The 144,179-nt window shown below is 43.6% G+C and overlaps 2 protein-coding genes across 2 annotated transcripts in view; one reads left to right on the top strand and one right to left on the bottom strand.

The window, feature by feature from the left end:
- Positions 1–54,113, bottom strand: part of flii (FLII actin remodeling protein) — an 82,673-nt gene extending 28,560 nt beyond the window's left edge. Inside the window, exons 1-14 of the mRNA XM_084329906.1 lie at positions 54,006–54,113; positions 48,212–48,322; positions 43,447–43,518; positions 42,726–42,806; positions 25,371–25,618; positions 23,203–23,306; positions 15,730–15,905; positions 10,639–10,796; positions 10,108–10,192; positions 8,642–8,789; positions 8,285–8,415; positions 4,146–4,256; positions 3,240–3,344; positions 679–858 (exon numbers count right to left, since the gene is read on the bottom strand). Of these exons, the coding sequence (XP_084186032.1) occupies positions 679–858; positions 3,240–3,344; positions 4,146–4,256; positions 8,285–8,415; positions 8,642–8,789; positions 10,108–10,192; positions 10,639–10,796; positions 15,730–15,905; positions 23,203–23,306; positions 25,371–25,618; positions 42,726–42,806; positions 43,447–43,518; positions 48,212–48,322; positions 54,006–54,068 (1,773 nt within the window). The 5' untranslated portion in view covers positions 54,069–54,113. The remainder of the gene's footprint in view (positions 1–678; positions 859–3,239; positions 3,345–4,145; positions 4,257–8,284; positions 8,416–8,641; positions 8,790–10,107; positions 10,193–10,638; positions 10,797–15,729; positions 15,906–23,202; positions 23,307–25,370; positions 25,619–42,725; positions 42,807–43,446; positions 43,519–48,211; positions 48,323–54,005) is intronic.
- A 31,409-nt stretch (positions 54,114–85,522) lies between these two features.
- Positions 85,523–130,083, top strand: desi1a (desumoylating isopeptidase 1a). The gene is made up of 6 exons (XM_084329908.1): positions 85,523–85,779; positions 86,472–86,493; positions 87,120–87,189; positions 105,641–105,750; positions 123,229–123,351; positions 129,931–130,083. The coding sequence occupies exons 1-6, from the start codon at positions 85,635–85,637 to the stop codon at positions 130,019–130,021; spliced, it is 561 nt and encodes a 186-aa protein (XP_084186034.1). The 5' UTR covers positions 85,523–85,634; the 3' UTR covers positions 130,022–130,083.
- Positions 130,084–144,179: the final 14,096 nt, after the last annotated feature.

Here is a 144,179-nt window from a genome sequence, read left to right as displayed (position 1 = left end):
AGCTACACCACTTTCTACACCAGCTTTCCGTACATATTAACATTTTCTAAACATCATTTTCATTTTCAGCTACCAGAATTATATCATCTGCATAAAGTAATATGTCCAATTTATTACTACCATCGTAATTTAGATTAGAAATGTGTGTGTGTAGGAGCGGTCAGGTGGCGTAGCAGAGATTGTGCTCGTCACCAATGCAAGAGGCTGCGGTCTCGACTCCCGGAGTCAGCATTGCCTTGGCTTGGGCTGATCGCTATACTAACTCGTTTGGCTGGGTTAGGGGGAGGGAAGCCGTGGGTGGGAAACTGGCGTTGTGGACAGCGACACCTACAGGTCAGGTCTGGGCGCTTGCTCAGCAGAGGCAGGACTTGAGGAAGGCAGCGTGACCTCCCACGCGTTACACTTCACCAATGAGAGCCCTCGCTGCCAGGTGAGAAAAGAGCCACTGGCTGTCGCCGCACGTGTCGGAGGAAGCGTGCGGATACTTCAGGGTTCCCTTGTACCGACCAGTAGGAGAACATGCGCACAACAACCAGGTAGGGGAGGGGGGGGAATTGGCACAACGACTAAATTGGGACGGGGAGAAAACAGAGAAAATCAGAGAAAGAGAGAAAAAAAATAAAAATAAAAGTGTATGTATGTGTGTGTGTGTGTACATGTGTGCGTTTCCTCTCATACCGCGCTGAACTCATCGCTCTCGTCTCCCATCTCCTCTCTGATGGTCCTGCACTCGGCTCCCAGGTAGTTCCTCAGGTTGACAGCGTGGATGGCAGAGCCCGCCTTCTTGTCCAAAGTGGCATCCTGGCCTATCCAGTAGAAGATCTTCCAGTTCAAAGCCCCGTTCTCATCCAGGAATGTCTACAGAAGGAGGGAGGGATGGAGAGAGGGATGGAGGCAGAGAGGAAGAAAGGGAAAGCAAGGGTTGAGGAAGACAATAGGTTTTGGGGGGGGGGGGGGGGGGAAGAAAATGAATGAATATCCGAATGAACATCTCAACATTAACAACTCAATCTTGGAAATACAAAAAGAGAAAATATTGCTGTCGTTTGCACTTTTAAACAAACTAAATGTGTTCACGTGCTAAACCTGTTCAGATGAAGACCGGTGCAACTCAGATAAGGACCATATAGTCATAAAAAATGAAGGTACTGGAGCACATGGATCATCTTTAGAAAACAATGTAATAGTGTGCAAAAAATCACTATGTTTCAACACATCTGTGTCTTCTTCCCTCTGAAGATAAATCACTAAGGTTTTACTTTCTACACATCTGTGTCTTCTTCCCTCTGAAGATAAATCACTAAGGTTTCAACACTTCTGTATCTTCTTCCCTCTGAAGATAAATCACTAAGGTTTCTACACATCTGTGTCTTCTTCCCTCTGAAGATAAATCACTATGTTTCAACACATCTTGTGTCTTCTTCCCCCTGAAGATAAATCACTAAGGTTTCTACACATCTGTGTCTTCTTCCCTCTGAAGATAAATCACTATGTTTCAACACATATTGTGTCTTCTTCCCCCTGAAGATAAATCACTAAGGTTTCTACACATCTGTGTCTTCTTCCCTCTGAAGATAAATCACTAAGGTTTCTACACATCTGTGTCTTCTTCCCTCTGAAGATAAATCACTGTTTCAACACTTCTGTGTCTTCTTCACTCTGAAGATAAATCACTATGTTTCAACACTTCTGTATCTTCTTCACTCTGAAGATAAATCACTATGTTTCAACACTTCTGTGTCTCCTTCACTCTGAAGATAAATCACTATGTTTCAACACTTCTGTGTCTCCTTCACTCTGAAGATAAATCACTATGTTTCAACACTTCTGTGTCTTCTTCACTCTGAAGATGAATCACTATGTTTCAACACATCTGTGTCTTCTTCCCTTTGAAGATAAATCACTGTTTCAACACTTCTGTGTCTTCTTCACTCTGAAGATAAATCACTATGTTTCAACACTTCTGTGTCTTCTTCACTCTGAAGATAAATCACTGTTTCAACACTTCTGTGTCTTCTTCACTCTGAAGATAAATCACTATGTTTCAACACTTCTGTATCTTCTTCACTCTGAAGATAAATCACTATGTTTCAACACTTCTGTATCTTCTTCACTCTGAAGATAAATCACTATGTTTCAACACTTCTGTGTCTCCTTCACTCTCAAGATAACCCTGACTCTGAAGAAGATGATCCATGTGCTCCAGTACCTTCCTTTTTGAAAACTAAATGTGTTTAGAGAGCGTAGACAAAGAAGTCATTGTAAATGACAACAATGAAACAGTAACCTTTCAGGTAGATTTTTAGCTTCAAACATTGTTCCAGGGACCCAATTTTCCTCTGAGGACAATTTGTTTACTTATTCAGACCTGAACATATTCCATAGAATTGTGCAACTTCTCCGAGTTTAAAACGACACTGTGCACCTTTAACCCATAACTACACTGTGCACCTTTAACCCATAACTACACTGTGCACCTTTAACACATAACTACACTGTGCACCTTTAACCCATAACTACACTGTGCACCTTTAACACATAACTACACTGTGCACCTTTAACACATAACTACACTGTGCACCTTTAACACATAACTACACTGTGCACCTTTAACACATAACTACACTGTGCACCTTTAACACATAACTACACTGTGCACCTTTAACCCATAACTACACTGTGCACCTTTAACACATAACTACACTGTGCACCTTTAACACATAACTACACTGTGCACCTTTAACCCATAACTACACTGTGCACCTTTAACACATAACTACACTGTGCACCTTTAACACATAACTACACTGTGCACCTTTAACACATAACTACACTGTGCACCTTTAACACATAACTACACTGTGCACCTTTAACACATAACTACACTGTGCACCTTTAACACATAACTACACTGTGCACCTTTAACACATAACTACACTGTGCACCTTTAACACATAACTACACTGTGCACCTTTAACACATAACTACACTGTGCACCTTTAACCCATAACTACACTGTGCACCTTTAACACATAACTACACTGTGCACCTTTAACACATAACTACACTGTGCACCTTTAACACATAACTACACTGTGCACCTTTAACACATAACTACACTGTGCACCTTTAACACATAACTACACTGTGCACCTTTAACACATAACTACACTGTGCACCTTTAACACAAGTGTAGCAGCCCCTGCCCTGGTTTTCCTTCTAGACCTATGATGTATTACCTTGAGGATGATGTAGCAGTCAGCTTCATAGAACTTTCCATGGAAGGTCTCATCCACCTGCACCGGGATGAAGTTCTCAATCTGCCACACAAACACACCGGGCACCTGGACAGAGAGAGTACCAACAAATACATACAATTGACCCACATCTCAAACATGTTGGTCCGAAGAAGCAGTACAAGCATTATGTAACTTGTACTGTATGTAATTGTTTCTTGTTTGTGTATTTGTATTCGCTCTGGTGGCAAACCATGTTTCCGCTCTGGGATTAAGAATAAAACAATACCATTGTTGTTTTTCGCCCTATGTAAAGAGACATTGGGTTTTATGAAAGGCTCTATACAAAACCACATTATTATTATTAATTAGGGGTGGACAATATGGCCTAAATATCATGACAACTTTTCTACGCATTTACAATTTGCTTTTCTGTGGCTATTTTTTCTGGCTGGATATTATTTCAAAAGATATTCATTATTTTTCATAAGAATAACTAGCCTACCTGTTTAAACCACATATTTGTATGCATATTAAAGAAAAATATTATCTTGTAGCAGTTTCCATTTCAACTTGATCAATGCAGGGTAATAATTAAAAATAATTCAGGTTGAATGCTGTATCACACTGGAGATAAAGTGCTTCTCTCATTGGAAACAACACAGGAATAAACTTCTCTCACTGTGAACATAATTATTTTGGCACAACTGTTGGCCTAGTTTAATTGTTTACATCTATTCACATGGCTTTGTGGAGACCTTTTTTAATTAAAAAAGCTCCTATACTACTAGTGTTTCTTAGTGATGCCAGTAAAGGTATCAGTGTTTTAGTCTGGTACTGGCCCGATATCTGATGCCTTTGGTATTGGTGCAGCCCTGTACAAACCCACGAACAGACAAACAGACATACCTGTCCTACATCCTCCAGGAAGAACTCTGAGTAGTCCAGTCCATTGTGTTTCTCCAGACTCTTGTCCCATCGCCGTGTCTTCAGATCAGCATAGTGTACATCCCCGTTCGCCTAACCACACACACACACACACACACACATTAAATGCTTTATTTATGTCCACATAAATACAAAGTACATTAAGGACATAAACACTAACAGTGCAATCAGTTCATTAGGAGTCATTCAGTTACGTTTGTGACTGTGCAGCAACCATCGCACACATACAATATTAACACAGAGGATGTCTCTCCTTCCCACCTCCTCTCTTTCCCTTTCCTGTGCAACTCAATACAGGCCCTTCACGGAACGTTTTGAATGCCTGTTTTTCCTCCCTGGTGGATGTGAAAAACAAAGGTTGCTATGTGTTCATAATCTCATATATGTGACCAGGTATGGACTTCAGGGTCATGTTGAGGGATCTTCATTTTTTTTTTTTTTACATATTGTGAAAGTACAGATTCATACCTTAAAAATAAGCCATCACTTGAACATTTTGGTGGGATATTTTTCAAGCTACATCCTATGAATCATGGAGATATCAGTAAACGCATTCAGAGATGAATGGTCTTCGAACTTGTGGAGAGGTTCACACCTGTGATTTAATCAACTACAACCCTACCCAGAATGCATTGTATTCCATGGCCCCCCTCTCTCTGGGGACATTAACACCTTGCATCAGGCTCTTTTGTTATGGCAATGACTCTGTCTTGTGGCAAGTTGTTGTGGCAGTTGAAGTATTTGCCTTGTAAGTCTAAAAGCTAAATTACTAAATGTAAATGTATTATAAGGAAAGGTTAACCTTCTGTAGTGTGGTAGTGAAAGGGTTAACCGTCTGTAGTGTGGTAGTGAAAGGTTTGTTGGAAGCCTCACATAAGCCATGTAATGTTGGGGGTCAAGGTATTGGCTGAAGGAAAGGCTACATCAATAAGCATTTAGATGTTTAGATTTAAAGGTTAACCTTCTGTAGTGTGGCAGTGAAAGGGTTAACCTTCTGTAGCTGTGAGATAATTGTTGAATAGATACACAAATGTTCTAGAATGTTTGATTATGACATCATACTGTGACATCACAAATGTTTTCGGGCATTCATAACATTATTTTCTATGATGAATTGAAAATGGGGGATCCTGATGTAAACAAGATGAAAGTCTTTCTCTGGTCTGCATCCCCTTAACAATTGTGTGTATTGAGCTGTACTGTATTGTACCCATTCTGTAATCTGTTAATAAAGTTTTCAATCAATCAATCAAGTTAACCTTCTGTAGTGTGGCAGTGAAAGGGTTAACCTTCTGTAGTGTGGTAGTGAAAGGTTTGTTGGAAGCCTCACATAAGCCATGTAATGTTGGGGGTCAAGGTATTGGCTGAAGGAAAGGCTACATCAATAAGCATTTAGATGTTTAGATTTAAAGGTTAACCTTCTGTAGTGTGGCAGTGAAAGGGTTAACCTTCTGTAGCTGTGAGAGAATTGTTGAATAGATACACAAATGTTCTAGAATGTTTGATTATGACATCATACTGTGACATCACAAATGTTTTCGGGCATTCATAACATTATTTTCTATGATGAATTGAAAATGGGGGATCCTGATGTAAACAAGATGAAAGTCTTTCTCTGGTCTGCATCCCCTTAACAATTGTGTGTATTGAGCTGTACTGTATTGTACCCATTCTGCAATCTGTTAATAAAGTTTTCAATCAATCAATCAAGTTAACCTTCTGTAGTGTGGCAGTGAAAGGGTTAACCTTCTGTAGTGTGGTAGTGAAAGGTTTGTTGGAAGCCTCACATAAGCCATGTAATGTTGGGGGTCAAGGTATTGGCTGAAGGAAAGGCTACATCAATAAGCATTTAGATGTTTAGATTTAAAGGTTAACCTTCTGTAGTGTGGCAGTGAAAGGGTTAACGTTCTGTAGCTGTGAGATAATTGTTGAATAGATACACAAATGTTCTAGAATGTTTGATTATGACATCATACTGTGACATCACAAATGTTTTCGGGCATTCATAACATTATTTTCTATGATTAATTGAAAATGGGGGATCCTGATGTAAACAAGATGAAAGTCTTTCTCTGGTCTGCATCCCCTTAACAATTGTGTGTATTGAGCTGTACTGTATTGTACCCATTCTGCAATCTGTTAATAAAGTTTTCAATCAATCAATCAAGTTAACCTTCTGTAGTGTGGCAGTGAAAGGGTTCACCTTCTGTAGTGTGGTAGTGAAAGGTTTCTGCCACTCTTCACAAGCAAAGAGACTTTCCATTCCGTGAAAACCCGCCCTACTCTGCTCTGATTCGCAGACTGTGGGTGGGGGGGAGAAACGCTGAATGTGATTGGATCAGAGTAGCCAGACAGACAGGCAGAGCAGCCAGCCGGACAGTGGAGCACTGAGAGAGAGGAAACGGCGGAGGATTTAACGAGGCGCGTTAATACAATTTTGTTTATCTGGCTTATTGCTGCGGATTCAAGCCAAGTTCCAATAATACAGTACAGCTCAATACACACAATTGTTAAGGGGATGCAGACCCAGAAAGACGTTTGTCTTGTCATCAAATGAATTGCCAGCGCGCGTTCGTCTACAACAACAACCAACGCGTCCTATAATAATAATAACTTGTTTGTTATTTTCTTTGAGTTTCCCTATTGAATGAATTTACTTCTTATACCATTAGGTTGCAATAAATTCACTCGAATTAAATTCGTTCGCTCATCAAATTCGTGACATTCTAAATGTGTTTTAATGTTGTTTAATTTAATGACAATACACCCGCGCGGACTCGCGTTTTTTTTTAATCTTTTTTATATGGACAGGACACTGCGTTTGTTGCGTTGCTATAACTTATAACATTAAGATAAAGTGTATAAACATTGTTCTTCTCCCTGCTAAGAAAGGAGAGCGTTTGGCTGTGTGTGTTTCAACACCTCTTAAGTACCTGTTAAGCTGACAGACCCACACGTAAATCCCCTCACCTGTAGTTTTTCCACAGTATTGAGAGACAATACTGTCGAACTATATAACAATAATTACCTCATTTACAAGTTGTATTTAAGTTTGCAAATAAGAGCAAATAAGAGAACACATTATTGACATTTCAAAGATGTAAAAAAAAACAGATTTCGATTTTTTTCGATTTTCTGAAGAGCAAGACAATTGTTCCTTTTCTGGCACTTGTTTCTCACCGGATCAAATCGGGTTTGGTCACGTCGAGTCACATATGAGAAATATATAAACAAAAATGTATTTATAACGTATTACTGGATCTTGTAAACAAGTCGCAGTGGAACATTTTTGTTTTTACAATGTTTCACCTACTCAGAAATAAGGCTTTTTCTTTCAAAAGTGGTTACACGCGGCCATGTTGGAAGAAAGAACTAGACAAACATTCTGTACAGACCTTGCTCCTCCTCGTCCTACTCCACCCCACCCCCCTCTCCTCCTCCACCCTAACCCTATCCCTCTCTCCTCCACCCTACCCCCTATCCCTCTCTCCTCCACCCTACCGCCTATCCCTCTCTCCTCCACCCTACCCCCTATCCCTCTCTCATCCTCCTCCACCCTACCCCCTATCCCTCTCTCCTCCTCCACCCCCCATCCGTCTCTTCCTCCACCTCCACCCCCCCCCCCATCATGCCTCTCTCTTCCTCCTCCTCCACCCCCATCCCTCTCTTCCTCCTCCAGCCCCCCCATTCCTCTCTTCCTCCTCCAGCCCCCCATCCCTCTCTTCCTCCTCCACCCCCCATCCCTCTCTCCTCCTCCACCCCCCCATCCCTCTCTCTTTCTCCTCCACCCCTCATCCCTCTCTCTTCCTCCTCCTCCACCCCCCATCCCTCTCTCTTCCTCCTCCTCCTCCTCCTCCTCCACCCCCCATCCCTCTCTTCCTCCTCCTCCACCCCCCCATCCCTCTCTCCTCCTCCTCCACCCCCCCATCCCTCTCTCTTCCTCCACCCCCATCCCTCTCTCCTCCTCCTCCTCCACCCCCCCATCCCTCTCTTCCTCCTCCTCCACCCCCCCATCCCTCTCTCTTCCTCCTCCTCCACCCCATCCCTCTCTCCTCCTCCTCCTCTTCCATCGCCCCCCCCCCCCATCTCTCTCTCCTTACCTCCGACTTGTTCTTTTCCTCGGCCACGTCGCTCATTCCCTTCAGCACCTGTTTGGCCTGGTCGTCCTGAGCAGAGTCCTTCCTCCTCCTCAGCCTCATCTTCCTCGCCAGAGGGTCCCGTGGACTGGCTCCTGGATGCACACACACAGTATCACCATAGTAACTCACTGATCAATACACACATACCGTGTGAAGACACAGACACACCTCATGAAAACACACCTAAACAAACACATACTAAAGTATATGTTTATGGAGGATGTACAAGCGTGCACAAACATGCATAAATATGTCTATATTACACAATACTGACTACACACAGCTCATGAGAACACAGAGAGGGGACTGAACACACACCTCCCCCGGCGGCGGCCACAGTGGCGGGCGAGGCCCCGGCCAGACGCAGCTGGTTCTGCAGGGAGAAGTCGATGTTGTACCACTCGGCCGTGCGGTCCACGGGCTTGGGAGGCATGACCAGGTTGGGGTTCTCCCGGACATCCAGCATCTACAGGGCGGACGGTGGAGAGAGAGAGAGGCCTTCATGTACAGCATGTGCTTTATGAATATGAAATAGCATCACATGTCTTAGTTTCAACAGGACTGTCCTGAAGAAGCAAGATTCAAGATTTAGTTTGTCATTTCTTTGTGTTCTTCCATACATACAAACAACTAAATACTGTTCCTCCCAGCCCAGAGCAGGGCAACAAGGTTAAAATAGAAACAGAAATGTATATGCGTATACAATATTCAATCTAAAATATAATATAATATAAGTCCATTAAGAAGTGGTACGAAAAACATATAAGTCAACATAATAAGACACCGACACATGATTAAATATAATCAGTTAGCAGCAAAGTACATTAAAGTGTGTTGGTGAGAAAGTGCATTTTGTGTTCACTATACAGTACATGCTCATTTCTATTGAAATTAACTCAACACTCCAAGTTTGGTACTTGGTAGTTTAATTAAAGGCCAATCATGTAGTTTCAATCGTGTTTGTCTAGTATTTACACACTGTTAACAGAAGTAAACAAGTCAATGGCTCATTATTATTATTATTATTATTATTATTATTATTATTATTATTATTATTATTATTATATTATTATTATTATTATTATTATTATTATTATTATTATTATTATTATTATTATTATTATTATGAGAGCAGTACAGCTCTATTCACACAATACCTGACTTCTTATTTTATGTTAGTAAGAAAACACTTTCACTTGTCCAACAGCTGGCCACATGTTCACCAGATTTATACACTTTTAGCGATATGTATTTTCTACTGACTTGACCTAATAACCACTGGCTTTCACACTCAAGCCCAGTTAAGTTGGTAGGCTGAATCTCATATAAAGGTTAGTGAGGAAGTGTGTACTCTGGGAGCAGGCTGAATACTGTACCTCTAAGTTAGTGAGGAAGTGTGTACTTTGGGAGCAGGCTGAATACTGTACCTCCAAGTTAGTGAGGAAGTGTGTACTTTGGGAGAAGGCTGAATACTGTACCTCTAAGTTAGTGAGGAAGTGTGTACTTTGGGAGCAGGCTGAATACTGTACCTCTAAGTTAGTGAGGAAGTGTGTACTCTGGGAGCAGGCTGAATACTGTACCTCTAAGTTAGTGAGGAAGTGTGTACTTTGGGAGCAGGCTGAATACTGTACCTCTAAGTTAGTGAGGAAGTGTGTACTTTGGGAGCAGGCTGAATACTGTACCTCTAAGTTAGTGAGGAAGTGTGTACTTTGGGAGCAGGCTGAATACTGTACCTCTAAGTTAGTGAGGAAGTGTGTACTTTGGGAGCAGGCTGAATACTGTACCTCTAAGTCGGTGAGGAAGTGGATGGCTTCAGGCAGGGTAACCAGACGATTCTTATTCAGTACCAACTTCTTCAGTTTACCACACCTGGAGAACAACGGGACCACACACAGCAACACAAAGGATCAGGAGTTCAACTGTAATTAGAATATTACCCTGCATTGATCAGATGTACTTGTATACATGTAGGGGAAGTGCATATGTCGTTTTCAGACGGAAATGTGGTATCTCCGTAATTTATGTAAAGAAAATATATATATATATATACATTTTCAACAATATGAAAGGTTGAGATTGTTTCTCTTCATTCCTGAAAGGTAAACCCCTTTTGGAGAAACAAGGTTTTCACCCGACAGCAGCGATATACGTTTACATTTCATCGTTTTGTGTGCGTGTGTGTGTGTCTGTGTCTGTGTGTGTGTGTGTGTGTGTGTGTGTGTGTCTGTGTCTGTGTGTGTGTGTGTGTGTGTGTGTGTCTGTGTGTGTGTCTGTGTGTGTGTGTGTGTGTCTGTGTGTGTGTGTCTGGTCCCTACCTGCAGAGTCCCTCTGGTATGAGCTCCAGGTTGTTGTTAGCAGCCATGAACTCCGTGAGGCTGGCCAGCTTCCCCACTCCAGAAGGAACCCCGTCAAAGTCCAGCTTGTTCGAGTTCACGTACAGTTTCTTCAGCTTAGCCAGCTTACAGATAGCAGACTGAGGAAATGGAAAAGAACAACAACAACAACATAAAAACAACCAGTTAGAGTGAAGATACACTGGGCAACATGATCCGATTAAAATGAAGGTACCCAATGGAGTTTCCGTTTAAACAGTTCACTTTTGTTCATATTGCCATTTCTACCCAAATAGAGACAAGAGTTTTCTGTTGTTGTTCTATACTACAAGCTGGATAACTCCCCTACCTCATATATAACCTGTTGTTGTTCTATACTACAAGCTGGATAACTCCCCTACCTCATATATAACCTCCTGTTGTTCTATACTACAAGCTGGACAACTCCCCTACATCATATAACCCGTTGTTGTTCTATACTACAAGCTGGATAACTCCCCTACCTCATATATAACCTGTTGTTGTTCTATACTACAAGCTGGATAACTCCCCTACGTCATATAACCTGTTGTTGTTCTATACTACAAGCTGGATAACTCCCCTACCTCATATATAACCTGTTGTTGTTCTATACTACAAGCTGGACAACTCCCCTACCTCATATATAACCTGTTGTTGTTCTATACTACAAGCTGGATAACTCCCCTACCTCATATATAACCTGTTGTTCTATACTACAAGCTGGATAACTCCACTACCTCATATATAACCTGTTGTTGTTCTATACTATAAGCTGGACAACTCCCCTACCTCATATATAACCTGTTGTTGTTCTATACTACAAGCTGGATAACTCCCCTACCTCATATATAACCTGTTGTTGTTCTATACTACAAGCTGGATAACTCCCCTACCTCATATATAACCTGTTGTTGTTCTATACTACAAGCTGGATAACTCCCCTACCTCATATATAACCTGTTGTTGTTCTATACTACAAGCTGGATAACTCCCCTACCTCATATATAACCTGTTGTTGTTCTATACTACAAGCTGGATAACTCCCCTACCTCATATAACAGCAACAGCTATTTTCTTAGCTCTCTAAATGTTTATATTCCATCCTTTTCATCCACTTTTCATCTTGTTAGATGAAGCACAATTTGATTGGTCATCTGCACCCGCGCTCGTGGCATGCATGTGCATCCTCAAAAACTCCCCTGGATACATTTAACCCTTTCACACTACAGAAGGTTAACCCTTTCACTACAGAAGGTTAACCCTTTCACTACCACACTACAGAAGGTTAACCGTTCACTAGCACACTACAGAAGGTTAACCTTTCACTACCACACTAGACGGTTAACCCTTTCACTACCACAATACAGATGGTTAACCCTTTCACTACCACAATACAGACGGTTAACCCTTTCACTACCACACTACAGAAGGTTAACCTTTCACTACCACACTACAGAAGGTTAACCTTTCACTACCACACTACAGACGGTTAACCCTTTCACTACCACACTACAGAAGCCTAACCTTTCACACTACAGAAGGTTAACCTTTCACTACCACACTACAGACAGTTAACCCTTTCACTACCACACTACAGAAGGTTAACATTTCACTACCACACTACAGACGGTTAACCCTTTCACTACCACACTACATAAGGTTAACCTTTCGCTACCACACTACAGGCGGTATGTCTAAGCTACAGTATGTAACTCGGCCAGTACAGTGTGTACAAGGTATGTCTCTAAGCTATGTAATTCAGCCATTACAGTGTGTACAAGGTATGTCTAAGCTATGTAATTCAGCCTGTACAGTGTGTACAAGGTATGTCTAAGCCATGTAATTCAGCCATTACAGTGTGTACAAGGTATGTCTAAACTATGTAATTCAGCCTGTACAAGGTATGTCTAAACTATGTAATTCAGCCTGTACAGTGTGTACAAGGTATGTCTAAGCGATGTAATTCAGCCTGTACAGTGTGTACAAGGTATGTCTAAGCGATGTAATTCAGCCTGTACAGTGTGTACAAGGTATGTCTAAGCGATGTAATTCAGCCTGTACAAGGTATGTCTAAACTATGTAATTCAGCCTGTACAGTGTGTACAAGGTATGTCTAAACTATGTAATTCAGCCTGTACAGTGTGTACAAGTTATGTCTAAGCGATGTAATTCAGCCTGTACAGTGTGTACAAGGTATGTCTAAGTTATGTAATTCAGCCTGTACAGTGTGTACAAGGTATGTCTAAACTATGTAATTCAGCCTGTACAGAGTGTACAAGGTATGTCTAAACTATGTAATTCAGCCTGTACAGTGTGTACAAGGTATGTCTAAGCGATGTAATTCAGCCTGTACAGTGTGTACAAGGTATGTCTAAGCCATGTAATTCAGCCATTACAGTGTGTACAAGGTATGTCTAAACTATGTAATTCAGCCTGTACAAGGTATGTCTAAACTATGTAATTCAGCCTGTACAGTGTGTACAAGGTATGTCTAAGCGATGTAATTCAGCATGTCTAAGCGATGTAATTCAGCCTGTACAGTGTGTACAAGGTATGTCTAAGCGATGTAATTCAGCCTGTACAAGGTATGTCTAAACTATGTAATTCAGCCTGTACAGTGTGTACAAGGTATGTCTAAACTATGTAATTCAGCCTGTACAGTGTGTACAAGTTATGTCTAAGCGATGTAATTCAGCCTGTACAGTGTGTACAAGGTATGTCTAAGTTATGTAATTCAGCCTGTACAGTGTGTACAAGGTATGTCTAAACTATGTAATTCAGCCTGTACAGAGTGTACAAGGTATGTCTAAACTATGTAATTCAGCCTGTACAGTGTGTACAAGGTATGTCTAAGCGATGTAATTCAGCCTGTACAGTGTGTACAAGGTATGTCTAAGCGATGTAATTCAGCCATTACAGTGTGTACAAGGTATGTCTAAGCCATGTAATTCAGCCATTACAGTGTGTACAAGGTATGTCTAAACTATGTAATTCAGCCTGTACAAGGTATGTCTAAACTATGTAATTCAGCCTGTACAGTGTGTACAAGGTATGTCTAAGCGATGTAATTCAGCATGTCTAAGCGATGTAATTCAGCCTGTACAGTGTGTACAAGGTATGTCTAAGCGATGTAATTCAGCCTGTACAGTGTGTACAAGGTATGTCTAAGCGATGTAATTCAGCCTGTACAGAGTGTACAAGGTATGTCTAAACTATGTAATTCAGCCTGTACAGTGTGTACAAGGTATGTCTAAGTTATGTAATTCAGCCTGTACAGTGTGTACAAGGTATGTCTAAACTATGTAATTCAGCCTGTACAGTGTGTACAAGGTATGTCTAAGCGATGTAATTCAGCCTGTACAGTGTGTACAAGGTATGTCTAAACTATGTAATTCAGCCTGTACAGAGTGTACAAGGTATGTCTAAGCGATGTAATTCAGCCTGTACAGTGTGTACAAGGTATGTCTAAGTTATGTAATTCAGCCTGTACAGTGTGTACAAGGTATGTCTAAACTATGTAATTCAGCCTGTACAGTGTGTACAAGGTATGTCTAAACTATGTAATTCAGCCTGTACAGAGTGTACAAGGTATGTCTAAGCGATGTAATTCAGCCTGTACAGTGTGTACAAGGTATGTCTAAGCGATGTAATTCAGCCTGTACAGAGTGTACAAGGTATGTCTAAGCCAGGGAGGGGCAACTGGCGGCCCGCGGGCCGCATGCGGCCCTCACCGACGCTCCATGCGGCCCCAGGCCAATATAAAAAAAAATATATATATATTTATTTTTTTGCATTCGACTAAGAGGTTGGCAGTCGACTATGGCTCCTTTCGATCGATTAGTCGACTATTCGACTAATAGGGGGCAGCCCTAGTGTGGACATATTCAACACTGTTGAAAGTGCCGTGCAGCAATATGGGGGGTTTGATAAACTGTCCGCTGTTGTTACCGATGGAGCACCCGCAATGAAAGGAAAACACACAGGATTCGCCGGGCTTCTAAGGCAGAGTGGCATTGAGTGTCCAATGCTGCACTGCATTATACATCAGGTAAGTTCGCTAACATAATTTCCATCTATTGTGGGTCACTAATAATCAGGGGTGCAGTGGTCATGCCACGCGGTACCACGCCGTCCCAGCACTTTTCTGAGCAGAAGTACGCGCACGGATGTGCACGTGCGTGCACACAAAAATGAAACGTTATTTCATCTGATGCAGATCGCATGCACAAACATTGAAGTGGACATTCCTTCTATTGTGAGCCAACAGGAGAGACCACAAGTGTCTCATTAAAGACAGAACCATTATTGACCCACTGTGGGGGAGGGTGAATGTCATGCCAGTTTGATAAAGGGTCAATGGGAGGCACTCAGGAATGTTTTGTTTAGTAGCAGGATAAAAGTTTATACATTTAACAAAATCATTTATTATTGCACTTTTGATTTACTGTTGTAGTGAAATGCAGCAGGAATGCTGCTTTGTGTTTGTTGAGCAGTGGGCTTTAAGTTCATACATTTATTTTAATAGAAGCCTTAATTATAATTTGTCATTTTTGTATATATTTGGGTTACACAGCAATACTTTCAAATTCAGCTGTATTTATAAATTCATAAAGTTGAAATTAAGCATTACTAAATTCGTTTGAAATGGAATAAAAACCAAGTTACAACAAATTATAATAGTTTATAATTGCCTTATTTATCACATCTGTGACTATTATGGGCTATTTGAGTGATGGGGTACTACTGGCGGGACTGCCGATAAACAATGCGGCCCCCCAGATTGAGTGTGGAAATTTAGTGGCTCTCACCATATACAAAGTTGCCCACCCCTGGTCTAAGCGATGTAATTCAGCCTGTACAGAGGGTGCATTGCCCCCACTGATCCTTCTGGGTTTTATTATTTCCCTGCTCTATCTAGAAGTGAAGATATCTCAGCTGATGGGGACAATATGGAAATGTTTAAAAAACCCACAATAAATCTCCATGTAGTGTGTGTGAGATGTAAACAGGAAGCCAGCAGGAGGGAGGCGGAGCCCGGCGGGCCGTCCTTACAGGCAGCGAGGTGAGCAGATTGCGGCTGAGGTTGAGCGTCTCCAGCTGGGTCCACTGGTCGATGCAGAGGGACAGCTCGGAGATCTGGTTGCCGCTCAGGTTCAGCCTCTTCAGACTGCCCAGGGAGTAGAGACACTCTGGGACCCGAGACAGGTCGTTACAGGACAGGTCCACGTCTGGGTGAGAGGAGACACGCGGGGACGTGAGAAAGGGGGGGAAATAGTCATCTTCCAATATCTGTCCAATAAAACTGTGCAATAAAACAAAACCAGGCAAGTTGACTATGTTGACAAAGAATGATACTTGAGTAACTTCAGTTATACTTTGTAGTTTACCTGCTAGTCTTCTCTACCCAGTAGACTAACACCACACCATGCTAGTTACCCGGCCAACGGGACGCCACGCCCCTCCAGAAAAAAGTTTAATAAAAAAAATGTAGCAAAAAAAAAAAAAAAATTTAATAATTAATTTTTTTTTTATTAAAGTTGGCTTTAATCACAGTAACGTTGGCGAGCTAGCTAAATTATACATAAATCGGTTTTCATATAAATCAATCTTCACTAAGACTTTAAAACGGTGGTGCGGCACGGTCTACGGAGACGCAGAGAAAAGCTACCAAATCCATTCAGAGACAACTCATAGTTCATATAAGCCATTCTCCCTTTCTGTGCGTGTGCGGGTGCCCGTCCCAACTCTGGTCTTTGGCCTACCACCCCCCCTGAAAAAGATCCTAGGGGAAACACTGTACCCAGTAGACCAGGGGTGGCCAACCAGTCAGAGACTAAGAGCCACAAAAAAATGACTGTGGTACCACAAAGAGCCACACCATATACCAGCGTTTCTCAACCTTTTTTTTCAGTCACGGCACCCTTCATGTGTTTATAGGTCTCACCCTCTGGCCTCTGAAGTTGCTAATGTCTTTTTATTTGGGCCTCACAGGGTTAAAAGGACCCTGTGAGACCCACGGTTGCAAAATTACAAAATCACTTTTAGCCATTTAAAAAAATAATGTTTATTTAAAAAATGTTAAAGGGGAACTATTTTACTATTTCTTTCACTATTTGGGCACTTTTACACAATTCCTGTGAGTCTATGGAACACCTAGGTTTTTTTTTTTTTAAATGCATTGTTTTGTATTTCTAATCAAGTACTAAAAACCGCATTTTTCTACCTCAAGATCTTAAGCCGTTTTGAGGCTGGGCTCCAACCACTGTGTGGCCTGGTGCCAACTGCCACATCAACTGCCACATTATTATGCAGCTGAGAAATCTCTGACATCACAGATATGCACATTTTCAGATGACTCAGTTCAGTGAGGGTGAATATTGTGAGAGGAGAATTGGAAGAATTCGCCAATATGAGAATTAGATACATATATCCTATTAATATAAGTCCACATAGCTAAGAAACAATGGTAAACACTGAAAAAAAGCCATTTATAAGATAGTTCCCCTTTAAGCACATGTATAGTCAATTGGTCCTGTTGTTCAGCCTCACAATGCTATTTGATAGTAAATGTGTTTATATGTCCCACCCTCTGAAGTTGCTAATTTCTTTTTAATTTGGGCCTCACAGGGTTAACCTCTTAAGCCCGAGATATACAGTAAAAGTGTATATTTTCAGCATTATGTTTGTTTACCAATTATTTTAACTGTTATTAGTGAAATAGAAGATTATAGAAATCTCAGGGCATTGAGTCGGAAACCGGCGCATATTGACAGGAGGAAGTGGCACAGCCAAAAGTGAGTGTAGTCTTTTGAAGGAAGAGACTCAGGGCTTTCAAATTTCGAAAAACTACCCTACCCAGCTCACACCAGCCCCTGTCAATCATCTGACTTCTGGATTTACTTTTTAATTTCTCTTATTTTTTGGGATTATCTCCCACAAACCTGAACGTTATTGCCATAAAACAGAACGCAGTTAGTTTCTCTACCTTTCTGTGAACGTCTTGCAAAAAACGGTGTTGCAATATGATGAAGAATGGTGGAGAAATTTACATTATAAAAAAGATGGCAGAATTCAGTACTGTATCTACAAAACCTTCTGTTTAACACTTTCACTGCCACACACGAGATATCTTGGGTTTCCGATAGTTATGTTGTATATGTGTGTAGGTTTTTTTTTTTTAGATAACAGGTATTATGGGTATATCTTATATAAAACAACTAACCAAAAGGTGATCTCATTGGATGTGCCCTGACAATTAATGCTTGTATATCTTATCGTGTGTTGTCATGTTTGTTTATATGTTTGTTTAAAAAATAATAAAAAAATAAAATACAAAAAAATAAATAAAAATAAAAAAAAATATTTTTTTTTTATTTTTTTTAATGGATGGAAGAGCCGCACATTGACGGGCAAAGAGCCGCATGCGGCTCGCGAGCCGCGGGTTGGCCACCCCTGCAGTAGACTAACACCACACCATGCTAGTTACCTGCTAGTTCTCTACCCAGTAGACTAACACCACACCATGCTAGTTACCTGCTAGTTCTCTACCCAGTAGACTAACACCACACCATGCTAGTTACCTGCTAGTTCTCTACCCAGTAGACTAACACCACACCATGCTAGTTACCTGCTAGTTCTCTACCCAGTAGACTAACACCACACCATGCTAGTTACCTGCTAGTTCTCTACCCAGTAGACTAACACCACACCATGCTAGTTACCTGCTAGTTCTCTACCCAGTAGACTAACACCACACCATGCTAGTTACCTGCTAGTTCTCTACCCAGTAGACTAACACCACACCATGCTAGTTACCTGCTAGTTCTCTACCCAGTAGACTAACACCACACCATGCTAGTTACCTGCTAGTTCTCTACCCAGTAGACTAACACCACACCATGCTAGTTACCTGCTAGTTCTCTACCCAGTAGACTAACACCACACCATGCTAGTTACCTGCTAGTTCTCTACCCAGTAGACTAACACCACACCATGCTAGTTACCTGCTAGTTCTCTACCCAGTAGACTAACACCACACCATGCTAGTTACCTGCTAGTTCTCTACCCAGTAGACTAACACCACACCATGCTAGTTACCTGCTAGTTCTCTACCCAGTAGACTAACACCACACCATGCTAGTTACCTGCTAGTTCTCTACCCAGTAGACTAACACCACACCATGCTAGTTACCTGCTAGTTCTCTACCCAGTAGACTAACACCACACCATGCTAGTTACCTGCTAGTTCTCTACCCAGTAGACCAGGGCCCTCATTTATCAATTTTCCTCAGAAAATGTTCTATTTCCACACGTAAGCACAGAATTTAGAATGTGTGCACGCACAAAAAAAACGGGATTTATCACACGTGCGTACACAGGTCCTACGCACACGTGTCATGATAACTATCACCTTGGTCCTACGCCGAGGCTCGTGCACACTTTCACGTATTTGCATACCAAAACCGCCCCGATTAACCATAATACGGTAATGGAACACCCCCATGAAATGTGGAAAAATGGACTAAACCGAGGGAAGCGTGTTATGAGACAGGCTGACAGACGTGTACACGTACGGTGATGTCGGATATGATATCTATTAACCATTGCTGCCTGGGCAGCGCAAACACTAATAAAGACCGTGCTGGAATATGACTGCCTTTTTCCGTTTTGTTTGATTAATACCCAGGGATTAAAGTTCTCCTCAATTTTATTCCAAATCGCGACGGATTTTCCGTCAATTTTCTACCTGCTGCATATGATTTCTAGAGGCATACAATCTATTTTGATGTCAGTATTGGGTAGCCTATATAAACAATAATACGAGAGCATATACAAGAACAATGAATCTCACTGCCATGTATGATGTAGCCTGCCTATGTGATCAATACAAACTGAATTCCATCATGTTTGTGTGCGGGAGCTCACAAGGCTGTTGTCACAATGGGTGGTACAGTAATAACAGTCTACACAATATCACGATGGACCATGCCATGTAGCCTATGTTCTATTATGACATGATCTGTGACGACAAATGTTCTAGAATGTTTGATTATGACATCATGCCTATGATCAATAAAAACGCGAACTTGAATCCCATCATCATATTTACATAGTCTGTCCACTATCTTTATTACTTTGTTATTCCCCCCCCCCCCCATCTATGTAAAGCGACCTTGCATGGGTCTCTTGAAAGGCGCTATGTAAAATGAAGCTATTATTATTGTTGTTGTTATTATTATTATCATGTCTGTGTGCTGAGCTCAGTGAAGTTTCAACGGAGCGAGGTAATCTATTCTAATCAACAAATTGAAGTAGAAAGCATTCCGTTGTGGCCAATCTTATTTGGAAACATGACACGTCGCTTTAGCCTATATTCTCAATTTGCATTTAATGGCTGAATGAATGAAAACTTTATTTAACAGATTGCAGAATGGGTACAATACAGTACGGCTCAATACACACAATTGTTAAGGGGATGCAGACCAGAGAAAGACTTTTGTCTTGTTTACATCAGGGTCCCCCAACTCGAGTCCTCGATATCCTCGCAGACGGACCAGTATACCTTTATATCATATCATATTCATATTCATATCATAGTTTACTCTATCAGCCTACCAGCATGTAATACGTTCTTTGTTAGAACTCAACTCGTTATTATTTTGCGCATAGATTGCAGAAATACGGGGACGTTTTGATTTAGGCTTTGACACAGAATACAAGTCATGATATCACCCACACGATATATGCTCTGTGTCCAGAGCATGTATGCTTTTCATTCATTTAAGACACATTTATTGCAAGGGTTTTGTATACACATACACTCAACAAATAACCTCTGTCTGTTCTCGTTGCAATGCGTTTATATCGTGGGTGTTCATATGACTTGTATTCTGCTTACAGCTTCGGGGTTCCACTCATTACGTTTAACAATGGCAAAGCCTTTTAAATATAATCAAAACGTTCCCGTATTTCTGCAATATATGCGCAAAATAATAACGGGTTGAGTTACGCGGAGCGCAGTCAGTGCTTATTTCCGCGTTGTAAAAATATTCTACCACCGGGCGCCAACTACGCATGGTCCGACCTGTGCTTAAATATACGCACGAAGTCAAGCACAAGTTCAAATAGATAAATCCCACACTTTGCTTAGGAATGGTCGTACGCACGGCTTAAGCACATATCTGTGCGTACGTCAGGTTGATACATGAGGGCCCAGGGGTGGCCAACCAGTCAGAGACTAAGAGCCACAAAAATGACTGTGGTACCACAAAGAGCCACACCATATACCAGCGTTTCTCAACTTTTTTTTCAGTCACGGCACCCTTCATGTGTTTATACTATAGGTCTCACCCTCTGGCCTCTGAAGTTGCTAATGTCTTTTTTATTTGGGCCTCACAGGGTTAAAAGTACCCTGTGAGACCCACGGTTGCAAAATTACAAAATCACTTTTAGCCATTTAAAAAAAGAATGTTTATTTAAAAAAATTTAAGCACATATATAGTCAATTGGTCCTGTTGTTCAGCCTCACAATGCTATTTGATAGTAAATGTGTTTATATGTCCCACCCTCTGAAGTTGCTAATGTATTTTTAATTTGGGCCTCACAGGGTTAACCTCTTAAGCCCGAGATATACAGTAAAAGTGTATATTTTCAGCATTACGTTTGTTTACCAATTATTTTAACTGTTATTAGTAAAATATAAGATTATAGAAATCTCAGGGCATTGAGTCGGAAACCGGCGCATATTGACAGGAGGAAGTGGCACAGCCAAAAGTGAGTGTAGTCTTTTGAAGGAAGAGACTCAGGGCTTTCGAATTTCGAAAAACTACCCTACCCAGCTCACACCAGCCCCTGTCAATCATCTGACTTCTGGATTTACTTTTTTATTTCTCTTATTTTTTTGGATTATCTCCCACAAACCTGAACGTTATTGCCATAAAACAGAACGCAGTTAGTTTCTCTACCTTTCTGTGAACGTCTTGCAAAAAACGGTGTTGCAATACGATGAAAAATGGTGGAGAAATTTACATTATAAAAAAGATGGCAGAATTCAGTACTGTATCTACAAAACCTTCTGTTTAACACTTTCACTGCCACACACGAGATATCTTGGGTTTCCGATAGTTATGTTGAAAGCCACTCACAAGATTTCTCTGATTTCTTTTTTTTTAGCGATCTGAAATCATATTGCATCACGCGAGCCTACCCGAGTATACCCGAGCACCGCCGGTGATCAGATGTGGAAAAAAGCGCCCCCTATCGTCTCCCAGATGACATAAGGGATTTTGGAATGGACTCAATGAAAATGGATGGGGAAAAAAATCCTGTACTCCACATTTTCCAGTCCACTGATGCAGCCGGGGTTACCACAGTTCATTCTGGAGCCTCTCAGCCCCGCGGAATCATGTACTGTGCTGTACACACGTTGGATCCATACACTTATCGATTTTTTCAAATGGTGATCAGGAATTGGAATATACAAGTTGGATACCATCTGATGTCAGGTAAGGAATCTATGTTATCAGTGTTAGGATAATCAGACTAATTTTGATGAAGATATAGGCTGTTTTGTGAAATGGGCTCTTTCGGTTTCACTGTAAAAGTCCAAGAGGAAATGAACACGGCGATTATCCGTGCGTGGCTCGAATGTGCTTGCGTGCACGTATAATATTGATCATCTAGCGTTTATTTGAAAACGATTCAGAAATAGGCCGACGAATATCAACGTTCTGGAATATTCCAGTAAAAGACGATTATCATAGAATGGTCTAGAATGAACTGTTTTTTACCTCAAAACGGATGCTTTTCAAAATGCTCTCAAACGGAAATGAAGCGATAAAAAACCAATCTGCCTTGACAGCACTGACTGGAAAAGGATTCTTTGATAAGCGACGGGCAGATTAGACACATAGCCATAATTTAAAACATAGATTAGGCGATATTAAGCGTAACATTGGCGCCGATGGTGGCATTGAAGCGATACCTCTGGCGCCACCTCGTGGCATTCAAAGTGTTAATCATCTTCACTTTATTAATTTGCTTAGATTTTTCAGGTCTGGTAAATTTTAGGATGGTGTTATTCACAGTCAAAGATTTCTTTTATTTTTTTTTTAATATAATTGATATTCTCCTTTGGTTCATTACAATTTACTCAAGCCTAGTAACATACACACTATTTCTGACACTGATCCATATATGTCCCTAGATTCAGATACCAAGAACATGCAAATGGACCATTTAAAAAAAAATGGTAAATGTTTATTCTACGTCCTTATGGAATGAGTGACATAAAAAAAAAAAAGGTAAAAAAAAAAATTTATATTTTTTTATTTATGGATGGAAGAGCCACACATTGACGGGCAAAGAGCCGCATGCGGCTCGCGAGCCTCGGGTTGGCCACCCGTGCAGTAGACTAACACCACACCATGCTAGTTACCTGCTAGTTCTCTACCCAGTAGACTAACACCATGCTAGTTACCTGCTAGTTCTCTACCCAGTAGACTAACACCACACCATGCTAGTTACCTGCTAGTTGTACCAGTCCCTCCAGGCTGGTGGGCATGTTGCTCTGGGTCCTCTGGGTGTTCCTCAGGTGGAGAGTCTGTAGAGCCAACATGGCTGGCAGCTGGCTGCTCACACACACACACACACACACACACACACACACACACACACGTAAACATACTGGTCAATAGTTATACAAAATGACAAATATAAATATAAAACATTCTAGGTGATTAATGTGACCAAAATCAGCAGCATTATTGAAAACCCATTTGTGGTGTTTTTGATGATTATGAAAAGTCACAATGATGAAGTGTTTAAAGTGTGGTGATTGTTCACAATTCCATTACTTGCAATAACTGCATAAAACAGATGATTTTGCAAAGAATCTCAAAACTCCAGACCTACACTAGCACTTACCATTGCAATACCATATACTATACTATTATAGACTATAATATATCTTACTGTAGCAGTGTTTTAAAACATACCATAAGGCCAATACTATATATTACCATTGCAAGTGTTTTAAAACATACCACAAGGACTATGCTATCTCTTACAGTAGCCGTTTTAAAACACACCATAAGGACTATGCCATCTCTTACCGTAGCCGTGTTTTAAAACACACCATAAGATAAGATAAGTGTAACTGAGGGGTACAATTCCCTGACTGTATTGAGAGTATGGTATCATTAAACCACTACTTAGTTATGTACTTTAATTACTGGCCATACAGTACACGGTATATATGATGAACACCCACACAATAACACGGCTTAACAAAGAAAGTCCTGTTTAGAATATTTATTAGAAGAGCAGCAATAGTAGATTACAGTATTGAGAATTATGAGTCGCGCTTATATGGCGAAGAACACTTAAATAGGGCAAGAGCGTAAGTCCATGAGCATATTACGATGAGTATAATTAATACCACCTGTAGCATAAGAATTATATAAGGCACACTCGTAGGTCAGCTGGAGATACTAAGGGGGTTCCCTCCGGTTGTAAGCCAGCAGGGGAGAGGAATTGTCGGGAGCAAAAGTCTGGATCAACAAGGAATAAAGAGACTCCAGGTACAGGAGACGGTGCAATAATCCCTTGGTCCTTAGACAAAGCAACAGCTATACTCCGGTATGCATTGCAGCATGGATGAAAGCTAGCCAGCCTCTGGGTCCTAGAGGCGGGCTCGACGGTGCTCCTCACAGGGTAGATCCCACACAGCAGTGGGGTAGACGGTTCTCTGCTCCAGCAGCCACAGTACCAAAGCAATATAATCCAGCCGGAAAAGGCTCTGCATTCGTCGGTGTAGGTTATCCAGTGTACATATCCACACGGTTCTCGTCTAGGACTCCTCGGATTGGGGGCACAAGGTTAGGCCGCCCAGCCTGGATAAGCACACTAGCTCGGTACGATGAACCGGTGGTAATGCTGGTCACTGTAGAACGGTAGCCGCACGATACACTATACATAATAGACTATTACTTTATAATAGAATAAGTCGAACTCGACGATACAGCGTTAAACTCTGACACTTTAGCTATCAATTCGCACGCGGTCTCAAGGCTCTATTTAGGGGCAAAAACGGGCCCACTTCACAGCACGTTGTATCGTGGTGAAGGCTTCAGCTTTTAGTTACTAAGTCTAAGTGCTTCTGTATCCACCTGCGCCGTATTTATACGTAAGGTGAATAATCTAGTGCCAACCTTATTTCTGTCTCGTATTACTGCGCAAACCTGGGCATGTTGAGACATGTCTTAGCGGTGGCTTTGAACTAGACATTGGGGGTATGGCCGTTGGCGCCTAGGGGGTCGCTGTCCAATAGGAGAACGAATATTATGGTCTGGCCTGTACCTAGGTAAAGGGATATTCCGTGTATATGTACAAAGAATATACAAGGGATATCAGACGATATACAAATATTATACAATATATCTCAAGTAATAAATATATATATTCGGTTTAATCTGACCCTTTGTAACAATAAGATAATATGATTCTTTATTAATCGCCTTGGGGAAATTCGGGTGTCAAAGCAGCAGGGGGAGGGGATACAGGGTGGGGGATACATAGCTTCACAGTCCAGTATCTATATACACTATAGATAAACTATCAAATATAAATACAAGTACAATATAATATAAAAAAGTACAAAACACAAGAGGGCTAAGGACTATGCTATCTCTTACCGTAGCTGTGCGTGCATCAGAGGGTTATTGTTGAGGATGAGCGTCTGCAGGTGGACCAGGCGTCTCATCTGGGGCGGCAGGCTGTCCAGCTTGTTGTCGCTCATGTCCAGGTAGAGCAGGTCCGTCAGGTTGATGAACAGCTGGTTGGGGATGGAGTCGATGGTGTTGTGACTCAGGTTGAGCACCAGCATGTTCCTGCTGTTCTCCAGGTCCCTGGGGATCTCTGTCAGCTGGTTGAAGCTCAGGTCCTGGGGAGGAGGAGAACACGTCAAGCACAAGACATTCATTTGTACCACACTCGATAAGCCTAAAAGAGGATATGGAGAGGGCTACAGCATTATTGGTTTTGTGTTTCAGTACTAGGTGCTCTTTGGATTAAATCCGGGGTAGGATCCGTTATAGTTATAATAAAAAAAAAAGTTGAAGTCCAAGGCAGCTCTACTAATTTAAAAAAGTCTTTATTTAATGGCTCACATTATTTAGATCATTTAAAAGAAACCAACATGTTTCGGCCTACATAGGGCCTTCATCAGGGTATAGATAACTCGATAAGCCTACTTAACAAGCGAGATAGAAACGTGGTCGCAACCTACACGGGATAGTGCAAAATAAAAGGGCTGTGCAATACGAAATAACCTTGGACTTATGGGACTGTGCCACATCAAATTAATGACGTTGGCTGGGAGGAAAGGAAGGGGTTAATTACATTGTTTCGCTGATGTCTTGTATGTATGTCTGTGTAACATGGTTGTCTTGTGTTCTGACACAAAACAAATGTCTGTATCAACAGACAGATAAAGAACTATCTCATCTTATCTTAAGACACGGAGCAGGAACGCCCATAAACGTATCTCTGATCCAAATAAAAGGCTTTTATTACCTGTGGTATCTTTGACTGTGTATTTCATAACTAATGTGTGTGAATATTAGAAAGCCATAATGCAAAAGCCAGGTGTACCTTTTTAACAGCAGAATGGATTTTCAGTGCTCAGCAAAAGGTGAAATTGGTGTTACAGAGACAGACATTCCAAACCCCCCACTCAAGTAAATGTGGTCAACTACTAGAACAAAGGAACTCGAAAGTCACAATCCACAGAAGGAACAGTCACTCACCCTACTAAAAGAGATACTCAATAGTTAGCAGATTTTCAGAGACCAGATAACCAGCTCTGATAGAATGTTAAGACTGTATGTAAATATAGTCACACTCAGCACCTAACAGATTACAGGCAGAGGGAAACAGGCACAGGCCTAACTTGCTTTTGCTACAGGATCATGGAAACTAATTCATAAACAAGATCATACTAATTAAACCATATTAGATAAAAGGTATTTGAATGCCATTTAGAAATGTCAAACTAATTATGAAGATAATAGTGTCATTTCACCCCTGGTGTAAACCATATATATAGAAAATAAGGCTTAATCACCAAAGCTTAGTCTGGTAAAATACATATCAAGTTATCTATTAATCAACTGTTTAGTATCAAAATGTAAGCAAAAGAGTAAAACTGTGATAATACTGGAAGAGTGTAATTCATATACACTAGAGATACTTTGTAAAATGTTTAAGTGGAATACCCCTCTGTTCAACTGAGGAGCCACAGGGCAAAAAAGGAGGGGGCCAAAACAGACCCCCACCTCTGTTTACTGAAGGACAACACCCGACGAGGAGATCGGTGGGGGGCAGCCAGCCCCCACACAGGAGATCATCTGATTGGGACCGCCTCCCAGAAGACAAATCTAATTGGACCAAACGTATTATTAGTAGGGATGACCCCCGGACCCCGGTTCTAAACGGGAACCGGTACTATATTAGAAAATACCGGAGTATTTATAAGCTCCGACGTCATCGGTACTGCTATCGATACTCTAGAGAAATTATTATTATTATTATTTAAAAGTTGCGAACGATCTCTCCTTTCTCTGTCTCTGCACGAGAAGCGAGCCGCAGCGAGTCATTATTACACACACTCCTAGCGAGTCGCTACACATACGGGTACTTCTTATACATACGGGTACTCCTTAATGAAAGTGCTGTCCCCGACGCTCGTGCTGAAGCGCGCTGCACACAGACAGCTCTGCCTCTGCATGCACCGAGTCGTGATGGCGGATAGAGCGAAGCGTTCTAAAGTATGGATATACTTTACAAGGGTCAATGCCGACAACGCACGTTGCCACAAGTGCAACAAAACATTTGCCAGTAAGGGTGGCAATACGAGCAATCTATCAAAACATTTGTTGGCAAAACACGATATTAGTGTGCAGAAATGCGCCGTATTTGACTGCCTTGCGCGCACTGTTCCATCTGCATCCACGTCCACTGCAGCCGGTAAGCCAAGATACGGAGTTTCCTAGGCTAATAACTAATTATTACAAATAGGCTAATAAACAAAATAATTGTTTAGCTACAAATACTACAATCTAAAAACTTTTTATAGATCGTCAAGCTGAGGCGTCAGCCACCAATGTGTCCCAGGCCAGTGAGCCCACCACACATCCTCCCTCTACCTCCACCACCCAAAGTCCTTTCTCCCTAGCAGCTAGAGGAAGGATGACAGAGGATAGGGTGAACGAGTGTCACAGGGCTGTGACAAAGTTTGTTGTCAAAGGCCTGCACCCCTTCTCTACAGTGGAGTCCAAGGGCTTTAGGTAACAACTAATCATTCAGTGTATATCGTTTTTTTTGTATACATAGTTGTCTAACTTGTCTGTTGTTGTTATAAGTTATTATTGAAGCAGCTATTCCCACCACTCCACACACATTTACAATAATTCAATAATTTCTAATCTTTACTGTAGGGCAGTGGCGTCGCGTGGGTAAAATAACAGGGGAAGCCAAAAAAAATTTATAAAAAAAAAATGTATTAAATATTTTTATTTTTATTAATATTTTTATTTTTATTTTTTTTAAGTCAAGCAGTCACCATGTACACTACAGTATGGCTCGGCGGCCAGTCAAACTTTCTTTTTATTTATTTAACAGATTGCAGAATGGGTACAATACAGTACGGCTCAATACACACAATTGTATAAGGGGATGCAGACCAGAGAAAGACGTTTGTCTTGTTTACATCAGGGTCCCCCATTTTCAATTCATAGTGACATTTATGACATACAAGACATCATGACATTTATGGCATAGGGACATACATGACATACAGGTATTTAGTATGGTTACATTTGTGACATATACGATATTCAAATATACAGTACTGTTACCCATAGATCCTGACAGAGTATATGATGGGGAGATGACTGTACATTAGGAGGGGGTGGGTGGGTGGGTGGGAGAGAAATATACATACGGCCGGGAGAGAATATGACGTCTAGAGTCTAGACAAACAAGACAAGACAAACGTATTTCTCTGGTCTGCATCCCCTTAACAATTGTGTGTATTGAGCCGTACTGTATTGTACCCATTCTGCAATCTGTTAAATAAAGTTTTCATTCATTCATTCATTCACGTGTTTGTTGCACGGCGCGCCCAGCCATCAGAGCGCTCCTACTGTAAAATGAGGAAGCAGCCTCAGTTTTACTCGTTTATAAAAATGATTTAAAATGTTTATTAGCAACGCCGAGCTTTCAAACCCCGCCGCATCTGTGTGTGAAACCCTAATGGAACGCTGGGTACCTTTGACATTTATATCCGATATATTTTGGACCCACCGCTAGCTTTTAAGCAGTGCTTGATGGTGCACATTAACCTGGCTACTACGAGGAATAAGTGACTGCGTATTCCAGCCCCTGGCTTGCATTGCAGTCATGAAAGGGTCTACAAGCTTGCCTGATAACGTTAGTTAGTCCTTAGTCAGGCTGCTCAGTGCTTACCTGGTCAATAATGTGGTCCTCCTCTTGCCAGATAGATTTGTTAAATCATAATATCCACAGTGGTGTGCTCTGCTGGTCCTCAGTAAATGTCCCGCCGGCGAAAATAAGTTGCTATTAAAGTGCTAAATGTTAGATACATAATAGAGGATTCGAACGTGCCCGCTCTGTTAATAACATTTTCAATCAATCCCGCGAGGGTTTGACGTTCAGACGTGTTCTGACCTGCCCCGCCTCCAGGGGGGAAAATATGCTGAGTGCAAAGGGGAGGCCACACTCATGTGTCTTCCTCACAGCCCCGTTTTAAACTTTTAGGGTGTGGCAGTCAGCTCGAATCTGATTGGCTAGGATCGGATTTGGACTCTAGATACATAATCACATGCTGGAAGCCTGGAGAAAGAGACCTACCCCCTGCCTCCTCTCCTCTATACTAGCTGCAGTGAGCATAGTGAGGCTGACAGTGTGTTAGAGGGAGTGAGAAGGAGAAGAGGGAGACATTTATATATAAAAAAAAAAAAAAAAAAAAAAAAATATAACAGATGCACAGATGAAAATATTTCATATTTGATATGAATTCATATTTTAATAGGGAGGCATGGCTTCCGTTGGCGTCCATAAGGATTCGCCACTGCTGTAGGGAGCTGACCAATGCTCTCAACTGCAAATATACCCCTCCCTGCAGGAATGCCCTCAGTAACACACTGATTCCTGCCTGGTATAATGTTGAAAAGGCCAATGTTATCACAGAGCTTAAAGATGTGCCAAAGTTAGCCATTACATCGGATGGGTGGACCAGCTTAACTCAGGACCACTACCTCACGGTTACAGCACATTACACAAGCCAAGGCAGTGTGAAACAAAAGGTGCTTAAAACCAAAGCTGTTTACCGGGCACAAACTTGAAGAGTTTGGCATAGAGGTTGGCAGCAAGATTGTAGCAGTGACCGTCGACAATGCTGCTAACATGGATGTTGCCATAAAGAAACTCCATGTCCTGAAAATCGGATGCTTTGCTCACACACTGAATATAGCAGCGCAGAAGATCTATCAAATCAGTGCCATTGACAGGTGGGCAGGAGGAATCAGGGCAGTGGTTGTCTGGATAAAGAGGCCATCCATGGCTAAAACAGTCCTGAAAGAAAAGCAGCAGCTCCTAGGTAAGAAGCCATTTCAAATTCAACCTATTAAAGCATATATTTTTTTTATTCCCATTAATTTAATTATATATTCAAGTGTGTGCTGTGATGAAAATTGTGTTTGTTTCAGACCTTCCCCAGCACACAATGATCCTTGACGTCAAAACAAGGTGGAATTCTCTCTTTCTTATGGTAGAAAGATTCATGGAGCAATACCCAGCAATCCAAGCTGCATCCATGGACCCACGACTCAGGAAACAGATGGAAAAGGACAAACTGGGACGGCTGAAAGATCAGGATTTCCAGAAGGCTGAGGAGTTTGTACAACTCATGCGTGTGATGTATACATCCACCATGTGCGTCTCCAGTGAACAAACTCCCACCTGTGGCCAAATCCTCCCGATCCTCAGGAAACTTGAAGCCCATTTCACAGTGCAGGAGGAAGACACCCTGTTTGTGTCAAGCATTAAAGAGAAGGTTTGGGGGGGATCTGTCTGGACGTTACAAGGACAAGACAATCCAGGCCTTCCTACTCGAGGCGACATCGATGGACCCCAGGTTCAAAGGAAAGATGGATAGTGATGCCACCTGGGGCCGGTTGAGGGAGGCAGCTGTAGCAGAGGAGGAGGGCCACACAGAGGAGCAGGACCACACAGACACAGACCAGCAGCAACAGGAGTCAGAAGAAGGAGAGGAGGAGACAGCCACCCCACTCTACAAACCAAGGAATGCCTTGGAGGAGCTGTTTGCTGATGAAGACATAATATAATAATAATGCAGGACCTGTTGCAGAGGTCTTTATTCGGCATGCAACGACACTCAATGTTTTTTAGCGGTACACACAGCGGTTAGTTTTTAGCACACACACCGGAACACACACACGCATGGTCTCTTTAGAATCGCCGATGCGATTCGTCTCTGCGATTAACCCATCCCGTCGTCCTACCCCCCCAAGGGCAGCCGGGAGCAGACAGGCGTCAACGTGAGCCGCGCCAGGGGACCAATCCAAGTGCTCCTGTCCGTCTTCGTCAAGGACGCCACAGCGTTAGCGATCTGTTGTTGTGCATGTTTTTCCATTGGGTTTATCTTATCGGGGGGGAAACCCTTGCGAGCACGGGGAGAACATGCAAACTCCACACAGAAAGGCCTGGGAGATACCCCACCTGGGTACCTGGCATCATGGAAACCTGGTCCCCAAGCGGGAATCGAACCCTGGATCTTCTTGCTGTGAGGCGACAGTGTTAACCACTACACCACTGTGCCGCCTCAGGACCACCATGCAGCAGAACACCTTGTCTGTCAGTGAGCGAGTTGATCACGAACTCCAACTCTACAAAGGCCTGCCTTCCATCCCCATGTCAGAAGCCCCTGCTATGTGGTGGTGGGAAAAGAGAGGTACTCTGCCCCTGCTGACACAGCTTGCAACCACCTACCTCTGTGTCCAAGCCTCCTCCACCCCCAGTGAGAGGGTATTTTCTACAGCCGGGGACACTATAAGTCAGGAGAGATCCCGACTCCTGCCGGAGAAGGCAGATATGTTGATTTTTCTGCATAAGAACTGTTAGGATAATTTTCTAGGTTCTTTAATCTTGTTTGTTTGAACTTCTGTTAGCCTTTTGCATTTGTTGTTTATTATAAAAAGTCTATAATTCAGAGTCAGACACATTTAAAACATTGTTGCTGCTGTTGCTGAAGAAATTATATTCATTTATTATATTTATTTATAAAGTTATATGAAAGAACATTGCTGCTGCTGTTGCTGAAGAAATTATATTTATTTATAATACTTATTTATAAAGTATTAAAGTTTTATAAATAATAAAGCAATGTCGATTCTGTTCTTAATTAATTGTCTTTTTCTTGCAAAAAAAATTATCAAAAAGAACCGATAAGAGTATCGATAAAGTACCGAACCGTTAAGCAGTATCGATAAGAGTAGTAGTATCGATAAAATCCTAACGATACCCATCCCTAATTATTAGACTGTTATTATTGGTGGAAATCAGAGTATATAACAGAGAGCGCGGTGTTAGAGAGACAGGCCAGCCCCCCTGGGGACTGCATCCTCTCTCAACCGATCCACCCACCCACAGACTGCTGATTTGCATGCGAGTAAATCATGGGAAAAACCATTGTGGTTTAAGTTTAGTGTAATCCTTAATATCTGAAACCAGGTTTACTCATGTGTAAATGCTCAGTAAGATTCTCTATTTCATTGATGTTAACATGACTGTTTTATGTGCATACTGGGTTTGATGTGCAAACCTTATTATTCCTTTGTACAACATGTGTTGATGTATTATGAAATAATCCTTGTATGTAAAAAGCAACCTTCTAATTCACTCTGAGCCCTTTGGCAAAATAAATCAGAATTGAGTTGAACCATAGTTCCTTTTTGTCTGGCCTGCACAGTTTATTTCTCCACCCAGTAGAGAAAGACCATTGTATCATTATGACCTTCTTCCTTTTCCAGATAGCAACCTTATTGTACTGCAAAATAACCTTAGATATTGATTGATAATATACGACAATTATGCAACTGCCAGGACCTGGATTTTTCTGCTCTCAACCATACAAGTACACTTTCCCCTTGTTTTCCCCCAAATCATGGGCACCTGTAGAGTTTTCCTGAAACCCTGATGTAATCCATGTGCTACGGTTGGCTACTCAAAGTAGACTTCAGCATTGTTTTCAGGGCTTGTACGGACAGGAGCGTGACCCCATTGACTTTGCATTAGTTTGTGGATAAGCAGCCAAAGCCGATTATAATATTTTTTATTTATTTATTTAATTGTATTACTATTATTTTTGATAATATGTAGTTGTGCTCATTTTATATTATGAGTCAAATGTATTCTTCTAATTATGTTAATATAGATCATACCTCAAAAAGCCCCCCCCCCCCCCCCCCCCCCTCCCTTCACTATTAGGCCGTGAGCCAGGGCCCCAAATTTGGGCCACGGCTACCATCTTGGGGGACTAACTTTCATAGTGATTTTTGGGAAGGTATACACCCCTGCTGCTAGAAAATATGTGATAGCAATGCAGCAGTTGCCTCCAAATGTGTGCTATCATATCTTTTATAACACTACCAAGCATATTTTTCAGGCCTCCTGTCCGAAATTACATGCCCCAAATTAATCATGATAGCTCCTGAACCATAAGGCCTATATGCATGTGTCTGGTCTCCTTTGATAGGTAACAAGCTAGGACATATGAATCCAGTGTAAGTAAACCCACATATATTACCATTCCAGAGTAAATGGAGATACAATGAAGGAAAACATCATATTTATATCCTCGCCTGGTACATAATCTTAATTTAAAAGGCAATATGACCATTATTACCAATATCACATGGATAATAATGCAACTGAATGTGTCCTCCTACTCCTTGACTACAAATGTAACTCTGGATCTGATGAAAATAGACAAAATACAACATTTATGATACAATTTATAAAGATATCCCATTTGATCCATGGACATGACTTTTAAAGGCTGTCTAGATCTATAATTATTATTATTATTATTATCTGACTCCACCCACCCATATGAACAAACATTTTATTGGATGTCTGACTATAAGCCAACCACTGTTCCACATCATCTAAAGTGGACTGCATTAGAGCCACACCCCTCTTTCAGCAAGCATGGCCGATCGTGATGCTAGGAGAAAGCGTAAGGAACATTTTAATCAAGTAATCATGTTTACATTTTTAACACAAACCACCTTCTACTTCCTTATGCAGTAAAAACATTGACGGGTAATACTGAGCTCATCCAAACACTGAACAAGCTTGGGCATGGGGTCTATTACTCCCAACTTGAAGAGAAGGACACTGCTCTGTGTATCCAAAAGCTAGCAACAGCCTCAACTCAAAGAGTTGTACTTCCAGCATCAATCTTGCATGGGACAATATTGATAGACTTGAGGAAACTCTCGCTGGAAAGGGCACATCACATAGAGTCAATGGTATAGTTGTACAGGCCAATGTCTATGGACCACAACTACCAAGAGCTGAGCTTCCACACATTGAGAAACTGAAGCAGAGATCGGTCACCATTGAGGACCAAGAACTGGGAGTATATGTAGCAGGTGCGCGTGTGGGCCCACAGCCTCTCCCAACCAGGGAACACTGTGTCCAGGAAACCAAGGAAGCTGCTCTTCTTGCCTGCAAGAAGAACCTGGTGTGGGCACTTGCAAGGCAAACAGATACAGAGAATCAGACAATCCCAAGCTGGACTGGTTTTAATATCAGCACCAGGGACCAAGAACCAATCTCACAAGATATAGTTGGGTATCTGCCAACCATCAATTCACCAGCCACACAGTTGACCAGTGTTTGAAATCCTGAATCAATCAGAGATAATCAGAAAGGAACTGCATCTAGAATCAATTGTGGTAGTCATGGATCAAGCACTATATGCGAAAGCCACTGAAATTGCCTGGAAGCACAAAGAGCGCTTCTCCAACATTCTTCTCAGAATGGGGACATTCCATACCATACTGTATGTCCTTGATGGTAAACACTATAACCGTGCTGTCAGGGTCCACATGTACATCTATGAAGCACTGATGAGACTCGCATGGGCAGAGTTCAGAGTTCACACTGTGGGTTGAGGACAGCATTCCAGAGAAGAGTGGGATGATCAAATCATTCTTGGACAATGTGAAAGACATGGCCAGTGACTTGAACCAACAGACGGCGAACAATCTGCTGAAAAGTCCACTCTTAGCTGAGCTGATAACCCTGTGGACAGACTTTCTGGAACACCTCCGTCACAACAATGGAGAGCTTTCTGCATTCTGGATGTCATACATTGACATGGTAGATAACGTAATACTTGGTCTTCTGCGTGCCTCTCGTGAGGGGGACTGGGAGTTGCACCTCCATGCTATAATAAGCATGATCCCATGGTGCTTTGCTTATGATAAGATAAATTATGCCAGATACCTGTCCCCTTACTTCTCTCAGATGAAAAACCGCCCAGAGAAGCATCCTGCTGTGTATGAGGCCTTCAAGACAGGCTAATTCTTGGTGCAGCTGTCAAGTAACAACCCCTTTGGACGGATCCCTGTGGACCAGGCTACTGAAGTCACAGTTAACAAAGACACACAGACTCATGGAGGCACAACAAGGTTCAGCCTGAATGCTGGAGCTGTCAAGCGTCACTACATAACAGCTGAGCACCGCAGTGCATTCCTGGGACAGTTAAGGGAGATGGTGCAAGGTAACAAATCAGAGGTTTGTCATACAGAGCTACAGCGGCCAAGAATCCAGAAAGATGAGGAAGCAGTTTCAGCAGTGGTTAGCCTCATACAGGAATGGGTCAACCCATTTGCAAAGAAGCGGGAGCTCATTAGCATCTCTACAGCAAAGACGGCCCCCAAGGAGATTGCCTCCGACCTGATGAATGCATGAGATTGGTGAGCTACAATCTTCAAGGATGAGAGACTGGAGAAAGACCCACCAGCAAAGAAATTCCATGACCCAATGAAAACCAACAGGCTAAACACATTCAGTGATATGTGTAAGAAGAGAGAAGTGAAATCAAGTGGGAGGGCAATCATCTTAAAAGCAAACAGGTCTTTGTTTGGACACATCAAAGTGATGGCACAAGGGTGCAGTCTATATATGGAAGATATCCTTTCTCATCCCCTTGGGCGATTTTCCTGGGCCCTGTCCACAGTGCACACCAGGCGGATTGCTGAGAAAGACAAATAAAGCTACTTTGGCCACGACCTTGCAGAAAAATGTAGCAGTAGCAGAGCAACTCCCAGGGAACTCTGCTACAGTGGTTGATGGAATGAACTTGGTCCAAAGAGTGAAAGGTGATCAAGTTACTTTCAGAGATGCTGCCACAACAGTTCTGGGTATGGCTCTGAGGGAAGGTGTGAAGTGCCACAGAACAAGTGACACTTTTGGACAATGACATCCTGAGTCGTTCCTATATGACCAGTATAAATCTTTAAACTAAACTCTGGAAAGATAGCTCTATGATGGCTCTACTTGTAAAAAATGGAACTGAGCCTTTAAATGTCTCCATAGAACAGAGTGTAGTGTTATATACAGTACACACTCTGTAGTGTTATATACAGTATACACTCTGTAGTGTTATATACAGTACACACTCTGTAGTGTTATATACAGTATACAGTATACACTCTGTAGTGTTATATACAGTTCACACTCTGTAGTGTTATATACACTATACACTCTGTAGTGTTATATACAGTATACACTCTGTAGTGTTATATACAGTACACACTCTGTAGTGTTATATACAGTACACACTCTGTAGTGTTATATACAGTACACACTCTGTAGTATTATATACAGTACACACTCTGTAGTGTTATATACAGTACACACTCTGTAGTGTTATATACAGTACACACTATGTAGTGTTATATACAGTATACACTCTGTAGTGTTATATACAGTACACACTCTGTAGTGTTATATACAGTACACACTCTGTAGTGTTATTGTGAAGTGTCACAAAACAAGCGACACTTTTGGACAATGACATCCTGAGTCGTTCCTGTGTGACCAGTATAAATCTTTAAACTGAACTCTGGAAAAATAGCTCTATGATGGCTCTACTTATAAAAAAATGGAACTGAACCTTTAATATCTCCATAAAGAGAGGTCTGTTCTCCACAGTTCTTCACAGGCAAAAGGGAGGAAACCTGCGGAATGTGGGCCCCAGCGAAGGAGATAGAGAGCTGTAAGAGCTTAACCCTTTCAGACGAACAGGGGATTAAGGGTTGAGGGTTGAAAGACAGAGTCCGGGAACTAGTGGGGAGATCTTAAAAAAAAGAAACTATATAACAATTAAATGTTTAAAATGTGTACAGTAAAAGTTTTCAAAATGGCATGCTTATAATTGACTGTCAGTAAAGAAAAATACTAAAAGAATAATGTGTAAAAAACTGTTTTGTCTGGAGGGATTCTTTAAGAAGATACTATGAAGGGCCCCAGTCACGTGGTTCCCCCAGACAAAGCCGTTGTACGTTTTGAAGGGAAAAGGGACTTTCTGTTACTTAAAAACCACTAGGTAACGAGAAGTAACGTTAGTACCAAGAAGGAGGAGCTCATACGAATTACGTATTGTACTCTGGTTTGCTAAACAAAAGTGACAGCCTGTGACTTCACTGTGTTTTAGACCAATCGGAAATATTGTAAGATGGATATAAAAGGGACGGTTGCCCTTTCAAGAGCGAGTTTTTACACGGAGCTGGAGAGAGAAGAAGAATGGTGCCTACTGACTTTTTTGAGAGATGAGAAGAATGCTGCCAGACACGGGGCACAAGCCGTGCAGAGATGAGATGTTTTGTTCTGTGCATATTTTAACTGAAATGGACACTTTTCCACTTCAGTCTCTTCTTGTAACTAGCTTTTTCTAATTAAAATTACCTCTTTATAAGCCACCTTTGTATCCTTTCTTCTGACCAGACGACCGGGTAAGCATGAAATGTGTTTTGCTTTGTAACTTCACCCCATGCAATTTTTGATTAATAATGTAAAATAGAATAAAAATATACCCCGCAACTCCATTTAATCAACTGTATTACTGGAGGGGACGGGGGGTTCCTGTGTGTGAGCCGAGGTCTGCTGAGTTTAAGCCCTGAACGTTATAGACAAATTGAGTCCTAGATGTCTCACGCTTCGCGGGACGCTGCTTGAAGCTGGGATTCGGACTAAAGAGTTATGGGATAATCAATCTGACCTCGGTTTACGACCGGTGCTCAACAGAAGGCAGTCAGTGTAGCAGAATAGATGTTGTGTTTGACACATACAAGGAGAACTCTATCAAGAACAGTGAAAGATCTCTATGGGGTGAAGAGACTGGTCATGAGTTGCAAGGTATCACAGGTACACAGATGGTGAGGCAGTGGAGGAGCTTCCTGACCAAAGTCAGTAACAAAACTAGTCTCATTAGCTGTATAGTCGATGAATGGAGGAAGGTAGAGTACAGAGCAAAGCTACAAGACAAGATTCTGTATGAAACTGTGAATGACAAATGTTACAGAATCTCATCTCAGGACAGTGAGGAGGTGTCAGCTCTTCAATGCCAACAAGAAGCAGATGGCCGCCTACTTCTCCATGCTGCCCATGCCACAAAGAGAGGGACACCCATCTGTAGTTATCTGCTCAGAAGACACAGATGTCTTTATCATGTCTTTAGCGTTCTGTGACAAGATTGTTCCAGATGTGTGGCAGTAAATCCTGTGCAAGGCTTGTGGACACCAGGAAGGTTGCTGCCACTGTTCGCGTAGAGGTGTGTAGGGCTCTCATTGGGTTGCATGCATATACAGGATGTGACACTGTAAGTGCTTTTGCAGGCAAAGGGAAGACAAGTGCCCTAAAAATTCTGACCAGCAATAGGCAAAATCAGGACACATTCTCAGAGTTGGGTCAGGAATGGGATCTCTCCCCAGAGCTGAGGGACAAACTAGAGGCATTTACATGTCTCCTGTATGCCCCAAAAGCATCAACCACCAAGGTCAATCAGCTCAGATATCACATTTTTTATGCCAAAAAAGGTGAACTTGAAAGTCATCAACTCCCACCATGCAAGGACTGCTTAACAAAACATGCACAGAAAGCCAACTACCAGGCTGGTATATGGAGATGATGTTTGGAGAAGGACCCACAAGTGCCAAGCCCTGTTGGCAGAAGCCTGAAGATGGAGAGAGAAGAGGAAGCTGAACAGTTGGTGGTGGACTGGATGGAAGGCCAGCCAGCACCCGATGCCGTCCTGGATCTACTGGCCTGTAACGGTCCAAAGAAATGTTCACTCCCAAGATGTATGTGTTGCAAATGGCCTCAGGTGAAATGACATGTGTAGACTGGCAGACTGTGAGAACCAGGCATCCACCTCAGATAGTGTGGAAAGTTCTGATGAAGATGTGGAAGACATGGAAGACTTGGAAAATTATTATGATTACTAGGTTATTAACAGTAAACCAATTGTAGAGCGCCACCAACAGCGCCACGGATAGAGACTGAGAACTGTCTGTACTTTCCAAAATAAACAAATATTTTTCTGAAAACATTATATATTATATCATTGTATAGGTCTAACTGGGCTGAAAACATTGATAGGTGACATGGCACGACACTCTGTGGCCCTATATGAATGTTGAATATGCATATCAATATTCATTGTTTTTTATTACTATTTCAATGTTTTGGGGAGATTTATGTTTTTGTAACATGGCAGTATTGAAAGAAAGTGTTTGAGTAAAATTACCAGCAAACAGTCAACATGTAAACGGTAACCATGGCCAAAACATTTACATCATCCGAGTATACCTTTTTAAACGGTATCATAAATGTTGTATTTTTAGTGTATTTTCATCACATCCAGACTTAGATTTGTAGTCAAGGAGTAGGAGAACACATTCAGTTGCATTATTATCCATGGGTTATTGGTTATAATGGTCATATTGCCTTTTAAATTAAAGGGGAACTATCTTATAAATGGCCTTTTTGAGTGTTTAGCATTGTTTCCTAGCTATGTGAACTTATATTAATATGATCTATGTCTCAAAATTCTCATATTGGCGCATTCTTCCAATTCTCCTCTCACAATATTCACCCTCACTGAACTGAGTCGTTTGAAAATGTGCCTATATGTGATGTCATATAGTCGCTGCTGCATGTTAATGTTCAGGCGAAGTGGACGGTGCTCAGTGGTTTAGGTGGCACCTGCAGCTGCGGCTGCAAAACAGCTCGAAATCTTGAGGTAGAAAAATGCTGTTTTTGAGGACTTGATTAGAAATACAAAACAATGAATAAAAAAAAATATATATATTACAGAGGTGTTCCATAGACTCACAGGAATTGTGTAAAAGTGCCCAAATAGTGAAAGAAATAGTAAAATAGTTCCCCTTTAAGATTATGTACCAGGCGAGGGTAAAAACATGATGTTTTCCTTCATTGTATCTCGATTTACTCTGGATTACACTGGATTCATATGTCCTAGCTTGTTACCTATCAAAGGAGACCAGAAACATGCATATAGGCCTTATGGTTCAGGAGCTATCATGATTAATTTGGGGCATGTAATTTCGGACAGGAGGCCTGAAAGATATGCTTGGTAGTGTTATAAAAGCTGTGATAGCACACATTTGGAGGCAACTGCTGCATTGCCATCACATATTTTCTAGCAGTAGGGGTGTATACCTTCCCAAAAATCACTATGAAAGTTAGTCCCCCAAGATGGTAACGACCAACCCTACTGGCTCACGGCCTATATTGGTTTCTTCCTAAAGTTGCAGCAGGATGGAAGTGGCTCAACAGCAGGAAACACACAGTGTGCGTCAGAGGATGCCGGTTACACAGCTCAACAGTGTTGCTGAAGTGATTGGTAGTAGTAGGTCACTGTCCCTTCATATAAACAGTGCATGGGTGTGCTACTGTAGGTGAATGTGTGTATGTGCACAGGAAATTATTGGTATTATACGGTATGTTATGTGGAGTAATGCAGTTCATTACACGATGATGATGGTGATGATGATGATGATCAGGCAGTTAAAGTTGCTGATCTGTGTGAAGCAGGTAAGTGAATAGGAAGTGAGTCTTGCAGACATGCATTAAGGTAGGCATACAAATCCCACTTGGCTGTTATTGCTGCCCCCCCCCCCCCCCCCCCCCCCCCCTCTCTAAGTTATATATGTGTGTAGGTGTGGTCACAAGCTATATGTACTTAGGCTAGTGGTGCTGATGGATATTTTTCAAAGAGGCTGATCAGTTTGAAAAATAGGTTCCTACTGCTCAGTCTGAGCTTTTATTGGCCATGGAGCAGACACTGCTATGTGATGTCAGCAGTCTCATCTGTACTGTGCTGCTTCCTATGGAGCAGACACTGCTATGTGATGTCAGCAGTCTCATCTGTACTGTGCTGCTTCCTATGGAGCAGACACTGCTATGTGATGTCATTACAGTCTCATACTGTATGTACTGTGCTGCTTCCTGTGCATTGTGTTTGAAAATAGAGCTATTACCATGTTACCAGGTTTCATTATCCATGTTCTCTAAATTAATTAGCATTGTGGATTTAGTCTTTATTTTCAATTGATGCAAAGGAATGTATGCAGTTGCAAAGGAGAGTAAGAGGGAGGGAGGGGGAGAGGGAGATAGAGATAGAGATAGAGATAGAGATAGAGATAGAGATAGAGATAGAGATAGAGATAGAGAGAGAGAGAGAGAGAGAGAGAGAGAGAGAGAGAGAGAGAGAGAGAGAGAGAGAGAGAGAGAGAGAGGCTGATTAAGAGGTAACGTGCGTATATGGTAGCAACCCCTGATTGTGTCCCCCCAGAATTTTGGCTTGCATGACGCCCCTGGAGGGAGGGAAGGTGGGGGTCAAGAGGGAGTTACTGTAGAGCCCAGCTGGGCAGAATAATAATAATACTTCTAAGAATAAATGTTGCTGACGAGCTGACAGTGTTTCCACTGGGCTTTGTCACGCCCACAGCCACACTACATGTACTGGCGGCTGAGAAGCAATTACAGCCCTGAGTCACCTCTGAGGAAATATGACTGTGGAAAAATAACAAGGGGAGAGTCAGGAAAAGTGAAGGCAGTGGAGCGTGTAATGGGAGGAAGTAGAGGCTGGTGGAGTTTAGGTGGAGTCTGGGGGAGAACAATAGAGAGTGGATGAAAGAGAGAGAGAGAGAGGAGAGAGAGGAGAGAGAGAGAGAGAGAGAGAGAGGAGAGAGAGGAGAGAGAGAGAGAGAGAGAGAGAGAGAGAGAGAGAGAGAGAGAGAGAGAGAGAGAGAGAGAGAGAGAGAGAGAGAGAGAATAGAAGTGGTAGAAGAAGAGAGAGAAAGAGTAAGAGAGATTAATGGAGAGGGGATAAAGAGGAGAGAAAGAGAGTCAGACTCAGAGAGTCTCAGAGAGAAAGTGTCTGAAAGAGAGATTGTAGGAGGGTTTGTATGTTTTGAGAGAGAGAGAGAGAGAGAGAGAGAGAGAGAGAGAGAGAGATAGTAGGAGGGTTTGTATGTTGAGGAGAGAGAGAAAAATAGAGTAGGAGGGTTTGTATGTTGAGGAGGGAGAGAGAGATTGTAGGAGGGTTTGTATGTTGAAGAGAGAGAGAGAGAGAGAGAGAGAGAGAGAGAGAGAGAGAGAGAGACTCGGAGGGAGTGAAGAATTGAAGTGGTAGAAGAGTGAGAAAGAGAAAGAGTGTGAGAGAGGAAGGGAGAGGAAAGAGAGAGAAAGAGAGTCAGAGTCCAAAAGAGTCAGAGAGAGAAATAGTCTGAAAGAGAGAGACCCAAAGAGAGCCAAGAGAGGGTTTGAAAGAGAGAGAGAGTGAGAGTGAGTGTAAGAGTGAGAGTGAGAGTGAGAGCGAGAGCGAGTCAATATAAATAGTATCATACCAGCACAGAGAGGTCCTCCAGCTGAAAGATGTCGTCTGGGACACCAGAGTTCTTCAGGTTGTTGGCTCTGGCCACCACCGCCTGCACACACAACACCTCACTGGTTACTAATAAAGACCCCCATTGTTTATTCACATACATTCATACATCTGTAGATGGAAAATATGTTTTTGAAACACTCTTAAGCGACTGTTTACAAACATCACTAGCGTAAACAGCGCTTGTACTGCCACTGAATACCGCAAATACAATGTACCTATTGTCTTGTGCCAATACTTGCATCAGTCAAGAGATTGAAAACAAGTCTGCTTTCCTATTTTACATTTCTGGTGGTAGGGCTACCCATTTGATCATCACTGATTGGGCCTTTAAACAATATTGATACTGTAAGAGGATATTAGATTCAAATGTGTTGTCATTATACAGCACAAGTACAGTACAACAAAGATAGGTTTGGCATCCAACCAGAGTGCAAATGTAGCAGTAAAGTCCAACAGCAATATACAGTTTAACAGTGGTTAAACTGGGTACAAAATATACAGATTAGTACTACCAAGTGTAGTGCTAATCAGATGTACAGTATGTACAGAGTTGTATTATATAAATAGAGACAGTATGCCATTGGGGCCACAAACCAAAGTGGTTTCATTAAAGGTGACTCCCTCCACTTCTAGAATCAAGTGGTAGAATGTGAAAAATGTGTGTGTGGTGTGTTAGTTACCCGTAGGTTGGGCAAGCTGGATAGTTCTCCATGCAAGGTGCTCAGGCTGTTGTGACTCACTGACAGATGCTCCTGCAGGGAAAGAGAAGCGAGAGAATCCCATTCAGACACACAGCCAACGTGTCGACTGGTAACACATCCATTAGGGCCTGTTGAACCTCCCTTCATATTATGAAACAACCTCGTGTCTAGGGCTGGGCGATTAATCGAGTTTCAAATTAAAATTACGATGTTGTCTTCGCACGATCATGAAAACAAGATAATCGAGATAAAACGATTAGTGTGCCGCGCATTCCATGTTGCTCTCATTTTGTCATGTGTTGTGTAAATGCAGCACACTCTTCCTTCAGGAAATAAACTCTGGCCCAAACTGTTCCCCTAGCAACAGAATCCCAGTGAAACAAGTCTACAGACGGTTATGGAATTCTGAACTAATCATTTTTAACAGTTTTCTAATAAGATATTCTCAGACGGAGACAAGGTTTCATCAACTGAGGGTCCGCTGTCTAATGCGTATCAATTTGGGGGTCCTTCACACAGAAAAGGTTGAGAGAACCACTGGGCTGGAGTAACCCAGTCCATCTCAGCCGGCAGGGGCGATATGCCCAGAACATCAGCTATGATGCTGGAAAGATGTCGGCCACAACATTTTGATCTGGGTTGAAGGACCCGAGTTAGTTTGAAAGTCCAGAGACAGTAGAATTCTAGTCCAGCTGTTGCATGTCAACAAGTCTGCTGCATGCATTTCTTCACATACCAGATGGCCATAATGCCAATTGAGGTAAAGTGAGCTCTGGGGTAAAGACCATTCATCCTCTATCGCTCATTTGATTATACTACTGGTACTTTTCAGGCTACCATTTACTGTAAATAATTGTACTGTACAGTTCATTACAGGATCCATTGTAAGGTCTTATTATTTGTTTTCAAAGCCCTCGATGGCCCGGCTCCCTCTTATTTAATGCATCTCCTCTCCCAGCAGCCAGCTAGCTTGCTTGTTTGATTAGGTCACGTTCGCTATTAAGTCAAAACTAAATCACATGTTAACGTCTCTTTCTCTCTCCCAGTGACTATCGAATAGTAGTTTTGCGAGTTTTGCCCATCCCTACTGTTTACCCAGGCCTTTTAGCTTTTAAACTGGGCTTTTTCTTCTGATCTTACACCTACCCTATTGTATGTTGTGTATCATTTAATCTTTTTTAAATCATACTTGTTATATTTGTATTGCTTTCTTTACCATGTTTTAACAGTGTTTTATTATAGTACCATTTATATGTACAGCACTTTTTTAATGTGCTTTAGAAATCAAATATACTTACTTACTAAAGGAAAGACATAAATGTGCATGATAAAAAGCAGTGTGTGCACTCCAATGAGATGCATGAGATGTCTGCTAACCAAACACATTGCTCTTGACCTTTTGTTTATAATTCCTTATTTTTTTCTTTTTTTAATGTTTTTCTTTTAATGTTTTTTTAATTTGTTGTTATGATTGTTTGGTTCGACGGAACAAGATATCGTGAGTTGTTTGGAGAAATATGCATTTCATTCATTCATTCATTCATTCATTCAATGAGATGCATTGCTGCAGAAACAGAAACAGCTACACTCGCAAACCCCCTTTGCACGTAAATGATTCGCCCCCACTCCCAATATTCAGACAAGTTGATCCAGCTTGAACAGATAACCTAATCGCGGTCACCGCGTTATCTCACAGATACACTGGGACATCACAGCCATCGATATTTGGTTGTGATGTGTATGTTATCTAATCTCGACTGCCCCCCCCCCCCCCCCCCCCCAGGCCTGTAACAACCTGTAAACACCTGCACCATCGCTGACAAGACACACAATGACACACCTGGAATGTTTAAAACCATTGACCCTGACTCGCCCTACAGTGTTGTAACACACACACACCATTTGCACTAATGCTCCATTTTATCTCACTGTGGTCAAGGACTACAGCCCCCTCAGCATCGACGGGGCACCGGTTGAGAGAGTCAACAGCTTTAAGTACCTCGGAGCCTACATATCCGAGGACTTGACATGACCACACACATTGACAGTGTTGTGAAGAAGGCACGACAACGCCTCTACTTCCTCAGGCGCCTAAGGAAGTTCCAAGTCAGTCAGAAGATCCTTAAGAACTTCTACTCATGTACAATAGAGAGCATCTTGACCGGCAACATCACCTCCTGGTTTGGGAATAGCACTGCACAAGACCGAAGCAGACTACAAAGAGTGACACGTTCAGCCGAACGCACAATTGGAGGGGGGCTCCCCACCCTCCAGAACATTTACAACAAGCGTTGCAAGGGCAAGGCTAAGAGAATCATTAAAGACTCCAGTCACCCGAACAACTGCCTCTTTGAACTGCTGCGGTCAGGCAAGCGATACCGGAGTCTCAAGGCGAGCACAGAAAGACTCAGAAGAAGCTTCTATCCCCAGGCCATCAGGCTGCTAAACGAACAATGAATGAACACTACACAACAACAACCACCATAGATCCTCCCCTACACAACAACAACCACCAAACGCACATAGCACACACATCCACACGCACACACTCACTTTAAACAAACACACTGTAGCACCCACTCCACACACTTTATAGCACACACCCACTTTAAACAAACACACTGTAGCACCCACTCCCCACACTTTATATTTATTGATGAAGGATTGCACTACAACTCGTACACCTTACTGTAAATTGTACCTAAATTGTACCTCATCCCATTTCTGCTTTGCACTATATAGTACTGTACATTAGTACACTGCATAGTATTGTATATTATATGGTAACTCAGAACATTGTACATATGTCTATACCGAACACTGTGACCTCATTTTCTTCTTCTAAACTACATGCTATACTATGTTATTTGATACCATCTTGTCTAGCACAGTCTCTGGAGCGTAACAGTAAGAAGCATTTTGTATGAAAGTATTCTGTACTTCTGTATGACAACTATTAAAGAAACTTGAAACTTGAAAAACTTGGTATTATCACGCTGCAAAAACAAGAACATGCAAAGCGGAGATTAAGGATAAACGCGCCGCGGACGGACGGCGTTGCCGGCTAGCAGTGATACAGCGCCGTTCTCATTCAAACGACACCGTGTGAGATCAAGAGTCTCACTCCATCACAGTGGCATCGAATCACTCTTTCAGCCAAGGCCTGCTGATCAAACAGATTTGGGAGAGGTCTAGGTTTGATAATCCCATCAGAGAGCCTCGGGATTAGAACATTAGGTTTGTGTGGGTTGTCGGTAAGATGAGGTTTCAGAACCTTTACTGATAGAATTACATAGAAAGTGGCGTCGCGATCGCCTCTGTGAAACAACCGAAGAGATGATGATAAAGAGGCAAATTTAGTAGTCGTTGCCAAAATTGTCCATGTTGCTCTTGAATCATGACCTTAAGACATACTAATTCTTCTTCCACATAGCACACTGTCAACTCCCTTCCCCCTCTTTAAACATATCCAGCTTCATTGATTAATAGTCACCACAATATTATTCTTCAGGAGTATGATATTTAGACATGGTCGCCAAAATGAGGAGCCTGACGTCTGGGAGGAAAGGTGGTGTTGACAGTGGATGAGAGGAAAAGCAGTAATCACTAGCTTACTTGTAGATGCACTTACAGTATAGAGGTAAGACTGCTGAAACTCAAAGTTCTACTAAAGTGAAATACCCCTTTATTTGATAAGCGTAGGGTTGCCACGGTGATGTAGAACTTCCCATGACTAATAAACTAAAAAATAATATCTGTAAAAGCGCTTACTTTGATCTTTAACGTTATGCGGCTAAATTGATCCGCTGTGTCCGTCTACTTCCGCTTTTAATACATTTTCATGAGTAATCATTTGTTGGACAGACAGAGTTGACGTTAGGTTCTAATAAAAAAATAAACCAACAGACAGTAATACCTTCCATCACTTTTCTATCTCATTGACAGACGGACCAATGTAGCTGCAGCCTTATTTAGCGTATTGCGCAAACATACAGTACTGCTGCTGGTCTGGACTGGTCCTCTGAGCTCCTCTATAGTCAAGCTTCCGCTGCTGTAGGGTTTAATACGAATCCTCCGCTAGCGTTGTGTAGCGTGTCAAACTAAGTGAAAGTGAAACCTAAAAATAGCTGCTGTCCGTACATTTATTATATGTCTGATTTTATTTACACGCTTCATAACATGTTCAGTACCCTTGGTCACGCTACTGAAACGGTAAAGGAAAGAGGGATAATAGCTAGATTTATGAAGTACTTAGAAAGAACAGAAGAGAGCAGGGAACGTGTGGCGTGTGTGTGTGTGTGTGTATTCATGTGCGTGTGTGTGTGCGTGTGTGTGTGTGTGTGTGTTGCCCGCAGTCAGTGATGGAGCCGCTCTGTCACAGTATTTTACAAATTCGCATTTTTTATTTGAATGTGGCACTGATATGCGGAAATTAACTAAATGGGTTTTATTTTTTTTTATTTTTTTAACCATGGAGGCGGAGGAGGTGGGCAAGTAATGTACTCCGTGGAGCCTGAACAGGGTAACACCGACTACGGTGGCAACGAGCCTAATAAGAAGCAAAGATTACAATACTGACAATAGGGATCAGTTCAGAATCCAACATCCCAGAAGCCAAATAATGTAAGCCATAATGGTCAACTGATCCTATAGCCCAACAGACACTAGATCAGTGCATCTCTGAAACTTTGAGAATACAACAGGTTCCTGCATTATGGAGGTTGTTGGGGCCCGAGACTCTCACCAGCTTCTGCAGAGAGGCCAGCTCCTCTGGGAGGTAACACAGTCCCGTCCTGTTGAGCTTCAGCCATCGCAGGCTGCTCATGGACTTGACGTGCTCTGGGAAATAACCACCCTGTATAGAGAGAGAGGGGGAGAGAGAGAGCGAGATATGGAGAGAGCGATGGAGAGAGAGAGATGGAGAGATAGCGAGAGATAGAGATGGTGAAAAAGAGAGATAGAGAAAAAGAGATGGAGAAAAAGAGATGGAGAGAGAGATATGGAGAGCGAGAGATGGAGAAATGAAAAAGAAAAGAAAAGGGGACACAGGTGATGAAATTACAGCATCTGCAACAGCAATGTTTTTTTTTACTAATATATAGGGAAGTCCCGATCAGATAGGTCATAGCTAGGGATGGGTACCTTTCACATTTGAACTGATACCGGTACCGGTACCTGTGAATCGATACCGGTACCCAACGGTACCTTTTTTCTGTACTTTAGTCTCAAGAAATTTTATTTACCTACCTCAGTCGTAAAAAAAAAACCAAACTTCAAATAACTACAATTTCGACAGTTTTCGGCTTGTCATTGCTCCGACTGCTTTGTTGTTGAATCAAGTCAAATCCTAGGTAAGCATATATTGTGCGTGTGAACGTTGACATGGAAAAAAAAGTAAAAAAGAAAAAGTAATAAAATTTTTAATTTTTTTTTTGGTTTCTCACTTGATTCGATACTCGGTAGTACCGACGTGTTTCGGTTCGGTACCTCAAAAGTACCGAATTCGGTACCCATCCCTAGTCATAGCCTAATCACAGCCGATAACGGCATATTCTAATTAGGCCAATCGGTATTGATCGGAATCAGCTATATTAAACCCGATATTTTTTTTTTAATAAATAAGAAATTAAAAGTAAAAGCATTAAGAGAAAGCTGTGATGTAGGCCATTTTCTCACCCACCCCCCCCCCCCCAGTTTTTTCTTTAAACAGAGCTATTCAATTACCAAGAATATCATTGTTTTTTTTACTAACTTTAATATAGTGTGCACTGTTGAAGTGTGCACTGTGAAGCTGTATTATCTAGGACAATACAAATATTGGATCGGGTTTGTATCGGCAGACAGTGACACTCAATATAAAATAACTTGGATCAGGATCGGGGGCAAGGAAACTTGATCAGGAGGACATCGCCACTAATATATTGCTGTGTAAGATGAAGTGATGCATTCTAATAATAGATAAAAGGGGGGGAAAACATACAAGGTTGCTATTAAAGTATTAGCTATTATTACACTAATATCAGGCATGCAGTGGTGGTCAAACGCGGTTAAACGCCGTTTAGGCTACGTCACTGAGGCATAATAGAATAGAAATACTTTTATTATCCCGTGGGAAATTTGACACGGCGAGCGAAGTGCGCACAATGATGTGCACGCGCGCACACAAAAATGACTCGTCGCGCCGTATACCCCGGCCGGCACTTATCACCTAGACCAGGGGTGGCCAACCTGCGGCTCGCGAGCCGCATGCGGCTCTTTGCCCGTCAATGTGCGGCTCTTCCATCCATAATCTTTTTTTTCTTTTTCTTTTATGTCACTCATTCCATAAGGACGTAGAATAAACATAATTTTTTTTTTTAAATGGTCCATTTGCATGTTCTTGGTATCTGAATCTAGGGACATATATGATGGATCAGTGTCAGAAATAGTGTGTCTGTTACTAGGCTTGAGTAAATTGTAATGAACCGAAAGGAGAATATCAATTCTATTTAAAAAAGAATTTATCTTTGACTGTGAATAACACCATGCTAAAATTGACCAGACCTGAAAAATCTAAGCGAATGAATAAAGGGAAGATGATTAAACAGAAGGTTTTGTAGATACAGTACTGAATTCTGCCATCTTTTTTATAATGTAAATTTCTCCACCATTTTTCATCATATTGCAACACCGTTTTTTGCAAGACGTTCACAGAAAGGTAGAGAAACTAACTGCGTTCTGTTTTATGGCAATAACGTTCAGGTTTGTGGGAGATAATCCCAAAAAATAAGAGAAATAAAAAAGTAAATCCAGAAGTCAGATGATTGACAGGGGCTGGTGTGAGCTGGGTAGGGTAGTTTTTCGAAATTTTAAAGCCCTGAGTCTCTTCCTTCAAAAGACTGGATGTGCCACTTCCTCCTGTCAATATGCGCCGGTTTCCGACTCAATGCCCTGAGATTTCTATAATCTTATATTTCACTAATAACAGTTAAAATAATTGGTAAACAAACGTAATGCTGAAAATATACACTTTTACTGTATATCTCAGGCTTAAGAGGTTAACCCTGTGAGGCCCAAATTAAAAAGACATTAGCAACTTCAGAGGCCAGAGGGTGGGACATATAAACACATTTACTATCAAATAGCATTGTGAGGCTGAACAACAGGACCAATTGACTATACATGTGCTTAAAGGGGAACTCTTATATAAATGGCCTTTTTTACCATTGTTTCTTAGCTATGTGGACTTATATTAATAGGATCTATGTCTCTAATTCTCATATTGGCGCATTCTTCCAATTCTCCTCTCACAATATTCACCCTCACTGAACTGAGTCATCTGAAAATGTGCATATCTGTGATGTCAGAGATTTCTCAGCTGCATAATAATGCAGTTGGCACCAGTGGTTGGAGCCCAGCCTCAAAACGGCTTAAGATCTTGAGGTAGAAAAATGCGGTTTTTGAGTACTTGATTAGAAATACAAAACAATGCATTTTTATTTTTTTGAAAAAAAACCTAGGTGTTCCATAGACTCACAGGAATTGTGTAAAAGTGCCCAAATAGTGAAATTAATTGTAAAATAGTTCCCCTTTAAAATTTTTTAGTCTCTGACTGGTTGGCCACCCCTGACCTAGACTTTGCATAATAATAGGATACCCAAAATACAAGCCCTGTAGGTGGGGGGTTGCTTGATCTCCCGACTGGAAGGATGAGACAAGTTGTGCTTCAGTCTGAAGGAAACTGTCCTTCAGTAAACTAACTCTGAGTTACATTGTTAATTTAGTTTGTATTTACTTTTCTAGTTTAAGTTAATTCAATTAAATAAATTGTAACTATAATTACATTTAAAACATTGTTATGCATAATAATCATCATGTTCTGTGCGCAACCGAGGGAACATGTATGCGCGTGCACGTGGCGTTTGGCCTTGGCCCATATTACGACTGCACCACTGACTAATATGCTGATAGAAATCAGCTCACAGTTCATGCCGCACCAAGCAGGATGTTATCCGTTCTTCATTTAGACCATGATATAGACTCATTTCACAAACTCCTACACAGGTTACCTTTAATAATTAAACTTGTCTAAAAGCAACCGTCAGAAACTAATAAGACCAAGGCCAGTACAAAACAGTTCCATTAGGAAAGTGACCTAATGCATACTGCATTAGCTACGTAACAGGAGCGATTGAAGGTAAAGCTTAAGCTTTGTTTGCATAGGAGCTTTGACACTGTCCTGGAAAACATTATCTTTCCTCTGAAATAGTGGCAACATAGAAAACGCAGCCAAATACAGCGTACCACTATTAAACTGCCAAAACAGTCTATTTAGACTTCAAGAACAGCCAAAAATAACTTGTGAACATTTTGTGATTTGCTCTCTCACTCACTCAGTGTGTGTGTGTGTGTGTGTGTGTGTGTGTGTGTGTGTGTGTGTGTGTGTGTGTGTGTGTGTAACAGTTGATCTGTCAAAGTCGGAGACATCCACCTAGCTGCCTAACGACTATGCTTGCACCTCATGGTACCAAAGCACCTCAAAGGCACTAAAAACAAGATTACAAACATCACAAAACAAACTGGTCAGACTACTGCTTGACCTTACTCCTAAAACACACCTCACTCCTGCCAATTTTTGACAACTTAGAGTAGACGACAGAGTACAGCAACTTGCAATGGGCCTGGTCTACAAGATACACTACACCACTAAGGTACCCATGTACTTCCCAAAGGTCAGTGAATACCAGGACCACAACAGAGGGAGTTCCACAAATCATGTGCAACCCAGATTCTACACAAACAAGGGACTAAACATGTTTCGCAATTATGCAACATCAATGTGGAACGCCCTACCCACAGCCGTAAAAATGTGAATCCCTACCCACCTTCAAAACCACTCTAAAAGAGCACCTACGGGAGGCTGCCATTCTAAACTGGCCCACGTAAATGTCCGAACACCCTCCCACCCCCTCCTAATGTACATTTCCCTCCCCCTCGTATGTATATATTTACTGTTAGGATCTCTGTTTAACAGTACTGTATATTTGCATATCGTGTATGTCACAAATGTAACAGTACTGGTATAGCTGTATGTCATGTATGTCATAAATGTCATGATTAGATTAGATTAGATGATTAGATTTTTTGATTTTTATATCTGTATACCTGTATGTTGTGTATGTCATAAATGTCATGAATTGAAAATGGGGGACCGTGATGTAAACAAGACGAAAGTCTTTCTCTGGTCTGCATCCCCTTAACAATTGTGTGTATTGAGTTGTACTGTACCCATTCTGCAATCTGTTAATTAAAGTTTTCAATCAATCAATCAATTGTATTACCAGGCGACATAATAAGCAGCTAACTGCCTTGTATTACTACTAGCTCGCTGACAGAATAAGCAGCTAATTGCCTTGTATTACTAGCTGGCTGACATAATAAGGAAAGCAGCTAGCTGCCTTGTATTACTAGCTGGCTGACATAATAAGGAAAGCAGCTAGCTGCCTTGTATTACTAGCTGGCTGACATAAGGAAAGCAGCTAGCTGCCTTGTATTACCAGCTGACAGAATAACCAGCTAGCTGCCTTGTATTCCCAGCTGACAGAATAACCAGCTAGCTGCCTTGTATTACCAGCTGACAGAATAAGCAGATAGCTGTATTGTATTACTACTAGCTGGCTGACAGAATAAGCAGATAGCTGCCTTGTATTACCAGCTGACAGATTAGTAATACCGGCCACTTAACCAGCCTTCAGAGGTTTGTATTGAAATAGTTTCAGGTAAAACAACTAGTGGCTGGTACTTTAGTTGTATTATATATCAGTATACGAAACACTATCTCTAACAGATAGCAAAACAAAAACTCCCCATCCTACTACTTGTACTGCTTTCAAATTCCACACAGACATCATGGCAGCTAAATACACAAACAGTTCAGTTGCAACTTGCCAGATCAGAGCAGCTGTCATTGCTAAATAGAAAACCATGACGACACTAGCTGTCTGTAACACTCAATAACTTTTTGTTGTAGTCACGTCTATGATGATATACTCAAAACATTATCAATCATTATAAGACTAGCCGACTGACTAGCTTAGTTATTGTGGCTCGACTAACCTACAGTACATGAGCCTGCTAACCAACACAACACAGGAGAGCGAGCCGAGCTAGATCAACTGTTCAGTGAGTTTGAGCAACATCCGAATGGAGCCATCAGGTAATTTCCTGTCACGATCAGCCGCCTGACTCGAGGAAAAAACAAACTCGTACTCTGAAAAGCGACAGGAAGAAGAACGCCTGTGATCAACTCAGTTCTTGACTTCTCTTCTCGCCATGCCACACATAGCACACTTGACAACTGGCTAACGCCCAACGCCAGAAAGCTAAACTATCAAGCTAATGTTTTAGCCGTTAGCTTAGCATTGCTGTGTGTTGTGTTGTCCAGTGCCACTGACTGACACAGCTATAGCTAACGCTAGAAAACCCACATGTTTACTGGCCAGTGTATTGATATAGAATAATCCACAACAAGTAAGGTGTAACGTTAATAAAAGCATTACTTTGAAGTCGTTTCCACTGAGGTCTACCCCCCTTATGAAGGGGAGAACTCCGGTGGCAGCCATGTCTGGTTCAGGGACGGGTGTCAGCAGCCGCTCGGTTCTCCAGTATGAGTGTGTTACTGTTGTGGTCAGTGTCGTACAGTGGGCTGGCGCGGCGGCGCGCCTCTGCGAGGGGGCGTGCAGGAGGGGACACTGTCGTCAAGACTGATTGATTGGTTGAAAAGTGTATTAACAGATTGCAGAATGGGTACAGAGTACAGTACAGCTCAATACAATTGTTAAGGGGATGCAGACCAGAGAAAGACTTTCGTCTTGTTTACATCAGGATCCCCCATTTTCAATTCATCATATGACACACACGACATACAGATAGACAGTACTGCTACATCTATACATTTATGACATACCAGATTTGCAAATACAGTACTGTTTGTGATACTAAAAAAAATCCAGAAAAAGAGTGTATACATTTGACATAGAAACTGTACATTGGAGGAGGTTGGGTAGGTGGGGTGGGGTTGGGTGGGGCTGTACATTGGAGGTGGGGGGGGGGGGTTGGGTACGGGGGGCACTGTACATTGTGAATACTGACAAGGCCATACTTGGTCTTTACTGTACAACTGGGTTAGGACATTTGTAGGGGCCAGTTTCGAATTGCAGTCTCCCGTAGGTGTTCTTTGAGAGTGTTTTTGAAAGTGAGTAGTGATTCACATTCCTTTACAGCTTTGGGTAGGGCGTTCCACATTGATGTGGCATAATTGCGAAACGTGTTTAGTCCCTTGTTTGAGCCGATTCTGGGTTTTACATGATTTGTGGAGCTCCCTCTGGTGTTGTGATCGTGGTATTCACTGACCTTTGGGAAGTATTTTGACATGTACATGGGTACCTTGGTCGTGTAGTTTTACTCTATTTATACACACGACTTCACCGCAGTCCACCCCAGCAACACCATCATCAAGTTCGCTGACAACACCACCATGGTGGGCTGCATCACAAAAGGTGACGAGACCGCGTATCGCGACGAAATAGAGCAGCTGTCAGCCCTGTGCAAGGATAACAACCTACAGCTGAACAAGCTAAAGACCCAGGAGATTATCGTGGACTACAGGAGGAAGAAGACCGACATACAGCCCCTGTATATCGACGGGGGATGTGTGGAGAGAGTCTCGGTCATCAAGTTCCTGGGTGTCCACCTGGAGGATGACCTGACCTGGAGAATCAACACCATGGCGATAGTAAAAAAAAGGCACAGCAGAGACTCTACTTCCTGAGAGTACTGAGAAACTACCACCTCAGACAAGACCTGCTTGTGTCTTTTTACCGCTGCTCCGTGGAAAGCATCCTCACCTACTGCATAAATGTGTGGTTCCTCAGCTGCACAGCCGCAGAGAGGAGGGCGCTCCAGAGGGTCGTCAACTCGGCCCAGAAGATCATCGGCTGCCCCCTCCCCTCACTGGAGGGACTATACAACTCCCGCTGCCTCAAAAAAGCAGTAAAAATACTGAAAGACCCACACCACCCGGGCAACAAGCATCTCGTGTGGCTGCGCTCGGGCAGGCGTTTCAGCGTCATGCCCACCCGGACTAACAGACTGAAGTTTAGTTTTTATCCCAGGGCCATATGTGCACTAAACTCAGCTAAATTTAAAAAACAACAGTCTCCCTTGCACCCCCCCCCCCCCCCCCCCCCCGCACACGCACATGCACACACAACATTAGGGATAGTGCAATTATCTTTTACACCCCCCTGTTTATATTAATGTTATTTATGCCCCACCCCTGTTTTTATATTTAAACTGTGTTTAGGACTGTTTTTATTTTTTTACTAGCACCTAGGGTTGCATTTTTTTTAATTTCGTTGTAACAACTGTAACAATGACAATAAAGATCTATTCTATTCTATTCTATTCTATTCTATTCTATTCTAGTGTATCTTGTAGACCAGGCCCATTGCAAGTTGCTGTACTCTGTCGTCTACTCTAAGCCATCCTAGGTTGGAAAAGTGGGCAGGGGTGAGGTGGGTTCTAGGAGTCAGGTCAAGCAGTAGTCTGACTAGTTTGTTTTGCACGTCCCCTCCTGCGAGAGGACGTGCAGGAGGGGACACTGTCGTCAATGAATGAATGAATGAATGAATGAATGAAAACTTTATTTAACAGATTGCAGAATGGGTACAGTACAGTACGGCTCAATACACACAATTGTTAAGGGGATGCAGACCAGAGAAAGACTTTCGTCTTGTTTACATCAGGGTCCCCCATTTTCAATTCATAGTGACATTTATGACATACCCACAACATACATGACATCATGACATTTGTGGCATAGCCGCATAGGGACATACAGGTATAGACTATAGTACTGTTGGAATGGTCTTATCTATGGGCAGTATTAGAAAGGATGGGGTTAGGAAAAGGATTCATTGATATGATTAAAGTATTATACAAAGACCCATCGGCCATGATTACAACAGGTATAAACACCTCCGAAATATTTCCGGTATCACGCTCTTCTAGACAGGGTTGCCCTCTTAGTCCCGGACAGTACTATTCAATTTATCATTAGAGCCTTTAGCACAATACATAAGACAATCCCAATGCATAGAACCAATCACAATCAAGGGCACACAACATAAAATTAGTTTATATGCGGACGACGTAATACTGTTCATGCAAAACCCTAACACCACAATGCCTCATCTTCTCAAGTTGATTGATGAATTTGGCAGTCTATCGGGATTTAGGATAAATTGGCCAAAGTCGGCTTTCCTTCCACTTAATGCCCCTGCAAAAAATATACTGATGTTTGGGAGTTGAAGTATTCCCTACTATAAGCCAAACGGTGAAGTACAATTACATAAAAATCCAAAATAAGATCAAATACGACTTTGACAGGTGGTCAAAACTTAAAAACTCAGTTCAGGCACGGGTATCAATAGTTAAGATGGATGTCCTACCTAGAATCAACTTCATTAGCTCAATGCTACCGTTACCCCCTCCAGATGGTTACTGGAAAAAATTACACTCTACCGCATACAAATTTATTTGGAATAACAAACCACCACGTATAAAAAGATCCACCGCACAGAGAAACAAAGCCGATGGAGGTATGGCATTTCCAGATTTTTACCACTATTTTAAGGCGTACACTTTAAGACCACTGACAACCTGATTTGATTCCCAAGCATCAGTATCCTGGAGAAATTTAGAAGTAAATATAGTAGCACCACATAGACTGCAGGACATAGTATACACCAAATTATCAATTAAGCAATGCTAATCGAAATTTGGCCCCATTATTACTCATGCGATCCGGATATGGCGTGAAATATTCTAACCCACATAAATGTCATAGTCATACTCCCATATTCAATAACAATGCACTCCTGATTGGAAAACGACCTATAAGATACCCTAAATGGGAAAAGCAGGGCATACACACATTAGGAGATGTTTTCAACAAACAGGGTTTTTGTAGATATGAAGAAATACATAAGAATTTTTATCTCACCAGATCCACATATTATTTTTACGCACAGTTATTGGTATGTTTGAAGGCTCATGGAGTCCCATTAAGGATACCAATTGAACACCACAGATACCACAAATTCTTCTATGAAAGAGAGACATCGAGAGGTTTTGTATCAGATTTGTATCATCAATTACTAACGTCCTCGTATGAAATCCTCCCCCTAGACTCAGTCTGGAGGAGGGATATACCAGACCTGGAAATAAATTTTGATTGGCAAGATGCCTGGGCAAACGTTCGACTTGCGTCACGTAACCCGGACCATCAACAAATAAATCTTAACTATATTCATAGGACATACCTGACTCCTATAAGATTGAACAGAATGGGACTTAAACAAGACTCCAGATGCACCTTGTGTACAAATGGGGATGAGGGTACATTTATGCACATGTACTGGGATTGCCCACCAGTTAAGATATTCTGGAAAGAAGTGTCCCAGCAATTATCAATTTTTTTAATTCTGGATATACCTGTACACCCCTCTGTATTACTGTTGAATGATGTTTTTGAGTTTGCAGTCCCTATACAGCTAAAGAGATTAGTTTTATCAGGTATCACAGCGGCTAAAAAGCTGATAGCATCACGATGGTTTCAACCGGAAAAGATTTGTAGGAAGGTTTGGATTCTTACATACTGTATCTCGATGTGATTTATCTAGAAATATCTACAGCAAGGATTTTAGGTGTCAGTGAATCCAAAATTGCAATGTGGTTAGAAGTGGTGGAGAGAATAAAAGCTAGCATATGAATTGTAGTGCCTGGTAAGGAGCGAATGGTAATGGATGGATTATCCAAGTGGGGGTCCGGGGGGAGGGGAGCGAGCGAGAGCATATGTGTGTAGGGTATTAGATAGCAAGTATTAGGTATATTTCTCTTATAATACATTTATTCAAATTGTGATTTAATTGGAGGTGTACTGTTAATTAATGCTTGTATATCTAATTTTATGTTGTTATGTTTATGTTTATGTGTATGTTTAAAAAAATAATTAAAAAAATATATATAAAAAAAATACTATAGTACTATATGTCAAGACAGTCAGCACACGCACAGCGCCAATATCTTTTTTTTTACGACATACACCCACTCACACACAAGTAACATACAAGCACTCATTCATCTTCATACTCGCACTTAGACACACGCATCTGTTTGCATACACACATGCGCGCACACACATATACTACTTACACATGCTTTCATGAGCTGTACTATACTATTGTACCCATGCTGCAATATGTTAATAAAGATTTCAATCAATTCAACCAATCAATCAATTCACCCCCCCCCCCCCCTACTCCTCCCCTGTTTATTTGTTTTGTACATATAGGCTGTGCATGTGTTTATTTGTGTATGTGTATGATTCTTAACTGTGTTTTTATTTGATTATTAATATATTAAAAAATTATTGTATTCCTGTTGGGGCCTCTTGAACCAGATCTACATTGTAAATAAGAATCCTGTTTTATCTGTCTAAATAAAGGTAATACTAATTATTATTATTTATGCTAACCACCGTTTGTTTTGAACGTCTTTATTTGACATGGAAACATTCTAAATGGACAAATACACGTGAACTAAAATAAAATAAACCACACACATTCGCAAGAACAATTAAAAATACATTCCGCGTCTTAATACGTAATAGTCGTATCCCCAAAGTGTTTTGGATGTGACATCATTGTCCTCTCCTGCATACTGCCCCTGGGTTTGTGTTGCCTGCGTAGTGCTCCTCCATCTGCTGGTGATAACTGGTAAAGCACCTCTCCCTCTGGAACGCCACAGGGTTGAATGTTCTTCACACTAGATTAGATTAGATTAGATTAGATTGTATTTTATTGTCATTATATTTGCATACAACGAAATTTGGGACTCAGATTTAAGGTGCAGTAGTGGAATATATAATCACACAAGTAATAAAAGAGAAACATAAAATGCATACAATAAAACAATGTTACAATACTGTACAATATACAAAATAACAACAATATACAAAATAACAGTACACGAATAACAATCACAGTGTCAGACGGTAGTGGGTGAGTATTGCACTGTGGATATTACACTTGAAGGGTAGGATGTTGCACAGTGTGGGAGGAGGGGGACAGGGTGAATTATTAGTGCATGTTAGAGTTCAGGGTGGTGATGGCTCTGGGGAAGAAACTGTCTCTGAGCCTGTTTGTTCTGGCTCTGATGCACCTGTAACGCCTGCCCGATGGCAACAGGTCGAACAGGTGGAAGCCAGGGTGTGAGCTGTCCTTTGTAATGTTTTTTTGCTCTGTTGAGGCAGCGGGAATTGTGCAAGTCCTTCAGGGAGGGGAGGCGGCAGCCGAGGATTCTTTGTGCCAAGTTTATGACCCTCTGAATCACCTTTCCGTCTGCTTCAGTGCAGCTGGCGTACGTACACTGTTATGTCGTACCAGACCAGGCTGCAGAAACAAATTAGTGGGGGGGCATAAAATGTTCTCGGGGGGGCACAATGGTTTTTCAACACAGGTTCCCTTTTATACGTTTCAGCTGGGACAGCGGCACTGTGGCTTGCTTGGCGCTGCCCACGGTGCTGAACTAAACAGCAGAGAGGCAATTGAAAAATCTAATTTCTCTCTATCTTAAGAACTTTCACTTATACAAAAACAGACTGAACGGATATATATAACAGACCTGCTGGGGCAGCGGACTGAGAGCAGGGGACACAAACAGGCTGCATAAGATGGTCAAGAAGGCCAGTAGCGTGGTTGGGGTGGAGCTGGACTCTAGCGAGGGTGGCGGAGAGGAGGAACCTTGCTAAGCTCCAGGCCATCAGGGAAAACCCCTCCCACCCACTATACACAGACTTGGCTGACAGGAGGAGCATGTTATAGGCTCACACTACCTAAATGCAGCACTGAACGGCACAGGAAGTCCTTCATTCCGACAGCCATCAGACTATACAATGCATCGCTGTGCCTCACTGCATCACTGAGCACAGAGTGACAATTACCATCTTCCTGGACTCTTACTTTTTAAACAGCACTGTGCAATATTACACCTACTGTAGACTTCAGTATATTTTTACTGTATTTATTTACTGTATCTTTTATTCTATTTTTATTCTATTTCATTTTATTCTATTCTTAGGCCGTTTGTTTTGTTATTCTTATTTGTGACTTGTTCTGTCTAAATGTTTAATGTTGAGTGATTTGCAGTGTCAAATTTCCCTCAGGATAATACATTTCTATTCTATTCTATTCTATATCTTTGAAAAGTCTCCATTTATTCAACACTTCTGAATCCACTGACAAACTGAACTGAACTGACAAAAATAAGGTGCATAAAAAAGCAAACAAAATTCTTCCACAGGCTACTCACCATCATAAGTAGAGAGGCAAGCGGTGTTTGGGGACAGAGTGAAATCTTCTTAAAACACTGCCCCTCCACTCATTCCTGAACTTTTTTGTTAAGTCCTTCTCAAATGCCAACTGAATTAAATTGGCCTTAGTTGCGTCGATGAAGCATACTAAGGCGATGTTCTGTAAAGACGTTCTTGAGGGTAGAAAACGAATTCTCACAGAGTGCCGTGCTAGCTTCAGTAGTGTTGTTGTTGATATCAGTGCCCACTAGGGCTGTCCCCGACTAAGGATTTGGATAGCTGACTTTGATTAAAAAAATATTTTATTTTTACACTGTGTACTGTGCAATAAGATCCGGAGCACTGACGCTCTAATGTACTCAACCAAGATGGTGTCCTCGCCGCGCCACCACTGTTCGGGATAGCAAGATGGCGTCGAACGCTCTCGTCACGGGCACTAGCAAGCGCGGCTGGAGCAGAGGAAGCAGTAGCGGGCTGGGAGCGTGTGCTGGATGATGGTGCCTCTGCTGGACGGGAAGAACTCCCGTGCTGGGCTGAAGACCACCGGTGCAGAGCAGACATCCACGCCGGCGAAGACTGGTTGTTGACGGCCGGGGCTGGATAGACGCGCAGCAACACCCTGGCCCTACCTTAACTGAAGCTACTCTTAGTGTTACAAAGGATCAGATTAAACCGAATATATATATTTATTGATTGATATATATTGCATAGTATTTGTATATCGTTTGATATCCCTTGTATATTCCTTGTACATATACACGGAATGTCCCTTTAGCCTAGTACAGACCATAATATTTCATTCTCCTATTGGACAGCGGTCCACAGGCGCCAGGGTCTTACCCCCAGAGTCGAGTTCAAAGCTACCGTCAAGGCTTGTCTCAACATGCCCGGTCTTGCCCAGGGATACGAGACAGAAATGAGAAGCACTTAGTCAGAAGTCTAGAGTTACCCAATAAGTTGAAGCCTCACCCACGATACAACGTGCGGTGAAGTATGGCCTGTTTGGCCCCAAATAGAGCATTGAGACCGCGTGCGAATTGATAACTGAATTGTCAGAGTTTGGCGCTATACCGTCGAGTGCGACATATTTCTATTAAGTCAGTAATAGTCTATTTGTGTATAGTGTATCGTGCGGCTAAAGTTCTACAGTGACCAGCATCACCAACGCTTCCTCGTATCAGCTAGAGTGCTTATCCAGGCTGGGCTGCTTTCATGGCGCTTTCACCCGAGGAGACCTAGACGAGAACCGTGTGGACATGTACACTGGATTAATCTACCCGACGACTGCATAGCCCTTTGCGGCTGGATTATATTTGTTTTGGTCCTGTGATTTATGGAGCGGAGAATCGCCGACGCCTACACATGTGGGATTTACCCTGTGAGGAGCCAAGTCAAGTCTGCGCCTCAGAGAGCCTGAGGCCGGCTAGCTTTCTTCACTGTGGAGCTACAGTCTACGGAGAACAGCTGTATTCGTCTGTGGATCAAGAGACTATTGCACCGTCTCCTGTACTTGGAGTCTCCTTAGTCATCGTTGACCAGACTCTCTACTACCGACAGATCCTCTACCCCTGCTGGCTTACAACCGGGGGGACCCTTCCAGTATCTCCCGCTATATATTACTAGTGTACCATAGATATAATTCCCTAAGATTCAGGTTGTATAATTACCTCCTGCGTAACCAGAGAATGGACATTCATTATTGATTTGCCTACGCATATTCCTTTGCCTTATAAGCGCATCCAAAGTATAATAGAGAAGTATATTATGTACCTTTTGCTGCAATAAATACTTGATTATACCTTTGTGTGGAACCGATTCAATGTGGGAAGTGTTCATCATATTTATATATCATGTACTGTATGGCCAGTAATTAAAGTACATAAAGCGGTAGTGGTTTAATGATACCATACTTATCAATACAGTCAGGGAATTGTACCCCTCAGTTACAATTGGTCCTTCGAGCCGGAGGGTAACTAGTGTAATATTAATATAGTGGTATTAATATTGACATGGCCTATGATGAACACTCCACAAAACGGTTCTCCTAAAGTAGATCGCCCGCAGCGTAGACGGCAGACACCTCAGTACTTAGAGGATTACGTTGCCAATATACTACCTAGCTTTCTACAGACGGTAAACGCGGAAAAAGTAGATAGTAAAATTATGTCTGACCCTATCGACCAGGCTACCCCGCCAATAGAGGCCCTAGTGGGTTCTAACGTAACTGACCAAGCTCACGGTAGGGACCAGGAGGGACCCGACATGACTTTACCCCCCGCCAAGACCGAAGAAGTAGTCCCCGGAGAGCTCCAGGATAAAGACAGCTCTCCAGGGATGGAACTGTACCCGCTACAAGAAGAGGAGAGCACCCTGGAGATGGATCTCCAGGACTCGCCACAGGAGAACAGATCTCCAACGAGTACTGCCAGGAGCGGATCACCTCAACCAGCGTCTTCCCCCAGCGAGGCGGACAAGATGCTGGCACAGGCATTCCTCGCCAGCCTAGCAGCCTCAACAGAGCGCGATCGACTCCAAGCACAGACGCTTAGTGAGCGCGAACATTCTTCCATGGAAAGAGAACGCCTTCAGGCGCAGCAACGGAGCGACGAAGATCGTATACGTCTAGAGATTAGACGCCTTCAGACGGAAGAGAATATGGTAAGGGACCGGGCCGAAGCCCAGCGCGCCGCGGCCGAAGCCCAGCACGCCGCCGCCGAAGCCCAGCGCGCCGCTGCCGGTGCCCAAAGAGAAGCAGAGCGCGACCTCGCTCTCACCAAGCGCGAAGCCGAGCGCGACCGATTACAAGCGCGGATAATGGAGCAGCTGATCACCAGGGCAACACCCCCTCCCTCCGCACGGGGTTCCAGGGCCTCGTCAAGACAAGGGTCAAGGGCACCCTCCCCTACCCGATCAAGCGACCCTGAGCCCGACCACCAGAGAGAGCCTATACCCCCCTCCGAACCCCTTCCCCGACCGGTCCAAGTGAGACCCAGGAAGAAACGGTCTACACCGCGGAGAGGCTAAATAGACGACTACAGGATCTAGAGGACCTGCCAGAGGAAGAAGAAGAGGGAGAGGAGGAGAGTCAAGCCCGACAGCAGCACAGTACTCCACAGGACCAGGAGGTCCAGTACAGCCCAGGCTCTACCCCCGCGGCTCTGCGCTACAGACCCCCGACTCAATTCACGGGTGAGCTTGACGCACGACCAGCCCCGAGGAACAGCACCTGGATACGCGGGCCATGGTACCCAGCAGGTACCAGCCCACCAAGAGGCGTAAGAGGAGACTCGCCTAGGAGGCCTCTCTTCCAACGCTCACCGATGTGCCAGCCATCCATGGCATCATACATTGGCACACCGACGTTTCCGGACTTCACCCACGAGAACAGAGCACAGTACACGGAGCTACGAATGTGCTGATGGAGGCGCAGTGTTCAGGGTAACAGAGCATGAGGTGAGGCGGACCTTTAAAAAAGTGAATATCAGGAAGGCAGCAGGTCCAGACGGCATCCCCGGCCGCGTCCTAAAAGTCTGTGCCGACCAACTGGCCCCAGTATTCACTGACATATTTAACCTGTCCTTAGAACAGGCTGTCATCCCCACCTGCCTGAAGAAGTCCACTATTATCCCTGTACCCAAAAAATCCAAGCCTGCTTGCCTCAACGACTACCGCCCTGTAGCTCTCACCTCCATAGCCATGAAGTGCTTCGAGAAGCTAGTAAAGGGCTACATCTGCTCCTCCCTCCCCATCAACATGGACCCCCTGCAATTTGCATACCGCCCCAACAGGTCCACGGAGGACGCCATATCCCATGTGCTGCACACAGCAGCATCACACCTGGACAAGAGGCAGGGGAACTATGTGAGAATGCTATTCATCGACTACAGCTCGGCATTCAATACCATAGTCCCCTCCATACTCATAGCCAAGCTCAGGGACCTGGGCTTGGGCTATGACCTCTGCCAGTGGGTCTTGGACTTCCTGACTGGCAGACCCCAGGTGGTGAGAGCAGGCAACTGCACCTCCTCATCCATCACCCTCAACATAGGGGCCCCCCAGGGCTGTGTTCTGAGTCCCCTCCTCTACTCCCTGTACACACACGACTGTGTGGCTCAGCGGAGTAGCAATACAATCGTCAAATTTGCTGACGACACAGTGGTGGTGGGCCTGATCTCTGCCAACGACGAGAGGGCCTACCTGGAAGAGGTCAAGGTCCTGGCGGGATGGTGCCAGGAAAACAGCCTCTCCCTGAACGTCAGCAAAACAAAGGAGATGATTGTGGACTTCAGGAGGTCGGGGGTCAAGGACTACAGCCCCCTCAGCATCGACGGGGCACCGGTTGAGAGAGTCAACAGCTTTAAGTACCTCGGAGCCTACATATCCGAGGACTTGACATGGACCACACACATTAACAGTGTTGTGAAGAAGGCACGACAACGCCTCTACTTCCTCAGGCGCCTAAGGAAGTTCCAAGTCAGCCAGAAGATCCTTAAGAACTTCTACTCATGTACAATAGAGAGCATCTTGACCGGCAACATCACCTCCTGGTTTGGGAATAGCACTGCACAAGACCAAAGCAGACTACAAAGAGTGACACGTTCAGCCGAACGCACAATTGGAGGGGGGCTCCCCACCCTCCAGAACATTTACTACAAGCGTTGCAAGGGCAAGGCTAAGAGAATCATTAAAGACTCCAGTCACCCGAACAACTGCCTCTTTGAACTGCTGCGGTCAGGCAAGCGATACAGGAGTCTCAAGGCGAGCACAGAAAGACTCAGAAGAAGCTTCTATCCCCAGGCCATCAGGCTGCTAAACGAACAATGAATGAACACTACACAACAACAACCACCAAACGCACATAGCACACACATCCACACGCACACACTCACTTTAAACAAACACACTGTAGCACCCACTCCACACACTTATAGCACACACCCACTTTAAACAAACACACTGTAGCACCCACTCCCCACACTTTATATTTATGGATGAAGGATTGCACTACAACTCGTACACCTTACTGTAAATTGTACCTAAAATTGTACCTCATCCCATTTCTGCTTTGCACTAGATAGTACTGTACATTAGTACACTGCATAGTATTGTGTATTGTATATTATATGGTAACTCAGAACATTGTACATATGTCTATACCGAACACTGTGACCTCATTTTCTTCTTCTAAATTCATGCTATATTATGTTATTATGTTATTTGATACTATCTTGTCTAGCACAGTCTCTGGAGCGTAACAGTAAGAAGCATTTTGTATGAAAGTATTCTGTACTTCTGTATGACAACTATTAAAGAACTTGAACTTGAACTTGAACTTAGAGACAATGATGTCCGATGTAGCTGATGAACCGTACAAGTATGCTATCCTACTGAAGCACCTCAAGGTGCCCCGAGCGCACAATATAGCGCTGGCCTATGCCACCTCTACTACCCCATACACAGCGGCTCTAGCAGCACTCGACCAAAGATATGGACGCATATGGGACTACGTAATACAAGAGATAAGGCATATTGACCGCCTACCCCCAGCCACAGACAATCGCTCACTAGATGACCTGTCTATCAAGGTACAATCCCTGGTAGGGATGCTGGGGGCGCAAAGAGAAAAGGGTATGCACGAACTGTACGCGAACTCTAATGTCGAGAGGATTTTAGAGAAGCTTCCGCCCGCCCGACAAGAGCGATTCAGGCGGCAAAGAGACCACCGTGATCCTAACGGTCCCGAGCCATCCCTCCTAGACCTAGCCGACTTCCTGGCGAGAGAAGTCAACAGCCTACGGTTGGATACGTTCATGCGGAGCACCCCAAGCTCCAGAGAGGGACCTAGGAGAGCAAACGATGGCCGAAGATTGGTGACCGTCATGCACCAATCAGAATCAGTACCGAGCAGCAAGAACCACAGTACCCCCTCGATGAAAGAGAAGTGGGAGATGGTGTGCCCGTACTGCGAAAAGGAACACTGGTTGTCACAATGTGACACGTTCAAGAAGATGACCGCCGACGAGGTGAGTCAATGGATAAAGTCCAACCGACGCTGTTACCGATGTGCGCGCAGTCACATGGCAGCCGATTGCCGCTTAAAGAAGAGGTGTAGTCGGTGTGACGGAGCCCACCTAGATGTCCTACACGACAGTAACAGAAGAAAGCCTGCACCCTCAAGCAGCACAAAGGCAAGTGTTATGTACATTGACCCCGCCAGCAGCGGGGGCGCCCGGGTGCTCTTAAAGGTGGTCCGCGTAACACTGAGTTACCAAGACAAGGTCATGGACACTTACGCCGTCCTTGACGACGGGTCAGAGAAGACCCTTCTCCTCGCGTCCGCTGCGGCCCAGCTGGGGCTGCGGGGGAGCGAAAACCAGATGACGATTCGGACAATAAGAAGAGATCTAAAGACGATAAAGGGCGAGAATGTCTCCTTCACTATCGCAGCAAGCGGGCAGCCAGAGAGACGGTATAGGATTACTAATGCTTTCACCAGCCAAGAAATAGGCCTGTCGCAGTACACCTACCCCATCGCCAAGCTGATGGATAAATATGTGCACCTGCGTCAACTACCTATACCGCTCATAGACGGTGCCACCCCGACCCTGCTGATAGGCTCCGACCATGCAGACCTCATCGTCCCGATAGACCGGGTCCACACAGGGCCCAGAGGCTGTCCTGCAGCAGTCGAGACCCGCCTAGGATGGACATTACAAGGCCCCCTCGCTAAGTCTCTTAACCGAACAGCAGCCACTAACTGCCTCCACTCCAGAGTGACAGAAGAAGACACCACCCTCCTACAGCATGTCGAGAGGCTATGGACACTAGAGACAATGCCCTTTAAGAACGAAAAGAAAGACATTCGTTCCAAGGAAGACATTTACGCTATATCCCTCCTCGAGCAGGGGACAAAGAGAGTCAAAGTCAACGGAGTGATGAGATACGCAACTCCACTCCTGAGGCGAGAGGGTATGCCTACCTTCCACGCCCCAAAAGAAGCGACGGAGCGGTATCTATTGAACACAGAGCGGCGCCTAGCCAGAGACCCCGCTCAAGAGACTGTGTACCGCGCTGAGATTAACAAGCTAATCACAGCGGGACACATAAAGAAAATTGACATTAAAGAGGCCGATCAGACGACCGAATCATGGTACGTGCCGCACCACAAAGTCCACCACAACGGCAAGGATCGTATTGTGTTCAACTGCAGCTACCAGATCGGATCACAAAATCTGAATAAAGAGCTCTTGCCCGGCCCAACACTCGGCCCCTCTCTACTAGGCGTGTTACTACGTTTCCGCCAAGACAAGGTGGCCATCAGCGGCGACATCAAAGGGATGTTCCTGCAGGTGAGACTAGTAGAGGAGGACAAGCCCCTGCTGCGGTTCCTATGGAGAGAGAGGATCGGGGATGAGCAACCAGCCATCTATCAATGGGAAGTCCTCCCTTTCGGAACCACATGCAGCCCATGCTGTGCTACGTTTGCACTGCAAAAGCACGTCGCAGAGGACCCAGCAGCTGATGAAGAGGTCCGACAAAGTGTAGGAAATAGTTTCTACGTGGACAACTGTCTGCAAAGCGTCTCGACGCCAGAAGAAGCCGAGGCCCTTCTACTCAAGCTCCGCGCCTCCCTGATCAAAGGCGGCTTTGATCTCAGGCAGTGGGCCAGCAGCGACCCGCAAGTATTGCGCAGCCTCTCCCCCGAGGACAAGGCAGCAAGCAGCGAGACCTGGATGGCGACCATCCCAGGAGAAGCCCAAGAAATGACATTAGGACTAGTCTGGCGCTTCAAAACAGACTCGCTCCATTATAAACACACACCCCTGACCAAGGAGCAGGGAAGGTCGACTGCACTACCGACCACCAGACGGAGTGTATACAGAACACTCGCCAGACAATATGACCCGTTGGGATGTATTCTACCTTACACCACCAGGGCAAAGATGATTGTAAGAGCGTTATGGGACAAGGACCAGGGCTGGGACGACCCCATACCCGAACACCTTGCATCCACATGGAGAGAGTGGGAGACAGAACTCAGCTCACTCCCAGGTGTCAACATACGCCGCAGCTACTTCCCACCCACAGTGAGGCCGGAGACGTGCCAGATGGACCTGCACGTCTTCAGCGACGCCTCCGAAGTAGCCTACGGTTCGGTGGCCTACTTGCGTGCCCGAGAGGAGGGAGGAGAAATACATACTGCTTTCATCCTGGCTCGCTCAAGAATAGCCCCACGAAAGCAACAATCTATCCCGCGTCTAGAGCTCTGCGCAGCCCTAGCAGGAGCGCAACTCGCCACGTTAATCCAACGTGAACTCACCATTCCGGTGCAAAGAACAATCTTGTGGTCAGACTCCACGACAGTACTCACATGGATCCGGTCTGATTCGTGCAGATACAAGGTCTTCGTGGGAGTCAGAGTCACAGAGATTCAAGATTTAACAGAAGTAGCAAGCTGGAGGTATGTGGACACAAAACACAACCCAGCTGACGTCATCACCCGGGGAATGTCCCTGGATGACCTCACCCGTCACAACCTATACAGTGACGGGCCAGAGTTCCTCAAGCTCCCCGAAGAAGAGTGGCCTACACCCACCCCACGGGAAGCGAGTAAAGAGGAGGCCGAAAACAAGAAATCTATGTTCTGTGGATTGAACACACTCGTCTCCACAGACCCCGACATAGACGATTGCCTCACCCTAGAGAGTGCGCAGCTAAATACATTCCTGTGGCACCACCCAGAGGTTCAGCTCACTACTGACATTACAGCAGCTGACTACGAAGAAGCAGAACTTCTTCTACTACAACGAGCCCAGAGAGACTCGTTCCCCGATGAGCTAGACTGTCTACAGGGAGCAAAGCCCGTCCCATCAGACAGCAGACTGCTCCACCTAGCCCCCGAGAGCGACGCCCATGGTCTCATCAGAGTGGGTGGTCGTCTGCGGAGAGCTCCAGACTTACCGGATGACGTCAAGTACCCGATAGTCTTAAACAGCCGACACAAGGTCACAGAGCTGATCATAAAGAAATACGACGAGGATGTGCATCACGCCGGGGCAGAGAGAGTCTTCGCGGAGATCAGACGTCGTTATTGGATACTGCAAGGGAGAGAAGCAGTGCAGCGCTTCCAGCGAACCTGTCTAGACTGTCGTAAGTGGCGAGCGCAGCCCAGTATACCCCGGATGGCTGACCTACCTCCCTGTCGCCTCCGACTCGGCGACAAGCCTTTTCACTCCACCGGTATGGACTGTTTCGGCCCGCTGTATATAAAGAAAGGAAGAGGAACCGAGAAGCGGTGGGGTATTGTATTCAAATGCATGACCACCCGAGCGATGCATATAGAACTCCTTCCAACCATGAGCACAGACTCATTCCTTATGGCCTTCCGAAGATTCACATCGCGGAAAGGCAAACCGTCTATATTATTGTCTGATCACGGGACAAACTTCAAAGGCGGAGAAAGAGAGCTGAGAGAGAGCTTCCAAGCTATGGGCCCAGAACTTAAGACCCACCTCGCTCCATCCCAGATTGACTTCCAGTTTAATCCCCCGAACGCACCTCACTTCGGTGGAACTTGGGAACGAGAAGTACGTTCAATAAAGACAGCCCTGTACGCCGTGCTTGGGGCCCAGACCGTGGCGGAAGAAGTCCTAATGACAGTCCTCACGGAGATCGAGGGAGTATTGAACTCAAAGCCCCTCGGTTACGTCTCAAGTGATGTAGCAGATGTCGACCCAGTCACCCCCAACACACTCTTGATGGGGCGGCTGGACCCCGCGCTACCACAGACAATGTACAGGCCTGAAGAAGCGAACGGCCGAAGAATGTGGAGGTACAGTCAAGTATTGGCTGACAAGTTTTGGAACAGCTTCCTACTCCACTATCTACCGTCTCTACAGACCCGCCAGAAATGGGTGAAAGAGAGAGACAATTTGACAGAAGGAACAGTCGTCATGATTATCGACCAGTCACTACCCCGAGCTATGTGGCCGGCTGGCCGCGTAAGCAAAGTGATCACCGGTGCCGACGGAAAGGTCCGAGCAGCCGAAGTGCTCGTCCAAGGACGGATCTACACCCGACCCGTGGCGAGGCTAATAGAACTGCCAAGGCTCCCCGATACTATCGATGACGACCATGACCCCATGACTTTGTGAACTGCCCGACCCCTCACAACAGACATTGAGTAGTGGACAGTGCGGTTAATCTGTCTCTGCTTAGCTAATTAGGTGGGACTAATTAGGAGGCGGCTGTTACAAAGGATCAGATTAAACCGAATATATATATTTATTGATTGATATATATTGCATAGTATTTGTATATCGTTTGATATCCCTTGTATATTCCTTGTACATATACACGGAATGTCCCTTTAGCCTAGTACAGACCATAATATTTCATTCTCCTATTGGACAGCGATCCACAGGCGCCAGGGTCTTACCCCCAGAGTCGAGTTCAAAGCTACCGTCAAGGCTTGTCTCAACATGCCCGGTCTTGCCCAGGGATACGAGACAGAAATGAGAAGCACTTAGTCAGAAGTCTAGAGTTACCCAATAAGTTGAAGCCTCACCCACGATACAACGTGCGGTGAAGTATGGCCTGTTTGGCCCCAAATAGAGCATTGAGACCGCGTGCGAATTGATAACTGAATTGTCAGAGTTTGGCGCTATACCGTCGAGTGCGACATATTTCTATTAAGTCAGTAATAGTCTATTTGTGTATAGTGTATCGTGCGGCTAAAGTTCTACAGTGACCAGCATCACCAACGCTTCCTCGTATCAGCTAGAGTGCTTATCCAGGCTGGGCTGCTTTCATGGCGCTTTCACCCGAGGAGACCTAGACGAGAACCGTGTGGACATGTACACTGGATTAATCTACCCGACGACTGCATAGCCCTTTGCGGCTGGATTATATTTGTTTTGGTCCTGTGATTTATGGAGCGGAGAATCGCCGACGCCTACACGTGTGGGATTTACCCTGTGAGGAGCCAAGTCGAGTCTGCGCCTCAGAGAGCCTGAGGCCGGCTAGCTTTCTTCACTGTGGAGCTACAGTCTACGGAGAACAGCTGTATTCGTCTGTGGATCAAGAGACTATTGCACCGTCTCCTGTACTTGGAGTCTCCTTAGTCATCGTTGACCAGACTCTCTACTACCGACAGATCCTCTACCCCTGCTGGCTTACAACCGGGGGGACCCTTCCAGTATCTCCCACTATATATTACTAGTGTACCATAGATATAATTCCCTAAGATTCAGGTTGTATAATTACCTCCTGCGTAACCAGAGAATGGACATTCATTATTGATTTGCCTACGCATATTCCTTTGCCTTATAAGCGCATCCAAAGTATAATAGAGAAGTATATTATGTACCTTTTGCTGCAATAAATACTTGATTATACCTTTGTGTGGAACCGATTCAATGTGGGAAGTGTTCATCATATTTATATATCATGTACTGTATGGCCAGTAATTAAAGTACATAAAGCGGTAGTGGTTTAATGATACCATACTTATCAATACAGTCAGGGAATTGTACCCCTCAGTTACACTTAGGGTCCCAAACAGCCCTCCTGCTAGCCGTGATAATGACGCAGGGTGTCTCTAAACACGGTCTTCTTCAAGCCACGCTGGCGGGGCACCTCACTAGAGGGAATATCTTTAACTTAAGCCACACTTGGCTATACCACATTTCTTCTAGGATAACTCGTTGTATCACTAGGGTTATTCAGTTGGGAAAACATGCAACGCTCCACTACGGTTACTTTTCTAGGATAACCCGTAATATACTCAAGTTCAATACGTTCACCCGTGTGGTACACCACGGGGCTCTGTCAAGACACGACCGATCACATCCAAGTCCACTGTCGAAGAGACTCGCTCCTCCCTCTTCCGTCTCAGTTGGCTTGCTTCCTTCTCCGTCTCTCTCGTACGCTCTCTCTGCCTGCCACCGCGCCCCCTGCTGGTACCGCCAACTAGCCCCACAGGGAAGCACTGGATGAAAGAATATGGCCCAGTGTTACTGTTCATAATCCATATTCCAGCCGGTAGAAGAAGGAGAAGTCCGCGTCATTGTTCGAGGGAATATTAATGGACACTAGTTAGTATGTCTTGGTGCACCAGGGGAGATAAAAGGCAAGTCAGCACTTCTGAAGGGTGCTACATATACATTTATGATGGGCCTTCTGCTGGGCCTTCTTTATGGCCGCGGTTATATTTGCGGTCCAGGAGAGGTCAGCAGATATGAGGGTTCCGAGGAACTTGAAGGACCTGACTCTCTCCACATCCTCACCGCCAGTGGTGCAGTGGTAAATTGACAGTAGGTCAAACGCTCCATGCGCGCGCGCATGCAGTTTTTTTGGCAATTTTTTATTTTTTTTTTGCCTTGAAATAGAGAAGCTGAAAAAGGTAGCAGGATGTTGCCTATATTGTCAACAGATATGGTTGAAAAACAAACAATGTTTTAAATGTATTGATACAATTTCTTTAATTGAATCAACTTAAACTAGAAAAGTAAATACAAACTAAATTAACAATGTAAGTTACATTGTTAATTTAGTTTGTATTTACTTTTAGTTTAAGTTAATTCAATTAAAGAAATTGTTTTACACACAAACACAAAAGCAAACTTAAAATAATCAGACAACTTGTGTTTACTTGGTTCTTTATTTTGAGAAGGGGAAAAAGTACACATCACTTAAATTTGTTCAATGTAATTTGTTTCACAACAGTGGTTTCAAAACAGTTTCAAGTTTCTTTAATAGTTGTCATACAGAAGTACAGAATACTTTTATACAAAATGCTTCTTACTGTTACGCTCCAGAGACTGTGCTAGAGAAGATAAGTATGAAATAAAATAAAGTAGCATGTAAAAAGAAGTAAAAATAGAGGTCCCAGTGTTCAGTATAGACATATGTACAATGTTCGATGCAGACTAGAAGTAACTGAGTTACCATACAATCAGTCAAGCAAGCCCCCACCATAGGGTGCTGGGCCTATGATTTGGTTTTGCTATCCTCGTTCTCTTGTCCTCAGCTGAGCGATGGCCTCTCAGCCAAGTTGCAACATATGTTGTTGAATCCCAGATCTCTGGAGGTGGCCCGTTGATCTTAATGAACATCAAAGATGCTACCCGTGAAATCATTAACCTTGTGCGTGTTGGGGTGATAATTTGATTCATGGCACTGAATCCCCTTTCACATTCTGCAGTGCTACATGGAATTACTTTTGTGCAATTCAATAAAGGAATAAGCTCATCGGGTATCATTTCTCCATTGCTCTCAACAAAGTCCCTGAATCCATCAATAGTACTGTTAAGGGGCAGCTTGAATCTTTTGCACAGATGCCTTATTTCCACCTCGCCAAATCCTAGTGGCATTTCTTTTGGCCAGCTTTTACACTCAACAACTTGGAGTTGTGCAAGCAATTGAACATACTGTGCTTCAGACTCTTTCTGTGCCACTAATGATGACCCCTTAAAAGATGCAGTGGTGAACAACCGATTAGTTAGATTATCACTCAGACTTCTGATAAACTGTTACCGGTTGATGGAAACAATTTTCGGTCTGTCTGTCAGATCAACTGTGCCAAATTTACCTGCTTTTATTGCAGTTTCAGCTTCAAGGACTTTGTCGTCTTGTTTTTCTCCCATTACATCAATGAATTTAATGCAACGCCTCATACGTTTGTCTGCAGAGGTTAGTGTCATTTGGCGGTTTTGCAGAGCTTCTGAAAGAATGCTTAACTCACTTAGGGTGTCGTACAGCAGTGCTAAATCTAGCAAAAACTGATATGAAGTCAATTTCCTGAATAGACCTTCATATGTTTTCCTATCAGCGCTCTGTCGTCCCCTGTCTGTCATTGCCATGCTGAAGTGAGCACAAAGTGCATCATAACCATCCCACACTGCAGACACTGTGCGGAAAGAACTGGATACCCATCTTGTGTCTAGCAAACGGCCAATTTTTCTCACTTGTTTTTCCAGGCCGGCTGCACACTCGTTCAGTTGCTCTTTGTTTAGTGGTGATCTACTGTACACAGTATACAATTTATCCATAAAGATCTGGAAATGGTTCATAGCTGTGATATCATTAACTGTGTCACCTACAGCAAGTTCCAGCCGGTGATTTAAGCAATGCCAGGTCAATATGTTAGGATACAGTTCAGTCAGTTTTGCAGCTATACCAGCTTTGCGTCCCAACATGACACTGGCTCCATCACTTGCAAATGCAACCAAGTGCTTCTTCAAATATGCATCATCAAAGCCATGTTCACTGAGGCATTTCAACAGATGGTGCATAATCGTTTCTGCTTTTTGGTTGGGAAGTTCAATCAGATCTAAAAATAAGAACTGTGGGTCCAGGTGCTTGAAAACTTCAGTTTTGAGGTACACAATCAGTGTAGTTTTAGCTGCATGGGTAGTTGACTCATCAATCAGAACTGACATTTTACCTTCTATGGATTGGATTTGTTTGCAATTTTTTTTGCGCATTTCTGTACCTATATGCGTGGTGATGTTTGCTGCACTCTCTCTTGAGTGCAAGCTGTAGCCAGTGTCAGACCCAGTTCTCCCTATTAAAGCCAGCAGACCAACACTATCTGAAAACGGCTTGTCCCCCTCTGCTAAATAGTACACAGAATGGAAAACATTATTTGTAGCCGTCAGTTCTGATACGAGCATGGTGTCAGTGGATTTCTCAATTCTCTGTTTTTTTGCGTCATTGAGAATACGTACTGCTTGGACATGCGCATTCGAGCTGTTGTGGATCCACACCTTTCTCCTGAGACTCATCAGCATAGCAGATTTTTTTGTTCCACTGTGTGTGATCTCGTAGTTAGTCCATTCTGCTGCAAATCGTTGACCTCTGCTTTTCTGAGCGTCTGCGGCTGAGCACACTTTACAGCCGAACTTCCCATCTTTACAATCCAGCCACGGGTAGTTGGCCTGTTTTTCTTCCCACATCTTGTCTGACCATAGGTCAGGTATCGGTGAGGATGTACTGGAATCAGGTTGAACAATTCCATCTCCCTGCTGAAAAAACAACAAAGACAGAAAAAAACATGAGAACATCATTCCCAGCATATGAAAGACAATGACACTGTCACTAATGGCCTCTATGGATAGAATGGCATTCCATGGCAATCACAGACACAGCCCATCGTTCACACCAAACTTGATAAGGGGGGGCAGGGAATCAGGGATTCAATGTGGAACGCTCTACCCAAAGCTGTAAAGGAATGTGAACCACTACCCACTTTCAAAAACACTCAAAAAACAGTAAATTACCAAGTATGGCTTTGTCAGTATTCCAATGTACAGTGTGTCCCCCCCCCCACCTCCAATGTACAGCCCCCCATCCATCCACCCACCCACCCAACCTCCAATGTACAGTTTCTACGTCAAATGTATATACACTTTTTCTGGACACTTTTTGTATCAAACAGTACTGTATTTGCAAATCTGGTATGTCATAAATGTATAGATGTAGGTGTAGCAGTACTGTCTATCTGTATGTTGTGTATGTCATATGATGAATTGAAAATGGGGGACCCTGATGTAAACAAGACGAAAGTCTTTCTCTGGTCTGCATCCCCTTAACAATTGTGTGTATTGAGCTGTACTGTAGGCTACTGTACCATTCTGCAATCTGTTAATAAACGTTTCAATCAATCACTTACATTATTCGTTTCATTCAGTGATGGTGGCAGGGTACTTTTTGTACAAGTGGTGGGCACCGTTTCATGGTCCTGTTGATGAATAAACAAAACAGAGAACATTAGAACATATACAATTAGTCAACTGAATGCTTTGTATCTTGTTTGCTAATTCAGGTTAAAGACAGCCGATTTAACCAGCATATTAAGAGAGCAAGACTGTCTATCTGGTGTATGTTATGATGTTATGTTACTGATGTAAACAAGACGAAAGTCTTTCTCTGGTCTGCAGAGAACATCATTCCCAGCATATGAAAGACAATGACACTGTCACTAATGGCCTCTATGGATGGAATGGCATTCCATGGCAATCACAGACACAGCCCATCGTTCACACCAAACTTGATAAGGGGGGGCAGGGAATCAGGGATTCAATGTGGACAGTGGAACGCTCTACCCAAAGCTGTAAAGGAATGTGAACCACTACCCACTTTCAAAAACACTCAAAAAACAGTAAATTACCAAGTATGGCTTTGTCACTGTCAGTATTCCAATGTACAGTGTGTCCCCCCCCCCACCTCCAATGTACAGCCCCCCATCCATCCACCCACCCACCCAACCTCCAATGTACAGTTTCTACGTCAAATGTATATACACTTTTTCTGGACACTTTTTGTATCAAACAGTACTGTATTTGCAAATCTGGTATGTCATAAATGTATAGATGTAGGTGTAGCAGTACTGTCTATCTGTATGTTGTGTATGTCATATGATGAATTGAAAATGGGGGACCCTGATGTAAACAAGACGAAAGTCTTTCTCTGGTCTGCATCCCCTTAACAATTGTGTGTATTGAGCTGTACTGTAGGCTACTGTACCATTCTGCAATCTGTTAATAAACGTTTCAATCAATCACTTACATTATTCGTTTCATTCAGTGATGGTGGCAGGGTACTTTTTGTACAAGTGGTGGGCACCGTTTCATGGTCCTGTTGATGAATAAACAAAACAGAGAACATTAGAACATATACAATTAGTCAACTGAATGCTTTGTATCTTGTTTGCTAATTCAGGTTAAAGACAGCCGATTTAACCAGCATATTAAGAGAGCAAGACTGTCTATCTGGTGTATGTTATGATGTTATGTTACTGATGTAAACAAGACGAAAGTCTTTCTCTGGTCTGCAGAGAACATCATTCCCAGCATATGAAAGACAATGACACTGTCACTAATGGCATTCCATGGCAATCACAGACACAGCCCATCGTTCACACCAAACTTGATAAGGGGGGGCAGGGAATCAGGGATTCAATGTGGACAGTGGAACGCTCTACCCAAAGCTGTAAAGGAATGTGAACCACTACCCACTTTCAAAAACACTCAAAAAACAGTAAATTACCAAGTATGGCTTTGTCACTGTCAGTATTCCAATGTACAGTGTGTCCCCCCCCCCCACCTCCAATGTACAGCCCCCCATCCATCCACCCACCCACCCAACCTCCAATGTACAGTTTCTACGTCAAATGTATATACACTTTTTCTGGACACTTTTTGTATCAAACAGTACTGTATTTGCAAATCTGGTATGTCATAAATGTATAGATGTAGGTGTAGCAGTACTGTCTATCTGTATGTTGTGTATGTCATATGATGAATTGAAAATGGGGGACCCTGATGTAAACAAGACGAAAGTCTTTCTCTGGTCTGCATCCCCTTAACAATTGTGTGTATTGAGCTGTACTGTAGGCTACTGTACCATTCTGCAATCTGTTAATAAACGTTTCAATCAATCACTTACATTATTTGTTTCAAAACAGAGAACATTAGAACATATACAATTAGTCAACTGAATGCTTTGTATCTTGTTGTATGTACACATTCTGCAATCTGTTAATACATTTTTCAATCAATAGCAAGGCAAATCATTACTGAATGATTATTCTTCCAATGTGATTGCGTGGCAAATACATTTCTTTGTAAGAATATATCTGCATTTTGTCAATACAATATTAATCAGTGATCACATTGAATTAAAACATGATTATTTCTTGACTCTGTAAACAAAACACGCATTTGTCATGTCTCAATCTCATGATTCATGAACCACAGAACCAGTGAGTGACTGTGCCACGATTATTTATTTCAAGATAATAAACAAACAGGCAAATAGCCTATATAGCTTAGTCAATCTGGATAAATAAAGAAAAAAAGAAAAGCTATTTTAAATGCGTTACTACTTGCCAGGGGCGGATTTAGGATTGTAGGAGATCCGGGGCTTAGCCCAGATGGGCCCCCCCCCCCTTTTTTTTTTTTTTTTTTTTTTTTTTGGGCAGGCAAGAGGTGGTTTGGAGGGGCTCAGGCACGACCCCCTCCACGACAGATTTTTTTTGAATTTAATGAACCTGTACGTGCAATTTCCTGCAATATAGAGCCTTCAATCTTGACCAATAAAGCTGCTCTTTTCACTATAAAACTCAGTTAACCATAACGTAGTTATGGTTAGATTTATATATTGGGGGGGGATATATCATATTTTTCATATAATCAAAAAGTGGTGGAGCAAGATTATACCTTTGCTCCCCCAAGTTCAATAGTGGGAGAGCAGAGATGCTCCGAATGCTCTTATGGCCAGGCGTCTATGATTCACTGATACAAAGTAAAATAGTGCAGTGCAATAAAATAGTTAGTAAAATAGAATAAAATAATGCAATAGTGCATTGCAATAAAATAGTTATCATCGTATTTAATCGGGAGGCCAGTAAGGAGTGCATTACAGTAGTCGAGTTGGCTTGAGATAAAGGCATGGATCTGGTTTTATAAATGGCCATACTTTAGCTATGTTTCTAAGGTGGAAGAATTAAGTTTTTGTCAACTTGTTGATTGTGATTTAAAGCTTAGGTCTGAGTCTACCATAACACCAAGACTTAACTCACTCAAATACAGTTAGCAGCTGGATAGACAACAGATGGAAATTAGCTTCTGCTAAATCTGGTGCAAACATATTTTCATGTAACAATGAAGAAATGTAAAAAAAAAAAAAAAAAAAAAAAAAAATTATTTTCTTTTTATTTATTTTTTTAAATAGATTCGGGGCTTTTCAGAATACATCCGGGGCTTGAGCCCAGGTAGCCACCCCCTAGCTCCGCCCCTGCTACTTGCCTTGTTGAACTTGTACTGGAGTGGCAAGAGGACTGCTGGACTCAGTGGACTCGGAGGCTTTGGAGGTAAAGCGAAACTGAGTTTGCTTTGGGCGAGCTGCTGCGGCATCTTTCTTCTCTTGGTGGACGGCGGTGGCATGTTGCGTTGCAGCAGGTAGATTAACAAGTTCAACATGAATGATACTGTTGTTGTCAAAATGATCCGTTTATAACGACTACTCGCGGACGTGGTTGGAGACACTGACTCTACCTGTGCTTTTGTTATGTAAAAACGGTGGCCGCGCCACAACGAATGGGAACAGCGGATTTTTGTGTGAGTGACTGCGCGTACACGCGCGAACATTTCCGTGCGCGATTGCGCGTACTTCAGCCTCAGTGAGTGAGGTATCACAGCGTGATACCGAGTGATACGAGCACTGCAAGCCTGCTCGCGTGTACCTGTTCCGCAACAGTAAGTGACTTCCGGGGTAGGCCTGATTGGCCCCGACAGGCACGTGACGCGGCAAACTCAGGACGCGCAACGAGGCTGCTGAGAGCTGTCGCGCGGAAATAGGCTGTCTATTGCCATTCTCTAACACAAACTCTAACCTTAACCAGCTCCTTAACAGCGCCTAAACTTAACCGTTCTAACCTTAACCAACTCCGAAACAATGCCTAACCTTAACCTTAACCTTAACCATGCCTAACCTTAACCATAGAAAGAATATTGCCATTCTCTAAGACAAACTCTAACCTTAACCAGCTCCTTAACAGCGCCTAAACTTAACCGTTCTAACCTTAACCAACTCCGAAACAATGCCTAACCTTAACCTTAACCTTAACCATGCCTAACCTTAACCGGCGAAAGAATACACGTTAAAAAAAAAATCACGTTAAAAGCACGCTCGGCAGAGCTTGTGGAATTACGTAACCGTCCAAATCCGCTATGACTCTCATTCGGCGCTTTAGCTCACCTGGCATAGCAGCGGTCCGTGGTCCTGCGGTTCGTTGTTGACGCGAGTTCAAATCCCATGATTTATTTTTTTTTAACGTGATTTTTTTTTTAACGTGTATTCTTTCGCCGGTTAAGGTTAGGCATGGTTAAGGTTAAGGTTAAGGTTAGGCATTGTTTCGGAGTTGGTTAAGGTTAGAACGGTTAAGTTTAGGCGCTGTTAAGGAGCTGGTTAAGGTTAGAGTTTGTGTTAGAGAATGGCAATATTCTTTCTATGGTTAAGGTTAGGCATGGTTAAGGTTAAGGTTAGGCATTGTTTCGGAGTTGGTTAAGGTTAGAACGGTTAAGTTTAGGCGCTGTTAAGGAGCTGGTTAAGGTTAGAGTTTGTGTTAGAGAATGGCAATAGACAGCCTATTTCCGCGCGACAGCTCTCAGCAGCCTCGTTGCGCGTCCTGAGTTTGCCGCGTCACGTGCCTGTCGGGGCCAATCAGGCCTACCCCGGAAGTAACTTACTGTTGCGGAACAGGTACACGCACCCCGGAAGTCACTTACTGTTGCGGAACAGTTACACGCAGCCTGCGTACCGCTGATGCAGAGGGGGGTGGGGTCTGCACTGTTCTTCCTGAAGTCAAAGATGAGTTCCTTGGTTTTTATTATGTATTTATTTATGTTATTACATTACATTTATATTTAGTAATTTAGCTGATGCTTTTATCCAAAGCGACTTACAAGTTTTGTACAACAAGACAGCAGGAAGGGGACAAGTCTATCAGCTCACTAGTCTCTAAGATGGCGCCGCTACGACCGGCTGCCTGTCTGTGCGCTTCGTCGAGACTGTGCTTACTTTTGTTAATATTTATAGTTTTAAGAGTTTTGTCTGTACCAACAGTAGGTGCATTTAATGTGTATGACCGTCAGTCACTTATAGACATTGGATTACGGGAAACTTACCGACTGGATTACTCTCTGGATCAGCTCTCTGAACCAAAACAATGGCCTGTTGAGATCTTGAGGACATCAGGACCGGATCTCGCCCCCAGAGACAAAGGAATCAGACGGCGAGGGAAGAGAGCTGGGATCCGTAACAGGCTGAGATCCAGACGCCACCGAACACCATTGCCCAGTATATTGCTAGCCAATGTACAATCAATTGACAATAAACTGGATGACATCCGAGCAAGGATTCAATACCAAAGAGACGTTAGGGACTGCAACGTTCTCTGCTTCACCGAAACGTGGCTCACACCGGAGGTTCCAGACCACGCAATCCAACCAGCCGATCACTTCTTTATCCATCGCAAGGATCGGACAGCAGAGTCCGGTAAACAACGTGGAGGAGGTATTGCCTTCATGTTTAACAAAAATTGGAGCGATCCAACTAACGTGAAGGAATTATCCAACCACTGCTCCCCAGAACTGGAATATATAACCATCAAGTGTCGTCCTTTCTTCCTCCCGAGGGAGTTAACGGCGATCGTCCTGATCGGAGTGTATATTCCACCGCAAGCCAGTAACAACGTTGCGCTCTCCAGACTCCACGACGAGGTAAATAGAATACAAGTGGCGAACGTTAACGCCGCCATTTTGGTGCTGGGTGATTTCAATAGCGCCAATCTGAGAAAGGTATTACCTGACTTCTATCAGCATGTGACTTGCAACACCAGAGGCGGTAACATCCTAGATCACTGTTACACGCAATTTAAAGGTGGCTACAAGGCTCATTCTGATAGTGGCTTTGGTAAATCAGATCACGCGTCAATCTTTCTTTCACCAATGTACAAACAGAGAATCAAAAGTACTCCTGTAGTCTCGCGAGAGGTGCAGAAATGGGATTTGACGTCAGAGGAGACGCTCCGGTCTGCGTTTGACTGCACAGACTGGAATGTGTTCCGCGACACAGATAACATTAATGTCTACACGGAGACAGTGGTGGACTATGTTTGTACTATGGTGGAAGAGACAATCCCCACTACCAAAATGAGAGTTTACCCAAATCAAAAACCCTGGGTAGACAAATCCGTCCGTGAAGCTCTGAGAGAGCGCACCAAAGCATACAACGACGGCCTAGTGGCAGGCAACATGAATGACCACAAGGTGGCGCGATACAACGTAAGGAGGACAGTGTCAGAGGCCAAACGGCGCTACAGAGATAAAATTGAACTCCAGTTTGAACAAGCTGACTCTAGAGCTATGTGGCAGGGGCTCAAAACGATGACAGACTACAAAGGCGCCCCCCTCAAACTGAACAGTGACATCTCCTTAGCAAATGACCTCAATACCTTCTATGCGAGGTTTGATGCTGGTAATAACAACACCAGCTCACAAGCCACGGCAATGGGGGGGGGGGGGGGGGGTCGGCTGCTGATGGAGGCGCAGTGTTCAGGGTAACAGAGCATGAGGTGAGGCGGACCTTTAAAAAAGTGAATATCAGGAAGGCAGCAGGTCCGGACGGCATCCCCGGCCGCGTCCTAAAAGTCTGTGCCGACCAACTGGCCCCAGTATTCACTGACATATTTAACCTGTCCTTAGAACAGGCTGTCATCCCCACCTGCCTGAAGAAGTCCACTATTATCCCTGTACCCAAGAAAGCCAAGCCTGCTTGCCTCAACGACTACCGCCCTGTAGCTCTCACCTCCATAGCCATGAAGTGCTTTGAGAAGCTAGTAAAGGGCTACATCTGCTCCTCCCTCCCCATCAACATGGACCCCCTGCAATTTGCATACCGCCCCAACAGGTCCACGGAGGACGCCATAGCCCATGTGCTGCACACAGCAGCATCACACCTGGACAAGAGGCAGGGGAACTATGTGAGAATGCTATTCATCGACTACAGCTCGGCATTCAATACCATAGTCCCCTCCATACTCATAGCCAAGCTCAGGGACCTGGGCTTGAACTATGACCTCTGCCAGTGGGTCTTGGACTTCCTGACTGGCAGACCCCAGGTGGTGAGAGCAGGCAACTGCACCTCCTCATCCATCACCCTCAACATAGGGGCCCCCCAGGGCTGTGTTCTGAGTCCCCTCCTCTACTCCCTGTACACACACGACTGTGTGGCTCAGCGGAGTAGCAATACAATCATCAAATTTGCTGACGACAATTTGCTGATTTGCTGATCTCTGCCAACGACGAGAGGGCCTACCTGGAAGAGGTCAAGGTCCTGGCGGGATGGTGCCAGGAAAACAGCCTCTCCCTGAACGTCAGCAAAACAAAGGAGATGATTGTGGACTTCAGGAGGTCGGGGGTCAAGGACTACAGCCCCCTCAGCATCGACGGGGCACCGGTTGAGAGAGTCAACAGCTTTAAGTACCTCGGAGCCTACATATCCGAGGACTTGACATGGACCACACACATTGACAGTGTTGTGAAGAAGGCACGACAACGCCTCTACTTCCTCAGGCGCCTAAGGAAGTTCCAAGTCAGTCAGAAGATCCTTAAGAACTTCTACTCATGTACAATAGAGAGCATCTTGACCGGCAACATCACCTCCTGGTTTGGGAATAGCACTGCACAAGACCGAAGCAGACTACAAAGAGTGACACGTTCAGCCGAACGCACAATTGGAGGGGGGCTCCCCACCCTCCAGAACATTTACAACAAGCGTTGCAAGGGCAAGGCTAAGAGAATCATTAAAGACTCCAGTCACCCGAACAACTGCCTCTTTGAACTGCTGCGGTCAGGCAAGCGATACCGGAGTCTCAAGGCGAGCACAGAAAGACTCAGAAGAAGCTTCTATCCCCAGGCCATCAGGCTGCTAAACGAACAATGAATGAACACTACACAACAACAACCACCAAACGCACATAGCACACACATCCACACGCACACACTCACTTTAAACAAACACACTGTAGCACCCACTCCACACACTTTATAGCACACACCCACTTTAAACAAACACACTGTAGCACCCACTCCCCACACTTTATATTTATTGATGAATGATTGCACTACAACTCGTACACCTTACTGTAAATTGTACCTACATTGTACCTCATCCCATTTCTGCTTTGCACTAGATAGTACTGTACATTAGTACACTGCATAGTATTGTATATTATATGGTAACTCAGAACATTGTACATATGTCTATACCGAACACTGTGACCTCATTTTCTTCTTCTAAATTACACGTATACTATGTTATTTGATACTATCTTGTCTAGCACAGTCTCTGGAGCGTAACAGTAAGAAGCATTTTGTATGAAAGTATTCTGTACTTCTGTATGACAACTATTAAAGAAACTCACTATGAATTGAAAATGGGGGACCCTGATGTAAACACGACAAACGTCTTTCTCTGGTCTGCATCCCCTTAACAATTGTGTGTATTGAGCCGTACTGTATTGTACCTATTCTGCAATCTGTTAAATAAAGTTTTCATTCATTCATTCATTCATTCATTCATTCATTCATTCAGCTGAGTAACAATGTTCATCAAGGTATTGAGTGCTACAGTGTAGGTTAGTATGTTAGGACAAGTGCATTACAGTAAGGTTAGTTAGGGTTATTACTTTATGACACAGGACAGTTTACTTGAGTTGAGTATCAATGACAACGTGTATTTGACTTGTGCTTTATTACATGATCATTTATAATGACATGACCCAATTACAGATTATAAATTCTGCCCATTCAAATACCGCGTCCTCGTCAACCGAAGAAATTGGAATTACAGTAATACATTTGGAGTGAAATGTCCCTTTTTTCAGTGTAACAGAACGGAGCAAATGGCCACATGGGGGCGCCAAATACTTCTGTATTAATTTATAGTATTTTGATCTATCTTTGTAGCGCTGCATCCGCAGAAAAAAACCTGGTCTCCGAATATGAATAGTTGACAGTCAGATACGATAAATATCTAACGACTTTATTGTTGTAAAAGGACCGGATTATTGATCTGTTTACATTCATCGGAACCTGGCCGGAATCAGCTGCACAGCAGCTGCAAGGGACACTCACTCCAGAGACAAGCCTCTCTTATCTCTCTCTCTCTCAGCTGTTTCCGTTAGCTAATGTTAGCTCCCTGGCTAACAGAAAACAAACCAATTGTGGGGATTCACACAGTTATGGATAATAATGCCACCAGATACAGTGTACAGCTGTACATTTATGACCTGTCCAGAGGAATGGCTCGTAGTCTCAGCCCTATCATGCTAGGTGAGTGACACTTCTTACAAATCTTAACATACAATTTGCCTTTACAAAACACCTGGCTGTGCCGACTATGCTTTCATAAGCATCTGGAATCGTGTGATGATGATGATATTGATGATGATATGTAAAATTATAGTAACGTTTGGTTAGGGAAGCTCAGCGATGATAATGATGCACACTCTTACAAACAAGCCTCTCTATTTGCAGTATTTATCTAGTTTGCTGCAACAACAGGTGTGCTAATCTCGTGTAGCCACACCTCCTCACACATCTGGCCCGCGAGATTACAGATGTGCTTTATTGACTGTGTCGGTAGGTGCATTCGAGGGGTAAATTGGGGCAAAAAGGGTTGGTCCTTCTTATTAGGTTTAATGCATCACCCGTTGTGAACTATAGATTCGATGGTGGGGAGGGAGTCACAGATTTCAAATTAAATGAAATTACAATATTTTGTCTACACACCATTTGCCATTAGTACCACACACCAGCACTCCTTGTATCGTCAACCTCTATTTAGTCTTTCAAATAAGTACTATTATTATTATTATTATTATTATTATTATTATTATTATTATTATTATTATTATTATTATTATTATTATTATTATTATTATTATTATTATTATTATTATACTATTATAAGTATAGGCTACCCTAATTCCCCACTAACTACTTTTTCCTGTTTTGTGTTTCAGGAAAACAGCTTGATGGAATTTGGTAAGTTTAACTAAATTGTTCTAGCTCTATCAGCGTTAGTAGTGCAAGTAGACACTACTATACAACAACACTAACTAACAGCCATTATACATGTATACAACACTCTACAACCTGAAATTATTTAGGTAAAAAAAAATGCATAAATAAATAACTAATTAAATTGTGGAGTAGATATTTACCAGAATATGATCTCCCATCTCTTCTGCTCTCAACTTTGCTGTTAGTTGTTAACCGGACAGATTAATTAAGAACACATTGAGGCACTGAGGAATGCATTATACCTTGGGCAGTTTCAGTGACTGCACATTTACTGCATGGTAATGATTAGGGCTGCTCAATTATGGCAAAAATCATAATCACGGTAAATACCAATATCACAATTATTTAACACAACTCATTGATTTTGGAAACATCATGCATTTATTGAACTTTACATTTATTTTGTCTTTTTAACAGTGGATTTCCACAATCGTTTTATCTTGATTATCTTGTTTTCATAATCGTTGGAAGCCAAAATCATAATTGAAAATAAAATAAAATGAATCACGCAGCCCTAGTAACGATGACATATCTTGTATACATCTTGTACAGTATATCTGAATACCATTTCTCTGTTATGCCTCCAGGCACACGGCCATCGTGGTGTATGGAGATGAGTTCTTCTTCGGTGGTGTGGGGATCTCTACCTGTTCACCAGTAAGACTTTGACAACAGAATCTACTTTTAATCTCCCAACAAACAAGTAGCCTATATGAATAAAATATAGATACACTTACCAAATATAAATGTATACCGTCATGGATCCATGCAAAGGTATGGATTTATTTTTACTATACCGTTGTCCACAATATATATACATAATATACTGTAAAAAAATATATTTTTGGGAAATTCAAATAAATAAAAACATATACAGTACATATTTGACACAAATGTCTGATAGTTGGCTTTCAGCTATCGATAGTTCAATGCTGGTGGGTGCTATTATGTTAGACTTCAGTGCCGCATTTGATGTGATCGATCACAATCTTTTAATACAAAAACTCATCTGCTATGGTTTTAACACATTAACTGCCACGCTTATATCCATCAATGTTTGATCACTGCCACCAGTCTAAGTCTATGGAGATGTTTACCTTCTTTGCAGGGCTATAACTTTTTAAATTGTATTGCTAAATTGACATTACTATGGCCCATTCAACATCGATTATCTATCGTTCAGGATGTAGGAACGTTTTACTTTTTCATTCACACATTCATACGAAAATACCGCCTAGAGTATAAATATGTTTTTATCGTTTTCTGCAGTAATTCCTAGAATGTGAGATATAGGCATAAATGCATATATTAGATGATCAAATGCCGTTTGATACCGATCCACGCTATATTAAAAATTTCAACTGTACATGGTCCTAAACGTTATGCCTGATCATGCGCGGGTGAACGGGGGGGGGGGGGGGGTCGTTTATAATTCCGCGATCGTCGTTAAATGCTTCATGTAGTATGGGTGATATATAGATCAGAGCAGTTTGCATCGATAATAATAAACAAAAACGCTGAACGTCACGGCAGCCTCCTCTTACCGTTGGGCGATGATACTGGAGCAAACAGATCCCAGTTATTTGATGGGGATCGAGGCGATCCATTTCCGGTTTGTATAATACTAATACACGCCCAAATCATGTCGATTATTGAGTTATGTGTCACAAACAGGTAATTTATGAGAAATAGGGAGTCCACACGTGATAACAATTTAACAAAAATGATTTATTTAAACCTATCTAAACAAACAAAAGCATAAGGACATGAACAATGGAATGTTTTGTATTAGAATCAGTGGTGAGTGCAGTGTGTGGAGTTTCAAGTTTCAAGTTCAAGTTTCTTTAATAGTTGTCATACAGAAGTACAGAATACTTTTGTACAAAATGCTTCTTACTGTTGCGCTCCAGAGACTGTGCATGACAAGATAAGTATGAAATAAAAACATAGTAAAAATTAGAAGTAAAAAAAGAGGTCACAGTGTTCAGTTTAGACATATGTACAATGTTCGTAGACGTAGTTACCATACAATATACAATACTGTGCAGTGTACTAATATACAATACTATATAGTGCAAGGCATAAATGGACGAGGTGCAGTTTAGGTACAATTCACAGTAGGTGTACGAGTTGTAGTGCAAATCCTTTATCAATAAATATAAAGTGTAAGTGTGTTTGTGTGATCTAAAGTGTGGAGAGTGGGTGCTGCAGTGAGTTGTTTGTTTGAGTGAGTGTGTGCGTGTGGGTGTGTGTGCTGTGTGCATTTGATGGTTGTTGCATAGTGATTATTGTTCGTTTAGCGATTATTGTTCGTTTAGCAGCCTGATGGCCTGGGGATAGAAGCTCCTTCTGAGTCTTTCTGTGCTCGCCATAAGACTCCGGTATCGCTTGCCTGACGGCAGCAGTTCAAAGAGGCAGTTGTTCGGGTGGCTCGAGTCCTTAATAATTCTCTTAGCCTTCCCCTTGCACCGCTTGTTGTAAATGTTCTGGAGGGTGGGAAGCCCCCCTCTAATTGTGCGTTCGGCTGAACGTGTCACTCTTTGTAGTCTGCTACGGTCTTGTGCAGTGCTATTCCCAAACCAGGAGGTGATGTTGCCGGTCAGGATGCTCTCTATTGTACATGAGTAGAAGTTCCTAAGGATCTTCTGACTGACTTGGAACTTCCTTAGGCGCCTGAGGAAGTAGAGGCGTTGTCGTGCCTTCTTCACAACACTGTCAATGTGTGTGGTCCATGTCAAGTCCTCGGATATGTGGGCTCCGAGGTACTTGAAACTGTTCACTCTCTCAACTGGTGCCCCGTCGATGCTGAGGGGGCTGTAGTCCTTGACCCCCGACCTCCTGAAGTCCACAATCATCTCTTTTGTTTTGCTGACGTTCAGGGAGAGGCAGTTCTCCTGACACCACTGTGACAGGTTCTCTACCTCTTCCAGGTAGGCCCTTTCGTCGTTGGCAGAGATCAGGCCCACCACTACTGTGTCATCAGCAAATTTGATGATGGTGTTGTTGTTCCGCTGTGCTACGCAGTCATGTGTGTACAGGGAGTAGAGGAGGGGGCTCAGAACACAGCCCTGGGGGGCCCCTATGTTGAGCGTGATGGATGAGGAGGTGCAGTTGCCGGCTCTTACCACCTGGGGTCTGCCCGTCAGGAAGTCCAGGACCCACTGGCACAGGTCATAGTTCAAGCCCAGGTCCCTGAGCTTGGCTATGAGTTTGGAGGGGACTATGGTATTGAATGCTGAGCTGTAGTTGTAGCTGTAGGATGAGTGAGTAAGTATGCTGTGGTGTGTGTTTGGTGTAAGTATCAGTGTTACAATATGTCAAAGGATGCAGCTTGGGTGTTGGTACAACCTGTGCCTGGGAGTGGAGAAAGCAGACAGAGAGGGAATTAGACAGAGACACATATATTCAGGAGCAGGCAGCTCTGCACTGCACAGGTGAGTCTCATACAGTTAACAAGCCACCCACTCCACCATGCTTCCTGGTGAGTCAACATACTCTCCATTAGCAGGTAGGGTGGGGGTCGTCCCACCCTCCCCCTAAAGAAAAGGGTTCTTCCCTATTAACAAATTACATTTTTATATAATAGTATGATTTAGTTATATTATAATAAAATAGAAATTAGATAGTATATAGAAGTATAATACATTATATAAGTGTGTGTGTGGGGGTGTGTGTGTGTAAATGAATTAACCTAAATATGTAGTTTGACTGATAGATAGACAAAATGGGTTTATTTATGTTGATTTAATTTGGTTGTGTTGATGTTAAATTTTTATTTATTTTTTGCAAAATGGGTATATTCTGTTTGGTTTTACACAATATGTCTATCGGTGTGTTGTACGTGTGTAGGGGCAGGTATATATAAGATTTTTTCTTCTTCCTGTTCCTTTCGGCCATGGTATTTTTTGTGAATTATGTGAATATGTACTGTTGGACTGTGGTGTTTCCATGTACGGATAAATAAAATGATGATGATGATGATGATATACAAGTGACTAACCAAACTAAATCAATACATAAACTCAAGTAACACAATATTTTGTCCCCTATATTCAAATCAAAATAAACATTGTTTTACCCTTCACCCATTCCCCTCACCATCCTGCCTCCGCTCTCAGCAACATAGGGCCCTAAGAAGCTATTTAAGAGAGCAGGAGACAGTAGGGATTGGGGAACAGATAGAGAGAGGCAAAACAAGGTATCCTCATGGGACCAACTTAGGGTATGCGGGACAATGCGTCCGCAATCACATTCTGAGACCCTTTAATGTGACGAATGTCCAAAGAATAGGGCTGTAAAAACAAAGCCCACCTCATCAACCTCTGGTTGGGATTTTGGAGGGACTTTAAAAAGGTCAAAGGATTATGATCCGTGTACGCCACCAGGAGAGTCACCCCTGACCCCAGATACACGTCAAAATGTTGGAGTGCCCAAATCAGTGATAACGCCTCCTTCTCGATAACTGAGTAGTTAAGTTGGTAGGTGTTAAATTTCCTCGAGAAGAAGGCCACCGATTTATCCACCCCATGCACATCCGCCTGCAGGAGGACTGCCCCTGCCCCCACGTTGGAGGCATCCACCTGTAATGAAAAGGAGTAATTTAAACGTGGAGCAGTTAACACAGGTTCAGAGCACAATAGGGCCTTCACATTTTCAAATGCCACTTGGCATCTGCCTGACCAGACATACTTCGAGTCCTTCCTCAACAAGTTAGTCAACGGCTCTACTACGGATGAGAAGTTGCGACAAAAACTCAGATAATAGCCCACTAAACCCAGAAAACACATCAAATCCTTTTTTGTCGCTGGAGGGGGATAATTTACAATAGCCACAACTTTATCCTGAACCATGCGTACGCTGCCCTGACCGACCACCTTTCCTAAATAGGTGACAGTGGCTCTTGCAAATTCACATTTGGCCAAGTTAATAGTCAACCGTGCCCAGACCAATTTTTTGAACAGTGCCCGGATACGCTGAAGGTGTTCAGACCATGTATCGCTGTAGATCACCACATCATCCAGGTAGACGGCACACCCATCCAGACCAGCCACTACTTTGTTCATAAGGCGCTGGAAAGTAGCGGGGGCGTTTCGAAGACCAAACGGCATGACTAAATATTTGTACAACCCAGAGGGAGTGATAAAAGCGCAAACCTCCTGCCCACGCTTAGACAGCGGGACTTGCCAATAACCTTTTAAAAGGTCAAACTTACTCACGTAAGTAGCCGATCCCACCTGATCTACACAGTCTTCCATGCAGGGAAGAGGAAACACATCTGGTTTGGTAATGTTATTCACTTTACGAAAGTCAGTACATGGTCTATAGCTTCCGTCGGGTTTACCGACCAACAGGCAAGGCGACGCCCAACTTGACGAACAAGATTCGGCAATTTGGTTGTCCAACATATACTGAACCTCATTGTCCAAATGCTTGCGTTTCTCGGGTGAGACACGATAGAAGCGCTGCTTTATTGGGGCTGCCTCTCCCACATCCACATCATGTTCAATTAGATGTGTGCGTGAGGGTACATCTGAAAATAAAGCAGGATAACGGTTAATCAGAGCTATTAACTCAACACGCTTCGAGTCATCCAAATCTGCCAAAATCACATCCAACCTCCCCAATGACTCTGAATTTTTCAACCGCCCCTGCAACACCACATCCGGGTTTACTCCTTCCTCAGGGCCGGCTACTGGAGAGGTGGACCTGTCCACTGTAGTGGTACAAAGAGAAACCTTCTCAGTCTCCCCATTATTCTCCCCATCATTCACCCCCCCTTCAGCATATAACGAGCCACCCACTCCACCATGCTTCCTGGTGAGTCAACAGACTCTCCATTAGCAGGTAGGGTGGGGGTCGTCACATATGGCAGCGATCCATATCCACGGTGTGTTGCTAGAGTCCTGGGATGATATGCGAGTGGTCGGACGGATTTAGGAGACGCACCGATGTCCAACCGGCATATCCGGTTTGGCAACTCGCCGATCATCCACCATGTTGCAGAGTTGTGCTGAGTCCCACAGCATCAGACAAGGCTCCGTGAGTGAAATATGAATACCATGGCGAAAATATGAAATATGATCAAAATAACGTCGTACGCCGTGATCTGGCAGAATTCGCATGAACTTGAAACCCGTTGTACGACGTCTTTGGTGCAGAAAGTGTTAATAACTCAGCAATTTTATTTTTCAGGAGTTATTTGTCCTCGAGGTCTCAGAGGGTCTATTTTAATGGTGCTTTGTCAGGCAGCAGAGGGTTAGAATGCGGTGTCCCACAGGGGAGTTGCCTGGGGCCCCTCTTATTCTCTATTTTTACTAATGATGTGCCTTTTTCTATTCATCAGTGTAAGGGCAACCTAACAAGAAAAGATGCCAGTGAGGGAATACTGGGTGAAGCTCTTTCCAACGCGTGATGCTTGTTGATAATAAAATTATGTCTTCTCCTTCTTACTTGCAGTGTGGACAAATATAAGCATACAAAATAAACCCAAAAAGTGACTCAATATAACTGAAAACAAAACAAACGAGCACGGTAAAAAGATAGTGTGGCTTCCCTGTGATAATTACCCAATTTCCCTGCCGCTGCACACCTGTGAACACATACATATAGACTGCACCTGAGCGCACATGAGCCCCGCCTCCTGTGCCCACTGCCAGCTAATTGGTCAACACTTTCATGGTGACACGGTGCCTTCAGACAATAACAAACGTCAGAAAATCATTAAATTGGCTACAACACCCCGGCCCCCAATTGATACTATATAAACATGTAACAATTCAATGCATGCAAGTGATTGTAGCCAAGTGCGTAGTCCACGTTGATATTTAATTTGAAGTTCATGTAGTCCGAAGGAAAACGGATACTAATCTAATTAGCTTCCAAAAGAAGACAGATCTTGGTGATAGTTCAAAGTTCATGTAGTTCATAAAGTTCATGTAATCCAGTAGGGTTGGTAACCCCAGTAATAGAAAATTGGCTACAGTCTATTCAGCGTCCAATAGAAGATAGGTCTTTGCGATGGTTTGCTCCAGGACGTTGTACTTGATCCGGACATTCAAACTGCACAAGTCCATGTCTGACAGGATCCACGAGGCGTATTAGAGTCCGCTACCATGGAAACGTCTCCTATGAAAAGCTCATCTTGTTCTTTGGCCACCGTTGTCTTTGTCTTTTTCTCGCTGGCATCCCTCTTGTCCGACAGCTCCTGTTTCCTTTTCTTTTCCTAATTAGAGTCAATTGACATTGTCTTTACATTCCTTGTGTTCCTTGTAGCATCCACAGAGTCTCTTGCCTTTGTTGTGTTTCTCCAGGGAGTCCTTCCTCTCTTTAGCCATGTCAAATATGCCCTTTTTCCTCCTTCTTCTCTTTATGGTCTTTCTCTTTTGTTTTTTCTGTTGGGAAGTGGTTCAGTTCATCCTGATCAGGTGTTGAGTCTTTCCTATGGGAGTCAGAGAGGCCTGGAGAATCACTTAACTTAGCTACACGGCGTGTGTGGGATTTGCATTCCTTGTACTCCTTCACAGGACCGTCCCAACTATCGTCCCTGTAGAGGCAGGAATCAAAGAAGGGGTCTGAGGCCCACCTGTCGTGGTGGTCATCGGAGGCACTGAGCTTGGTATCTTCCATGTTCAGGAAACGGTTGTCGACGTCGTAACCTTCATGTTTCGGCTCCCCCTTTGGTGCCTTTTCATTTTTAGATTTCTCATTCTCCTCCCTGGTGTTCTTCTCCTTGTCCATCTGCAGATGTTTCTCCTCGTTCTGTTCACTTTTCCTGTCAGCCTTTAAGGAGGACATCTCCTTGGACCTTTTCTCCTCTTTGTGAGCCTTAGGTTTCTCCTCCTTGAGCTCGTCTCTCTCTTTGAGGGTCCTTTCCTTCTTGGCTGATTCTTTAACTTTCTTAATTTTCTCCTTCTTCGCCGTTCTCTGCAGCTCTTTCCCAGAAGACCAGTCCTCGTCCTCAGGTTCCATTTTTGAAAGCCGCTCCTTTGACTTATCTTTCTGAGAAATGGAGATGCGGTTGGCTGTGACTGTGGGGCAGCTAATCCCACTCTCATTGCCTCCTCTCAATGGTCCGTTGACAACCCATCCCAAAAGGGTTCTAACAGCGTAAGGTCCTCTACTCCTGCTGTTTATCACCTCCCATGGCTCCATTGCGTCTGGAGTGTTAGTTCCAATTAACAACTCCACGTCAGCGTCAATAGCAGGAATTTCCACAGTGTTTAAATATGGCCAAGCATACAAGTCCTTTTGTCGCGGGATGTTATTGCGAGTCACAGGCATCTTGTGTTGAGTGTACACATCAGGCAACTCAATGTAGGTGTCACTGTTTAGTGCCGCAACCTCTAGTCCCGAGATGACGTGACTGTTGACGAAGTTTTCTTGGTTCATCGTTTTCATTAAGAATCTAGTGCTCCTTCCTGTCACGTTGAGCTTCCTCATGAGTTGCTCAGAGCAGAAAGTGGATGAACTGCCGGGATCTAAGAATGCATACGTTTCTAAGACTGTGTTGCCTTTCTTTGCCTTGATCTTGACAGGCACAATAGACAAGACGCAATTCTGTGCTCCGGCCCCTATGTGACCACAAGTTTTGGGAGTGGTGACTTGACTCATTCTGTTTTCATCTCGTGTGTCATCTTGTCGTGATCTTAGTTCTTTCCATTCCCTTTCATAAATATGTAGAATGGTAGGATGTCTTAGGTTACATATTTTACAAAACAGCCTACTATGGCACTGTGAACTTATGTGCCCGACATATAGACATCCAAAGCAAGCGCCCTTTCTTTTTAGAAAGTCTATTTTTTCACCATGCCGCTTTTTCTCCATCTTAGAACATGTTTCCAAACTGTGGCCCTCTTCACATAGCAGGCAGGATTCTCTTATTGGTTTGTCTCTCTCCTCTTGATTGTCAAACTCAACAGGTGCCACAAATGTAGCAAAACTGCTTCCTCTCTCCTGCAGGCGTCCTTGTGAAGTTTTGTTTCCAATCTTTAACTTTGACATTGAGACAACAGTGTCTAGAATGTCCCTGTACAGTGGGTCAGATGCAATAGACACTTGTCTTTCAATGAAGGTGACAACTTCACTGAAACCTGCTTGACGATGGTGTCTCTCCTGGTATTCAAAAGCAATGTTTCTCCATCTGTCTCTGAGTTTGTAAGGTAGCTTCATGATTATTGCCCGTAGGTTTGATGGCATGTTCATTTCAGACATGTAGCTGATGTCTTCCATGGCATTACAGCAGATGCGTAGAAATACCGAAAATGCTTGTAAGGCCTTGATATCCTCTGATTTTACAGGTACCCATCCAAACGCTCTCTCCATATATGCAGTGGCTATTTTCTGCTCATTTCCAAAACGTTCATGCAGAAGTGTTCTAGCCTTTTGATACCCCCTGTCGGATGGCATATGTTGACAGCTCTTTACCAGCTCTTTAGGTTGCCCTCTAGTGTACTGCTCCAGGTAGTACAAGCAGTCCACACTGTTAACAGCCTTTCCTTCCACTCCATGTTCAAAGGCTCTAATGAATGTGTTGTACTCAAAAGGGTTTCCATCAAAGATCGGTATATCCCTGGGGGGTAGTGATAAGGAAACTTGCTGTTGCACAAGTAATGCTGTAATGTCATTTTGCTTCTGCATGATCGTGAAGATATTGCCTTGATCCTCACTGCTTTGAATGGGTTGCTGCGGTGAATATACAGCATGACGTAGGTGTTGAGATCGTTGTGGCATGCTTGCAGTGAGAGCACTTGGTTTTGTTTTGGTTCCTTGAGAAATGATTTCCTTGTGCCGGGTGGCTACAGTACTGAGCTGCTTGTATGGCTTTTGGTGTGATTGAGTTGGTCTTGCAGGTTTGCTGCCTCCTGTTGGTAGAAACCTGTATTGCTGTGTTGAATCCATTGGCTGTGCATCAATTGCCATTGCAGGTCCACTCCCTCCTGTTGGTGGATAGCTGACATGACAATCTGACATTGATGGAATGAATTGTACAGCAGAGGGGTTGAGAGCAGCCTTTTCTTTTGACGCATAAGAGTTCATTCCATCTGTAACTCTGCTTTCAATGTCAGACCTTCTGTTCCTGAGAACATTCACCTTAGCTGTCTGAGCAGCAATTTGACTTTGTATTTGAAGCAACTGTCTTTTTTCCCTTATTTGTGCCTCGTGAGCTTCCATTTCATGACTTTCTTTTAACGTCATTTCCAATACCACGAGTGCCGTCACCTCGGCCTGTGCCAAGATGGATGCAGAAATGTTTGATGACATTGAGTGTCGAGTAGAACTACCACGTGACACCCTTGATTTACCCGTATTGGAAACACTGTCATCTGGCCCAATACTATCCACCTCCTCGTTTCTATTTGACACAAAGTTGAAATTTGAACCGTCATTATCAAGACCCTCGTTTGTGTATGACACAGCATTGTTATTTGAACCGTTGTTATTCAGAACCTCATTTGTACTCGACACAGCATTGTTCTTTGGGTCAACCACAACCTCAGTTGCATTGGGCACACCACTGAATTCGTAACCATTGTCATCAACTTGTGTGGGCATGCACTGCTCCCTGTTAGCACGCACCCATTTCTCCATTTTGTCAATGATTTGATTAACATTGTGCATGTGACCTTGAAACCATTCTGTTTGTTTAGACATTTCGTCGTCGGGCAATAGAGGTTTTAGTGATTCATGCACCCGTCACCAAACAACTTCCACAATGTGTCGTGCTTAATTTGCATGACGGAAATATTTTCATTTGAGCACATCATTTGATCCAATTCTTTAGCCATTTTACACAATTGTTTCAGTCCAATGTTCCTTTCTTTATGCAACAACATGATCTTTGTTTCCAAAGCTTTAAATGTGGGCTTAGAAAGCCTTTTGCCAAGTTCATTTTCTGTTTCATCTTGATTGACAGCTGCATCCATTTCAACGTTAATTTCCTGATTCCCCACGCTACTCATGTCTACAATGTCAAGCCATAGGCGGAGGTTTTATTTAGAATTCTTGGTAGGATTTGCCTTTATCCAGTTGCGCGAGGCCACTCCTTCCACAACTTTATTCCATTCATTCATGAATCCGTCTCACCGTAACTTCTTTGATGTGTTGTTCCGCGTTGTGCTGCGTGCATGTTGATATCGTGGTTGAATCGGCAGAAACGTCAATGAAAGGGGCGCTGCTCCTTGACTCCTTCCGTATCTGTCTGTCTTCGAAAACAATCTTGTTTAGAAGCTTATCTTTTTACTTGTGTAAGGGCAACCTAACAAGAAAAGATGCCAGTGAGGGAATACTGGGTGAAGCTCTTTCCAATGCGTGATGCTTGTTGATAATAAAATGATGTTTTCTTCTTGAGTACTGTTGAGAGGTTTTATTCTTACTTGCAGTGTGGACAAATATAAGCATACAAAATAAACCCAAAAAGTTACTCAATATAACTGAAAACAAAACAAACGAGCACGGTAAAAAGATAGTGTGGCTTCCCTGTGATAATTACCCAATTTCCCTGCCGCTGCACACCTGTGAACACATACATATAGACTGCACCTGAGCGCACATGAGCCCCGCCTCCTGTGCCCACTGCCAGATAATTGGTCAACACTTTCATGGTGACACGGTGCCTTCAGACAATAACAAACGTCAGAAAATCATTAAATTGGCTACAACAATCAGGCTAGTCTGACTTTATATGCTGATGATTCAACCCTTTATTATGCTGCAGCTACAAACTCTGAGCTTAATCAGGTTTTGGCTGGTGAATTGGACATTTTATAAACAAATAAGCTGGTGCTTACCATATTAAAAACTGTTTGTATGCTTTTTGGGACCAATCAAAGATTGGCACGTAAACCTACATTGGTTCTACAAATTGCAGTTATATATCGTATAGCTCCGCTCTGCGTCATACTGTAATACTCTTCCATATCAGTATTAGCACTAAAAATCCATGTTGTGTTGTACCTTGCGCTGTGCTGAAGGAGCCTGGTCCTTCTCCATTCTTTTTCGCCCCTCTCTTCTCCTGCTTAGGCGGGGCTGGGAGGGGGCTTTTGAGGTGGTCCTTGTAGAACTCCTCTGGCATCCCTGTGTACGTCCCGGTCCGCCGGGCCCGGGTTCGAAATATTTTTCGTTGACCTGTTGGCCTGGGTTAACCCCTTCTTGAAAATTGAAACACTTGTACTGCGGTATAGCCAGTGTATACCCGCAGTTGTGTTTTGGAGTTTTTCCTTGGGGGGTTATAGGAACAACCGCCTCATGTTAGAACCATGGGGGTGGTTGGTTCCCTGGTGTGTTGGTAGCGGAGTCAACTCTCGGGGTAGGCCGGGTTTGGCCCTGTCTACCTGTGAGTGTGCCCCCGCACCTTTCATGACGTCTGCCAATCATGTCAGCCTTCTCTGCCTCGGCCCCTCTAGAGAGTCGAGTTTGTTTTGTGGAGGCTGCGACATGGTGCACAGCATGCCAGCATACGGCCCTTCCGCCGGGGTGCTGTTTTCAGCAGACCCCTTTGGCGCCTGTCTAGTCCGCAGTGCTCCAGGCTCAGGTCGAGTGGCTTGTTGCCTGGATTGAGGGATCGACCTCTTTTGGGGGTTGTCTTCCCGGTGCGCTGCCTGGTCCCGCTGTGGGTGTAGCCTCTTGAGTGCTTCGGGGCGGCGTGCTGTAGGGGGGAAGGGCCTGCTCTTGGATGGGCCCTGTCAGAATACGCTGGCGATGTGGGGGGTGGTGTCACTAGTGACCGCCTGGTGGGGTCTCGATGCTGCGGCGTCGTTGGCCTCTCCAGGGCCCTCATTCATCAACGTGGACTTTGACCTTGACCTACTTCCACACGTAAGCACGGAATTTAGAACTAGCGCACGCACAGGGAAGTCGGCATTCATCACACGTGCGTAAGCAGCAGCCGCGGATATATAGGCGAGGCGACTGAGGCAGCCGCCTTATGGCCCGCGGGGGGTCTAGGGCCCGGGCCCGGCCCGGGACTGAATGGAGTTGCCGTTCGTTCGTGGGACTGGATGACAGACTGCATTGCGCCATGCCCCGGGGCCCGGGTCCTATGTTCCCCGGGCCCCCTATGTTTCCCATGTTCCAAAAGGGTTCTATGTTCTCCGGGCCCCCTATGTTCCCCCTATGTTTTCCCGGTAGCGATAAAGGCTCGCCCCAGGCTCGCCACAGCAGTGGATGGATTTAAAAGATAGGGCACTTTTATAGATAATTTATTTGTATCGCAACGGAGTCATGGATCTAGTCGTGCCACGTAGCATTATGTCGAATAAATTCAAATAGAATAAACAAGTCTAAAACAAAGACTTTTAAACGAAGTTTAGCCTATTAAATCATTTTATAAGCGTTCGTTTATTTGTGGTCTGCGTGATAACACTGAAGCAACAATCTGCAGAACACCAGCCCAGCCCAGCCCTCCCCTCTCCTCTCCTCTCCTCCTCCTCCTCCTCTCCTCTCCTCTCCTCTCCTCTCCTCTCCTCTCCTCTCTCCTCTCCTCTCCTCTCCTCTCCTCTCCTCTCCTCTCCTCTCCTCTCCTCTCCTCTCTCCTCTCCTCTCCTCTCTCTGTCCCCACGCTGTCAGGCAGATGGTGGTTGCTTCAGTTCTCACACAGACCGCAAATAAACGAATGCTTATAAAATGATTTAATAGGCTAAACTTCGTTTAAAAGTCTTTGTTTTAGACTTGTTTATTCTATATGAATTTTGTCTACATAATGCTACGTGGCACGACTAGATCCGTGACTCCGTTGCGATACAAATGAATCATCTATAAAAGGCGCACACGTGGGAGGAGGGAGGGATGTCCCGGTGCCCGGTCTGGTGGTGTTGGTCGGGGGGGGGGGGGGGGGGGGGGGGGGGGGGGCCCGAGCTGGCCCGAGCTGTCAAGAGCTGTCAATCTCGCCTCAGGGCCCGTGGGGCATTCCAACCGCCACTGGTAAGCAGGCTCTACGCACACCTGTCATGATGAATCCCACCTTGGCCCTGCGCCGCAGCTCGTGCACGCTTTCACGTATTTGCATACCAAAACCGCCCCGACCAACCAAATATGGTCAGGCCCTCCCCTTCAAATACCATGAGGGAATCCCTGTGCGTGGAATGTTGGAGGATGGCAAAGCGAACGAAAAAGAGAAACTACACAGACACCGAGGTGGAGGTCCTCGTAACGGAGGTGGATAAATAAAAGGCGGATTTGTAAACGGTGATGTCAGATATCAACGGCTCCCTAAGACCATTGCTGCAATTCTGCCTGGACAGCTCAAAATACTAATAAAGACCGTTCGTTGACCACTGTTTGGCGTTGGTTGTGTTGTGTGTCATTATAACCGTGCTGTACAATATGAATGCCTTTATTAGTTGTGTTCGATTGGCTATATGATTTTTAGAGGCATCTATTTTGTTGTCGGCTAATAAAGACCGCGCTGGAATATGACTGCCTTTTCCCGTGTTGTTTGATTAATACCCACGGATTAAAGTTCTCCTCAATTCTATTCCAAATCGCGATGGATCTCCCGTCAATTTTCTACCTGCTGCATGATTTCTAGAGGCATACTACTACAATCTATTTTGATGTCAGTATTGGGTAGCCTATATAAACAATATAATACGAGAGCATATACAAGAACAATGAATCTCACTGCATGTATGATGTATCCTGCCTTTCAATACATGAACTTGAATTCCATCATATAGTCTGTCCACTATCTGCATGGTGTCATTGCAATGCGTTTTCTATTCTTTCTTGTACAGTAAAAAGGGGGAAGAACACTATATTCATATGACTTATTCTGCTTACAGCTTCGAAATTCCACTTGTTTCGTTTAACGTAAAGCCTTTTAAATATAATCAAAACGTTCCCGTGTTTCGGCGGTCTGTGCGCAAAATAATAACGAGTTGAGCTTTATGATTTATGATGAATTGAAAATGGGGGACCCTGATGTAAACAGGACGAAAGTTGGTCTGCATCCCCAATTAACAATTGTATGTACTGAGCTGTACTGTACTGTACCCATTCTGCAATCTGTTAATAAACTTTTCAATCAATCAATCAATCAAGCTACGCGGAGCGCAGTCAGTCAGTAGCCTACACCCCGTATATTCCAATAACGCTATATAAACCATGAATGAATGAATGAATGAGAACTTTATTAACAGATTGCAGAATGGGTACAGTACAGTACAGCTCAATACATACAATTGTTAAGGGGATGCAGACCAGAGAAAGACTTTCGTCTTGTTTACATCAGGGTCCCCCATTTTCAATTCATCGTAACATATATGACATGCTGCATTCATTCTGAGAGAAAGATCTATTATTCCAAATGCTATTTATAGGGTTTTGACCATAATTACACTACTGTTGCTATTTTACAATGAACTATAATGAACTACGGTTCATAGAACATCCAGTGTTATTATGCACAGAAGCTCATTTCCTTGTTGTAATAATATATTCTACCACTGGGCGCGAGGTACGCCAGGTCCGAAATGTGCGTAGATGTAAGCACGAAGTCAAGTTCAAGTTGAAGTTGATGAATCCCACTCTTTGCTTAGAAATGATCGTACGCACGGGTTACGCACAGATCTGTGCGTAGAACACGTTGATGCATGAGGGCCCAGGCCCCCTTTTCCGGGGGGGTCCAGTCTCTTCCTGGGTCTGGGTCCTCCTTCGCGCTCCGCTGCTACGGCCTTGCCACAGGGTTGGGCTTTTGCTCTTGACCCCGTGATGTTAGGGGTTGTAACAGGGGTTTTGTTCCTCCCGTTCGTTTCCTAGTGGCATGTGGGTTGCGCGTTTGTGTAGTCGTGGGTAAGTCCCACGGTCTGTTCACCCTGTGCGTTGAGTTGCTAATCTCCTCTTCGCACAGTCGGATCCGATACCCTCCCGTCCTCCATTAGGTATATAACCATAGTTATATGAGTATAGTGACGCTCTGCGTCGGACTCACTGAGGACCCCGTGGTCTTGCCTTTGTGGTGAAAGACTTGGGAAGGAGCTGTTAGTATGGCCACACCCCTGCTTATGTAGAGGAGCGGATGGGGGTGTGGCCAGGCAGATGAGGTGTGTAAAGGTGCATGTGAAAATTTATTCAGTGCTAATACTGATATGGAAGAGTATTACAGTATGACGCAGAGCGTCACTATACTCATATAACTATGGTTATATACATAACCGTACGGTCAACCTATACAGCAGGTTGAAAAAACTAAGTTTCTAGGCCTTGATAGTACTTCATCATGGTCTGATCACATAAACAAAACTGTTTTTAAAATGGGTAGAGCTGTTGCTACTGCCAGGAAATGTGCACCATTCCTTCCATTTGCATTGTTTAATCAGATTGTTTGTGCTTTGATTTTGTGCCACTTGGATTACTGTTCTGTAGTGTGGGCTTCTGCTTCAAAACAGTTGCTAAATAGGTTACAAGTGGTACAAAATAAGGCAGCAAGACTCGTTCTTGGTTGTTCATATAGGACTAGTGTTGTTCAATTCAAATGCATGAACGTCTTAGTTGGTGGAGTGTTGAGAAAAGACTTATTAATTTGTTTTCATAAAGTGATCACAACCCACAGTCCTAAATATATCACGGATAAAATAATTTACAGCTCAAATGTGCACATGCATTTTACCAGAGGGGCAAGTAGAGGGCAGATTATTCTACCCCATGCAAATACTAAAAGTATGCAAAGAACAGTTTTATATAGGGCTATCAGGGCATGGAATTATCTTCCAAGTGACATACGTGACATAAGAGATGTAGCAAGCTTCAAAAATAAATTAAAATCTTACATGTGAGCCAATATATAATATTGAGTTATGCAATATGTTACCGTTGATGTATATATTTAGATATAATTTGTTTGTGTGTTAATGTTGTTGTGTTTCCTCGGTTGGTACGTCTTGCTATGTTGTGTTTCCTTGGTTGGTATGTCTTGCTATGTTTTAATTGTATTATGTTTTAATTGCAATGTATATGTTGTAATGTTTTAATGTTGTCTCGGACCCCAGGAAGACTAGTTGACGTCTTGGCGTCAGCTAATGGGGATCCTTTGCTAATAAACAAAATAATAAAGAATACATTTTGTATTCATATATAATATAATGAAATGCCACCTTGATAATCGTGTTACAAGATAAAAACATAAAAAATAATAATACAATTTAAAAAAAAGATGTCAAATCACATTGTAATTTGTATTGGGAAATTAAATACTGTCAAATATCACTTTGACTCTTGCCGTACTTGTTGACGTGTTGTTCTGTTTTTCCTTTGTCTATCCGTTGATTTTATTTTATTTTTCTGTTTATTTTATACTTTTCTTTGTACTTAGCTTAGCTATGTGAAGCACTTTGGTTGACAAGCGTCATGTTTAAACGTGCTATACAAATACATTTGATTGATTGATTGTATAACAAGCAAATATGAGTGTGCTGTTGACACTGCTGTGTTGCAGTAAAATTAAAACAAATTACAAACAGAACAGAAGGTCTTGGATGTGGAGATTGCAACCGGATAGCTGCAAATAATGGTGGGGCCTGTGGCCCAGTAGGAAAGGTTAAATGGTAAATGGCTGCTTTTTTATATAGCGCTTTTATCCAAAGCGCTTTACAATTTGTTACTCACATTTTACCCATTCACTCACACATTCACACACCGACGGCGGAGGCAACCATGCAAGGTGCCAACCTGCTCATCGGGAGCAATTAGGGGGTAAGTGTCTTGCTCAATGACACATCGACACGCTGCCCGGGAGGAGCGGGAATCGAACCGGGAACCTCTGGATTGCCAGACGACTGCTCTACCTCCCGAGCCACTGTCGCCACTGTTTATATGTTTGTATTTGTCATAGTGTGTGTGCGTATGTGTGACTGTCTGCTGTTTCATTGATTTACTTGATCAGAATTTGAACCTTACCTGCTCCTCCTCCTGTATCTGAAGAACTGTCCCTGGTTCTTACTTCTATTCCTACTGGTTTACGATGACTGTTGGCCTTTTGGATTTCTATTATGGATCCTCCTTAGACCTTAGTCAATGACCAACAGACATTAAACAGCATAGCTCACATTCTAGCCTCTTAATAATCAATGGACCATTGGTACTCGGTGGGAAATCGTTAGAAATCGGTTCAGTGAAGCAATAAATAAACGTCCTACCTCGTCAACAGCCATTGGCCTATTGGAGGTCAATTGATTCGTGTGCTCCTGAATAATTCATGTAGTGTGTGGTGGAGTTCCCACTAGGGCTGATGGGCAATTAATCACATGTTATTTTCAATTACCATTTTGTCATCCAATGATTACGAAAACAAGATAATCGACTTTTAGCCAGGTCATGTTTTTAATAATAATAATAAACTTTATTTGTATAGCACCTTTCATACAGAAACTGCAGCTCAAAGTGCTTCACAACAGAACAAAGACAGGCATAAAATGAGCACATAAAGTGCAGACATATAAAATCACAGTTTTTTACATTATGATCTAACATCCCAACAGGCCACCTTGTTTATGGTTTGTTTCAGTTTTAAATAGACGATAATAAAAAGAGTAAGATAAAATAGACAGAGTAAAATAGTGCAATAGTGCAGTGCAATAAAATAGTTCTGGATTACTGTTCAACAGTTCAAAGTCGTCTTTACCTTCTCTGTTTGGTATCCACAGTTTAAAACTTGACAGTCTTCCCTCCTGTTTTATACCCACTTTGACCCTTTGAACCTCCCACCCAGGGCAAACCTCCCTCTCAGGGTGCAGTTCCATCTCTCAGGGTGCAGTTCTTTAAGCCAGGTCATGTTTTTAAGCCAGGTCATGTTTTTAAGCCAGGTCATGTTTTTGAGCTACGTCGAGCCTTTGAGCCAGGCTCGTATTTTAAGTTTTAAAAAGAAAATAATTGTGCTCTCAATATTGACCAAAAATGATTGTGATTATGGATTTTTGTCATAACGGTTCCGCCCGTTCCTACCCACTTCAGTAATTGGACTGTTGCATATTGAAACACCACTGATTCTTGAACGCTATTCGGTAGTCTGACATGATTTGACTTTTTTTGTAAAGGTTTTATAATTTGTGTATGTATGTGTGTGTGTGTGTGTGTGTGTGTGTGTGTGTGTGTGTGTGTGTGTGTGTGTGTGTGTCAGGGTGGGACGATGCTTGGCCCTCCAGATACAGTGGTGGAGTTGGGAGACACAGAGCTGTCTGAGGAGATCTTTATGGATTACCTTTCCTCCCTGGGAGAAAGCACATACAGGTGAATTACACACACGCACGCACGCACGCACGCACGCACGCGCGCACACACACACACACACACACACACACACACACACACACACACACACACACACACACACACACACACACACACACACACACACACACACACACACACACACACACACACACACACACACACACACACACACACACACACACACACACACACACACACACACACACACACACACACACACACACACAAAGGCTACGTTCACACTGCAAGCCTTAGAGCTCAATTCCGATTTATTGCTCAGAACCGATTTTTATGTTTGGCTGTTCACATAATTCTTTAAATGTGGCCAAGATCCGATTCCAGTGTGAACTGGTCCCGCTCCATAACTGACCCGCATGCGCAAATGAACAACAACGAAGACGGCCGTAACACGGAGGACACTGAAGTCACAGTTTATGGTTTAATTTATAATTAAACCATAAATTAATTATGGAGGCCAGCTAATCTGTGAGCAGATGATAATGGGGGTGAGAAGGAGGAGATGAATGAGAGCCATTTCTTCTTGACAAATCATCAAGTCAAGATGATATACTGGCCAGCTTGCTGTGCTGTCTTGACTGAGGATGAGGTGTGAAACGCTGTTCTATATCGTATTAGCTGCCGCTCAGCGTCAATCTGCACATATCTCATTCCAGTGACGTGCACTGAATAAAAACTTCACAAATGCACCTTTACATACCAGCATCCGTCTGGCCACACCCCCATCTGCTACCTACATAAGCAGGGGTGGGGCCACACACTCATCTCCTTCTCAAATTTCACCCCAAGAGAGTGCCTGTATACCAATCACTTGACGTGGGAAAGAAAGTATTTAGCTGAAGAAAGGAAAACAGAAGAACAAGGAGATACGTTGATGTTATATCTTTATTTTCTCTCTCACTTTTTTCGAGAAAATACGGCGATAATGTCTTCGTCACTGGAGTGTCTGGAAGATGATGATCATTCTGACCTCCATCGGTTTTTTCATATTAGGGGCTTGCGTCGCTGATATACTCCCCACCTGCAGTCCTCCTTGCTGCGGCTGGATAGGTATTGAACCTCCGGTTATACAGCTGGACTGTGGGAGGCACCGGCTGTTGTGAGAAACTGGTTGCTTCCGAGCTGGGTGAGTAATGTTTTGCTTGCGAGCGCCAGTTGTCTGCTAATGCTATGGGGGTTAGCTGACAATTTTACGAAGGCCGGCCCCAGATTGGGGTCCTCTGCTCGGCCTCTTAGGCGGCGGATGGAGGGTCCTGATCTGACGCCCATGATGGTCAAACTAGTGGGCCGCGACCGAGACCTGGTTTGAACCCGGGATTCTCTGGACAAGCGGATGCTTCTCTGTCCCGTGCAGGCCCCATCTTTCACATGAATGTGAGAGTACACCCTAAACACGAGGAAATGTGGGTATGGATCTTCTTTATCGGTAGTTCCATGCTCAAGTCGGCTGCAGCCCGAATGGGAATTGTGCCGACTCCGCTGTATGTCTGGTAAATCACAGTTGAAAACTGTGTTTGACATTTCTTTTTCTCTTCTCTCTTAGGATGAGGAGGGTTTCAGGCGGCGGCCTGTCTGAAGTGTGGCTTGTTATGTCGTTGTGTACAGTTCAGGTGATAGCTGCTTAGCTTGCGTGCTAGTTTGTGGCCTACTGTTAGCCAGTCAGCTGTTAGCTGCGGCGCTAGCTCGTTGTGTTCACTAGGCTAGGAAACGTTAGCTTGTTGCTATCAGTCGGGCGGCTGTTAGCTTAATGCTACACTGTTGAACGTTACTGTGAGTATAACATGCCTTAAACACTCTGACTACGACGTCATCTTTGACAGAGGATGTTAGTCGACCCTACACCGGGTGCCATGCCAGCGAGGACTTCGTCAACATGGAGAACGGCGGCTGGGTGGCGTAGCGGACATTATCCTCGTCACCAACGCAGGAGATGCCGGGTTCGACTCCGGTGTCCCGTTAACCAGTGTTGCAGTCCTCTCAGCCTGCGCTCAGGGTGGAGGTAGGAGTCCTGACCGGACTTTAAACACTTCTTCTTTCCTTCCCTTCTAAATGTTTTGTAATAACGATGTTTTCCAAAACGTGTGTTGCTGCAATACATTGAGGATACGACGCGTGTTGTGTGTGAATTGTCTTGTCACTGGTAATAATAAATAGCTTCTCTCTACATAGAAAATCGGCATTGTTTTTTACATGTGTAAAAATGAACTGGTTAGTTGTGATGAGAACATGTGTGTTCATGTAACGTTTGTAACGTGGGTGAACTCACAACTAAGTGGGTTAATTAACCTGTGAAGCTATGCTTAGTGACATGTGATTGAGGAATGAATCCTTTTCTCAGCCTGTGATGACAATGAACAGCATGTTCACATATTAACAGGGGTACCTGTTCAACCTGGTCGTATCAAGGGTAAGGTAGGAGGGGTGACCCCCCCCCGGTTTCCCTGGGGCTTCCCCCCCTCCTCTCAGACATGTTGTTTACAATATATTGTGTCACTGTGTTTGTGGGGATACGATGTAACCCTCAGCTTAAGCTGCTGGGGTTGTGCTTCCGCTTGAGAAACGATTATTTTCCTAGGGAAAAAGTTGTTTGGTCACTATCATGTGTGCTTAGCAAGGCCTGTGGCCAATACGTAATCAAGGACTTATGTCTCTCTCGTTATGAAAAACGGCGTTCCTCTGTAGTAAGAGTGTACTTTTGCCATTTTTTGTTGTGATGAAGGGTTGTGTGTGTCGTTGAGATCTACAACTGGGTTAGGTTTTGGCCCACAGAAGCACATGTGTAAGTCTGGTACCGGGGCTCTTAAAGGGGCCCTCTCTGTTCTGTGTTTTTTCCTTTCCTAAAAATCAGATAGCAGGTTAGCACAGGAGCTATGTGAAGCTGTTAAATGCTTCATGTAGCATGCTATGACTGGGTCATGGCTCTACTTTGTCATTACATTGTATCAGGGGTAGAGCTGGGCCGTTAACGGCATTAACGTGCTGCGTTAACGCTATACTAGTATCGCGCGATAATATAATTAACGCATTAATCTATTTTTTTTCTTTTTTTACATTTTTTTTCTTTTACATTTTTTTTTTTTTTTACCTTTATTTACCCAGGGTAGGTTCTCTGAGCACAGATGCTCTTTTTCAGGAACGCCCTGCTTCACATTCACACAGTTCCATTCACACCTGGGAGCTGCCCAGTACAACCACAGTTGACACCATTGGCCACTGAGCAACTCCACTGGAGCAGTTGATTCAAGCCATGTCACATAGTTCAAGTTTGAAATGATTCTTTCTGTTTTGCTCCTGAGAGTGTGCTAGATACTGTACTGTACTGGTAATATTATTTATGTGTGTTAACTTCTGAATAAAACAACTTATTAAACATCTTATTGAACATTATTTTGATATTTCATTACCAATTATCATAGCAAAACAGCTTTTTCAAACAGTCTGTAATGCATTTTGGAAACGGGAGATGGGCTCATGGTGTAATGGGCCACCTGGCCTGAGAAACATAAGGAGGAAAGAAAAAGTAAGGACTTACTTCTGGTCATTATTTGGGTAGAACACACATATTTCGAATGCCTTCGGCAGGTTTTTCTTATTTTCTTTTAGCCATTTTAATCTAGATTAATCTAGATTAAATCCAGGATTGCAGATAGATTAATCTAGATTAAAAAAATTAATCTATGCCTACCTCTAATCAGGGGTGAGGGGTCGTAAAGGGGTGAACTGGTAAACCTTTCCTCCCCTTTTCTGATTGGTCAGGGGTTAAAACCCTGTCACGTTGCTGTTTCGGCACGTTACAGGGTAGGCGGGGGGGGGGGGGGGGAGTTTCCTGGTCCCACGCCCTGAAAGATTGGGCGTGTGCACCGCGGAAATCCCCCCGCCATAGAGTACGTCACTGAGCGTGTTTCTATTGGTAAGACTTCCGTGAGTTGTTCAGGTTCCATGTTATGGATCTGTTTCAGGGAGTTGTCAGAGCCTCCTCCTCACGAAGCTCCTCCTCAGGGAGAAGTGCCTTCTGTGAGTTCGGACCCTCCTTCCCAGTGAGGGAGCCTCCTCAGAGTTTCAGAGCCTCCTCCTCAGATTGTCAAGGTGAGTGGAACTTCAAAAAGGAGTTCTGCTCTATTGTATGTGTATTCGATTAAATTCGATTAGTGTGTGTATTGGTTTCAAGTTTTCAAGTTTCAAGTTTTTTTAATAGTTGTCATACAGAAGTACAGAATACAAAATGCTTCTTACTGTTACGCTCCAGAGACTGTGCTAGACAAGATACGTATGAAATAACATAGTATAGTATGTAAATTAGAAGTAAAAAATGTTGTTCAGTCACAGTGTTCAGTATAGACATATGTACAATGTTCGATGCAGAATAGACGTAACTGAGTTACCATATAATATACAATATTCTATGCAGTGTACTAATATACAATACTATATAGTGCAAAGCAGAAATGGGATGAGGTACAATTTAGGTACAATTTACAGTAAGGTGTACGAGTTGTAGTGCAAATCCTTTATCGATAAATATAAAGTGTGTTTAGGTGATCTAAAGTGTGGAGAGTGGGTGCTGCAGTGTGTTTGTTTGTTTAAAGTGAGTGTGTGCGTGTGGATGTGTGTGCTGTGTGCATTTGATGGTTGTTGTGTAGTGTTTATTGTTCGTTGAGCAGCCTGATGGCCTGGGGATAGAAGCTTCTTCTGAGTCTTTCTGTGCTCGCCTTGAGACTCCGGTATCGCTTGCCTGACCGCAACAGTTCAAAGAGGCATTTGTTCGGGTGGCTGGAGTCCTTGATGATTCTCTTAGCCTTACCCCTGCACCGCTTGTTGTAAATGTTCTGGAGGGTGGGGAGCCCCCCTCCAATTGTGCGTTCGGCTGAACGTGTCACTCTTTGTAGTCTGCTTCGGTCTTGTGCAGTGCTATTCCCAAACCAGGAGGTGATGTTGCCGGTCAAGATGCTCTCTATTGTACATGAGTAGAAGTTCTTAAGGATCTTCTGACTGACTTGGAACTTCCTTAGGCGCCTGAGGAAGTAGAGGCGTTGTCGTGCCTTCTTCACAACACTGTCAATGTGTGTGGTCCATGTCAAGTCCTCGCATATGTGGGCTCCGAGGTACTTAAAGCTGTTCACTCTCTCAACCGGTGCCCCGTCGATGCTGAGGGGGCTATAGTCCTTGACCCCCGACCTCCTGAAGTCCACAATCATCTCCTTTGTTTTGCTGACGTTCAGGGAGAGGCTGTTCTCCTGGCACCATCCCGCCAGGACCTTGACCTCTTCCAGGTAGGCCCTCTCGTCGTTTACAGAGATCAGGCCCACCACTACTGTGTCGTCAGCAAATTTGATGATTGTGTTGTTGTGGTTCAGAGCCTCCTCCTCGGAGAGTCCTAACCCAAGTGTTACATAGCTCAATGTTGCAATATTTCTTTTCAATCTATACAGCTCGCGTGGGAAGTCTCTCTGGGGGTTCCCCGTCCTCTCCTTTTTGGAGTAGGTGGACGTGGTATTGTTTAGGGTTTCCCTGACTCCTCGCCTTACAGTCATGGGTTTCCCCCCGTCATAGGGGTACGTCGCACACCGTCCCCTCTTATGAAGTGTGGTTGACGGGGTGGTGTTTCCCTCAGCCGCGTCGCATGGGACCCATGTCCGTATTATTTTATCTTTTTTCTGAAAAATTTAAAATTATAAAATCGGCTTCTTGTCGTTCCCCAGGCGGCTTGGAGGAACGGTATCTGGTGTCTTCTTAGACTATCCATTGATGTGTTTTGGGTCTCGACGTGTACATAGTGCTGGCTCTGGGTGTTTCTGATAGGAATCACGTATGAGGCTGGTGCGCCTTGGTTGCTCGTTATTAAAATGGTGTTTTTATAGGGCAACTGGGATGGAGTTTTTCTCTTCCGAGCGCCAGTTTATTAGGTTTGTCTCAACGAATTCTCGTTCATATCTGGGGGATGTTAACAGAATAGATCAAAGCATAGGTAGAGGGGTCTCACGCCCTTGGGGTGGGCCACTGAGCGCGGTACGAATAGGACCGTCTGGGTGGCGCCCTCTATAATGTTTTAGATCGACACGTGTACCTACCCTGGAGTGGGGATGTCGGCGTGATTAGGGCACAGGACTGGTTCTGGTCACACTGGTCCAGGTCAGTTAACCCGTTGTCCGCCGGGGACGCAGATCTTCTGTTCTGGTACCCTGAGGGACTTGTGCTTTTTTCAGGGGGAAAAATACCGGGTCGGCCCGGGTGTCACAGGGTTGGGCGTTATGGAGACCCTGTTGTTGGGTACATGTTGTACTGTGCTGTCATGGAGGGGCTGGTTCTCCATTCTTTTCGCCCCTCTTACGCATGGCTGAGAGGGAGCTGTTGGGGTGGTCTTATAGACCTCCTCTGGCATCCCTGTGTGCATCCCGGTCCGCCAGGCCCAATCCGAAGTTGTTTTTCGTCGACCCGTAGGCTGGGATAACCCTTTTTTGAAAACTGAAACACTTGTACTGCGGTATAGCCAGTGTATACCCGCAAGTGTGTTTTGGAGTTCTTTCCTGAGGGGTTATAGAAACAACCACCGCATGAAGAGGGTGGTTGATTCCCTGGTGTGTTGGAGCGGAGTCAACTCCCGGGTTACCCGGTTGAGTGTGCCCCTGCACGTTCATGACGTCTGCCAATCGTGTCAGCCTTCTCTGCCTCGGCCCCTCTAGAGTGTCTGGGATTTTTTGGTGGAGGCTTTGACATGGTGCTCAAACAATGCCAGCATACACCCCTTCCGCCGGGGTGCTGTTTTTAATTGACCCCTTTGGCGCCTGTCTCGTCCGCAGTGCTCCAGGCTCAGGTCAAGTGCCTGCTGCCTGGATTGAGGGATCGGCCTCTTCTGGAGGTCGTCTCCCCGGTGCGCTGCCTGCTCCCGCTGTAGTGTAGCCTCTTGAGTGCTTCGAGTTACAGCCATGCTGACTGCCTGAGTATGCCAGGGTCAGTGTGCCAGGCGGCGTGCTAGTGGGGGGAAGGGCCTGCTCTTGGATGGGCCCTGTCCGAATACGCTGGCGATGTGGGGGGCGGTGTCACTAGTGACCGCCTGGTGAGGTCTTGATGCTGTGGCGTCATTGGCCTCTCCGGGCCCCCTTTTTCCGGGGGGATCCAGTCCCTTCTGGGTCTGGGTCTTCCTTCGCGCTCCGCTGCTACGGCCTTGCCACAGGGTTGAGTTGCTCTTGACCCTGTGATTTTGGGGGCGGTAACAAGGTTTGTTCTTTCCGTTCGTTCCCTGGTGGCATGCGGGTTGTGCGTGTGCGTAGTCGTGGGGTCAAGCCACGGTCTGCTCACCCTGTGCGTTGAGTTGCTCGAGTTCCTCTTCGCACGGTCGGATCCGTCTCCCTCCCGTCCTCCAATAGGGAGGGTATCCCTCCATTAGGGAGGGTCGGGGGGCTCGGTCCTCCCCGGTTCTGATGGTTGTGGGGGGCCTCAGCGGGGTACATTTGTCGAGCTTCAGCTCCCGCTCAGCTCCTGTTGTGCAGATTGACGCTGAGCGGCAGCTAATACGATATAGAACGATAGGTTATGAATATAACCATAGTTCTATGAGTATTAGTGACGCTCAGCGTCTAGACGCCACTGCGTCCCTTTATCTTACCTTGTGGTGAAATTATTGAGAAGGAGATGAGTGTGTGGCCCCACCCCTGCTTATGTAGGTAGCAGATGGGGGTGTGGCCAGACGGATGCTGGTATGTAAAGGTGCATTTGTGAAGTTTTTATTCAGTGCACGTCACTGGAGTGAGATATGTGCAGATTGACGCTGAGTGTCACTAATACTCATAGAACTATGGTTATATTCATAACCTATCGTTTTGCTCGTCATCCAAAGACCTTTACATAAATTAACAGTTTGCGAGTAATATGTATTACATACCATGTAATTTTATTTGGTTGTTTGTTTGGTGTGTGTTTTAATTATTTCCCTTACCTCTGTGATGCATGTATCGTCTGTCTCTTTTCTATTTTATTTAATTTTATTTCTTTGTCCCTGTTACCCTTCGAGAGGCCCTTTTGTCCTCTCGCCAGGCCGTCATTGTAAATAAGAATTTGTGCTTAATTAGATTAGATTAGATTAGATTCAAATGTATTGTCATTATACAGCACAACTTGTACAGTACAACTAAAATAAATTTGGCATCCAACCAGAGGGCAAATGTAACTGTAATAAAGCATTACATCACGCGCAGGAGTGGGTTGTGAGAATTAGACCATGCCTAGGGGTGGTCGTTAGACCCCCCTAGGCATGGTCTAATTCTCACAACCCACGACTGCACGTGGTGTAATGGCTTTTATACAACTGGCGCATTCATCCAACCTTATTGCGATACAATAAACACACATTAATTGAAGATTTATTGAAAAAACCATCCGCAGAAAAAGTAGTTCCCAAAAAAAAAGAAGAGAAGTTGCCTCCATGTGGAAGCAGCTCGGAAGTGCATCCAACTGTTCTCACTGTCTCTCAACTAAGACATCCAACAAACTAACACATCCAACTGTCTTTCAACTATAAGACATCATAACAAACTAACACATCCAACTGTCTTTCAACTAGACATCCAACAAACTAACACATCCAACTGTCTTTCAACTAAGACATCCAACAAACGAACAGTAATAAAATTAGCGATTGATTGATTGATTGCTAATTTTATTACTGTCCGCCTTGTTTCCAACTGGTTAAGTTTAGGCACTCTTTCGAAGTCGCTCTCTTTCGAAGTTGGTTAAGGTTAGAGTTTGGTTTAGAGCAGGGCGATAGACCACCAGCCCTGATTCTAAACTCTAACCTTAACCAACTTCGAAAGAGAGCGACATCGAAAGAGTGCCTAAACTTAACCAGTTGGAAACAAGGCGGACAGTAATAAAATGTGCAATTAATCAATCAATCAATCAATTCGCGCAATTTTTATTTTGTTCCACAATGACTCATGACCCATCAATTACATCATCCAACATTGTTTAAGAAACTAACACATTCGCAGTGACAGAATCGTTTTTCATTTAGTCTTTATGACCCTATCACCATATCCTTTCGTAATGTTTACTGTCCGGCGTGTCTGCCATCTTGCTTTCACTTCTAAAAACTCGCATGGCGGAGTGATAGTAATGCGGTTGTGGGCGGGTCCTGGGACCAAGAGCGTGGGGTTATTACAAATACCCACGTGTAAGTTGACTGTTTCAGCCAATCAGAATCGAGAAATTTGCATGCCGTTGTATAATTAAGCATTACATCACGCGCAGGAGTGGTTTGTGAAAAATAAACCATGCCTATGGGTGGTCGTTAGACCCCCCTAGGCATGGTTTATTTTTCACAAACCACGACTACAAGTGGTGTAATGCTTTTATACAACTGGCACATTCATCCAACCTTATTGTTATACAATAAACACACATTAATCGAAGATTTATTGAAAAAACCATCCGCCAGAAAAAGTAGTTCCCACAACAACAAAAAAGAGAAGTTGCCTCCATGTGGAAGCAGCTCGGAAGTGCATCCAACTGTTCTCAGTAGGACATCCAACCAACTAACACATCCAACTGTCTTTCAACTAAGACATCCAACCAACTAACACATCCAACTGTCTTTCACCTAGACATCCAACCAACTAATACATCCAACCTTTCTTTAGTTTTTAACCTACTTTCTATAGAACTTCATTCTTAGATGCTTCTATAGAAAGTAGGTAAAACAAATTAAAAAAAGTTTTCTTTGCCCTATAGGGGAAAAAAAGTTTTTTTTAAACCTACTTTCTATAGAAGCAGCTGGGAGGTGCGCTGTTTTAAGTGAACGTGGGTTATTGAATTGATTGATTGCTAATTTTATTACTGTCCGCCTTGTTTCCAACTGGTTAAGTTTAGGCCCTCTTTCGAAGTTGGTTAAGGTTAGAGTTTGGAACCAGGGCTGGTGGTCTATCGCCCTGCTCTAAAGACAAACTCTAACCTTAACCAACTTCGAAAGAGGGCCTAAACTTAACCAGTTGGAAACCAGGCGGACAGTAATACAATTAGCAATCAATCAATCAATCAATCAATCAATCAATTCAATAGGCCATGCTCACTTAAAACAGCGCACCTCCCAGCTGCTTGAAAGTAGGTAAAAAAAAAAGAACGAAAAAATTAATCAATCAATCAATCCGCGCAATTTTTATTTTGTTCCACAATGACTCATGACCCATCAATTACATCATCCAACATTGTTTAAGTAAGTAAGTAAGTAAGTAAGTAACGTTTATTTATATAGCACTTTTCACAGAGACAGCTCACAAAGTGCTTTACATACAGCAGAAATAAAATTAAATTAAAATAAAAAGCAAGAAACCATTCAAGAGATAAGATAGAACAAAACACAATGCATCACAGATAAACAAAACAAAACAAAAGACATATTCTATACCTGAAGGAGAAGCTCAAACATTACCCAAAGGCCTGTTTAAACAGTAATGTTTTTAGCTGATTTTTAAAAATGTCAACAGACGATACAGCTCTTAGGCCACGAGGAAGGGCATTCCAGAGTCTAGGCGCTACAGACTGAAAGGCTCTGTCACCTTTGGTGATCAGCCTGGTGCGCGGAATGACCAACAGATCCTGGTCAGCTGTCCTCAAGGTCCTGCTGGGCACATATGGTTCCAGCAGGTCAGTTAAATATTCTGGTGCCTGGCCGTGCAGAGCTCTGAAAGTGAGCACCAGGACTTTGAAATTAATTCTAAAATGTATAGGAAGCCAGTGCAAGGAGGCCAGAACTGGAGTAATGTGACACCTTCTGCTTGATCTGGTCAGCAGTCTTGCAGCAGTATTTTGGATGAACTGGAGGCGGTCTATGGATGATTTATTGAGGCAGGTGAGAACCGAATTGCAGTAGTCTAGACGAGAAGAAACAAAGGCATGGATGATCAACTCTAGGTCAGAGTGGGAAACCATCGACCTGAGTTTAGCAATATTCCTGAGATGGAAAAAACAGGTGCGGGTCACCGACTTGATATGGGTGTCGAGGTGCATAGTATGATCAAAGTTTACCCCAAGGTTCCGGAGGTTGGGGCTCACATTAGTTTCTAGGGGCCCAAGGCAACCAGCCACCCTAGATGCAACGCCATCAGAGGCCACGATGAGCACCTCGGTTTTGGCCTCATTTAGCTGGAGGAAGTTGCTAGCTAACCAGGCCTTAATGGCCGACAGACATTCATTTAAAACAATAAAATTAGAATTAAAATCATCAGGGCAATCAGGGTTAAAAGAGCAATACAGCTGGATATCATCCGCATAAAGGTGGTAGGAGATGCCTTTAAAAGTGTTAATAATGTGTCCTAATGGGAGCAAATATAGTGAAAATAAAATCGGACCAAGTACCGAGCCCTGGGGGACCCCACAGGAAAGGGTAACAGACTCAGACACATGGGGGCCTACTCCGACTGAGAAACATCTACCTGAGAGATAGGACTCAAACCACTCATGTGCACTCCCTGTGACACCCACCCAATCTCTGAGCCTATTTAACAGAATGTTGTGATCCACAGTGTCAAATGCAACACTGAGATCCAGTAGCACTAAAATGGAGCATCTACCTGAGTCGGCGGACATCATTAGATCATTGGATACTTTTAAAAGTGCAGTTTCCGTGGAGTGTTGCTTACGAAAACCCGACTGGAATTTGTCGAGAATGTGGTGTTCATTTAAAATGGATATAAGCTGGTTTGCAACAATCTTTTCTAAAATCTTGGACATAAATGATAATTTGGAGATGGGCCGATAGTTACTTGGTAACGAGGCGTCCAGACTTGGCTTTTTTAAAAGCGGCTGAACGATTGCCTGTTTGAAGTAGGCGGGGACCTGACCAGAGACCAAAGAGAGATTTATGATGGAAAGCAGACTGGGACCAATAGTGCTGAAAACGTCCTTTAGTAGAGAGGTTGGGATGGTGTCTAATGGGCTAGAGGAGGTTTTTGTGCTTCTCACTAGCTCTGTTAGGTCGTTGAGGGAAATGGGTGAGAAGGAATTTAGAGTAGACTGACTGTTGGGAGATAACGGTTGGATTGAGGTGGAGGGTGTAATACCTGCCCTGACATTTGCAACCTTATTTACAAAAAATAGGAGAAAATCATGACAGTCCTTATCAGATAAAACAGGTGTGACAGGGGTTTGTGGACTGACAATGGTATTAATGGTGTCGAATAGGACTTTGGGGTTTAGTTTGCTAGATGAGATTAAGTTTGTGAAATAGGCAGCTCTGGCATCCTTAACCATACTGTTAAAATCAGTTAAAAGTTGCTTAAAATGAAGACGGTGTACATTAAGCTGAGGACTTCCACTTTCGCTCAATACACCGGCAATTTCTTCTAAAACGACGAATATCCTCATTTAGCCAGGGAGAGGAATTTAAAGTGCGAACAGTGCGGGATTTCAGAGGAGCAACTACATCTAAAATGTCTGAGCAGTGCCGGTTAAAAGCATGGACTAAAGTATCAATGTCGCCATTAACGTTCAGAGATGGCACCGCACTGCTCTCAAAGGCTGTGGAAATTTTTTCTGCTGAGAGGTCATTTAGCATGCGCGAGCGTTTAACTCGCTTAGTTGAAATAGTGTCAGTTTTAAAAACTAAATTAAAAAGTATGCATTTGTGATCACTTAAAATCATTTCCTCATAAACAATGTTATCTATGTCTAATCCAAGAGTAAAAACAAGATCAAGTGTGTTACCTTTGTTGTGTGTGGGGCCCGAGACATGTTGGACAAAATTGAAGGATTCAGTGGTACAAATAAAATTGGTGGCAAAATTGTCATTACTGTTATTAATATGGAAATTAAAATCCCCTAATAAAACGATTTTTTCCAGTTTGATGATGGAGGTTAGAAAATCGCTAAAATCTGTCAAAAAAGAACTATTAAAACCAGGGGGTCGATAAATTAAAATACAATAAAATGGGTCGGTGTACCCAACTTTGGTGATTAAAAGTTCAAAGGAGCTGTGTGTATTAATAGAGTGCACAGCCCTGGAGGAAAAACAGTTCTTGTGCACCAGCGCTAAGCCGCCTCCTACGCGACTGGTGGTGGCATTTGACCGGGGGGGTCTGGGGGCACAGGTAAAAGAGAAGTTTGGCGGACACAGTTCATTTAAAAATACATATTCCTCTGACCTTTGCCATGTTTCTGAGAGACAGAAAAAGTCCAAATCTTTGGCCGTAATAAAATAATTTAGGATGAAAGATTTGTTAGCTATAGAACGGGCATTTAACAAGGCCATTTTGATAGCCTTAGGTCCTAGTTTACTGGGTGGTTGTGACAGTGGGCACAGATGACAGGCATTCGCGCCCTGGCGAAACCTGCCACCAGACTCCTGTGGACTACGCCGTGACCAGTGAGTTATGATGACTGGGATGGGGAAGCTTTGTAGCTTAGGCTGCTTCTGTAGATGATCTATAGAGCCAGATAGGCCTAGTTGTCAGGCCAGTGATGCTACACATTTTATGACGTTAAGCTTTAGCACATTTATCCCTGATATATTTGGATGGATGCCATCGGGTCTGTAATGGTCTTTCCTGGACCAGAGCAGATCAAAGTTATTTATATAGCAAAGTCCTGTAGCAGTACAATAGTTCTGTAGCCACTGGTGCAACCAGAACAGACGGCTAAATCGTTCAGATCCACGACCTATGGATGGAATGGGGCCGGACACAATGCATATTTTGCCCAGACTCTCAACAGTGAGAATGAGTGATTCAAAGTCAGATTGGAGCTTAGCGGATTGTCTAGCCATTACGTCATTTGCTCCGATATGAATGATGACGGTGTGGGCGGAGGGATATCTGTCGATTATTTCAGGAGTACACTCTAGCAAGTCAGTAACCTTTAAACCGGAGAAACAAAATGTAATGCCGTGAGGTATTTGCAAAAACCTGGTGATGGAATCTCCGATGAGTAGGATCTCTGGCTGCCCATGGATACATCCCCCGTCGTAGATGGCCAGGTTTCTATGGTGAGAAGCCACAGGGGTAGCGTCTGCATTTCCAGGTGTAGCAGATTGAGTGGAGGTGTCGGCGGAGGTAGCCGGCTGGACGGGCAGCAGCGCCGCCGCCGTGTGGAGCAGCTCATTTACAGCGGTACCTCCGTCGATGATATTCGCCGTTGAAATGACCGCACTGGCATGAGCTGCAGAGCACCGCAAGCGAGGACGTTTCATCCTCGGGGAGTCGGACCCATCACCCGAGTCTGGGGAGTTTGGCGATGCGAGAGCACATAGGGCAGAGCGCTTTCTGCTCCGGGGCGCAGCTCTACTTTCATGGCCGAGCCGTGAGCTGGAGAGGGCCGTCCTGGCAGCTTCGCTTGGTGCCCGGCTAGTAGTAGCTAGCATCGGATAGTCTTTGAGCAAAGCTACAGCAGGGGACGGAAACAAGGGAGAGCCCAGGAGGCCGGGATCGTTACACAGAGGATTGAATCGGTTGGATAGTTGAGGCGAATCAAAGGGATCATAGAGAGGAAGGGAGAGCTTCCTTCGGCCCCTCACCACTGTCGCCCAGGAGGGACTACTGGAGCGGCCCGCGTCCGCTTGTTCCACGCTAGCCAGCCTGGACATGAGCTCCGTTTGACGCTTGAGAAGATCCACCACTAGCATCTCAATGGATTTCAGTTCCGTTCGCATTTCTGCGACATCTGACGTCGGAGCCATTCCCTCGAGAGAGTCAAAACACTGTGAGTACTGTAGCGTGTATAGCTGTAGCTATGGCAACAACAAGCTCCGATAGCTTAGGTCACGTAGCTATGGCAACAACAAGCTCCGATAGCTTAGGTCACGTCCAGTAAAAAGTCACATAAAACCAATAAATCCAACAGCATAAACGATAAAAGTCACAGTGATCAATTAAGATCAATGGTTAAAAATGATAGAAAGAAAGAAAACAGTAATGTAGAAAGAAAACAGTCTAAGTTTTGATAGTTTGGGAGGTCCACAAATACACGTCCGTTCAGTAGAGAGACACAGTCTCTGACTTTAAGCAACTAAGACATTCGCCGTGACAGAATCGGTTTATATTTTGTCGTTATGACGCTATCAACATATCCATTCAGTCCACCCTCACTTAAAACAGCGCACTTCCCAGTTGCTTCTATAGAAAGGAGAAGAAAAATGTTAAAAAAATTGCAAATTAATCAATCTGCGCGATTTTTATTTTGTTCCACAATGACTCATGACCCATCAATTACATCATCCAACATTGTTTAAAGAACTAAGACATTCGCCGTGACAGAATCGGTTCATATTTAGTCGTTATGACGCTATCAACATATCCATTTGTTAAAGATTATTGTCCGCCATATTGTTTTTTCCTAAAAATCCGCACGGCGGAGTGATTGTAATTCGGTTGTGGGCGGGTCCTGGGACCAGGAGCGTGGAATTGTGAAGAATACATACGTGTAAATTGACTGTTTCAGCCAATCAGAATCGAGAAATTTGCATGCCGTTGTATAAAGTGCAATTACAATGTACAGGTGAATAAACTGGGCATAAAATACATTTATATTAGTATTATAGTACTACTGGGTGTAGTGCTAATCAGATATATGTACAGAGATACAGGTATAAAGAAAGTATGGGCATAGTCATACTGGCCAGCAGTGTAACTAGTAGAGTAGGGATATGTACAGATATAGATAAAAGGATTATGTGCAGGTATGTACAGACAGGTGGATAGGTATATATACGGTAAGAATAGGTATATACAGCACCTGTACATTGTACATGCTATCATACAGAGTATATGGGTAGACTATAGTGTGTCCTGTATGATAGGGTGGGTTGGCCTTCTCTTGCAGAAAGGCGCAACAAACACTGGTATTTATTTATTTTTAAAGCCCTTATTGGTAAACAACCTGTTTATATCTCCTCACTGTTAGATTGGAATATTGGAACCTATTCAACTCGATCGAATAACTGGATGGTTCTTAGGGTTCCTCACATTTGTTCTGAGCTATAAGTCAGCCTTTTCCTTTGATGCCTCTAACTCATGGAATGTCCTTCAACTCACGCTGAAATTGGAGGTTCTCCCTTCCCTTGGAATGTTTAAACGTATGATTTCAGACCATTGTGTGACTACCTGTAACTGTTTTAGTTGATATTTTTTAATTATTTTGAAACGTTTTTAATTTTTTTTGCTCTGGTGTTTAAATTTCTGTGAATATTGTTTTTATTATGTACTGTACAATCGTCGTTTCTGTAAATGAGGGAAACCTCAGATGCTTACGATTTTAAATAAAGGTTGAAATGAAATAGTGAGGTGAGTAGTTAAGATTATTATGATTACTATGATTACAGTGTAGGCCAGTGGAAGTAGTAGGTAGGTATAAATTGAGTATCCAACAGAGTTCAGAGTCGTACAGTACAGTATGAGTAACAAAGCCTAGGCCCGTTCAAGTTTCAAGTTTCTTTATTAGTTGTCATAGTACAGAATACTTTTATATAAAATGCTTCTTTCTGTTTTGCTCCAGAGATTGTGCTAGATAAAAATAGATAAGTATAAAGTATAGTAAGTATAAAATAGAAGTCAAGTACGTAGACAAAGGTGTTCAATATATACATATATATACATGTACAATGCAGAGTAGAAAAGTAACTGAGTTACAATACAATATACTATACAGTACAATGGAGAAATGGGATGAGGTACAATTTAGGTAAAATTTACAGTAAGGTGTAATGAGGTATGGGTTGTAGTGCAAATTCTTTGCCAATAAATATAAAGTGTGTTTAGGTGTTCTAAAGTGGGTAAAATGGGTGCTGCAGTGAGTTGTTTGTTTAAAGTGAGTGTGTGCGTGTGGATGTGTGTGCTGTGAGTGCATTTGATGGTTGTTACGATTGTTCATTGTTCAAATCTTGTTCATTGAGCAATCATTGTTCATTGAGCATCCTGATGGCCTGGAGATAGAAGCTCCTTCTGAGTCTCTCTGTGCTTGCCATGAGACTCCGGTATCGCTTGCCTGACCGCAGCAGTTCAAAGAGGCAGTTGTTTGGGTGGCTGGAGTCTTTGATTATTCTCTTAGCCTGCCCTTGCCCATGCATCGCTTGTTGTAAATGCCTTGGAGAGTGGGAAGCCCCCCTCCAATTGTGCGTTCAGCTGGTGTAGGCAGTGGAGTCAGAGTTCAGATTTTATGTGACCTTCCTGGTTGACCTGCCTGGTTAAAATTAGGTTAAGAAATAGGCTAAAAGAGGGGGAAAACTGTAGATCATCTGTTGGCCTGTTTATAGGTTGGCTGGTCCGGCCTTCGGCTTTTTTCTGTTTATAGGCCATAAATAACAACAATGTGTTGTTACAACCCATCCTCCTCCCCCTCTCTCTCTCTCTCTCTCTCTCTCTCTCTCTCTCTCTCTCTCTCTCTCTCTCTCTCTCTCTCTCTCTCTCTCTCTCGCTTTGTCAGACTTGCGGCTGGTAATTGCTCTGCCTTCTCCCCCTCTCTCCCCCCACCCTCCTTCAGGGGTGACAGGTATCGCCTGTTCGAGCACAACTGCAACACCTTCACTAACGAGGTGGCCCAGTTCCTCACAGGCAGAGCCATCCCGTCGTACATCACCGACCTGCCCTCCGAAATCCTCTCCACGTGAGTGTCTTTGATTTATACCCATGATTATATGGATACAATGATAATAATAATAATAATAATCATATTATTATTATTATATATACAGGAAAATTCCTTTGCCAGGGGAACAGCGTGGGTACAATTGTATTTCCTGTCAGCTATTAGTAAACACTGCAACAGGAAATACATTCGGGCCCATTTAGAATGTTTATGAAAGGACTATGTAAGGATGATATAATAATGGGGTGTCGCTTGGAATTGGTTAGAAAACTTTGGAAATGTTTGTTCCCTTTTCAGCCATCCTAAGGCTCTGAGGTTTTATGTTACAATGTGCCTATTCGGTTACTATATCTAAGAGATGTATTCATTCCTCTTATTGTCTATGCTTGTTACACTTGTTACGACCGCCAAGAGCTCTTTGACTGGCCAGAAGTCACTATGAAAGCCTTACAGCTTGCCTGCAAACAGACCATTTTGCCCCCTATGGACCATATTCACACCATAAAGGAATCCCAACCTGAGCACGACATACAAGCAAAATGGCCGCCGTGTGAATATGGTCCACTAAAAAGTGAACATCAGTGGCCAACAATGCAATTTATTTAAATGCCAGGGTCATTAGACCACTCTTTTTGTGGTCATTTAGACCATATAACACTAATTATAGTATTTTATTTATTAACACATAAAGATTTAAACAAAAGGGAAAAATACATAATAGCCATATTGTGTAGGTAGGAGAAGTTTAGAAGCCTAGAGGCTTATAGAGAACTTCCCCTGTTTCGTAAAATCAAACATACAAAAATATAAATGTCATACTGGCTCCGCGTCTTGCTTCGCCTATTGGACTAATGGGCAGAAAGCAAGGTGCGTAGCCCCGATAAATGTACCCCCTGAGGTCCCCTCACGACCACCAAAGCGGGGAGGATCCTAGCCCGACACTCGTCCTAGGTGCGTAAGGATAGAACTCCGACGCTATGTGTAATAGGGCGCAGCTTCCCTAAAACGCACAACGTGAGTAGACCGTGCGTAAAAACCCACCGTCTACATCACCACACATCCCTGCTAACACACTAGTAGCGGGATGCAGAAGAGGTCCCAGCACTAAGGACCGCATGAGAGACAGAGCTCTCAGACATGTCAATGAGATAGAACCTGACAAAAGTACCTGGGGAGGACCACGAAGCCACAGCGCAGATGTCCTCCACGAGACCCCTCTAAGCAGGGCAGCAGAGGCTGCCACATTTTGGAATGCGCTCTGATGTCTGCAGGGGGAACCTGTCCAGCCAAGGTGTAACAAAGGGCAATGCCCTTGCACAGGCGTTGTTTTGACCTTTGGCCACCGTGACAAACAAATAGTTGACTGGTAGTCCTGAGGTCCTGTGTAAGATATATCGAATAGGACACAATAGGTGAAGGCTCTTTTCCACCTCACCTGCGTGAGGGGGAGGGTGGAAAGCCTTTAGCACAATATCCCTGGAGCGATAACATCTCCGGATATTAATATTTTTTCATTTAAATTTTTTTGTGCACAAAGGCTGGATCGGGCCACAGAGTAACACTTAACACTGCTATTATCCCCCTGTATAGACAGGCACTCTGATTGACCCGAACGAGCGTTTAGCGGAGGTGATGGCCAGGAGAAACGCAGTCTCAAAAGACAGCTGATTCAACAGCGCACACTCGAGAGGTTCAAAAGGGGCACCCAAAAGTCTAACCAGGACTAATTGGAGGTCCCAGCTTGGGGACAAATTACGTTTAATAGGCTTGAGACGCTGTGCGCCCAGCAGAAAACATTTTAAGAGGGTGGCTGAATAGCGGTTGGCCCTCGAAGCCTATATGACATGAAGATATAGCTGCAGCATATACCTTCACTGTTCGAAGCCGAGAGCCTATCCGAGATAGACTGAAGGAAGGACAGAACCGAGTCTAGAGGACATGACATCGGGTCCAAACCCTCAGCCCGACACCACTCTTGAAAATATACGTACACTTCCTTGAGTAAACCGCGGTAGTGGACAGAGCGAGCGTGTTCCGGTTGGTATTAATCACATCAGCGTTAATACCTATCCTTTCCAAATTCAACCTCTCAGCAGCCAGGACAGGCGACCGAAACACCACACCGTGTGCCTGAGAGAGGGCTCTTGAGACCATGGGGGTCAGCAACCTTTTTGACATGGAGTACCTGTTTGAAATATAGTTGTAACTAGTGTGCCTCAACAATATTCCATGCATCGTACATTTTCTTTTCTCATAATCAGGTCTTTTTAATGATAATTTTTTACATTATTACATCACTATTGTTATTGTTATTATTAACAATATTATTATGATGATTGTATCAACCCTAAATCTGAGTTGGGGGGGGGGGGGGGAATGCAATGCAGACAAACAGCTGCATACAGTGCGACCATTTCACTCACATTTGCCCATTCATTTTTGGACACATCACACCATCGGTGTGTGTACTGTACGTGTGCTGTCATAGCTCCACCTACAGGCCTAATGGAGAACACCAGGAGAATACCAGGATGTGAATGGAGGGTGAATGTGAGGTATATCGTGTAAATAAGTTTTGATTGATCGCAAGACTACACTGTAAAAAAATTATAATAATAAGTTACCAGAACTTAAAAATATTGAGTTCAGTTACTGTGCATTAAGGTTTTCAGTTTTCAATCCATAATAAGTTAACAGAAAAATAAGTACACAACCACATTATTTCAACCTAATAAAACTATGTTTATTGTCATTGTTTTAAGAACACAAGTTGACTTGGTAATACTCACATTTTGAGTAAAAAAAATGGCTTTTAACGTGTGCAATGTTCAATAAAATAGAAAAATAAATAATAAAATGTGTTGATTAATCCCACTGGTCACAATGGTGACGTAATAATGTTTTTGTTATAAGGCTCTGCAAATGTTACTGAATGATGTAGCAAATATTTCTAGCTAAATTGAAATAATAAACAAATAAAGGGTCTCAATTAAATATGTGGTAGTAAAAAGAACCTGTGGGAGGATTTCAACAAGATAAACAGTGCAAAATATTTCACTATAATATTTCAAAGCAAAAAAAAAAAAAGATTATAATATTTTTATTTTATTTTTTAATGCTGCCCCCTGTGCCTATGAAAATGCCCCCGCGTGCCTATGCAGGCACGCGTGCCTAGGGTTGCCTACCCCTGGACCATGGTGGAGCCACTAGGAGTTGAATTAGAACGGGGAACCAACAGGCTGATCCCCGGTCCGGCGCAACCAGGATAAGAGTCCTGTGTTCCCGATGTACCCACTCCAACAACTGGAGTATCAGATGTATGGGGGGAAACATATACAGTATTCCATGTGGCCACGGGTATACAGAGAAGGCATCCACTCCCAGAAGAGGGTTGTCCTTCCGACCGTCTGCGAACCACAGGGGGCACTGGTGGGACTGAATGCTCGCAAATTGGTCCACGGTGGCCCACCCGAACTGATCCCAGATTAGTCTGACTATGTCCAGGTCCCATCCCCACTCGTCTGGGTGGGGACCCCCTTGTGACATTAAGTCTGCCCCCACATTTTCTTTAACCCGAAAATGTGGAGAGCCCTCAGGCTGCGCAGATTGCGAGATGCCCATAGCCAGAGCTCGACTGCCGCCCGGTGGAGCGCACTCCTCCCTGTCTGCTCACATAAGCCACCGTTATGCTGTCTGTCCTGACCAGAATGTGCTGGTTCCTCACAAGAGTGATAAGCTCCCTGAGGACCAAATGCACTGCCTTCAGTTCCAATACATTGATATGTAGGGTAGACAGAGCAGGCCCACTGCCCCCTACTGCGTTGATCCGACATGCCCCCCCCCCCCCCCTGTGAGGGAGGCGTCGGAGAAGACGGTCATGTGAGACCTGACGCTGCCCATGGGGACATCCGCCTCTCACAGGGTCGATTCCTATGCTGGAAAAAACACCCTGTATTTTCCCCATAAAAGAGGAGGCCGAGCGGGACCACGGAGTGGGCAGACGCCATCCTGCCGCGCAGGCGCATTACGGACCAGGCCGTAACCGACCTGCGAGGATGAAAACTTCTCTCCAGTGCCTCTCCGAGAGAGTTGCCCTCATAGACCTTGAGTTCAGGATTAAACCAGAATATTCCACCTGCTGGCTGGGAAGAAGGGTACTCTTCCTCCAGTTCACAGCGAAGCCCAGACTGGACAGGTGTTCCACCACCCACCTGGTCTGGGACCTGGCAGAGCCTATGAGGAGGAAAAATCGGGATGTGAAAATATGCGTCCTTCAGGTCTATGGAAGTGAACCTGCCCCCCCACCCTGCTGCATGCAGTAGGTGTTTTGACGGTCCACATTCTGAGCGGTTTCACCGCAATTAAATGGAGATAGGTCCAGTATGGGTCTGATTCCCCCCTTTTTCTTGGGTACCAGAAAATACCGGGGGTAGACACCTCTCATCATGTCCTTTTCGGGTGGGACTGAAAATTAGCTGCTTTGCCAACAGAGATTTTTTCATTCGAATCTCGTCGGCCAGGGCTGTCGCAGCCGCGGCATCTGACAACAGAGCAGGGTTCAAACCCGTGAACGGGGCTGGGCGAATTGTAATATAAGCCCTAACCCAGCATTCTTCTCTATCTATCCCCACACATCGTACTTCCGTAATCATATGTGGAAAAAGGCGCAAAGCGGTCGCGCTCCATTTAACTGGCGCTTGACCTGCTAAGAACTGTAGATAAGAGACCCCCGGTCCCTCTCATGGGGGACCCTCAACAGAAAAGGGGAGGGTTTTAGAACCTGGGAAACACCATACGTCATATCCGCCTCAGAGAGGAGACAACGCTGTTTTCTATATGAGCTAGGTCCCTGACAGAAAACTGGGGATCACTAGCTCTGCGGCCCGACACACACAGTGTAATCTTTATTCAGATTATCTCGAAACTGTAACCCTGTGATGGTATCGCTACCATTCTATATTACGGGCACCACAAACACCACTGCCGCTGTTAGGACGTGTAGTCTGGACTGGGGGAGTGCAAACACGTAATACCCCGAGTTGGCCAAGACGGGGCTGGGTGGGACCCACAATGTGCCACGTCATCACGTTGAGGCGCACAGGGATCCCCCCTCTGATGAGCGGAATCGGGGGAGATTCGCTCCGTCGCCTACGTCAGGGTTTCTGAAATGAGGAACCTTGCTCAAACTGACAGCTTCATGTGAACGTACCCTACGAGCTTCCCTGGGACTCCGAGAAGTAGAACGAGCTCTGCGTCCCTCATCAACGAAAACACACACTGTGTGCATGTTTATCGCTGAAAACAGATGCAGAACTCGCCGGTCGCTGTGGTCTCCGGGCTACGTCCGAGCCACACGGGAACCACAGCGACTCAACTTCACAAGGGGGGGTCACCAGATAATTTATCACTCTTTTCGATCGATTGCTCGGTGCGCTGAGCGTAGGCTTTGACCCCACTCAACCCAGGGCCGGGGGTCCCTCTCCCGCGAGAAGGACTCACCACGACCATGGGGCGACTTGAGCTCTCCACTGACCGCCGCAAGCTCTCCTCGGGCTCCAGCGGTCTTCCGAACATGCTGGGGGAGTCCTGAAAAGGACTTTTTGGGTGGTGGTATATCCATCTCCAACTAACAGTAACAATATATAATATAATAATGCAGGACCTGTCGCAGAGGTCTTTATTTGGCATGCAACGACACTCAATGTTTTAGCGGCACACACAGTGGTTCGTTTTTAACACACACACCGGAACACACACGCATGCATTGTCTTTTTTTTTTTGATCGCCGATGCGATACTCCTCTGCGCTTAACCCATCCCGTCGTCCTTCCCCCCACTATGCCACCGTGCCGCTCTCAACGCTGCAGCTGCTTGTGAACAGCCTTTTCGCGCGAAAAAACGAGGAAGGGTGAGCATGGCCACTACACCGGGTTATATACTACCGGAAGTGGGCGTGGCTAGGTAGATGTAAGGTGCATGAAAGGTTTTTTCAACGTGCGCAATAGGCACGAGCATAGTCCAATAGGCGAAGCAAGACGCGTAGCCAGTATGAAATATATACACTCAACACTGCAGCGCCCAAGTTTCAGCACTGTTTGATGAACATTGTTACTCAGCTGATAGAGTTGTACCCTTCCTGCTGACTTGTCGTACAGAACTTGTGAAGTCGCTTTGGATAAAAGCGTCAGCTAAATGACTAAATGTAAATGTCCGTCTGTCCGTCTATGGAGTGTCCATTAGTTTGACAGGGTTGATGATGAGTCTTTCTTGACGGACAGGAAAGTTTAGAGCGGATGAACTTTCGGAACTGACGGATGCGTCACCGTCCGTTCGTGAAGCTGCTATTTCTGCAAACGCACGATTATGGTTCTAATGTAAAAACAAGCCAGCAGGCAGTAATACCTTCTGTCTGTTGTATCTGTGTTTTGTGACGGATCAGTCCAGCCTGGCCCTGAGACGTTAGTGACAGTGTTGATGAAGGGGATTAACTCACTAACTCCTTGTCTGTCCCCTCCACCCTCTCTCTCTCTCTCTCTCTCTCTCTCTCTCTCTCTCTCTCTCTCTCTCTCTCTCTCTCTCTCTCTCTCTCTCTCTGTAGGCCATTTGGTCAGATACTCCGGCCCCTCCTGGACTCCATCCACATCGCCCCTCCAGGGGGTAATGTCATTAGTGGGAGGAGCAACAGCTAAATCAAGCACACCCGAAGTCAGCCATTACAAATGCTGAAAGTAATTTCTTTGGTCATATTCTTTTATATTTCTTCATCTTTTTATTTCTTTGTCCGACCAACTTCACACTCAGAGGGTGTATCGCTGAGGACCCAGGGGAGTGCAGTGTCGAGTGTTAGCCAGATGGTGGCGCTATAGTGCGTGTCTGTCCATTGCATTTCTCCAGAACCGCTAATCCGATCGACTTTGCGTTTTGCCGGGTGTATTCCTTTTTTTTTTTATATATTTTGTATTTAATTTTTTGGAAGAAAAGGCACAGGTACAGGCATACAATGCACATAAAACATAAATTTAAATTATTTGCCAATTACACGCATTGGCTTGCCCCTTGCCTCATTTAAAATAAAAACTCCTACCCCCTAGCCTAACCCCTGCACCAACCACCGTTGACAAAAAATTAATAAAATAATAATAATAATAATAATAATAATAATAATAATAATAATAATAATAATAATAATAATAATAATAATAATAATAATAATAGTAACCCCCCCCAACCCACCCGTCATAGGCCTGAGAAGAAAAATAATCGAACAAAGATTTCAACCAAGACCAAAAAAATCTAAAATAAAAGGAATTATACAGATGTAATTAGTTATGTCCTGCTAGCTATATAGTAAAGGTCCTAACTTGATAGAGAATATGGTTCCAGCTATCTATTGTTTGATAGCTTGCACCATTTAATCTAGCTGTAGAAAGCTCCATTGTTACAACATCAGCTAATAACTGTTTCCAGTGATTAAAGGGCAGAGAGTGTGGAGCTTGCCATCGCAGCACCAACATTTTTTTTGCAGCAGTACTTCCTGCCAGCCAAAATCGTCTCTGAACAATACTTAAAGCTAAAGAATCATCATCATTAAGGAGAAGTAATTTGGGACAACAGGGAATATGCTTTTGTAATACTTTAGATAGATAATTAGTTATCTGTTCCCAGAAACTTTTTACTGTGGGGCATTCCCACATCATATGTGTAAAAGTACCAGTAGTATTTAGAGAACAAAGTGTACAGTTTGGTGAAATAGCATGTCTCATTCTATAAGCTTTCTGGGGGGTTAAATATGTTTTATGGACTAAATTGAAATGAATCTGCTGATGATTTGGGTTTCGTGATGCCATAGTAATATTTCCCCAAACTCTGGTCCAATTGATAGAGTGATGGTGTTCTAATCCCAATTCTGTTAGGTATTAACGAAGTACATCTTTGTGATAGATCTTTATAAATTATAGAGACTTGTCCTTTGGAGAGACCTGCAGTTTTTTTAGAGAAAGTAATTAACGGGTGAGTAGTTGGTTTGGTCCATGGAACTCCATAGGCTCGCATAGCCGAACGGAGCTGTAAATATAAAAAAAGGAGGTGCCAGGTAAGTTATATGACTCTTTCTGAGAATGTTCTTAGACCATTGTCCTCCATAACATCGCCAAGTACATGAATGCCACAATTGGACCATGATTGAGCTACAAAACTGCGGCCTCCGCTAAGCAAAAAAGGGTTATGGAATAAGGGAGTCTGTTCATGCCACTTAGTATCCCATTTAAGTAACTTTTCATATTTGCGCCATAAAGATATGGCATGCGCTGTTATCGGACCATAACGTAATCTACATTGCTTTAGTGAAATATCTGTTAAGACAATGTCTTGTAAACGAATCGGCGCCACAATATGTTTTTCAATATTAAGCCAGGGGGCCTCAGAATTTAAGTTAAACCAACTCAACAGAGGACGAAATGATAACGCTTGAAAATATAACTTAAAATTTGGCACAGTTAAACCACCAGATTGCCGCTCATTTTGTAAGGTAGTATGTTTAACCCGAGCTTGCTTGCCTCGCCATATACATTTTGAGACTGCTCTATGTAAATTTTCCCAATGAGCAACAGGTGGGGCAATAGGAATCATGGAACTACAGAAGTTTACTCGAGGTAATATGTTCATTTTGATAATAGAGACTCTTCCGGAAAGGGAGACAGGTATATTACACCATCGATTGAGATCGTCTATGATTGACCTAATGGTTCTATTGTAGTTTACAGACACAATTTTTTCAATTGAAGGAAATATATCAATACCACGATATTTAAATTGGGTTACAACCGGGATCTCATGGTCAAGCACAGAGTTAGGAGTGGTTCTTAGGTACATTAGTGCTGATTTGGTCCAGTTTATTTTATAACTTGAAATTGAACTGAATTTTTCAAAAAATGTCAGGAGGCATGAGAGAGACTGAGATACATTCTCCATTATATAACAAGATGTCATCCGCATAGAGCGAAATATGATGATCAGTAGAATTTACAGAGATTGGCTTAATGTTTTCTGATTGCCGTATAGCTTGGACTAAAGGTTCAAGGGATAAAATAAACAAGCTTGCAGAGATCGGATCCCCTTGCCTACTTCCACGAGTGATTTTGAAAGGAGGAGAACTAATATTTCCGGTTATGACACTGGCTGATGGATTAGAAAATATTATTTTTACCATATTTATAAAATTTTGACCTAGTCCCATATGTTTCAGTACAGCCCAAAGATAGGTCCACTCCAGACGGTCAAAGGCCTTCTCTGCGTCAACAGAGAGAACAGCTGACGACACTTTAGCATGAGAGGCGGAGTTGACAATGTGAAGGAGACGTCGCAAATTATCAGACGAAAGCCTTTTTTTTACAAAACCACTTTGATCTGGGTGAATCAGTTTAGGTAAAAACTTTTCAAGACGGCAAGATAATACTTTCGAAAATAGTTTGGCATCTGTATTAATTAAAGAAATAGGGCGCCAATTAGAACACTGGTTTGGATCTTTACCTTTTTTTAATAAAAGAGAGATTAGGGACATATTCACGTCTCTCCCTAAGGAGCCTTTAGATATGGATATATTAATAATTTCAAGTAGTAGTGGGCCTAAGACGTCCCAGAACCGCAAATAAAATTCAGGGGGAATGCCATCCCACCCTGGAGACTTGCCTTTATTCATAGTTTCCAGAGATGTTTTGAGTTCTTGTAATGGAGCACCCATTAAACTTGATTCAACTGGTGACAAAACAGAGAGGTTAAGGCCACTTAAAAAAGATTCAATCTCTTCAGAGGAACGCTCGCCTTCTGTAGTATATAAATCATTATAAAATTTAGCAAATCTTGTATTGATTAATTTTGGATCTGTAAGCAGCTCACCATTTTCTGATGTAACAGTAGTAATATTTCCTACAAGATCACTATTGCGTAGTTTGTTGGCCAGTATTTGACTCGGTCGACTACCATGAAAGTATTGATTTACTCTACCTTTATGGATGGAGGATTCGGCTCTTTTCCTGATAAGATCGTTTAGTTCACTCTTAACATTGGCTAGTGTAGCGGCAGTCTGCTGAGAGTAATGCCTCTGTTGAGCTAGGTCCAAGGTAGACAGCATGGTTTCTAATTCCGATATTCGTTTTAGCTGAGATTTATTAAGACTTAAAGAGAACGTAATAGCATTATTTCTGACAAAGCCTTTAGTAACGTCCCAAAGTATCCTGAAATCATCCACGGAGTTATTATTAATCATTCAAAATTGGGCTAGCTCAGACTTTTTTTTAACACAACAAAAAAAGGGACAAAAAGCCTGTTTATATGTATATATATAAAAAGGAGAACTGCAAGCAATAGCAAGTGGGGGAAAAAAAGAGAGAGAAATAAGGAACCCCACCTCATATAAGCAACAGAGAGGCTAATGGACAACATTTGAGAAAAATAAATTAAATAAAGAGTCCATTAGACCATGTCGGGTTTTCATATTACTTAATAGCCAATATCAGTGTGAGGTTACTCAGCAGGTTATAATAGACAACAATCGATCATTTTGATACCTGCTTTCTTGTAATGTCCTTGCGCTGATTAATAGATAATTCACCATTTGCTGCTCTAGACGTCTCCCTCCTGAAACGTCCCCTCTTCTCTCTCATTGCTCTGAGAAGCATTATCCTCGTTGTCCTCCGCTTCAACGTCCTTGGGCTTTATGTGGTTGTCAAAAAAGCCCTGAGCAAGCTCCGCCGTAGGAAACTTGTGTGTCACATCTTGGAAAGTTAGGATGAGTGTTGACGACGATGGGTTGATAAATCCACATCTGATATCAAGCCTTCGCAGCTCAGATCTCACCTCTTTAAATTCAGATCTTTGCTTTAGGATTTCTGGATTAACATCGGGAAAAATTCTGATCTTTGCCCCATTGTAGTTTATGGATTTTGATTCTGCTGCCTGCCGAACAATCTTTCTTTTGACCTCAAGACTGTATAGCCTCGCAATCATGCACCGAGGAGCATTCTTCACGGGGCCAGTGCGATGCGCCACACACACGACTGGAGCGGGTCCAATAATGTCATCTCCAAACATCTCATACAGGAGCTTGGTGGTATAGGCAGTGGGGTTGCCAGCTTCAATACCAGCAGAGAGCCCGAAAATTCTTATATTAAACTTTCGGCTGTGATTCTCGAGCTGTTCTGTCTTCTGTCGCAGACGTTTATTTTCTTCCATTATCGCATTCTGGCGACGCTCCAGCTCAGAGATTCTCACATCAGCTTCAACACTGGCCTGGTCGTGGTCATTCATTCTGTCAATACAGGAGTCCATCTGGGTCTTTAGCTTATCCAGACTTGTATTAACTGAAGCCAATTTAATATCCAAGGCTGAAGTGATTTCTTCTCTAACAATTTCACGCATTACCGTAGCCATTTCAGCAGTGAAAGATTTACCGTGGCGCGTGCCTTGAGCCATGGTGAACAGCAGCAGGTGCGCCTGTACTTGGCTCGTTAAACAAACAGGTGTAGTCAATCCAGATTGTGTCGTCTTGCGCTCTTACAAGCTTTGATAGTTCAAGTTCAACGAGGTATCACACGGAAAAATATAAAAGTCTTTCTCAGAACAAAGAGGTTTTAATTAATTAGTAGCAAAAGTCCATCAGAATACTTATATTTGATTAATGGGAGCAGCCGGAGAGAAGCAACCAAACGTGTCGCAGCATGCCACCGGAAACGGACAATACCTTCTGCCGGGTGTATTCCTGAGGATACAGGGGAAGTGTTGGCATTTGGCCAGATGGTGGCGCTATAACAGAAAAGGATGTTTTGGCCTGTAACTTGAGGAAAAAGGTTGTTTTGCCCAGGGGGGTGGGTGGGAACCAGGAACAAAGCTGTGTCTAGTGTGAAGTCCATCAGATGAGCGGTTCTCCAGAACTCTGCAAGCAGCAACACCGGGAGCCAAGTGACCGGGCTGTTCCGAACGGGCACAGCACTAGTATCCTCAACTGGCAAGCCTCACATGGGATCGATCAGCCTTTATTTATACACCATCAGACTTCATGTAAGGTTGGTTTATCTATGAGATATGGCTGCCTTACCATGATACAATTAACCTGGAATGTGCCCACACTGACATATGTATACTGTATATCTTTATATATATTAGGGCTGTCAATCGATATATATATATATATTTTGTATGTGTTAATCACGTTAACGCATATTAAAAGAAATATGTGAAATGCACAGGAAAGTAATCCTAAATACTTATTATTATTCAATTGTCAATATTGACAGCCCTAATATATAATAAGTACAAAAGAAACAATTTGATTTTATCCATTACAAATCTACATATCAATTATCAAATGATATATTATGTAGATTTCTTTATGGATAAAAATCACATTTTAGCTTTTGTACTTAAGTTTGTTTACGTCATGATTATTTGATTGTATCGTCTATACAGTATGTAGTATTGTCCACCAGCAATGCTTTTGTACTTTTATTTTGGGAATTTTCTTCTCTAGGGCTCGTTTCTTTGTTTACCTACATACCTTTCCTGTTTCTGTACAACGTGATTCTTAATTTGACATACAGTAGCCTCACATAACATGATGCCAAACATTGTGCGTAGAGATTATACGAGCAGAGGGTACGTGAGGCCATAATGTCTCCTCTAGGGTATATCTCCATGCTTGGCAGATCAATCCATCATGGATTCCACGGGGGACCATGTGGTCAAGTCTCAGAGGAGGACAGCAGATTCTAGATCAATTTGACCTTTTGATGATGAATGAGCCAATATTGGCCAAGGGGACCTGACCACCGATCTGTGATCGGCCCTCCCACCTCCCTTGATACGGTGAAGGTCTGATTGATAAGAAGCTGCCATGAGGGGAGCTCCCGTAGCTCACCGCATATCTCTGCGCTATTTCTGCGTCGGGGAAAACCTTGCTTGTCACGGATCTGGGGGACACGAGTTCGATTCCCGGACCCGCCGTCATTTCTCAGAATGTCTTCCCCTGCTCTACATCCCATTTCAACCTGTTTCTGTCGGTCATGCTTGACCAGAAAAGCGATAAACGCTAAAAAATAAAGTAAAAAAAAAAGCTGCCATGAGCTGTCATGTTCATAGGGATGACTAGGTGCTACGTCATCATATTCCAAAACGCCACTTCTGTGTCCTATCGCTTCCAGACGGGATATTCAAAGGCAGTAAAATGGTGCAGTGCTGTGTCCCGTGTTGCAGCAATAGATATTATGTCAGCAAAACAGTCTTACTACCGCTTTCCTCCATTTCCGTTTTTGTTTTGTTTTTGTTATACGAGTTGAGACCCTTTTTGACAGACTTTGAGAGGTCAGCGAAGTAGGATGTCAAAGTAAAAAGGGTGACCGGTTCCTGGGCTTTAGCCATTGCTGTTTACATTGGCCGCATTAGACTGAACATGCTAGTGGACACGGAAGTAATTTGTGACGTCACACTAGCCATCCCTATAGAGCACAGCTGGGTCACAGACAAAGTAGGAGAATAAAACTCTTATCTGGATCTTGGTTAAGCTTGCCAGGGAATGCGAAACCAAAAAAACGAATGAACGAATGATGGAATTGGAAAATGTCATCCAAGTCAATCAGGCGACCGACAGACTGATATGATCCGACAGTTCTGCTCTCACGTCTTGTCCAGAATGTGGGAGGCTGTGGTTGTTTTCTGAGCACAGTTTCCACAGTGATCTGCCACCAGTAGAGAGGAGCACATGCAACAAGTATCGCTCTCTATATCATCACTTTACCAGTGACCTGTTTGGGTCGGTCTGTCTATCCATCTGTCTTGTCTGTTCCATCAGCTACCAGAGAGAGTGTGTGTGTGTGTGAGAGAGAGAGAGAGAGAGAGAGAGAGAGAGAGAGAGAGAGAGAGAGAGAGAGAGAGAGAGAGAGAGAGAGAGAGAGAGAGAGAGAGATCTCTGTGCTTGGCTTCAGTAACACTGATTGGCTTTCACAGCATACTGTCTTCTTGTAATGTAGTTTGCATTTAGACAGGCATGGTACTGTGTGACAGCTCAACAGGTCTGATCTACCTGCTCCTCACTCATCATAGAGGCCAACGGGCCTAAACCAACTGACAACTAAAAATGTGAAAGCAAATGCATGCAGTGAATGGTGCAATGATCCAATAACAAACAATCAATAAAGTTCACTTCTCTGAAAGGAGGAAGGCACAGCGGTCCTGCATTGTGGTCAAATTAATATCCAATAGTCCATTGAGGGCTGAATTCCATTTTAATCAACAGCATAATAAGCCAAGGCATTCGTGCAGTCCCAAATGTTTTATTTTCTGCTAGTGGTAATGTGCTAAACCCTTGAATAATTCACACAATTCCTGATGACTCGACTAGCTATGATAGTGTGGCTGTGATTGTGCTAATTAACTTTTGCCAGTGAAATCAACCGATGGTGCGCCTGCATGCTTTATGGGCCGTCAGTGGGGTGGAACCACATGGGCCATTAACCGTTTCACTACCACACTACCAAAGGGTTAACCCTTTCACTGCGACAATACAGAAGGTTAACCCTTTCACTGCCACACAACAACTGGTTAACCCTTTCACTACCACACTACATAATGTTAACCCTTTCACTACCACACTACAGACGGTTAGCCGTCTGTAGTGTGGTAGTGAAAGGTTAACCTTCTGTAATGTGGTAGTGAAAGGGTTAATGCAGACATAAGCCACTAATACGGATCATACAACACACACACACAGACACACACACACACACACACATATAGAGTTGTCATGTAACTTACACATAAATCTACAGTACAGTATAATGAAACAAGCAATATAATAACACTCTCCTCCAGGTATCAATCAGTTTCTTTGACTCAAATGGTTCTCATTAAAGGTCAACCTCCACGTTGTATTTTTGTTCAATAAACAATGTGGACTAGGCCAACAATGGCTTTCATGAAGAAGGGAAAAAAAAGTATTGAAATTGACCCAGTTTTAGTGTTTTTATCAAACATTTTGTCTGCCCAACACAATCACCACGCACGTGCATATTTTAATCAATGGTTCATAACGTGCGTGTGTAATCGAAATGATCGTCACAACAGGTGCAGGACAACAGGGGGCTCACCAGGGGGCGCTGAGAGTCACACAGCTAGTGGCAGGCAGAGAGCCTTGCTACCATAGATATATGCTTGCTACTACTAGCCGAATGGAAATGTATCTGTTTCACCTCACTATTGCTCCGTGATTATAGCCATCCATCCATCTCTAAAGCTAACCACTATTTGTAAAAGCCACAACCACGTTACCATATTTGTAATAATGTAAATCATTGTGTCGTTGTACACATATTGTGTTTATAACGTTAGTAGATAACATAGCTTAGCTTGGTAGCTATTGTGCTAACAACATATCCCGACATCCGGCTCGCTGGCCGGCATGAATGGCCGACCCAAAATGGTTCTCTCCTCTCTGTACACCCCGACCCGTCCCCACGGGTGCCCTGCCGGGGGGCCCATGGAGGCGACGGCGGCGGCAGCCGCAGGGCGCCCGAGCCCGCAAAGGCTAGTGTTACACGATAGCTATGAGCTAACTAGCGCTGCGGGCTCCGGCGCCCCGCGGCCGCCGCCGCCATCGAGTCCACAAGCTCCTCCGCGGGGACGGGGGCACACAAAGAGGAGAGAACCACCCGCAGGGACGGCGGGCTATAGGCTAACGTCAGTGAGTTTAGTGGTCCCGACTGCGTGTAGCAGGGACGGCGGAGATATAGGCTAACTGTGATGCACCGAGTGAGCCACCATTGATCTAGTACTATGACCCGGACGGACATAAGGCATACGTTTCCTGAAGTGACGTCACGGCCGTGCTAGGTGCTAGCGTCTGATAAGCTTTTAGATTCGGCTTATTAATATGCACCTGTTGTCCTGTTGACCTGTTGTGACGTCGGCGTTTGATAAGCTTTTTTGATTCGCGCATGCATGTTATTTGTGCGTGGACCTTTTTAACTCTTTCAGAGTGGCATTTCCGGTGTCAAATGGAAAAAAATGAATAATGAAATTATATACCAATGATGTAAACTACCCATAATTGATCAGTAGGGTTTAACCTGGAGGTTGGGCTTTAAGGTAAATACCTCTTAGCTCCAGATGTATTGAGAGCAACACGTCACCGGGCTGCATGTCTCAGTTAAAAGCATGGTGTGTTTCCATACAGTGAGAGGATTTCAAAACTCATCCAGTGAGGTGTTGACTGTAGGAGCGCTTCAGTAGTAACAACAAAACAAGACAGTTGCACACGCTTCTCTCCGGTTTGTGACATTTAATAGGATCAATTATTTTTACATTCCTGACAAGGAAGAGGCTATTCACAGCTCTTACTCATCCACAATGTATCTTTTTTAGCCAGAGATCAGGTGCTTCAATGGTGTCTTTACCCTCCCTAAACAATAAAACCTCCCCTCCCCCTTGGACTGAAGACCAATTTGATGTCAGTTGTACACTAAAGCACATACAAACCAACGCAGGCCAGATTAAATTATGACATCATCGAAGACCACCAACGTCCTGTTGCTCGTTGAACAAAATGGTCCTATAGACCACCGTAACACTTCCGGGATTCTGAAATCAGGGAGGAGATTGCGGGGGGGTCAAATTAATGAATGTGGACGAGAGCCGTGATGTAAGTGGTTGCCGATACGGCTGTGGGGGTGCTAGAGACATGATCGAATAGACGTTTATGCGCCTCGCTCTCCTGAACACGGCGTGACCCATAACTAATCGATCAGAACTAAATCGGCAGAGAAAAAGCCCATTTTAAAGCACCTATTCCGCATGGACATGCGCAGAGTGCCCATGGAGTCTGGACGACGCGAGATGACGCTCGAATGAATGTGGACTGTTCCATCAGAGGGGGGAGCTTCGATGGTCATGTAAGTGGCTACAGACCGCTGCACTTAAATATAAACATTAGTCTACCTGTAGACTCAATGAGGTAATTGTAGATGTCGCCATAAGACGCGTCTGGTCATTTAATGGGATAATTTTTTCATTATCCTGTTCGGCTGAAAGGACATTGGCCACCGAAGCTCCCCCCTCTGATAGAACAGTCCACATTCATTCGAGCGTCATCTCGCGTCGTCCAGACTCCATGGGCACTCTGCGCATGTCCATGCGGAATAGGTGCTTTAAAATGGGCTTTTTCTCTGCCGATTTAGTTCTGATTAGTTATGGGTCACGCCGTGTTCAGGAGAGCGAGGCGCATAAACGTCTATTCGATCATGTCTCTAGCACCCCCACAGCCGTATCGGCAACCACTTCCATCACGGCTCTCGTCCACATTCATTCATTTGACCCCCCCGCAATCTTCTCCCTGATTTCAATGTAACGCGGAAGTGTAGTGGTCTACAGCTAACCCCGCCCTCTTTTCTTGATCCTCCAATCACAGCTGTCGCTTCCGACAGCTGTGATTGGATGATCGAGAAAAGAGGGTGAGGTTTGAGATGGGAAATGATGATGTCATCGAAGACCACAAACATCCTGTTGCTCGTTCAACACAATGGTCCTATAGCTAAGAGGGCGGGATCGAGAAAAGAACAACCCCCTCTTTCCCTTTGTTGTTCAAACACGATGCGGTTTACCAGACACTACGTCCCTGTTGACCACATTGGACATGGCGGGCATTTTTCTCTTACGTCACGCTCCGACCCAACCTGAGCACGACATGAGAGCAAAATGGCCGCCGTATGAACACAGTCAATCAGACGGAGAGAAGGATTTCGATGTGTAAAATCGAGTGTGTGACTGTTGTTCCTCTTTTTAAATCTATTTCCACACAAGTGTTTTTGATTCATGTTCTATATGCCAAGGGTGACTAAGGGTGGAACTCTCTTGGAGTCTTCCTGTTATAAAAGGGGAAGAAGAGGCAGAGGAAACTGAGATGTTTAGATGCTAGTGGGTGGTGTTGGATAGAAGCCTTTACCTGTGGTTGTCATGCCAACTAGACTTCACAGACAGTCTCCTGCTAAAGAGCTAACTATTGCAACAGACCCACATGTACAATGTCCCCTTTTTATTGTGTATGGTATTGTCAATTATGTTTTTGCTAACTGCTACTTGTAATGAGCAAGGGAACTATAAAAGAAGGAAGGTTCATCACGTCAGAATACCAGCGTTCTATGCCCTGCTTGGTGCCAGCCTTTGGTGCCAGTTCTAGTTGAAGCCTGTATTAAAATTCTAAATATACCAGCTATCTGAGGAAATATACATCAACCAATATATCAAAGGTTAGCTAGTTAACAATGCAACAAATTGCAGATGACCATGACATCCAAGGTAATAATCAGTTTAAATGAGGAGGAGATGGCTGATCCCATTCAACTCAATGTCGGCGACCTGAAGGTTTCCACACTTGACACCAATTTGCGTTCACACACTACACAGTGACATGATGACCCTTCCTTCTTTTACAGTGTCCTTGGTAATGAGACATTTATGAATATATTAGAGTATATTTATTGTTCTATATATAATTATGAGACATTTTGAGTGATTTAATTTTTTTTCTGTATATTTGTTGTTTTGTATTTGTGTCTGTAAATAAAGCCATGCATTGACTGCAAATTGTACTATGATGTCAACGACATTACTTTAAGGCCTTCTGTTCGACGTCAGAATTAGAAATGCAAAAATCACACATACATACATTTTTCAACATTGTCGATCTTGCAAATTGATGTGCCTGAGGACAAGTGACACACTCTGGATCGTGTCACGCGAACACATACCTGACAAACACATTCGCACGTAGTCATGGCTAAACCACACAGACACATATACACCCCCCCCCCACCTGCAGGCGGGTCTCAGAGTGATTCATATGCGTGCGAGGACAGGGTTAGTCGAGGAGAGCTTTGATGGGAAGACCTGTCAAGTCCAATAACAGCTCATGTATGCATGTTTTTAAAAATTCAAAGGGAGCAACAGTGGCTTGTAGCTTTGCTGCAGTTCTCCAATTGATGACCTAGGGGGCGGTGTCGTCCCATCACACGCACCCCACACATTCTGCTATCCTCTGAACAAGATGTCCTTATCCCATCCTACCCCCCCCCCCCCCCCCCCCCCTCAGGGGTCCGGGCTTTGCACAGGGTACTTTTAAGGGGCGGGCAGGATGGTCAGGGGGAGGCTGGGGGCAAGGGTAGATGCGCAGCTAGATCATACAGGGTAACTTTTTGGCCAAGCTGCAAAGCCGCAACTCGTCACCATTTTCACCTTACAGTTGTCTATAAACCTAACCCTGACCATAACCACTCAAGATGTTTATCCGAGCCGTGGGATGTAGCATTTACCTGCGGCAATGGGGAGGGGCTTGGTGGATTAAAGGGTCAAGGGAGGGTCAAGGAGAAAATAAATGCTTGAAGGGTGCGTTGTTCTAGTAGTCTCAATCTGTTGGACTGTGATCCTAGATGGTCTCATCAAAAAATTTAAATAAAGTACTAATCAACCACAGGAAAAAAATTACATTATGTATGTTATGTTATAGCCATAAGTAATATATTGACACATTGTATAAGTAATATATTTTGTATTGTCAAAAGTCCAAAGCAAACAGCCCAACCGGGAGTCGAACCAACAATAGTTGTGGTCGTTTCCCTCCCTCCCTGACACATACACAGCAATAACATACACAGCAATACTATGATTATGGTTACAGTTAAGGTCATTCTTAACGTTCCCTTAACTGTTATGGTTAGTATATGCTATGGTTACTGAATTTAAGGTTAGGGTTTGGGCAAGGGTATCAGAAAAATTAGTTTTGGTAGTTTTAAGGGTTTGCTGGGTTTGCTCCCCAGAACAAATTTGTTTCTGAAAACGTAAAAAGTAAAAAAGAATAAAAAAAAATGCCACACGAACCCTTTCACTACCACACTACAGAAGGTTAACCCTTTCACTACCACACTACAAAGGGTTAACCCTTTCACTACCACACTACAGAAGGTTAACCTTTCACTACCACACAACAGAAGATTAACCTTTCACTACCACACTACAGACGGTTACCCTTTCACTACCACACTACAGAAGGTTAACCTTTCACTACCACACTACAGAAGGTTAACCTTTTGTCGTATCAGTTAAAGATACTAGGTACTCGCGTTGTCGTTCTCAAACCAGAAGTAATACTCTTGTTAATAATAAATAATAATAATAATAATAATAATAATAATAATAATAATAATAATAATAATAATAATAAGTAATAAACTTGTATCTATTGCCGCCCACTACAATCACGCGAGCTGTCTAACGCCTGTCCCATCTCCCTGTCTCCCTGTGAGTTGCTGTCCCGGAGTGTTGACCGGAGTGTCGGACGTCCCGTGATGAAGGCCGGGAGGATGCGACCCTCTCTGCGTGCCCTCCTGTCTCCCTGTCTCCGGCGGTCTCGTAGTGGTGACCGGAGTGCTGGACATCCCGCGATGATGTCGGGGAGGTTACGACCCTCTCTGCGCCGCCCCCCATCTCCCTGTCTCCTGCTGTCTCAGAGCGATGACCGGAGTGTTGAACGTCCCGTGATGAAGACTGGGAGGACGCAACCCTCTTTGCGCCACCCCTGTGCCTCAAATAGATTCGCTATCAGCTCTATCTTTAATCTTTCAAAATGTTCAGTTGCTATCGCTATCAGCTCTATCTTTAATTTTTCAAAATGTTCAGTTGCTATTGCATGCACTCATCTGTGTTTCACTACACACATGAGTGCATGCTTACCAACTGTTAGTCTGCAACACTACTGTAACTGAGGGGTACAATTCCCTGACTGTATTACTAGATATGATACTTACTACCACT

The sequence above is a fragment of the Notolepis coatsorum genome, assembly GCF_963971535.1.
Source record: "Notolepis coatsorum genome assembly, chromosome: 14".
Classification (NCBI taxonomy): domain Eukaryota; kingdom Metazoa; phylum Chordata; class Actinopteri; order Aulopiformes; family Paralepididae; genus Notolepis; species Notolepis coatsorum.
This window is presented reverse-complemented; position numbering and strand designations above follow the sequence as displayed.

What these genes read in the sequence shown, in the direction of transcription:
- desi1a (XM_084329908.1), top strand. Translation starts at nt 85,635, where the DNA reads ATGTTAGCTCCCTGGCTAACAGAAAACAAACCAATTGTGGGGATTCAC. An exon ending in GGATCTCTACCTGTTCACCA is followed by an intron (nt 87,190 to 105,640) that starts GTAAGACTTTGA and finishes TGTGTGTGTCAG; the next exon opens with GGTGGGACGATGCTTGGCCC. An exon ending in CCCTCCGAAATCCTCTCCAC is followed by an intron (nt 123,352 to 129,930) that starts GTGAGTGTCTTT and finishes CTCTCTCTGTAG; the next exon opens with GCCATTTGGTCAGATACTCC.